Below are 140731 nucleotides of genomic sequence, written 5' to 3'. Positions count from 1 at the left end.
ACAAACAAAAACATATTTTTGACACAGAAAACAGTGCTTGTTTTGGGTTTTGTTTTTGTTAGCTTGTTGTTTGTTTTTGTTGGTCAAACTTACTATACATTTTTGCTTAATTTCTTGTGGATTACTGTATTTTAAAAGTTATTCAAATGAAACAATAAGTCCTCTTTTTTAGCGCTGCAAGGTTGATTAATCAATGAGGCGATTAATCAGCAACTATTGTGATAATCAAATAATAGTTTTTGACTTTTTTTTATCAAACATTGGGAAAATTGAAAGAATTCTTGTTTCGGGTGCTCAGATGTGACAGATATTTTTCACTATTTTCTCACATTTTATGGACAAAGTGATAAAACTGATGAATCAAGAAAATATTCGGTAACTTAACTAGTTAACAATGCAACATGTTTCGAGGGGTATACGGTAGACCTTGCTTTATTTTAAGGTGTCACAGGCCAAAGAGATTGGGAACTACTAATCTGTTCCATTATATGTATTATACACTCACTGGCCTCTTTATTAGGAACCTCTGTGCAATCTAATGCAATCCAATACAACAACTCTCCCATAAATTCTACATTTATGATACTTATACATTTTCAGCTTTTGTTGACATTGTCAAGAAGGTGTTAATTCTACTTTATGTTTATCATTGAAGTCATAGTGGTTGATGGTGGCGTATTAGGGTGCATTATATTGAATGGTGTTCCTAATATTTTGTCCACACCATTAACATACATGAGGGGTACAAAATATTAGGATAACCAGTCAATATAAAGCACCCCAGTACGCCACCGCCACTTAGTACGACCTCAGTAATAAATATGAAGTAAAATTATCACCTGTTTTGACCACGTTAACAAAAACAGAAAAGGTATAAACTTGGAAAAAAAAGGTAGAATTTCTGTTGCATTGGATTGAATTAAATTGCACAGAGTATTATACACACTCCATGGTCTGATCCGTGTGTCTGAGCCTCTTTCTCTGCTGCAGGGCTGCCTTCTCCTGCTTCACGACGTTTTACGACAGTGCCGTGCTTGGATACGCCGTCGTTACCGAAGTGAAGTGCGTCTCTTTGGAGCAGCAGATACCGGCTGAGAGAGAAACGCAGCAACAAGAGAAAGGAACATATTTCGAGCTCGTTTTTCCTACCTGGACTCTCACCGAGCACCACACACCCCCCCTCCGGCGCGTTAAATTTGAGCCGAAAACTCGATGTGGACGCTGGGCTGAAGGAAGAAAGGGCCACGCTTGGGGGGGAAAGCAACTAGCTGAATTACCAAACCGAGAGCTCGTTGGTATCGCTTTTATAGTTGCCTCCCAAGCGACGCTTCAGAAAATAAAGAGAAAAAAAAGGAAAGGAGCGGATACATTCAGCCTGAACACTGGTGAAAAAATGGACTATGATTTTAAAGTAAAGCTGACCGGCGAAAGAGAGCGAGTCGAGGACCTGTTTGAGTACGAAGGATGCAAAGTGGGAAGAGGCACCTACGGTCATGTATACAAGGCGAAGAGAAAAGATGGGTGAGTTGACGACCAGCAAGGCCTCTAGCTAACCCTCTCCTCTCCCAAATACGTTAAAATTACTTATTACATGTAGCTTTCTGTCTCCTTTTAAGGCTACAATCGTGTGCTTCTGGTAGAGGAGGCATGCTGCGAGAGGTTTAATGCAAAGGACATTGTAAAGGCAGTGTGTTGACATTCAGGGTTTTTTTTGTCAATCAACAGGCTGCTCAGTATGTCATGTATACAAGCACTGACATTTGGTTTACTGTTGGGATTGTGACTTGCCTTTCTTGTAGATGTTGTAAAAAATCAGTTTTATCTAGTAAAATTAATGGTAATGGGGGGAATTTAGGCTGAAGCAGGCACTTGTTTAGAAGTACTTGTTGATGTTGAGGGTCTCAAAGTGGCAAAGAGCTCCATACCAGCTTTTATCAAGGTCACTTTTAGTGTCTCCCCTGGGAGAAGGCTTTCTTGAACAAAAGGCAGTGCTGTAACAGTATCACAATAAGAGCACATTTAAAAACAAAACAAACAAAAAACACAATGATTAACAACACACTCAGACACTGACGTACAGTAAACAAATAAAAATAAGAAGTAAATTATAAAAAAAACGAGACTAAGGCAAAAACTACTCAAGCATATGCACTTGAGTAAATCAATTATCAGACACATCTTACTTTACATTATTATGAACATGCTTTTATCACTTTGTTACACCTTTGATGAATTATGATGAATGTAGTATGTAACAGAATCTATCATATGAGAGCAGAGTTTTATTTTTGATGTTGGGGACACAAAGCATGACTTTGTTTTTCTCCTAAAATAGCATTTAGCTGTGTATAAATTGTAAAAATGTTACTTGCACGCTGTAATTCAATGTGTGATCATGTTGCTTTCATGCTCTATTTTCCCCCTCCTCTTCTCCTTTTAACTACAGCCCACCTTGAAGTATTTTTTCTAGAGTCAGAGCTTGACAGTGGAGAGATACATTTTGAGAGAGACAGATGGGGGTAATGACATCCAGCCAGCCTTGAACCAGGGACGCTGCGACCTTAAGATCTCAAGGCCACCTGAGCGTCATCAACCTTAATTTCTAAACATTTTAATTCCCTTTTTTTCCACTATATAACAATTCCTTTTAAGGGTCTTTAAATGAGCCTGGACCAAAGCTAGGAAGATCTGATGACTTATTGAACTACCAGGCCCATACCAGGCGCATTATCACAGCCTGGACATGCTGGCAGCCTGAACCACACAAAAAGAGCCTTAAAGTGTTTAAAGATGTTTGTGTTCACTTTAGGAGGCTGCTGTTTATGAGACTCTGCAAGCTAATTTGTGCTGCAGCAGTTGGATGAGGCCTGAGGAGGCACAAAGCATGGGTTTATGAGATGATTTAGGCCAGGGGGAGGGAGGGGTTGCAACCGATTCATTCAAGTGAGAGCCAGTCCCAGTGCTCTGTTTGTCCCTCGCCAGCTGCCAGACAGGGCCTGTTTCCTCTCCCCTTCTATTGTTTTGAGCCTCAGAGGTGAGCTTGATTACACAAATCTGGAGGTAATGCAACTCGGCCTCTTCTCAGAGTCCCTGTGCCAGCTGCCAAGTAACCCCCTTTATGTTTGTCTGCAGACAGCTCTCAGGGGGCTGGCAGTCTGGTCTGGTGTTGATATCGCTCTGCCTCTCTCTGTGTTTGTAGGAAGGATGATAAGGACTACGCCCTCAAGCAGATTGAAGGCACTGGCATCTCCATGTCAGCCTGCAGAGAGATTGCAGTAAGGACTGCTTAGATTTCTGTGTCTGTTCGTTTGGTCTTTGTTGAACACCTTCGTGCCATTCCTAGGTGGTTTATGTAACATCCGAATCACGGTCTTTTACAAAGAAGCTCTTGATAAGTAAGCAGCAGACTTAAAGCACAAAGAAGCTCGAAAGAGTCACAAAAGAAGAAAAAGTAGGTTGTGGTTTTGAGAACAGACATGAATACAGAAGTTAACAAAATATCATAAACATAATCAACACCAAACTTACAGGACCGCAACCAAATCAAACAAACTTCTTTGAAGAATAAGTAGTTTCAGTATTCTATTCGATTGCATCAGATTGCACATTTGCTTGTGATATTCTTTACACCAGTAGTTCTCAAACTTTTTCATGTCAATGACTGCTAAACTGACACAAATTAGACCACAGACCCATATTTGACTAGATTTTGTCCCAGAGTCCCCCGTCTGATCAGATTTTCGCTGTTAGATTTTTATTACAGAAAGTTTATGAAGCCCATGACCAGTATAGTCATACATTTTGTCATTGTGTTACTTATGGATGCACTTATAGTGAAAATAAAAGATTAACCTTTATCATTAGCAACCCCCTGGGACCTCCACAAGGACTCCTGGGGGCCCCACTTTAAGAACCACTTCTTTACATACCCTGTATGTTTTATTTATTGGTATCCAGCACATTAATTTATTACATTTCACAGTTAAATTTTTCATTCATGATTTCTGCTGTTTGAGTGTATGGCCAGTCCTCTGAATGCATTTATATATTGCAGCTGCTGCGGGAGCTGAAGCACCCCAATGTCATCTCACTGCAGAAGGTTTTCCTATCACATGCAGACCGTAAAGTATGGCTGCTCTTTGACTACGCCGAACATGATCTTTGGGTAAAATGCACACACACACACACACACACACACACACACACACACACACACACACACACACACACACACACACTCACACACTGGAGCTGCATGACATGACTTATTAAACATATTCTAATCTAATGTACTGAACATGCAAATATGAGTGGGAATGCATGTGGATACATATCTGTGTAATTAGTTTTTGTTCAAGGTTTATAGTTTTTTACTGCACATTCCCACTCATATACAGTATGCGAGCACATAGGCGTACTTGTAAACACAACTCTTAGTTTACAAGTAGGTTACATATTTTTATGCCATCTGCTCTCATTTGCACATATGTGAATATTTCCTTCTGTTTTTTTTAAACAAGGGACAATTCACAAATGCACAATTACTCATGGCACTGATGCATATACACTCAGTCACCATCAGCCTGTTGTAAGGGAGGAGAAAATGGTGCTAATTATGCACTACTAAGTCTCATTTAAAGAGACACATACACCAGTATTCAGCATTTGTTAGTGAAACCTCTGCTGCTTTACAGTTGGCAGTTTCAACTGGCAGGATATCAGAACTGAGTTAAAATGCCATTTTCCGCCACAGAGCTGCAATAGTCACATTCCCCTCCCGAAGAAGTGGAAACACATGCCACAAACATCAGCGTTACTCATCTTGCCTGTAGCGTAACATTTGTGACCAACCAAATGTAGCAAAGGATATAAATGCATTTTAGTCAACATGTACTGTGCGTGCACGCCACCCTGACTATTATCTTGTCTCCCTGTAGCACATTATTAAGTTCCACAGAGCGTCCAAGGCCAACAAGAAGCCACTTCAGCTTCCTAGAGGAATGGTCAAGTCTCTGCTCTACCAGATCCTGGATGGCATCCATTACCTCCATGCCAACTGGGTCCTCCACAGAGACCTTGTAAGAGGATTGGGAAGGGCAGGGGAGGGGAGTAGAGAGAGAGAGAAAATATTTAGGTAGATGGGAAAACAGGGCAACAGTTGATGAAAGATTGGAAAATTGTTTTTGGGCAAAGAATTGGTGAAAGGCGTGTGAAGCTGTGTCAGTCTGCATGTGTTCAGTCATGGCTTGTGACCATCTGTTTTGGTTTGTTTTAAATGTTTTTGTGCATAGACGTACTGTGATTTGTAAACATGTTTGAGTTAATCAATATGAATAACAATTTGTTGATCATTGACACTTTTTTCCATATTACGTTGCAGTTGTTTGGTGCCAGGTTATTATAAAATATGTAGATATATTTTACATATAATTATAGTTATTTAACTATAAGGGGAACTTTACATGATTTGTTTGTTTTGCAGTATGTTCTGTGGGATGATAATTTGAAAATAGAAAGTAGTCTAATGTGTTTACAGATTGTACTGATAAGGCTGGGATGCCAAATTCTCTCCCATTCACATCCACTGACTGACAAAGTGAAATGGTAGACTTTCTCTCTTGTGGGATGCAGTGGGTGTATAATGTCCACTAGGGGGCAGCAGTATAGAGTTTTGTTTGAACACCATATACAGGACTTTAGCTCAACACCTGGACCAAACTGATCTGAAATATCTTAGTATATTAATGGATTTTTTCTGTTTAGTTTTTTTTTTTTTAAATATGTGGATTGTGAGAGCAATTTATAGTTGTGTGTATGTCTCGTTTTCCCCTCAGAAACCAGCTAACATTTTAGTGATGGGGGAAGGGCCAGAAAGGGGTAGAGTAAAGATTGGTATGTATGTCTCCTCTTAAAATATAATATCATTTTTAGTCTAAGGTTGTTATTGCTTTACTGAGCAACATATCTACTCTGCAGCGGACATGGGGTTTGCTCGTCTCTTCAATTCACCACTGAAGCCTTTAGCCGATCTCGACCCTGTGGTGGTCACCTTCTGGTACAGAGCACCTGAACTACTGCTTGGGGCTCGGCACTACACCAAAGCCATCGGTGAGAATAGCGCAACACCATCTGTCAACACAACGTGCCATTTGTTATCATGTGCTGCTGGTTTAGTGACAGCTTTGGCCTGTGCTCTGTCCTTTCAGACATCTGGGCGATTGGCTGCATCTTTGCAGAGCTGCTGACATCTGAGCCCATATTCCACTGTCGCCAGGAGGACATCAAGACCAGTAACCCATACCACCACGACCAACTGGACCGCATCTTTAACGTCATGGGCTTCCCTGCTGGTGAGACCCCACTGCTGCCAGACTTTGGGAGAACATTTTCAGGAACAATTAGTTTTAATCCTTTCAGTTAAAATTATTACATGCAAATGTAAAAAAAAACATTTACCTGAATAGCTTCAAAAGGGGATGTGCCGCTTGTGACGTAAGGGAAATAGATATTTCTGATATTCCAAACAATTTATGTTAATGCTGTTCAGTTGCTATTATACCAAAGTGTTACTGTTACTGTGTTGATTTTTCAGTGGAAAATGCTGTGGAAGGATAAGCATTTTCCTTTCCTAGAAGAGGCAGATTATTTCCCTGCTCCTTTTCTTAAGGCGGTAATGTGGTCTGTTGGCTCAGAGCATCAATCCACTGACACTATAGATGAAGCCAAGTCACAAACATAGAAACTTTTTACTTGCAGGGCTTACATTTGGGCCTATATTTTCCAGTTCACTTAAACCACTTCTGTTCTTTCCTCTCTTCCATCTCTGCTGCTTTTGTTGTATAACTCACCAGTTTGTTTGATGGATTTTGTTTTACCTCTGTAGGAGATCAAGGCTTGCAGATTTTACACCAGAGCTAATTCAAAAATCCCCTTGCAATTGTCTCAGTTAAAGTTGTGGTGCTTAATTAAAGCTGGTAGATAATTGGTGTGAATGTTTAAAAACTTAATTCACATGTGTGCAAATGCAAATGCAAAAAATCCCCCACATTTTAACGTCTAAACCAAAGCACAATGCAGTTGCTTTAACTGTAACAACGGGATGTTTGTACTTAAAAGACTGTAATCCAGACCGTACAACCTAAATAATCTGGTCTTGAAGGGAGGGAGGGTGTGACATGCTGTAATCCTGTTTTTCCCTCATTTGACAGATAAAGACTGGGAGGACATCAAAAAGATGCCAGAACACTCCACGCTGATGAAAGACTTTAGAAGGAACACGTGAGTCTGCAGAGCACCACTGTCCCAGTTTTCTTAAAAAGATCTGAAACAAACTCTGAGTGAGCAAAGCCTAAGTGTTGTGTCTGCTGGCAAAAAAAGACATGTTAATTGTTCACACAATTTTTATTATTACTATGAAATACCTCTGCATGTTTTTATAATGGTGTAATTGCACTGAAGTCAATACAATATGCTTCTCCTCCATCGCAGATACACAAACTGCAGCCTTATAAAGTACATGGAAAAACACAAAGTCAAACCAGACAGCAAAGCATTCCACTTGGTGAGTTGAAATGCATCAGTAATTGAGAAATGACATGACTTAACATAACTTCAGTCTATTATGATGGCAAATCCATCACAGCAGTGTAGCTATAGTTTTGTTCTCAGTGGCACATGACGCACGCATTGTCCTCACACCACTCCTTTTCATGTTTGACGCTAACATTGTGCACACTTTATTAAAGCTGCAGAAACTGTTGACCATGGACCCCATCCGTAGAATCACATCCGAGCAGGCCATGCAGGACCCCTACTTTTTGGAGGAGCCGCTGCCCACCTCTGAGTGAGTCACTGCTCCTTAGCTCGGATCACATGCCCCAGGGACGTCTCAACACGTCAAATGGGTCCCTTAGCTAATTAACCCCAAGTCATTGGAAAAAATGTTTGAAGTTGACAAGCCTCTTTGTCTTTTTCTCCAGTGTGTTTGCAGGCTGCCAGATTCCCTATCCCAAGAGGGAGTTTCTGACAGAGGAGGAGCCAGAGGACAAGGCAGACAAAGTAAGAAAGGAATGTGACATTTACTGTCTATATACAGTTGTTCAAGGTGCTTACTTCTACTTAAATACAGAAGGAGGTGAAGGGGAACATCATAATGAGGTAGTAAATACACAATGCAGTTGAACAGCGTGTTGGTTCAGCATTAACAATGTACATGTTTTTTGGGGGGGTTTTAGAAGAACCAGCAGCAGCAACAGGGAAACAACCACACAAATGGGGCGGGGCACACTGGCAACCAGGACAACAGCCACGTCCAGGGCCCGCCTCTAAAGAAAGTGCGAGTTGTCCCTCCCACCACTACCTCAGGTGGCCTCATAATGACCTCAGACTACCAGGTAGGTCTCTCTCACACACAAACACACACACACACACACATACTCACAAAGTAGAGCACTTATCAAACTGGATGGAAATGTTAAAATGCAATAAAACCTCTTAAATTTTTATACTACTTTTATATTCACTCGCAGTGGGTTTTGCTTATGTCGATAAATCATTTATGCAGTATTAAGGGTCATGGAAATGGGTTTTTCAAATGTTGTCATGAATAAAAAGTCTGCTTGGATGACTGATGAGTTGTTTCAGCAGTTTTATTCTCATGTTACTGTCTCGAGACAACATGCAAAACTTCCATCTCTACACAAAGCAAACCATCTCTGTCTGTATGTTTGTCCTTCGTGTGTCTCTTGAACTGTTCATCGATTTGAGTGCACACTTGGTTAGTGCATTCCTGGGGGAAAAGGGGAGTGTCGTTTAAAATTCGGAGCAATTTGAACACGAGATATGTGTAAAATTATTAAAGTCTGAATACACCAGCGATCACTGAGCCTCTCTGCCCAGAGCAGGTGCAGGGTGGAGCTTCAGGGCTCCGCTGACTGACTCCTGCATGTCAGGGAGAGACCAGAGACAAGGCGTGACACAAATTAGAAAGAAATGCTCAAAAGAGAGAAAAGTATACGCAATGACTGTAGTTAACCACATAAAATAGAGCAGATCAAAACCAGTTTGTCACAAATTTCACAGTTTGCACAAATCTTTGGAGCAAACTTGTGCACTCAAATCCAAACTGAAGGCACAGAAAAAGGAACGATTGACAGGCCCACTATGATTGATCCGCTCTATTTTAGCATGCACATTATTTAATTTTATTTTACTTGAAATGAGAAAAAGAATATGTGTTTAATATTAAGGCACTTATCCAATTTTTTATATCAATTGTGTACACAAAATGTTAGTTTCTATCATGTTGTTGGTGTTTATACTCATTCACACCTCATATCAACAGTATTCATTTTCCTATGCATTGCGTTAACATCACAACCTCTAAAACGAGGTCACGATCAGAAGTGAGGCAAAGTTTTGAAGCAGTACCAAATAGTATAGTAAATTCTCATCAAACCCCTCCAGGAAAAATGAATAAGATTAAATGGATTTATTGAATTTCTTCTCTGCCCTCCCTGCAGCGCTCCAATCCACACGCTGCCTACCAGAACCCTGGACCAAGCACATCACTGCCCCAAAACAGCATGGGATATTCCTCTACCTCCCAACAGCCACCCCAGTACTCCCACCAGACCCACCGCTACTGAGACCCTCCTCACACACACACACACACACACACACACACACACACACACACACACACACACAATCACACACACAATCACACACACAAACACATGCATACACAGCTCTCATCACGCCCACCTGAAAGAATGTACTGAGGGATGTGGGGATGTCCATTGCAACAAACCCCCCCACCCCACAGAGGGCACCGTCTCCACAGCAGTCTATGAGACCAGAATGACAACAACCTGCACTTCTTCAGGATAACACAACATTACCCCAGTATTAGAAACATAGCTATAGAGCAAAACCTGAGGGGTGGAACACGATGCGGGAGGATGAGAAGAATGGATATCATGGTCCAATACAATCTGTTTCATTTACTCAGACGTAATCAAGCCAGCCAAGAGAAGATGGCTCTGTTTGAGGGGGGACACATGTTAATCTCTTGTGTCGTCCCCTCCCCTCTTCTTCTCCACCCGTCTACACCTATGCCCTTCCCCAGCCAGTTACCCTCTTCCTGTCTAAGCTTGGATGAGACTGAAAGCTGCTATGTGACTGCCGGCGTTGACAGATTCCCTGTCCGTCTGTCCTCCTGTCTGTTTGTCTGTCTGTCTGTCTGTCTGTCTGTCTGTCTGTCTGTCTGTCTGTCTGTCTGTCTGTCTGTCTGTCTGTCCGTTTTCGTGTGTGTGTGTGTGTGTGGCCCTGTGAGGGCCTCAGCTGAGGACTGAACTGAGCTGCTGTGAAGCATGCTGGGAGGATGTGGAGCCCCCACATCTGTGGTGTTGAGGGTTTTTGGACAAAAAAAAGACGACAAAAAAAAAAGATTTTAGTAGTTTATAATTTAATCTGTTTTCATGGGTTTTGTTTTCATGGCAAGTGTTGCGAAGCAGCTTGCACTGGCTGAGCGCTCAGCTGCTGAATGCTGTGGCAAGCCGTACAACATGACAAAACCAACCAATCGCATGGAGGATGGCAGATGGAACATGCATTGTACTGTATTGTATTGAAATATTTTACATGAAGCAAGTATCCTGACAATAAAAGTGGAAACATTCATATTGTTGGTATTTTGGGTGTGTGTATGTGCAAGCTGTTGATGATTGATGCAACTGTTTTTGCTTCCTGTGACTGGTTCATTAAGCTATTTATTTCTCAAGAATTCACACAAATCACATTAGCTGGCAGGAAATATGTTTGAAATTGCTGGAAAAATCTGTTTAACAGGAACATTATGTGCATCCAATTTTGTGCATGTGCTTAAAAACAATATCTAATGTCACAGAAAGCTTGCGACAAAGACTAGTCTAGTTTTTAATAAGTGACACCTTATTCTCCTTAATTGAATCACCTATATATGACCCTTTCATAGACTAAGCTAAAAAGGTTACTTCAAGTCTTTAGGATAATGTGCTTTCAGCTTTCATACAATGTTTGACAAAAGAAAGCTGCAATTAACAGTTATTTTCATTATCGATTAATCTGCTGATTATGTTGTTCAGAACTAATCTACAGTCTTTTTCTGAATAAGCACATGATCTCAAAATAGGAACAAGTTATACGTTTATTAAAAATTAAAGTCCAAGTGTGCCAGCATACTCTCTACACTTAACTGCCCCACTTAATAAAATAGTCACCATCTTACATGTGTGCTTTGATATTCATGGCTAAATCAATTATAAATGTTCAACTGACAACTGTACAGCAAAGGCAGGCTGTAGCTTTCCCCCTTGTCCACGAATAGAACTGAATTTTCAATAATGAACCTCCCTTTCCCTTTCTAATGGAATAAATCCTGACTATGGTCCAGAGACGATTCTCCGCTCTCTTTCCACGCTTTGATGACAGTCATCTCCCCCAGGCAGACTGTTTCTGTCTTCAAACACACCTGGGAGAGTAAAGCACAAATCTAAGTATAGCAAGTCCTCTCACTCAGCCTCTTCCTGCAGGATGCTGGCCCAGCTATTTCAGTCTGTTATACAATACTACCTCAGCTTATTCTCAGCATCGGTGCTTGCAGAATGTTATTTAAACCCCTAAAACTCTCTCCAGCGCAGTTTTCTGCCATTGCTTGTCATTGAAATAGGTCTTTGTGTCGACAAAATCCCCACAGGCCCCAAAATGTCTGTAAAGCCCTTTTTTCTCTCAACTTTATTGGACAAAACTTAAAATAAACAAACAACAAAAAAAATCACACAAAACAAACAGTCAAACAAATCCACAAAGGACATACAATATAAAAAGCAGGGGGAATAAAATTATATATATATATATATATATATATATATATATATGTATGTATATATATATATATGTATATATATATATATGTATATATGTATATATATATATATGTATATATATATGTATATATGTATATATATGTATATATATATATATATATGTATATAAACAATAAACACACAACAACAAAAAATCCCTACGAGAAATAAGAGAACTGAAGGCAATAAATAAGTAAATGAATGAATAAATAAAAATGTAATGTTTACATGAGTAAGTTGTGAATGTGGAGACAGTAGTAAGGCTTTTTTGTAGTTCTTCACATGGCTTAAGGGCTGCAGATGACTGAATTTCTGCAAGGGAAGTGAGTAAACTAGGATTAGCTTTAGAAAATGTATGCTTGTGGATGTAAAATTTAGCCATCAGAATATACAAATTGACAGTGTATTGAATGAATTATATAAAAAAGTACAAAGCTCATTATGAAGTTGAAAATTTGGGTGGCAAGCTCTTGCCAAAAGGTCTGTATCACATCACCATCTGTATCTTTAAAGCCCTCATAATTTTGACAACTGGGACCCAGTTGCGTAAAAAAAAACCCAAACCTTTAAGCTCTTCAGCAACGCCCAATCGTAGCCCCGCCCCCTCCATTCGCAACAGCGCTGGGGAGTCTCCCTGTCAATCATTCCATTCTAGAGATTCCATTGGCTTCTGCGAACGCCCGTCATGTGTTAAATCCCCTGCTGCGAGATATGATTGGTGGATGTGGCCGATGGGCGTGACCGTGTCCTCAAAGGATTGTTTCCCCCCGGGCTGGGGTACACAGGATGGCAGAGCTAATGGGAGTATCTAACGGGACATGCGGACGGGCTGCTTTCTTCTAATATTTCAAGTACTGGTGAGGGCCTTATGCTACTTTTTTTTTTACAACGACTGATAACACTTTTTATCAAAATGGTGATATTTGTGTGGTTATTTCTGTTGAGTGTTGTCTTATTTATTTAAACTAACAAGTCGACCACTGGACATAAGCTAGCTAACCAAGTGGTCAGTTTGAGCGGACCCCCAGTAGAGGATAATAACCGATAACCATAACATTTAATTTATTCATTTATTCCCTTTGCTTGGGCAACTTTAAATCTCTTTTCTTTTCTTTTTTCCTTTTTTATTTAATTTTTTGACCGCATATTTGGTGTTGGTTGTACGCCGGCGTGTTAATCAGTTTGTTAAGCACCTAATATAGAAAATGGTATTGTACATTTTTATATTTAAAAATGGCACAAAAAAATTCATGGGAACCGAGGTGGATGAACAGATGTGGGTCACTCCATCAATAACGGGAAGCGACGGTGCGGAACAGTGATTGATCGCGGTTGCCATTAGTTCACGCCTGTGTGTGTGTGTCAACCTATGGGTAAGCTGAAAGAGTGAAAGGAGTGGATGAAGTGGGCATTTTTTAGGCACGAAACAAACATAATGGTACACAGATATGACTTAAGCATGACATCCATGTGATTACACTACAAACTGGCTAACCTGAAATCCAAATAGCGTTACTGGGATAGAAATAAAGACATGTTAGCTCTATTGATGATGGCAGCTAAAGATATTACCAACATCCTGTGGTGCAGCTAGTCACTTTGAGTGAATAAATCACCTTTTGAAAATGATTATTGAATAACACATTGGGCTCAAAGTGAAATTGTGCTCACTTAATCTCACTAACAGCCAAAAAAAACACCCCAAAATCTTCAAATAAGATCAGTTTGGGTCAGAAAGAGGATGTAAAGCTGACACCCAGTTTATTGAATCAATAAACAGATAAACTAGTTGATGAATCGACTGTTGTTTCAGCTGCATCTGTGTCACCACTAAGATTATGACAGCATGGGGCTGGAGGGTGCATCAAAATGTCAGGTATTTGAGTAAGAATAATCCTGCAGATTTACTCAGCAGATATTAGGCCTCTCTGACGTAGTTGACATGATCAAAATATGAATATTTCCCTGTGATGATATCATAATATAGCACATGTATGTGCAAAATAATTTCATCAAGCTAACATTCAACTGTTATACATTACTTGAAACTTAGTTCTTCATATGATGCTTACACTTCAGCAACAAGTTTGGTCAGCTCTTATTTACAGCTCGCTTTGAATCATTAAATTGGAAGTGATGATATTATTGAACTATCATCCACTCTTAACAGATATTCTGTCTTTTTAGCAGCTATTTAAAATTGTGAAGCTACCACTGAGGTCCCTGAAGAATTCACTATTCAGTCGCCACAGTACCATGAATGTTTGACCACAGGTGCCCCCGTTACTAATATTGAGATGAAGGTATGTTCCTGGACACGGCAGACTGTTTTTAACGCCATATTTAGGGCAGTGTGACCTGACGTAATCCACGCTGCATTATTCATAACATCAGAACAAGCAAAACAGCCAGCCTGCAACACAAGAAGCTGTACTCAACTCATAAATTGGTAATGACTGCCCCCCCCCCCCCCTTCAGAGCTTAATGGAGTTCTCACATCTGGCCTCCTCTTCCTCTGCGTGTCAGTGTAGTGATGTGGGCATCTTGTAGGAGTCGCAGGGGAAGTGTTTCGCCCTCAATGTCACCCCTCTGAGGTTCAAAGACATGTTTTACTGCTGAAGGGGCTGTTTAGATGTACTAATGGGACATTTGAGAGGCTACCTGGTGTGTTTGTGTGTGTTTTTGTGAGTTTGTTTGCCTGAATGCCTCAACGTTCATGTTCGGTTGTAATAATTTAAGCATCCAAACACGTTACAGAAAGGAAGAGCCAGAAACACGAAGCATGGGAGTGAAAGCATAAGCTAATGTATTCTTCTCCGGAGTTGTGGGTGAGCTGAGCTTATGTTCAGGCTTTGCTCTTCCTTTCTTGCCCCCATCTCTCTCCCTGAGCGAGTGGAGGATGAAGGAGGAGCACTCTTTGCTATGCTTTCATGGCAAGAGTACAGGGGGCCTTAAAGAAGGTCGAAGAGGAGGAGGAGGAGGGGTGGATGCATTGGAGAGCTAGCGCTGTTGCCGTGTGAACGGAGCCCTATTGTCCCGGGAACCTTTCAGTGGCTTCCCCGAGGTCCCTGTTACTACCCCTCCCCCCACCCCGATACAACCCCCCAACACACACACACACACAAACACACACTTTGTCCACCTCTTAATGTCACTCACAACATTTCTCTCTCTCTCTCTCTCTCTCTCTCTCTCTCTCTCTCTCTCTCTCTCTCTCTCTCTCTCTCTCTCTCTCTTCATCTCTCTCTCTCTCTTTCACACACTGTCTCATTCACTGTCTCTTTTCTGTAACACACTCTCTCACCCTACTTGGTCTGTCTCTCTCTCTCTCTCATGCAGCCTCTACTTTCTCCTCATTTCTCACAAGCAGACAAGGCCAGTCCCTCCTCCCTCCCTCTCTCCCTCCTGCTCGCCCCCAGTAGCTCATTATTTCGCCTCATTGATGTGATTGTCATGCCAGCCAGACAGCAAAACATGCAATTTTCTCATTTGCATCACTTCCTTTTACATCACAAACGCAAGTCTTTCTAAAATCTGCTAAATCCGAGCAGAGCTATCACTCCAAACGGAGACTGTATTCAGCGGGCTTTGTGGCACCACATGATGGTGTAATTTTACCATTTGTTTTCTCTTATTGGCGTGAGGCTGTTGGGGTCCACAGGGGGGGTCTTTTGCTGAGAAAAATGTGACCAGATGAGGACTCGGCTGGTGGGAATTGGCCTCATGAACAGAGGTGTCTCTTTTCTGTCTTGAACAGCTGTAATGACACGATCTGTAATTACAGTAGTTTCCTGTTCTGACACTGATAGCACAGCACTGCTACTTGCTTTGTTGGTGATTTATTGCATTTAAAACTTAATCTATCTTTTTATTCAGCCAGGATTCATAAAATATAAAGGATAAATATTGTGAGTCACCTCTATGGCTCATATTTTGTAGCTGTGATGGGAAAACAAGAGTTTAAATATATATTTCCATCAATTTCTAAATTTAAGTCAATATCTGCAAGGTTTGGGTAATGTGAGGTGTGTTAGTAATACCTGTCAGCTATTATTAGCCATCTGTCACAAAGCCAAGGCTCCCGTGTCTCCAATCTGCTTTTCTTTTCTCTGAAGTGATTTCTTTCTGGCGTGGCCTGTCAGTACAAACACCGGAACCACTATTTAGCAAGCATCGTTCAATTGGCGAGGCTAGAAATTGTGTGCGAGTGCATTTATTGGAAAAGTGTGCATACATATTTCCATCTGTCTCCGTGTTTGTCCTCGCCGCCGCTTCTTGAGCCGTCCCTGTATTGTTCTGACCGAGCGCCCGGAGAGGAAGGAGAGCTGTGACACAGGGACGACCAGGAAACAGGAGCCGGGCCGAGACGGCAAAAAACAGGAAGCAGGAAGAAGCGGCGATAAGATGGCTGCTCCGATGCACCCTGGGTTCTCCTGCTTTAAGTGATTGTCTTTTGAACTACAGCGGGTGTCTGATCAGAGCCAGAGGAGGTTTATTTTCGGCAAGTTCAAAGTTGTGCGTAGAATCCTGTATATTCTCAGGAGAGAGTATGTAGCTCCATGTCTCAGTCTGGATCTCTTTATTCTCAGCAACACTGCCTTCATATGTGAAAACTCCCATTTTGACTTTGGCATGACCCATGATTTTCTGCCTTTTTGGTGTTTGTCTCACAACATCCGTGAATCTGTGTTTGTGTCAGGATTCCAGCTGGGCCGGTGACAAGCCCGCCTGGGATTAGCTGGCACACTGGATCTTCCTCTCCCTAATGCTTTAATCTCTCTGGTGGTTGCTACAAGTCTTCTTGCTTTAGGACACTGTTTGTCAGCTTCCTGACCACTGCCTCAACCAAGCTATCATGTTTTTACAGTACAATATACTGTATATACAGCCAGGGGTTGGACAGAATAACAGGAATGCCATACAATAAAATATGATCCAATATAAAAACACCACCAGAAACTACGCCCTCAAAATGTATGGTGTTATAGATAAATTAATATTTTAGCTTGTTTTTATATAGTAGTAAATCGAATATCTCCAAGTTTTAGACAGTGGTTGGATAAGGAATTTGAATGTCATATTGGGCAAAATTATGGACATTTTTCAGTTTTCTGTATTCTATGAACCAAATACATCAAGAAAATAGTCAGCAGATTAACATTTAAAAAACAATTAAAAAACTAAATATATGTGATAGTTTTATATAACAATAACCAAAATTACACACAGTATCCAGCCTCTTATTAGTATTTCTGTTATAAATTGATGTATGTATCAGCTCGATGCTAGATGTGTATAACTGTGTGTTTTTACAGTTAGATTCAGTTTCTTGTTCATTTACACTGAACTGATGCTCCCTGACACCTGTCTAAAACAATGTGTGTGTGTGTGTGCTTGTTCCCTGTGTCTCCCAGCAGTTTGTTTCGGTGTGAGGCCTCGCCATGCCGCTGGTGAAGAGGAACATCGAGCCCCGTCACCTCTGCCGAGGGGAGCTCCCCGAGGGTATTGGCAGCGAGCTGGAGTGCGTGATGAACAACACGCTGTCTGCCATCATCCGCCAGCTCAGCAGCCTAAGTAAGACACAAATAGACACAAACACATTAGTGGTAGCCTTAGCAAGAAAAACAGCTGCAACTGTAAAAAATAAAAAAATAAAATAAAAAACACGAATAGAGGTTTTTGTTTAAAATAAAACTAAAATATATAGCTATATAACCCATGTGACGGCCATCTAGACTGCGTGCTGTGTGTAGCCTCTTTGTAGCAGGACAAGACCACATACTTTCATCATCAGTTCCAAAGCTGTGATTGATTTGGGCGTTGTCATGGTGACAGGGTCTGGGGGTCACTGGGCTAGCAGTGGGCTTACAGCGGCGTTGCGCTGGAGCATGGAGGGTTGAAATGTAATTCTTTTAGATAGCGCTGTAGAAATGAACTTATCTGGACAGCTGTGTGTGTGTGTGTGTGTGTGTGTGTGTGTATGACACTGTGCTAACTGTCTTTGTGTGCATAACTGTTTCATATCGATTATTATCCTCACTGTAAATGTAGCGGACTAAATGATTACAGCTGCAAGGACGACTGTGTTCCCATCCATCTTCCTTTCTCTGTCCTTTCTCATTACCTGTCAACAGTGTGCTCTGTGCTGTTGTTCGCTCGTGTATCCTCAGTTAAACCCATTTTCTCCGTCTCACACTAACCGCGTTGAGATTTCAGCTATCCTCTCTCACTGTTAACCCTCTCGTTTTTGGCCCTGTCACATCCATTTGCAGTCTGTGTCTTATTGTGTTGAGTTCCTGCGTTGGGAGTGGGCCATTCAACAGCAGCTGTGCGAGTTATATATAAATGCTCATACAGGCCTGGAGGAGCAACCCTGCAGACGACATGCGTGGTTTGCACATATGTGTGTGTGTGTGTGTGTATGTGGACCATAAGAATCCCCAGGAGAGGTCAGAGTTGACAGTGCTCTGCATGCCGGATCTGTGATGCTTCCTTCCTCTAAATATTTTTCCTGCAGCTCATCCTGTCAGCAGGAGGGACAGAAATAGCCCTTAGCGTGTGTTTGTGTGTGTGTTTTCCAGACCACCTTTATACACACAGTGTTTTACACTTTAATAATGTTATTAGGACAGTATTAAAACTACTTTAAACTGCGTTTTAACCAGTTGACATCAAGGGAAAATATTTTGAGACCTTGTAGTAAAAGGCCCTTTGTGCTCATTAACATTAACCTTGGGCTATCAGTCATTTCACACTGACAACTTTTAATGTGGTTTACTTCCCCTTCATAAAGCCTCATTTCAGAGCAGGGATGTTCTCGCTCTTCAGGTTTACTCTCCAAAACAGCAGGTTAAGAAAACAGCTGTGACCTGGGGTTAAAACCAAAACAACTAAATATTCATTATTCATTTAAATGTCAAAAAAGGGTTGTAGACCACTCTGAAGCTGTTAACATCTGGTTTTGCTTTTCAACTGTGAATCTTAAACCACACATAATAGATTTATTATAAGAGGGATAAACAATAGAGCGCGAGGAGCGTAAGATTCACCAATATTCAACATTATCCACTACAGTAATGGGAACATGAGTCTTGCTCAGTGGCGCATGAACAGCAGCTGCTTATGAAGGGGAGAAAGTGTTATTTACTTTCCCTGACACACATTTTTACAGATTTTTAGGGCTTTGAACCAGCAATCCTGAGGTTAAGAGTTTCAAGCAATGCCAGATTCCTCTTTAACAACTTCAACAAAATGATAATATCACTTTTAAAGACTAATTCAGTTGTTTCAGTCACAAGCTTCACATAAATATACATATAGTAGGATTAAGTTAACCTGCAGCCACCAGACATTTATTTATTAACAGTGGTTGTTGCTATATGTATGAGGCGCCATTTCCTGCAGAGAATCTGGTTTCAAATTGTGTCACATTACCATCGTATTGATCGAACTAGAGTCTCTGTGGGGATTTACTTGGCTCCAGATAATGATTACAAGTGTCCTTCTCACCAGCCCTTCTATTTCTCACAAAAGTCCTCCCTCTCTCTCTCTCTCTGTCTCTCTCTCTCTCTTTCTGCTGTCCTCCTCCACTCTTTCATCAGGTAAACATGCAGAGGACATATTTGGGGAGCTGTTTAACGAGGCCAATACTTTCTATATGCGTGCCAACTCTCTGCAGGACCGCATTGACCGGCTGGCCGTCAAGGTCACACAGCTGGACTCCACGGTGGAGGAAGGTGGGTCAGAGGTTAAAGTTCTGAGGGGAAAGACACAACAAGTCATCAGTCATTGTGGAAGTGCTGCCTTTGGAAATGGGGGAGGCAAACCAAAGAGTGCTCTTTTTTGGTTTTTTTGCGCCTATTCAGAGCCTTTTTCTTTATTTTAGTTCCTCCATTGTTTATTTTTTTATTTCTTCCCTCTCCTTCTTTCCAGGAGACCGGTCATTTAACAAGTCAATTGTCCTCTCTTCCTCTTTTTTGTGTTCTCAGTTTCCCTGCAAGACATTAACATGAGGAAAGCCTTCAAGAGCTCTACCACCCAGGACCAGCAGGTGGTGTCCAAGAGCAGCGTGCCCAATCCTGTCAAAGAGATGTACAACGTGAGCGACAAGCCTCCACCCCTCAGCATCCTCTCTTCCTACAGGTTGGTGTCATAGTTGCATCCAGTCTCACCAAGTACTCAGACCTCACATGTGATCTTAGCAGCAAAAGTAGTGCTACGTTTTTAAGACATTTCTCTAATCAAGAATTTCTTTTGCATTTCCCCCCAAAATTGATTTCCAATTAAATTATATTAAAATATTTGGCACTGGTACCGATTTAAAAGTTTAATTTAATTTAATGTAATTTATCATTCAAAAAAATGGATCTATAATAGAAATTTGGTTTAAGTTTCCCTGCCAACATTTTAAAGTTTTAAGCGTGTAACTTAAACGTGTAACAAATGATGACTACAGCTAAAATTGACCATATAATGTAGTTAAATATTCAAAATGTGTTTTAAATAGTGTATAATAACCTAAAAATAAGAGTTGTTGTGTTTTATACCTTACAATGAGCCCTTTATATCTACATAGGGAGTGGGTTCTCTTCCACAGAGCCCACCACGTTTCTACAGTAGCCCTGAATGGACAAACCAAACACTGACTCTAGGGAGGGTCTTTTGCAGTCATCGCTAGTTTTGTGGCCACTGTAGGTTTTACTACATTTGGTTGCAATCTGCACACACATCACTGGCTTTTTAAGACTTTGTCAGTAATATTTAAAACCTTTCAAAAGTTTTTCTTTTGATTTCGTTGTGTTGCTGACCTACAGTAGGTCAGCAGATTTGGAGCTGTTTCCTTTTATGCTGCTGCTTTTATCCAGTACAGTACCTTCAGTGCATTACATATTTAGCATAGCTGTCTCCAGTGGGAATCTACCTCCTAACCCTGACTACACAGCAACACACTTTCCTCTCTCTGTCTCCAGTCACTCCACTTCTCCATCCTGTCATTTCTAGTTAAGCTGTATCTTGTGATGAAAATACAGGATCCACCACTCATAATTTCACCCTTGTTCTTCCATCAGCCTTCTCCACTTCTGCAATATTCATAGCTTCACATGTTTTATCCCCAACTTCCCACTGATGTACACTTAGTCAAAAAAGTGCTTTCCTTACTCTAGCTTGTTATTCAGCCTGAAGAGGTTTATGTACAAAGACATTTGTTTACCTGTGTAACCTTTCTGGTGTCTGTCTCTGTAGGGATGACCACAAGGAAGCACTTAAGTTCTACACTGACCCATCCTACTTCTTTGACCTGTGGAAGGAAACGATGCTGCAGGACACAGAGGACAAGAGGAAAGAGAAGAGGAAGCAGAAGGTACAATTCAGTCATGCTGTGGTTTAATACAGCACATTTTGCTTTCCAGACAGTTACTGGTCTTATTCTTTCCCAGCTCAATGGCCTGAACGCTTTCTTTTGTGTCGCTCTCCTAGGAGCAGAGGCGTTGTGTGGACGGGACGTTACAGAGGGAGGTGAAGAAGGTCAGAAAGGCGAGGAACCGTCGGCAGGAGTGGAATATGATGGCTCTGGATAAAGAGCTCAGGCCGGACCACCGACACACCATACACAGAGACAGAGGTGCTTCTTCTGAGGGCTCAATGTCACCAGATAACAGGTAAGTGAACACATACTGACATACTGTATATTGGCATAATTTCAGTCTGGTAACTAAACTTATACTTGTTGAAGAAATGTGCAGTGTTATTCCTACATTTTCATTTTTTTGTACCTCGTGTTCCAACCCGTCCTCTTCCTCCTTCCTGCTGCCTTCATCAGGGGCCATGGTCCTGATATGCACCATTACCCCAACGCCATGAACCACCATGGCCACGCCCACACCTACTCCGGCCCTCCACCCAGCGTCTTGGCTGCCCAGATGGCTGCAGGGCACACCCCTCGTGGAGGAAGTGACCAGGATAATAGGGGCAGGGCCATGGCCTATCAGGGTGGGACGCTTGGTCGTGGTCACCACCACCAAGTCCCACTGCCTCCTCCACCCACTGAGGCTATGAACGGTGGCTCTATGTCCCTCCCACCAGTGGACTACAGGTAAACATACAAGCCAAAGCACTCGTGCACTGTACTATAAAACATAACATATATAACATCCATCCATACTGCAACTCCCCTTTTTCTGTATTTCCCAGTTCAGTAAGAAAGCCCATTTAAATGTTTAATAAGGTGGGGTTTTTTGCTTTAAAATCTGACATTGGACATTTAGTATTCAGGTGTAAAAAAGAATAGGAGAAAATAAGGATAAATCCAGGACTATATTCGAAACAGAAACAGGTTTGTTGCGAAGTGGGTTTGTACATATAAGGAATTTGCCTTATATGTGCAAAACGATCAAAAATGGAAGGTGAGAGAAAACACAAGCACCTTTACAAAGTAAGACAAAATACAATGATCACAAAAGACAGGTGCAAATATATAAATAAAATTTACAATTAAAGTAAAAAATGTTTTTTAAATATTGTACAAGATATTGACCAGAATGTTACTTTGTTAATCCAGGCAACAGCAGTTGAGCAGACTGTATTTAGATAGATGAAGTATATAGAGAGTTTATACTAGGTTGATAGAGTGTTTGCTATTGGATTGCATTTTATATCTACTTTACTATTATGATGTTTTAAGACAGCTCAGGTTCATTGACTCTATCTGAACTTTAAGGAAATGCTGCCACCTAATGGTTCAGCATCTTCATGCTCCACTCAGGAACACTGGTCTCTATACTTCTGATAACAGACCTGAGTGCTCACTATGATTTTTTATTAAAACTATACTAATTCTCTCTCGTTTTATCTTTCTTGCAGCATGGATGGCTATGCCAACACCGGTCCTCCTCCCCCTCCCCCAGCCCCTCTCATCCCTTCTGCCCAAACTGCCTTCGCCTCACCTCCTGGAGGTCCAGTGCCTCTTGGGCTCATGGTTAGTATTGGGGGGTATGCTCCACCTCCGCCACCTGTATCTGGAGCCCAGGCTGCCCCACCTCCTCCTGGTCCTCCGCCTCCTCCCATTCCAGCTGGTGCCTCCCACTTCACTTCCCACAAGATGTCCTCCTCTGCACCTGCTGAGACCACAGTGGTCAACGATGCCCGCAGTGATCTGCTAGCTGCCATACGTATGGGTAAGAGCTGTGTGTGTGTGTGTGTGTGTGTGTGTGTGTGTGTGTGTGTGTGTGTGTGTGTGTGTGTGTGTGTGCCCCTGAAGAGGTGCCTTTCCAGTCTAAATTTGTACAATCTTTAAAGCAATATACAACTGAAACAACATCTGATAGAAATGAAAATACACTTCCATATATTGTGTTAAAGTTAAAAAGAGTACAATATATAATAATCACTTTATATAAACACTTTATATATATATATAGCGATTTATTTGGAGGTTAAAAACTAAAGTGAAAATAACATTCAATCTCTTTCTTGTAAGCATAACTTTGGGAGGAAAGTTTGCCTAAGAAATAAATAAACATCTTGACATCCTAAATGGTGGTTCAGTTAATAGTTTTATACCTGTCTCATTAGAGTGATTAATATCAGATTATTTCTAGGTCATTTCCAATTGACTTCTCCCATGTTGCCTTTTATCTATAATTTTAGGGTATTACTAGGCTTGATATTTCAACAAAAATGCTAAAGTAGTGTAGGTTTTCTGGCATGATACGATACACAGCTTTGTCAAAAATGAAGAAATTAATCTTTAATTAAGGAAATACCACAAAAATTAAGCTACTTCTCAGTTCTTATATCCTATTATGTCAACACTATTATTATTCAGGCCAGTTTATGAGTTTAAAAGGCAGCTTTATATTCCACGTTCTCCTGCAGGCATCCAGCTGAAGAAGGTGCAGGAGCAGCAGGAGCAGCAGGCAAAGAGGGAGCCGGTCGGAAACGATGTGGCCACCATCCTGTCGCGCCGCATCGCTGTGGAATACTCAGACTCCGAGGACGACTCCGAGTTGGAGGACAACGATTGGTCCGATTAACACACACACACACATTCACATAACAAGCAAGATAACCACTAATGATAAACACACAGTCAATCTCGCACTCACTTGAAAGAATGCCCACTGTACCACATTCACGGGTCGTCGCACATGTTGAGAACACACACACACACACACACTAACACCTACACACAATCACATGCTGTAGGTTCATATAAGCTGAATGGTCCAAAAACTGGAAACCTAAAGGGGTGTATTCAAGATGCATAAACACTGTAAAGAGACGAGTAATATACTGTAATGCTGACCACTCTCTGAAAACTTCAGTTTGACGTTTATATCTCAAAGCACTGTGAATACACCCCAGTGGATGCTTCTCTACCTGTTATAACACTATAGACACCCTGTGAAGGTGCTTATTTCATGTATAGTTCAGGCTTAAGAGCGTTAGAACAAAAACTAGAAACTTTCCTCTTGAGCTAACCGATGTACTTGTCTGTTTTTTTTAAATGTTTTTACTGAAACACTTGCTTATGCCAGAGACGATGATGACGCAAGTTTTTAACATGTAGACAACAATAACTGGAAATAACGGAGGAGCTTAGCGGCATGTAACGGGTTCAAGCCACTGAAATGAAACGCTGTGGATGGATGTGTAAAAAGTCTTATTGATCATAAATATCATAACTGATTGAGCCATCTGCATTTGCAATCGCTCACTGCTGTGTGGGAATGGGAGGGGGAGGAGGGGAAAGTGAGGGTAAGAGGGAGGCGGGGGTGGGCGGGTTGTGTGTGTGTGGGGGGGTGGGTGATGTATATGCTAGTGTGAGCTCTGTAACCTTTGACCCAGAGAAAAATAAAATGATGAATGAAGGATGGTGGCCATGCTGCCATGTCTCTTTACTGTTCCACTGTTGTCATAGAGACTACACATACCTGGCTCTAAGATTTCAGTTTCCATGGTAACGGTACAGCTAAGAAGGGAGTTGCCAGGGAAACAGAGGAGTGCGAAAAAGGAAGGAGGATGAGAGGAAGGAGGGGTGAGGGTATGTACAGGGTTTAGGATGAACAAATTAGTCGAGGCAGGAGTTTTTATGCACAGCACGTTTGTTTTTAATACAAAATTAACAAGATCTCTCAATTGAGTGAACTAACCAAAGCAATTAAAAAGTTACAACTAACACCTTGGAAAAATAGACACCACGTTCACACGATGTTTTTACAATATCTCAGTTAAGTTAGTGCATGTTGATTATCGTTTATACGTTTCATTTTGCAGATACTTAATTTGTTGTGCCATTTTTCATCCAAAAAATAAAGTGCATTTCACATTGAAAACTACGCATACGTCTACACAAGATGCTGTTACTGTGCCCTCCCCACCCCTACTCCTCCTCCTCTATCTCCCACTTCCTCCCCCCCAAAAAACACACACACACACACATTCACAGGCCCTTGAGTGTTTTGATATTTAGCTCTAGATTAATAACCATCAGAAAGACGCTGTCCTTTTCCCCTCCTGAACAGCCCATCCTTGGCTACGCACTTTCTTAAAATCCTCGCACACAGCCACAACTTTGTGTACTGTTGCACAGTGAAACCATTCAGGTGTGTATTACATCCAACATCAGTCTTTTCACTATTCTTGGATACAAAGCCCTTGTTCACACCTGCTCCACCATGAACATCTCTGATCTTTACAGCTTCCAGGATGATAAATACTGTTAGTTGCATGAGTGGAAAACATTCACTGATCAGACATCCATTACTTTTTTTTCTTCTCTCTCAAACACCCCCCATCTTTGTAGCCAAATCTACTCAATCACACATTAACCAGCCTTTACAAACTGGTGCATATTTAAGCGAGGAAACTCAACAAAACAAATTCTACATTTACAGCCGACGTGGTGAAATTTCATTCAAAAAATGGTGCAACCCAACTCATCCCTTAGTTTGACTGGCTTTGGTAGCACCATGCATGGTGGTATTAAGTCCCCCCCTCTTACGCATGCCTTATTTACAGAAATGAATTAGTCAAGAGGAGGGGGATATCAGTTAAACAAGTTGATTATTACTACATTCAGAAATAGGCTTTACAGCGCCGTTATACTGTTTATCATACAACATCAGAATCTGAAAGAATTCAGGTCAGAATAAAGTGGAAAAAAATAGACCTTTTCAATGAATATAACAAAATAGACTTTTCTCCAAAGGTAAAGGAATAAGAGTTTGTGATGGTTTGTGATGTGCCAGCCTGACCTGTCGTTGCTCGATGAATAACTACAGGGTTCAGTCTGACACTGTGCACAAGTTCACATACACGGGCGACGTTCCAAAAGCTCAGAAATGATTTTTCTTCTGCTTTCATCAACACTCATAATCTGAGGCCAGAAGGATGGAGACTGAAGCCTCTGGGTCACTCAATGGAAACTGTTCAGATTGGACCTTTTCATTTTCATTTATTTATTCTTTTTTAACATAACCCAACATAGAATTTTATATTTCATAGCATGAAGAATACATTAGACCTGCTATAAAACATATTTTCCAAGCTCAGACACTAATGTTGTTTTAAATTTTATACTAAAGCCTGTGACAAGGTGGAAAGATTCAAAGTATAATGGCTGAAATTCTCTCTGCAGTGTTTTTTGAGTGACAGGGTGGATTTGCTTGACAGAGAAAGTGTTGAAAGGTAAATGTACCAAAAAATGCTCTAAAAGAAAATCAAACTCTTCAAAACTCTTAAATAATGTAATTTCCTCTTAATAATGTCACTTAAAGGAACAGTATAGTATTTTGGTGCAAAAATACATGTCCGTGGCAGGGTGGAACATGGCATTTACGGACACACGTCCGTTTTTTTTTTTAAAGTTTGAATTGAATTTCCCATAAGTTGGGAAGCATTTATGCTCCTAAAAAACAAAAAAGTATTATATGTATGCAGTATTTGTTGAGTGTCAAAAAGGACATGATAAAAATGATATATGATATATAATACTGAAATGAATTAGTGTCTTAAGCCATTGAAAAACAACACTGACAGTTTTATCCTGCCTTGTTTTTCCCATTTAAATGTTGTGGACCTAAACTTAACAGTTTCCACGGAATGACTCCTGTATCGAGAGCTTTCGGCTCACAGAGAGAGGAGGAAGTGAGGAAAGACAGAAGAAGCATCACTTTTGTGTTTGGAAGTGGCCGTTTTTAGCTCATAGAATCATTCAGAGGTCACTTAATGGACACCTGCCTTCACCAGACTAGATTGATTTTAAGTAGTAGTAGTAGAATATTAGCGATATAGAGCAGACAGAAAAACACACAGCGGGACTAGGATCCCAGTTCATTCAGAGTCTCTTTCACTTTGGCTTGAAGTGCTGGAGCGTCCGCATCCTAGTCCCGTCTCTCTTCAGAAAGCTCTCAGACAAACACACAACGAAGTCACTTCTCGCAGGATTTGACAGGAAGACTGGCAGCGTTATCCTCTAAGGTCAGGGGGTCAACAGGAGTTTATATTCCTCAGACCTGCTTTACCGCCCCCCCCACCCCTCTCCCTCGACAACACAAGGAGACAGATTATGTCTGCTGAGCTGCTAACGCACGCACGCACGCACACACACACACACACACACACACACACACACACACACACACACACACACACACACACACACACACACACACACACACACACACACACACACACACACACACACACACACACACACACACACACACACACACACACACACACACACACAGAGGCCATGCAACTCATATCATATGCACGAATCACGCACAGACACTTGAGGTTACGACACTCAGGACAGTTCATATGCTCACAAAAAGGCAGAGGCAACAACAACAACCCCCACCCCACCCCCAAGAAAAGTTCACAATTTCATCCAGGTGTGGCAAATGATCAAAAAACATCCCTTTTTGCAGAGGAATGAGGCAGTGGTGTCGCCAGTGACAAATGATCTCGTCCTCTTTTTGCAGCCCAGAAGTGATTATCTCACCACCCCCATGTCATTGAAGCATCACTGAGACTGTACATCACATCCCAAACCCGAGCGGCCGTTCTGGTGCCTCACTCTGCAGGAAGAAGTCATGGTGCGACATGGATGTTATTGCTGTCTGAGTATTGCTTCACCTCTAAAAAAAACAAAACATAACTACTATCATTGGCTAGTTATTGCTGACATGATCTGTATGAACGAGGAATTAGCGTGCACATTGTTGGCTCTGCCACTAGTGCTGAGACCAAAAAACAGCCAAATGGAGAACTAACTCAGAGCAGCTGGTGGGTGTCGTGAATTGGGTTTCTGTTGATTTACATTTTGTTATCCCTTACACACTGTTCAGGTCAAATCTGAGCAATTTTTTACATTTCAGAGCTGTAAAAACACCCTCAGCATCTTTCTTTTAGCTTGAATTTATGTGACTTTTCCTAAAGTGAGCCAAAATATACAAAAATTTAAAAGTAATGCATACATAGAGGGTGTTTCAGGTTAAGTCTGAAAAAAAATCATAAATCACTATTTGAAAATGTTTTCATATTGAATTAAATTAATTGAAATTATGATGGCTGGTATGTTCTTGTGATGTAGGTAAAATAGGGGCAATCACACTGTGAGTGTAAATGTTTTTTTCTCCATAAAAACTAAAGAATACACTCTCTGCGTTCTGAAAGGGCCCTTTTAATAATGACGTGAGATATGTATGTTTAATTTGGCAGAGACTAATTCTGAGGAAATCTCAGAATGTTAACAATGTGTAAGGGTTCAACTGAAATCATAATCAAAGCACGGCTGTAAGATTGCCTCTAAACTCCAAACTCATCAGCACTATACAGAAAAACATTTCAGAAAATCCACATTTTGCAAAAATCGGTGCAAATCCTGTGAGCATCCAGTGATGATTGTGGCTCCTTCATAGCAATACATGGGAGGATAACAGAATTATTGGGGTCAAGGTGACACATCGCCTGCAGTGGCCTGTGTGACCTAACTTGCTGAACTCAGGAGGGAAAAGAGGAATTTGTGCTTGTTGCATGCAAATTACACTGAAGTCTAGCAGGCAGATCAGAGATCACGTGGTTATGGGGCTCTTTAGGACAGTGGTTCTCAAAGTGGGGTCTTTGAACCCACGGGAGTCCTTGAGGGGGTTCAAGGGAGTCTCCAGCTAAAATTATTTTATTTTCACTATAATTGCATCCATGTAACACAATGACAGAATGTACGACTATTTTGGTCACTAGTTTCATACAATTACTGTAATAAAACATCTAAAAAGCAAAAATCTTATCAGATGGGGGTCTATTTTGTGTCAGTTTAGGGGTCCTTGATGAGATAAAGTTTGAGAACCATTGCTTAAGAAGCTGAGGAGCCACTAGAGATCAAACAGATGGAAATACATTCAGATTCATTTATATTTAGTAGATTCCAAGACAAAAAAGCACCCATACAATTCTGCTTTTTCTGTGGATTTGATCATCATTTTTTAGAGGTAAAACTTAAGTGTTGAAATAAAATCCAATTCTCAAAGAAACATTAATAAAATTATGTATCATTAAAAAAAAAAATCTAAAGCAATTTTTTTGAGAAAGTGAAAAGAGGAGGGATATAAAGTGGTTACATAATACGATGGATTTATATTGGTTTGGTGTTTATAAGAAAAAATGGAGGAGGAGGTTAATGGCGGGGGTCTCCTGGGGCTTTGTCTTGGGCTGAACTAAACTGCATTCACACACAATCCACAGAGAACAGAAAGACAGGGGAAATGGGAGAGGCGAGTAGAAGAAGCGGCTTGATTTCTCTCTCTTGGCGTCTGTGGAGGACGCAGGGCGCGGATCAGAGAGCGCCGGGTCTATTTTTAGCTCTCCGCGGCTGTTTAGCTTTCGACTCACGTTCAGAGTGCAGCAGCAGAGCGACGGGATGCTGCTCCAGACGGGCTTTCACTGTGGAAAATAAATGCCTGCGTGTTCAAGCCGCGGACGCTTTCTCCCTCTCCTCCCCTCACCGCACCGCACACACTGCTTTGTTAAATCTGCCGCGCGCATTTACGCACGCTCGAGCGGGGGCGCACACTAATAATCCCTCCCTATGTGAAGAAAAACAAGCACGTGTCAACCAAAGCTCCCCGTGCTGTTAACTATATGCACAGTCTATATACAGCTGCTGCCTGTAACATGTGATGCGTTCAGGGCGCTCTGCAGAACAGAGAAAGGGCGTGGCACGGATTGAACGGAGGGGGGCCTTTTAGTGGGGAAGACAGTGAGACATCTTGCCCTTTGGGGAGTGTAACAAAGAAAAAAGAAAGCCATCCATCCATGTGGGCTGTGGATAAGCAACCAAACTGCCTCTGCCAGCAACACCTTCAGTGAGAACTGAAGCCACAGCGCCTTCTGCCACTTGCCCTGATCTCCCTACTGCTCTCTGTGACACCGGACACATCCAGTGAGGAGCAGAGCTGACCCAGGGCGCCTCTTTCTTCCCACCTGGGTCTGCTTGGTCAGACATCACTAGGGGTCCGCGCCCGCTGGGCCACGCTGGCAGGCACGCAGCCGCAGCACACCAGCCACAGGGCCTTCTGGATCTCCTGGTTCCTGAAGGCGTATATGACCGGGTTGATGACGGAGTTGTAGGTGGCAGGCACCAGCGTGGCGTAGGTGTAGAGTGGAGGGTAGGTGTAGTCAGCGATGAGAGAGTAGACAGTGAATGGCATCCAGCAGGCAGCAAAGGTGCCTAGGATGATGGCCAACGTTGACACGCCCTTCCGTGTTGTGACGTAGTGGGGTGTGGCAGCCAGGAAGTGGTGCTGGAGGGCGATCTGGTGAGCGTGGCGCATCACGATCTTGCAGATCTGGACGTAGAGTTGCAGCATGAGGCCGAAGAGCAGCAGGAAGGAGACGGACAGCACGGCGATGTTGTTCTTGGTCAGTGGTCGCACCACACTGCATGTGGCCTCCTCCGCCAGGCAGTTGACCCCTGTGACCGGCAGCAGGCCCAGACACAAAGACAGGCCCCATAGCAGCACGAGCATGGTGTAGGTGAAGGCCGCTGTCCGCTCAGAGTTGTAGGTGAGGGCATAGTACAGCGACAGGTAGCGGTCAATAGTGATGGCCAGCAGGCTGAAGACGGAGGCGGAAAAGGAGGCTACCACCAGGCCCACAGTCAGCAACTGGGCCGAGTCAGAGTGAAGCAAGTAGGCACAGGTGAAGTGAAGCACCAGGCCCAGGCCGGCCAGCAGGTCAGCCAGCGCCAGGCTTCCAATCAGCAGAAACATGGGGGCTCTGAGCGCCGGGTTCTGCCAGATCACCAGCACCACCAGGGCGTTCTCGCAAGCTATCAGAGTCCCAGATGAACAAAGCACAATGTCCCAGGGGTTGACCAGCAGCGGCAGCTGGCTGGGCGGGAGGGTGTCCTCCGATGGAAACATCCCAAGGCCGGTGCTGTTGTCCATTGGGCCCCCGCCTCCACTGGCCCATGCTGTGGGGTCAGGGGTCAGCCAGCTGGGGGTGACCGCTGGCTCTTCACTCATTGTGCCCCCCGTCTGAAACGCAAATGAAAACACACTCAAACACTATAAAAAAAGTTGAACTCACCCTTTTATTAAAGCCCTCATCCTAACCCAACAGTGACAAGGAGGACTAGATTCAAATCTGAAAAACACCGTTTCTCTATTTTGTCTGTTTAGCGCTACAGTCTGAAAACAAGGGGGGCCGTTTCCCTCCAGCCACCACTCCACCTCTTTACACGCCACTGGATTTGTGTCACTTTAAAGACACCTGTGTTACACATTAAACAACATAAACATGAACACAGTCAAGGTTATATTCTCAGTATGAATGCACATTATTCAGGAGCACACACTTATGGTACCATTGTACAGATAGGAACAGAAAGCCTCCGCTGCATTAGATAACTACAGTCTGACAGTCTCTGAATCTGAAAATTTAAAAAAGTGACAGTTCACAGGTTATGTACATTCTCCTGAGCATTAAACCCAGCAGTTATTGTTAAAGCTTTTAAAGCCTGCGGGTTAAACCACACACGTGAAGAGCTCTATTTACTAATGCATGGTCAGAGGAAACACGAGAGGATCGTATAAAAAAAATAAATAAAAAAAAGCCACAGCAGGCTTTGCAGCAAATTTAAGGCCACATTTCTTATCGATAACCCTCCACCGGTGCCGGCAATAATTCACCCTGCTGACTGAGACCGAGTGCCGCTCCCGTCATGGAAGTACAGCCTCTATACCACCATACATCCATCTCTCATTAGTGGACATAAGGTGCTGCTTTACCCCTCTGCACCTCGCATTAGAGAGGAACACACTGGCTGCTCCACGTCAGCAAAAGGATGCAGGCTGCATTTTTTTCTCTATGCATGTAAAGGATGCTCAATAATACCGCTGCAGCCTACCTTGACTCTGTGAGGTGAGGCTTCCCGTCTAGATGGAAGAAGTGCAGCCTCGTATGTCCATGTTAGTGATAAGGATGGTGGTGCAGCAGCGGCGGCGGACAGACACGCAGCCCGCGGATGGGGATGCTCCTCTGTCTCTGCCTGGAAGCTGGAAACGATGGAAGAAAAGAAAAGAGCGCGGAGCGGCTCTGCCCTTAACGGCGCATCGCCGTGGACTGCGGCTGTGCAGGAGGCAGCGAGCGGAGCAACGGCGGAAGAGAGGAAGAGGAGGAGGAGGAGGAGGTGTGTGTGTTTGTGTGTGGAAAGGAGGAGGAGGGGGACGATGATGAAGAAGGAGTCCCAAATGGAGCAGACTCCTGGAGCTCCGGTAAAGAGCTCAATGTCTGGTCGGCGCTGTCTCAAGGGCGCAGACAGGTGGCTCTACTTTCACGCAGAAATGAATATATGTTTTAACGTGAATAACACATCAATACGCTCACATACAGTACAAGACACTTTAGTGTTAGTTTCAATGCCTCTGGGACCCCGATTGGAGTCTCAGATGTGAGGATGCTGGATGGAGAGACTCGCTCTCCTCCTGCGACGCCTTGCTATTCTGGTCCTGTCTGTGCTATTAACAGCAACCCTGATGTGTGTCACCAACCTCCTCCCCTCTCCCTCCCTCCCTCCCTCCCTCCCTCCCTCCCCCCTGTCCTCCATCTTCTCTGCTTCATCACTCCATCCTTGCAAGCACAGCCTCCAGGACACCTCCCGCATAGGTGAGGAGCTGATCTCTGGGTTAATGTGCCTCTATCTGACCACGCAGTGAGCTATAGGCGAGCATCATGTCGGCAGTTTGTTTTCCTCCACAGCACCCGCCTTTTGGGTCTGAATGAATTACAAATAACTCCTGTTGCAGTGGAAAAGAGTTACCAGGTAGCACCGCTAAGGGGCGATGTTGAGCTCTTAAGAGTCATCAGTGCGCACCTGTGGGACACAGAAAAGAGAGCACACCCTTCTTCAATCTTACTGGCTTTATTTCTTTTTCTTTAAAACAGAAAATGATCGCTTCACAACAGGCCTTTTCAAGCAAACCCTCACATTAAACTTGCCAACACCTACAAAACGGTATCAAAAGTGCACCATAGTGTTAATACATCTTCTCAAGGTCTAACATGTTCCAATGATAATATTATCTTCTTGTAATATTTATACAAATACCATTCTGTACACTGTAGAAATACACAACCCGGTGCGCCCCCTAAGTGGGACGCTCACCCCCCACCCATCGGCGTATACAGCCGCGATCAAAAACATGATCCACTCTACAAAAATCCCAGTGCAGAATTAACAGTGTGGGGGGTGAGGACACCAGGCCAATATCACATCATATGAATTATTAAATACCCATCCACCCCACACCCAAGGCAAAACCTAAACACCACTCGTACGCCGGCCGATATCTGTACAACCCTCATTCAACGTCTTTAAAAACAATCTTGACACACAGTTTTCATTCATTATCGTCTCATTGTCCCTGCAGCAGCAGCATCCAACCAGAGTGAAGGGGATGAAAGAGGAGGAAGGGGGGGGGGGGGGGGGGGGGCAGGTGGGACATGGAGCCCAGCTGGTACATGGTATGTGGGGTGGGGTGAGGGGCTTCCACGGCTGAGCTGCAGCGCTGAGTGCGTAAAAAGCACAGGTATGAATAACAACTGTGCAGACAGGTGTAACACCAAGCGGGCTGCTGTGGTGTCTGGTCCATTGCTCCCCACACAGAGAGGGAACTGGTCTCTGTGCTGAAACGCTCGCTCTACATTTAGTCTCTGGACTGGTAAAAGAGGATGTAGCCCGACTCAGAGTTCTTGGAGATTTCAGAAGTGAGACCATAGAATTCTTCTATGGCCTGTGCGTCTATTTTCTACAAGAACAGAAAAAAAACAATGAAACGACAGGGTTAGAAAAAACGGGAACTCTGTAAAAAGATACGTAAATCCGATAAAGATGCAGAATAAACTCACTCACCTCTACAATATCATCATCGAACAGCAACCAGAAGTCGTGACTTTTCACAATGGCAATGTAGTGACCCCTGTTCGGACCACTGAAATAAAACATGTTATTAGCTCTACAGAGTAAACTTTAGTGTATGTAATCTAATAACACTCAGCTCTAACCATCACATGTGTTTTCACTTATTTCGCCTGATTAGACTTGTTGCCAGGATCGTGTATTTCGAACATGACGTTTACTTGGAACACGAGAAAGCCAGTTATTCACATCAGTATCCAGGTTTCTGAACATCTCAGCCTCTTATTTCATTATTTACAGTTTCCTTAACAGCTGAGATTGAACTCTGGCTCTCTACACGCCAGATTTAGTCACATCTAATCACTACCAATGGAAACAAGACTTTCCCTGTATTTCAGTATGATCAGTAACTTTACTATGTTTTCTGTTTAACTAACTAAAGTTGGTGACACACCTGCAAGCATGGCAGACAATGATCATTGGATCAGATGTTTACATGTTACAATATCCAATCAGAGGACTCCAGCTAGCATATCCCAGTTTCTGAAACTAGGATCTGGTGTTTAAAAGCAAAATACATAAATTCATAACCAGGATACTCATGGGTATTTAAACACAGTCATATTGTATTCTGACATCTCCTAATCCTCCTGTTAGTTTCGCTGCACCTTTATTATTTTGTGTTTGTGAGGTTTGGAGACTTCATGTAATTTCAGCACAGCTCCACTCAACATCTAATCATCAAACAAGTGCAAACACCTGTGTGGGTGTACAAGGACTGATTTCTAAACAGCGTTTTTGCTGTTTCAACGTGTCAGAACAAACATAAAACAAATAAGATAAAAAAAGGCATCACTTACCTCCACTGCAAGGTTCTCGCACTTCAATAAACACCTACAGATCATCAACTAACTCTTTCACATGTGTGAAACCAATCAGCCAACACAAAAAGTGTCTTTAACTTCAGATTAAACACCATCATACTAAGCAACCTGTTGTGACTATCTTAACTATTCCTTAAAAAAACTAAACTTGGCCAGTCACTTCTTCCTGAAAAATCTGGGTTTTAAATGAGCTAATAACGCAGTGGTTCTATTTTTAAAATGAACAAACACATTTTTAAAAAGTTGACTGACAAGTCCTAATTTTGCATGAATATTGTAAAAGTATAATATTCCAAATCCTGCTTCTGGACACATATGGTAATGTAGTCTGAGTTTACCGTCTAATGCCAAAATGATTAATCATTTATTTAATTTTAGCAAGTTTAAGCCCATAAATATGACATATTGTATGATTTAAGTAATATCATGACATTATGAGAACAGATCCCACATCATTTATAGCCTTGTAACATGACATACATTTTAAAAAAACATCTCCCTGCTCTGAAAATACCCCTGGAAATGTGGAGTTTAGGTGGGAGTTGAGCTTAAAAGGAAGGAGAGGAGACTCAGACCGATCAGCTCCAGATACATTTGACCTTTAGATTTATTTTCTTTACTAGATTATTTGTATCCCCAGTCATGGAGAGCTAAAATCTGTTCCAGCATGCGTTACGTTAAAGGCAGGGAAACACCCTGAACAAACACCGACAGACTAACTCCCACTCAGAAAAAGTACGGCCCAGCTGAATGATAGACGAGGTCTCTGCATTATGTCCTGCGAGATGTGATTTACATTCTAATGCACCTTTATTTTCGTGCCTATATGCTCGAATCCATTTTATTATTAGCACCACGATCTGTCTGCGTGTCTCCGGTTGCTGTGGAGACGGTTAAAAAGGTGTTGTGTTCTTGCTGTGCGTTCACCTACACACCTCCCACAATGCACCACCACGGCGACCAGGTCATAGAGCCTCTCGGGATTGGTGGCGTCCCCAGAGGTGTTGAAGAGGCGGAGCTCCAGAGGGAAGACGACGCGATAGGACAACTTGGTGTAGCGCTGCAGCTGCTCCATGTACTTAAAGCGCTTCAGGTGCAGAGCCAGGATCATTGGCAGCTTCTTTACACGCATCCTACATCACAAATATCAGTGTCAGACAAGTTCAATTTCCAACCACACAAAGCACAGAAATGCATTTTTAGAAAAAAGCTAAAAATCATACAATAAGATAAGAAACTGTATACTGACCTCTTGTGTGCCTCCTGCTTGCTTCTACATTCTTCACAGTAGTATTTGTACTCACTGCACAGTGTCTCTGTGTTACTGAAACCTCTGAGGTGAGCCAAAAAGAGAAAATTAGTCAATACACAATCTGAAGCTCACATCTTTGATTTCAAGCTGCATTCTCCTTGTGCTGGTGAAGGACACAGCACAATGGGTTTGGATCTAAATAAGTTTTACATTATGGTTGATTGCAATGTCTTAAAAATGTTACTACTTTGTGTGATAGATGCTCAAAATAAGTAAAACCCTCAGTTATATTAAACAGCGACTAGTACTGCAATGCTAGTTAATATTTTGTATTATGTTAAAAAGCAGGCTTTAACATTTTGGGAGTAAATTCTTAACTGAGGCTGCAATAATTTAAGATTATTTTCTGAATGAATCATTTGGCATTTAAAACATCTGAGAATAGTTTTTTTTTTTTTTTTTTTAAATGGGTATTTAAGATATTCAGTTCATAATGATGCAAGACAGAAAATGCTCACATTTGAGGAGCTGAAACCATCAAATGTTTATTATTTTTGCTTTAAAAGTAATGACTGAAGATTTAACCACCTATCAAAATATTTGCCAATTAATTATCTGTCAATCAACTTCTACTCCTGCTTCCTCGTTGCCTGATGCAGCGCTGTTGCTTCACCTGAGGCAGTGTGTGATGGAGGTATTCTGTTCTACATCCACAGAAAGGTCAAGAAAGTCCTCATCTTTGCTGCTTATCTGCAAAATAAAAATAAACACACATCAAAATGAGCTAAAAACAATCCCAAATACTAGACAGGTTTGATGTCTCAATACTCCACCATGAGAGTTGTTGACATTTGGTGATAAAAATCCTACTGTATGCGATTTTATTCTGTTTACTGAAAACACTGTTTGCTCACACACTGACAGAACTTGCCACAAACAGCTTTAGCTGCTCTAACTGTGCATTAAGACACTTCATCTTTGTAAATGCAGTAATCCCTGAAATCAGCAGCAGGACCATCTGGCTTGAGTGAAAATTAGTTTAAACAGGAAGCGCTTGCCGTAAGCCACTTAAACGCCTCCGTGTACGCAGACAGCAGCAGGCCATCTTACCGTTTCACAGGTGAGGCAGCGTGTCTCATTGGTCAGAGTGCCTTGGAAGATCTCGTGGACCCAGGTGGGAGCGGGCGTGGCATTGCTGTTGTTGTTCTGGGAGTCCAACGTGCCGTTGGCAAGGCGGCCGTTGGTCTTGTCCTGCTTCCTCTCCTCCTGAAGCAGGTCTGCAATGGTGTTCAGCAGGTAGTTCAGGAACTCATGGGCATCCTGCTGCATGTAGTTATCAAACAGTTCTGAGGAGAAAAAGCAAAGAAAGAGAGAGTTTATTGTCACAATTGACCTATTCTTCAGGTTTCACAGGTATTTCAGTGTCTTCTGGGTGCTCTGCTGTTTACACTCTGCAGGAGTCATTGGACAAAGAGAACTAGAGGATGAAAACATTTTTAGCAACTGTAAAAGTGATAACTTGACACTTTACAAAAAATACTAATCTCCCTAAAAACATCACTTTGCCTTTCTCGTCTCACCATTCTCCTTGCGTAGCCGCGTGATGAACTTCTTGGGCGGTATGACGCCCACTTTCCTCTTCTGGTTGGCAATACTGTGGAACAGGTCAGCCAGGCAGGTGAGCAGGTTCTCCTTCCGTCGAGGCTGACTGCGGTACGCCAAGATCTTCTCCCGGAACGGCCGGCAGAAGTAGAGAGCCTGCAGCACCGAGTTGCAGTAACAGGTGTTCCCAAACTAAGAATGAGCACCAAATATGAGCTTACAATAGAATCCAAGAGCACGTAGGAGTCAGATGGATTGTAAAGCAAACACAGAATAATATTTTGCTTACATTGACCAGGCCGAAGTAGTGCTCATTGACTGGAAACTGCTCAGATCCAATCTCTTTCTCCAGAGCAGAGGCATTGGCGCCCTGTGAATGCCAAAACATTTTAGTATTATCATGACACAACAGATAGATTCAGGCATTGATAAAGAAAGAGTCATGACTAAACAAACCTGATAACACCTATTCCTAAATCAGGCAGTAGTTTGGTATTTTCAAGGTCATTTGTTGCTGGGATAAAACAGAAAACTAATTTTAAACCCCTACCACCCTCTCCCAACCATTTTAAGCCCGTAGTGCTAAAAGCATGCATCATTTTAAAAATGACAGTGAAGTTGCGTAGTCCGTGGCTGGCACTCACACTTCTCCAAAGACGCTTTCACATGTAGAACAACTCGGCTGAGATGTCAAAAATATGTCAGAACAGAAAGTATTCAAGCGCAGAGGTTTTTTTTTATTGTTAAGTTAACACTCTGGGTTTGTTCGAGGCGTGCACATCCTGTTAAGCGTGATTTAGTGAGACGGGTTAATGTGAAACTGCTCGATTATGCAGACAGCAACAAACTGTATAGACACGGCGCCGGAGTGAAGCTAATGTTAAACCATGTCGTCATCGCCTGCGTTCAATAATATCTGATAGCTTGTCAAAGGCCAACACGACATTTGTTTAATGCGCACGGTTTCTCCACAAATACCGCAGATGAGTCTTCTATCGGTGTAAAGTCATCCATTATCCAGCTGTGTGCCAGTTGTTATGAAAGATCTGACACTGGTTTAGCTTCAGTTACCTTGACGTTAGCCAGCTAGCCGTGAATCCCGAGTTGCAGCAGGTGCGCCGACACTGCGCTCAAATAAGCCGTATTAGATATATTATATAACACATTAGCCGAATAAGTCGTCAAGGTGCGAGTTTAAACAAGCAGTGGGCCCACAGGAGTGTATGTTTGGAGAGCTGAGCCGAGAAGACGTTTGGGTGGCTGATCGGAAAACTGCTTGGCTAGCAGAGACGGGATTGATAGTGCCTTTTACTTATGATTCAGCGGGTTTAAGAGCCGATAACAGCGCGGCCGCGGTTCCCCTCTCAGCCCGCAGCCCGTATAACGCCAGTATGAGCCGCCGTGCCACTCACCATGGTACAAAAAGAGGCTAATTTGGAGACTGTCATTAGGATTTCCATCCGGATCGCGCCATCTTCCACCAGGCAGCCGCGCGCTGACAGGACTGCTGCTTTCCCCGCGTGAGCACTCTGCTGAGCTCGCGACGGAAGGTCCAACTGCCGAAGAACACGAGAGCGCGAGAGCGTTCACTGCACGTTACTTCCGGTTTCGCTTCAACACGACTAATGATCGATAAAGTGCATCGATTCGTTTCTGATTAAGAGAGGCAAATGTTCACATAATCACATAATCAAATAATGAGAACCTATCTCTAAATAATGACTTAGTATCTCATAATATTGAGAAACTAACTCAAAATAATGACTTAATATCTCCAAATAATGAGAAACTAACTCAAAATAATGAGAAACTATCTCAAAATAATGACTTAGTATCTCAAAATAATGAGAAACTTTCTCTAAATAATGAAACACTATCTCAAAATAATGCCTTAGTATCTCAAATTATGAGAAACTTTCTCAAAATAATGACTAAGTATCTAAAAAATAATGAGGAAGTATCTCAAAAATAATGAGAAACTTTCTCAAAATAATGAGAAACTATCTCAAAATAATGACTAAGTATCTCAAAATAATGAGAAACCTTCTCAAAATAATGAGGAAGTATCTCAAAAATAATGAGAAACTTTCTCAAAATAATGAGAAACTATCTCAAAATAATGAGAAACTTTCTCAAAATAATGACTTAGTATCTCAAAATAATGAGAAACGTTCTCAAAATATGAGAAACGTTCTCAAAGTATTGACAAAGTATCTCAAAATAATGAGAAACCTTCTTAAAATGATGAGAAACCTTCTCAAAATAATGACTTAGTATCTCAAAATAATGATAAACATTCTCAAAATAATGAGAAACTATCCCAAAATAATGACTTAGTATCTCAAAATAATGAGAAACTATCTCAAAATAATGGAAATTATTTCAAAATAATGATTTAGTATCTCAAGATAATGACTATGTAACTCAAAATAATGAGATATTAGTAAGTCATAGTATAAGTCATTATTTTGAGATACTGAATCAATATTTTGAGTGTTTTTCATTATTATGAGCTAGTATCTCACTATAATGACTTACAGTTTTTTCATCACATTGACGGAAATGGGTTTCCATACTTTTCTTATTGCTCTGAGATATGCCCATTGGTGGAAGTCACACCAATACAGGGTTTGGTTGATAAGCTGGTTGTCATCAAAGAAATCAAAGGTTTGCTCAAATTTCGCGCATGCGTATCATCACGTTGGCTGTGAGTTACGTATTGCACCAAAGTACAAATAAGGAAAAAAAACTCTTCCTGGTATTAAAACTGTGAAAAAACGTTACAAGAATTTATACCTGATATTAAATGAGCCGCTGCTTTAATATATTTGTTCACTTCTTTGTCCCGTAGTCTCATAAACAGTCCACATACAGTATATGCAAAAATCACAGAAACGTTATCGGTCAGATCTGATCTAAAATCAGTTAGTGTACAGGGCGTTCAGTTCGGTTTAACGACAACGAGGTAAAAGAGCTGACTCTGGATCTGCCCTTATCGTCACCGTGTTCTTTTCTATTCAGGCAGTATCGCAGCCAGCCTCTGTTGTATTTCACTAGGCGGAGTTTGGGAGCCATCGCTCTCTCTTTCCGCCGTACCCGCCATCTTGTAGAGACCGGGGGTAAGATGTTCTCCGTCAAAATCATATTTTTCTACTTTATTCTGCTTTCATTCGTATATAATTTTACCCACATATACACCGAAGCTCATCCCTTACAACTATCAGTGGGTTATTATCGCATGAAGTCACGTATCTCAGTGATATTGTCGGTGTAATGTGAGCAGGAGCAGCAGCGTGGCTCTCCATGCGGGCCTGACTGGCAACAACCTGACTTTCCTCTTAAACACGTTGTAATACAAGTTAACGCTGTATGTATTTACTAATAGTTAGGTTTCTCAACAAGTCTGCGTTAAATAACTTGACTCTTAGTCGGTTTTGGTTGGTATTTTTTTGTTAACGTGCTATGTTTCCGTACAGGTTTAATGAGTCGTGTTACATTAAATCCCCAATGCATGACTTACACCGCGGAGAGAAAAGTCATGACAGTTTGTCTCCATGCACTTAATCAATTGTTAAAAACACAGTGAGCTACTCTTTATCCGCATGTAAGGAGAGTTGTTTGCAATCATCGCGTTTTTGTTCAAAGAATATCGATTAAAGTATCAGTAAAATGTCCAAATCTAGAGCTACATCATTCGTGCTGACCTGTAAATGAGATCCACAAGTATCACCGTCCGGTAGCGACTTTCTATGCTTTAAACATTTAACCATTTACACTAAAATAAACTTAATAGGCACTCCATTTTTGTGCACAACCCTGAAAATATACTCAAAGTATGGCAACTAAATAACAATAACTTTGCTCATTTAAAACACAAATCTTTAAATTTTATAACCAAACCAGAAATACTATAAGTGATCTTTGAAAATGATGCCACTAACAGGGATAAGCTGTGTCATCACTAACTTTGCATGTTTTCTCTCAGTAATCAGGCATCATGACGAACACCAGAGGCAAGAGGAGGGGGACGAGGTACATGTTCAGCAGGCCCTTCCGCAAGCATGGTGAGTGCAATTTTTAAAATGTATCTTTTTAAGTATCAGTCCACAGTTTAAGCTTTTTTATGTTGTGAGGTAAATTTGAGTGTAAACTGCCCACACTAAGTGTCAAATCTGCATTGAGCTAATTGGCTGCATTTACTTCACAGGCCCAATTCCCCTGTCCACATACATGCGTATCTACAAGAAGGGAGATATTGTTGACATCAAGGTAAGACATTTACATTTTATCATTTGGCAAATGTTTTTATCCTGATTTACAAGCAAGACAATCAAGTGTTAGTGGAAGGTGCAAATCATCTGTGGTACAAACCGTTTCGTAGCCTATGAAGTACATCTTAATCAGAAAGTGCCAGGTAGGTTTTTAATTAAAGATATAAAGTAAGAAAAAACTGGAAGTAGACAAGCGTGCAAGAAAGACCATAAGGAAAAAGTGCAACAATCAAAGTACTAAAGGTTAAGGGTCTCTAGCGTTGGAAGTGTGCAAGGAGAGCTGAGTTTTGAGGTGAAAAAGATGCATCAGATATATTGACAAATGTTTGTTTAGGTGATCAAGTTAAATTTTAGTTGGAATTTGGGCGAATTAAAATGTTTCTGTGCTGTGGTGACAAGGGTATAATGATTGTTTATTTTATTGTTGCTGTGTATTATCGTTCTTACATTACTGTATGTGATGTCTTTCAGGGCACAGGTACCGTTCAGAAAGGTATGCCTCATAAGTGCTACCATGGCAAGACAGGACGTGTCTACAATGTAACCCAACATGCTGTCGGCATCATTGTCAACAAGCAGGTCAAGTAAGTAGGAAGTGATATTTATTTTGTGTACACTTAATCCAAGATGACGGATGGTAACCCCATCATCACTTTGCCACAAGGATCATTTATGTCCTCTGTGGTCATTCAAGTGGGGAAAAGTATTTCATCCTTAAGCATCCCAGCCAAGCTACTGTTTGACCTGGGGTTGTATTGAGGAGACAGCAAAGAGCTGCAGATATTTCAGCAGTATTGAATTAAAGTATTCCTCAAATGATTTGATTCATGCGTTGGATGTAAATGCATTCATGATTTCTCTCACAGGGGTAAGATCCTGGCCAAGAGGATCAACGTGCGCATTGAGCATGTTAAGCACTCAAAGAGCAGGGACAGCTTCCTGCAGCGCGTCAAAGAGAACGAGGCCAGGAAGATGGAGGCCAAGCAGAAGGGCAGCTGGGTGGAACTGAAGCGTCAGGTATGAACACAACAAACATTGCACTTTTTTTTTATCGTTGCCAACTTTTAGTGATTTTGCTGAGGACAAAATAAAAGGAACACCTTCAAGATATCCGTGTGAAGAAATACAATTTACCATAAATAAAACATTCACTTACACTGAAAACTTGGTGATATTACTTAGCTACCATTTTATTATAAATCAAAACAAAACCAATCAAAATCTTCATTAAAAAAATGTGAATGTCTGCAATTTTTACGACATGGAAATCCTGATAACATTGTTAGGAGAACATTGTGAATGAATTGGTCTCCATAGTGTGTACATTTTAAGCCAACAAAAAACTATTATAACTATGTGTTCGGTTTACTTTATTTGTAAACATAGTTAGATTTTTTTCACTTGTAAATTGACCTAAAATTACGTCTTTCTCCACAGCCCGCTCCACCTAGAGATGCTCACTTTGTCAGCACCAAGAAAAACCAGCCACAGCTGCTGGAGCCCATCCCCTATGAGTTCATGGCATAAAGTGCTCAACAAAATAAAAATATTTGTACACACGCTCGTTGTCATGTTGTCTGTTGAAATGTCGTAATGGTAAAGTGCTGTGATGTACCGTGTTGTCGCTCAATGATGATTGACCTCCTTTGAATGATCAATGAAATAAAACGCACTTATTTCACCGGCGATCTGAGAGCGACTGGTACATGTCACAAGCATTCCACATCTGCACCAACACCTGTCATGTTAGAGGCTCGTCCCATTTTCAACATCAGTAATCTAACAAATAGGAGGCTCAGTGACTGAAAATAATTACAAACTCACTTGTGTACATTTAATGTTCTTAATTAGACCTTGTGGATGCAAACAAGCTAATCTCCTGTTGCATATGCTAAATTGGACATCTTAAATATTTGTGATTGTACATTTTGTTGCCAGGCAAGTTGAACCTCTCAAGTTAATAAATTGCTGTCTAGCAGCAATTGATGGCCCTTTATACTTTTCTGGTTTGACTTCACTGTGTGGCCATGTCAAAAATTTCATGATCATAATCATGATTATTTTTTATTCCCAGTGGTGCTTTGAGATTGTTCACCTAATTTCCAAAAAGCTCTGCCTAAGTTTTGGGTGATCAGATGTCATTCTGAATGCATGGGTTTGTAATAAACATGAAATTTCCCTCTTCTACTAATTCAGACAGCAGAGATAGTATTAGTAGTTTATGAGGTCAACTCTGGTGTAACAGTCATTACCAACTCATGATGTGCTGCAAAGATTGACTCAAACTCAGGAGTTGAAGGCACCATCTATGCCATGCAGAAGTTTGGAGAATTATGTGTAAAATGAGACTAGATGTCTAAAATATGTTAGTTTATTAAATAGTGCAGCCATAAAACACAAGGACTCATTGTTAATCTAGCATCAATGAACAAGCAGATATAGAAAATGTTAGTTGTGCCATCAGACAGGTCAGAGTAAGATCGTTTTCTAATTTAAAAATGGGGCGAAAGAGGAAATTGGATGTTTGGGGTTGAACATTTGGATGGATTAGTGGATGTCTGTGCTCCACAAACCCACTCAGGCATGTTAGTGAAGGGAGACATAAATGGGACATTTTCACTCCCATTCTGCAGTAGGTCTGGTGGATGCCACAGATAGTTTCAACCAGTGCAGTAGGTGGCAGTGTGCACCAGGACATTGTGCTGAGCTCAAAATCAGTGTTGGGTCTCAGTTGTAGAACATAAAGTTTACAATGACCATTAATAAATGACCATTGATCTGTATTATAATTCTAATTTAATACTGTACTTCAACTGGGCACCACTATAACCACAGATATGGTTCACCTTTTGTCAAAAATGTGGTTGATATATACTCATTGGCCTCTTACACCTGCAGTCTAATGCAATCCAATACAATAGCTCTGCCATAAATTCTACTTTTACGACGCTTATATATTTTCAGTTTTTGTTGACGTTGTCAGAGGTGATAATTCTGCTTTATGTCTATTATTGAGGTCGTGAGTGGTGGTGTACTAGAGAGCATTATTTTTGAACAGTGTTCCTAATATTTGGTCACTGCATTAACAGTCATTATAGTCTATGTAAAAAATAAAAAAATACATTGTCAAGCGGGACTGAATCTCACTGAGATTTCAATATAAAATGTATCAGTGATGGAGTAGCTATACTGAAGTATGGGGTTCTTAAGTACATAATTATTTTATTTGTGCAACACTTTTTAAACAAGGAGCATTAAGTGCTTTCCAGTGCAGACTAAAATTAAATGAAGAAACATGATATTTGATACTGTAAGAACGAGTATAAAAAGCATAAATCAAATTTAAAACAAGCAATAAGGTGATCAGTCAACACATTTCTCAATATCCACAATTGACATTTCATTAGTCAAAGTGAAAATTGTATTTTTCAGTAATTATCTTTTCTGAAATAGTCAAAGTGCACATAAAAATACATATTCCACCTTTTGCCAGTTAAAATACAACTGACATGACATATATATTTATAACAATATATATATGTATATATGACCGGTATCAACATTATATGATATGATGTATAAACATTTAAAGCTGCCAATAAACTTCCCATCACAACAGTTTCTCATTTTTGTTCATCATTCAGCAGGAATTCATTTATTTTTGAAGTAAATATTCATTTTTTATTTTGCTCTAGATAAAATAAGAAAATGCATTTGTCATACCTCTGTTTGTGTGTGCGCGTGTATGTGAGTTGCTTGTCTTGCACTGTGTGTGTGTAATGCTTGTCCTGCACTGTGTGTGTGTGTGTGTACCACTTGATGTGTGCTGTTTAATCAGTGGAGGCTGAATGGCTGGCCGGTTATGTGACAAATAGGTTATCTCATCCCACCTCAGTACTTTATCCAATATTTACACGAATTAGGACCAGTTTACAGAGATAGGGCCAGCAGCTGACAGGATGAAGTGTGTGTGTGTGGGAGAGAGAGAGACCAGGCCAACAGTGAACACTTGAATTTCCTTGAATGACAAGAGATCTCAAAAGAAGACTCATAAATACAGAAGATTAATTTTTCCATAGTGAATTAAGTCCCTTTTTATAATTTAAAGAGGCATAAAATGACTGTTGTAATCTTAGAGTGGACAATGGTGCGCACCTTTCAGAGATAAACCCGCTCAGGTTGTCTTCACCCTCATAACCTTTCAGGCCTGAGGTCAGGGAATTCAGACACAGGTCTTATCAGGACAGAGTAATAAGTATCCAACAACCCGAAGAGATAAAACCAGGAAAAACAGATGGAAAAATAAAATGCAATCAATCAATGAGCGAGTTGACAGCCAAAGCCCTTGGTATTGATCGGCAATGTCTGGATTCAGCTTGTACTGTTTAGATAAGGGAAAAGTTGCCTAGATATAATTATATATTCCCACAGCTTTGAGAAACACATTAAACATAACTGAATAGAGCTGACCTACATTTCTGCTATTTTTTTAATTAACCAAAGATGAAATACCGAATACACAATATCTCATCCGCAACACCACACACAACAGTATTGGAGGCGTGTGCCAAATAGCATAATATGATATTCACCCTGCCTATATATCTACAGTAGGTCCTTTGTATGTGTGTGTGTGTTCTCACAAATACACCTGAGCGTCATGTGTGACACTGACTCATGGAAGTTACTGATTGAAGGAACAAAAAGTAAACAGAAGAGGAGAGAGAAAGCAAGTGAGAGGGAGGAGGGCAGAAAAAAAAGGGGGTGGAGGGGCAGTTGTGAGGTTTGAGGATAAAAGCTGTGGAGCACTATGAACTCCTTAATCACACACGTTTGACACACACAGATTGAGTCTGTCAGCTCAGCCAGCAGCTCAGAGCAGCTGTATCGACCTGGGGAGTTACATATTAACCACACACACACATACAGACACATGGTAGGTCTCTTTAGGGGACATTACATAGAATTACATTCATTTCCTGGAGACTCACCCCAACCACTGACCCCAAAATCAGCTTTTTCCCCAATTAGGGACACAGCCTTTGTCCCCAATTGGACAAGCTGTCCCCAATTAACTGGTCTTTAGTCTGAAATTCCAGAAAGTAGGCTATGACACGGACACACACACAAACAGTAGATAATTGGATATGGACACAGATAGGCTTCCACCACTGATGCAAGTTGTGTGTGTGTGGTAAATCTGCATAGCATGGTACACAGATACGGAATTTCACAATAACCTTCCTTCATATCTTACCTGATCACATTTCATTTATTTGCAGGCGATTTCATTCAAATAACAGAAGAACAGCATGTTTCTCATTTACAACACCTCCGATACAGTGAGATGTTTGGTTTCACTTGTCGAGGTTGTGAGAAATCCGTCTCTGAGATCTATGACTCCATCTGAGCACTGTGGACACGAATAGGATTAAAACTGTTTTCAACTAGAAACAAAAATCTTCCAATGGCTCTCGATAATTCACAGACTGTTAACTATCTTTGGAGCTACTGAAGAAATGGTCCCTGTGAAAAATGTTAAGAGGATTTTGAATTCTTTAATGATGTGACAGTTGTTTTTTGTTGAAGTATTCCTTAATAAAAGTATATATACCACAGTATAAAAATACAACATTACAAGTAAAAGTTTACATTTAAAATCACACTTAGGTAAAAGTGCCAAAGTATTATCACCAAAATGCAGTTAAATGGCAGCCTGTTGCAGCAGCTCCTGGATTCTTATCTTTCTTTGCTTTTATAGCAGTTATTTATCTGTTTTCATCTTTTTTGTATTTTTCTTTCTTGATGGTTTACCTGGGTTACCACTAACTATGTTTTCCATGCACTTTTATTATGTTTTCATGGCCTTTTTGTGTGTGTCTTGATGGCAGACCTGCAATTCTGCCTTTTAATTTATTGCCATTTGTTGTTTTTTTTTTTTTATCATTTGTTGTCATTTTACTTTAATTTTCTATCTATTTTAAACTATTAAAAATAAAAGTACACATTATGAAAGACAGACCTTGTATTTGCCATATTATTGGTTGATTGCTATTGATGCATTCATGTGTCAGCAGTATTTTAAATTAATATAATTTTGGGTAGGCATACTTTAATCTGTAGCAGTCATCACCTATATTTGGTAGGTTGATTATATGATTTCTATGTGAATCCTAAACTAACTATATTGTCAGATAAATATAGTGAAATAAAAGCACAACATTCAAAATGTAGTTTGAAGTAGAATAAAATAAAAATTACAAATACTTAATACGTAAAGAGGTAAATGTACTGAATGGAATATAATCCCATTCATTTGCGTTGTACTGTCTGGGGTGGAAAAATACAGAAATAAAACCAAAATTACCCTCAAATAGCTAAAAACCATTAAAGTTAAGTGAGAAAATATTCTTTTTTGTAATGTGGGTGAACTTGTGATTTGAGTTTTGTCCTTTTTCCCTCCGAGGCCTCACGATCCCTCACACACCTTTGCTTCTTGACTATGAGGCAAGTGAGGGTGTGACAGCGTATGTCCACATGACCTGTGTGTGTGAGTGTGTGTGTGTGTATGTGTGTTTGGGATCGGTCTTAAGGTTTGACAAAAGCACAAGGAAATCCCACTACAGGCCAAACAGAGTGCAGGCTGTATCTCTGTGTGTGATAGGTGGGGTGACAGAGTCTGTGTCGCTCGGCCGGTGGTTATCAGACGGAGGAGGGGGGATGGAGGGGAGGGCATGGTCATATATGTGAATATTGGGCCAGTATTGATCCTGACCCTGACAGCAGTAGTGGGTGAGGGAGGGGGGGACCGGATGAGACTGATAACCGTGTCAACTGACCCAGGCATGCTCACCTGAAGCGTGGGAGGGCACTGAGGTAACGCCCAACAGGCTCTCAATAGGCCTCATTCACAGGAGTCAGTCAAAGGTTTCACATGAGAGCATGGCATGGGCCTAGAGGGTGATCTCTAATGTTTAGACAAGCAGATAGTGTTATTGAATTGTCTTTGACTTTGTGTTTAAAACCTTAAAATACATCTTTGTTTGGTAATACCTTTAATATTTGAATTGCTGAATGAATGGTCATTTTAGCACTTGAATTGACTTTAAGTGACAATATGTAACTTTTAAAAGATGTCACCAGCAATAAAACGCACCTTTGCTCAATTCAATATAGGACTCAGGACTTTTGCCGCTACAGCCCTATTTGGTCTGGTTTGACCAATAGCTTATGGTGGCTAATGAGAGCAAACTTTTAATAGATATTGCTGTGTTATTGAGTCAGTTTGCTTTTTTTTATGACTCTTCTCTGTTTGAGCTACTTTAAACACTTACTATTATCTTACAATTGTCACTTCTTACCTCTCAGCTAAAGCTACAAACAGATTCAGTTTCAGGTTTGTGGGTTACAAAGGAACTCACTGAAGACTAATTTCTGACAACAATAAATCAAAGCTATCAGAAAATATTATTGGAGGGTTGATAAGATTAGGATTAGAGCAGTAAACTCTGTGTGTGTGTGTGTGATTAATGGAGACAGACAGTCGCCTCTCTCCCACTTGCGCTCAACACACACAAGCACATGGACACACACACAAAAACACACACAGCAGATCAGCCGATATGGACGCGTACTGTAAGGAGCCTGGCTGACATTTTTAAAGCCTGAATCAATCAACGTGGAGGAAGGAGTCACGGACGTTTATAATGTTTGAGTATCAATGAGATCACTATCAAATGTAGGGGCCTATATCATTTTTCTGGCGTCTTACATGCTGAATCGCTTTTGCTACAATCCTGTACAGCTGAATGTAGGTTGTGTACCCCCCTTTCTTCCTCCAGTTGGTACGATCCAATAAGATAAATCAAGCACAGGTGAGCAGCTGGTTGTAGGCCAGTAAGTGTCCTGCCCCCTTTTAGAACTAGTTTAGTCTGTGACCACAACACCACATCTGACATCTCATTAAAGATGGGGGAGAGGTTGCAAAGCCAAAAAAGCTACGTTTGCTCTTTTTTTGATTGTAAAGCTAAGTTTAGTAAGTCATGGAAGCTAGAGGCTCATCTTTGCAAACACACAGGATTGGTAAGTGGCTCTGAAGTGGTAGTGGCCAAAGCTGAATGGTTGACATGACAAACATCGAGTGACTATTAACTATTTAATGTCTGATAAATGTTCAGGGTGTATGTATCAAACATTTCTTCCCCCACCAGAAACCATTCTCTTGCGAAAAGTGTGACAAGAGCTTTGCCACTCGCTATCAGCTCACCAGACATGAGCTCAGTCACAGTGGGGAAAAACCTCACAAGTAAGCCATTGTGTCCCTTTTTTCTTTTCTAAACCAGGAAATTTAAAATCTATTTGTTACTAAAGCTACATTTGATCTCCAGGTGTACGACTGAAGGATGCTCCGAAGCCTTTGTCACCAAAGCCAGCATGAAGAACCACATGGCTCGAGTTCACCAGCACCAGGAGAAGCAATATCGAGTACAGCAATCCTTAAATGTTCTTTTAATCTTCCTTCTTGTTATGAGTTGCATTGCTTGATTCAGCTGTTGCTGCTTTATTTTGCAGTGTGATCATAAGGGTTGCAAAAAGGACTTTAATAAGCGGTACCAGCTGAACGCCCATAAGGGTGAGCACCAACAGATTCTGCCATTTCAGTAAGTGACTACTCGATTGGTGCAAGAATAACTGGAATTTTTGTATCCTTGGCCATCTCAAATCTGAACTCTTATCTATTTTAATCTAGTTGTACTTTCAAAGGCTGTACAAGAGAATTTCCCTCTCGTGGAAAACTGAAGCACCATGAGAAAGTGCATGCAGGTTTGTTGATAAATTAAACCGTTTTTTTTTTTTCACTTAACCCCAAAATGTGAACTTGTCTTTAACGAGAAGCCCCTCTGTCTCTCTGCTGCAGGTTACCCTTGTGACGATGAAGCATGCCCTTTCCTGGGCAAGACGTGGACAGAATATCAGAAGCACAGAAAGGAGCATAAAGGTAAAAATGGATGTCTCATTGTTACTGCTGAAACCTGTATTTTAGCACGCCACTGAATGAAAACACGACTTCTGTTTTCTCAGTCAAGCTGCTGTGTGGAGAGTGCAAAAAGCAGTTTAACAACGCATGGTTCTTACGCCAGCATTCGCTGAACGTCCACTCTGGGGAGAGGAAGATGTTGCTGTGCCCCAGACAAGGGTGTGGCAAAAAGTTTACTCGTCGCTTCAACTTGGAGAGTCACGTACTGGGAGACCATGAGGGCAAGAAACCCTTCAGCTGTGTATATGCTGGCTGTGGGAAGAGCTTTGCCATGAAGGTAAACCTGCAATCTGAGCTTCAGTTAATACAAATTGAAACATTTCCTCAAACATGTTTGTGGTTTGAAAGATCCACTTTGACACTTGTGCTGCTACACCACTACAATGGAGGCTAACTGACATTTGTATACATTGTAACAAATAAAACATTACATTCAGTGTCCCTTTCCACAAATGTCTTGGTTACTAAGAATAATGCATCTTTTGTCTCTTACAGTTAAAAGTTACGATAACTGTCTACAGTGGGATCTGTATTATCCTGATTGACAAAATCTAGTTTACATATGTACTTTCAGTGTCTTGAGCAGCACAAACAATTGAATTAGGACACTGTACTTGTCTGGAAAGTCACAAGTATTGCACAAAGCATGTTGAACTGAAACTGAAGATTTGGCGAAATTTTTGCTAAAACAATCTCGTTGGTTGGTTCATTGTATGATAGGAAAGTCTGTGGCGGCATGGAGTGGTGCATGACCCAGGAAAGAAAAAGCTGAAGGTAATGTGTTTTTTTTGTTTTTTTTGTTAAGGAAATGAAGCTTTTACCCCCTCCATCATGTCCTTGTTATGTGCTTTTGTTTCCTTTTCCAGAAGCTGCATCCTAAAAAGAATCTGCCCTGGCGTATTGCACTGCAGGTCAAACTGGCAGCTGCAGCCAATGAAGCAGAGACCCACAAGCTTGCTGCAAAGCTGCGCAACACGCGTTTAGAGGATACCAAATCTTGAGGCTGCATTATAATATCTTTGCTGGAATGTGTATGTTAATGGTGAAAACAATCACTTTATGTTTCTGTTTTATTTACTTTATGAAATAAAGCCTCATTATTACAGCACTATGCTAGCAATCAAGGCCTGTTTTCTAAGTGACTGTGTAGTTGCTAATAAACTGCTTCCAACTGTAAATCCCCCATGTGCAAAGTGGAAAAGCATGCTGTGGAGCCATGAATCCTTAGAAGGAAATGTTTATTAAACAAACAGTACACACATTCACACACATGTATAAAACTCCAGCTGATGGGACAGCTGGTTGTCATGGTGATGAGGCCTAAGGGCAGTTGAGCCCCCAGGGGTGCGGCAGGTTTCTAATAAGGCCTCAGGCTTATTCAGCTGGATACAGCGCTGGTGTTGCAGAAAATCTTGATTAAAGTGATTACAGGTCATTATCCTAGATGACAGAGGATCACAGGCTACGTTTTTATTTTATTTTTATATTCTATCTCTACCTGCAACGATGCATCCACCTGAATACAGCCCTGGATTCTACAACTGCCTAGTGAGGTGAATACAGCACAGATCGCCTGTTAAAAGGTTGCAGTATCATTCTCCCAGTGGGAGTGAAGACAACATGACCATATGAACACAGCAGTGTGTTTGTGAGTGCAGTCTGTCGAGTGACATGGCACGATCTGGATCAGTTCCCACCTGGTCAGGACAGGCTTGGTCCTGCTGGGTCTACTACAGCTCTGAATGCTTTTGGTCCTGGATTAAGCCCGGTATGGAGCGATGTACAGTAGCGTGTACCAGTTCACTTTGGCCAAGGTTGTTCCCAATATAGAACATTCTGGGTGGACTCGGTGTGGCGCGCAACCTGCTTATGATCTGGCCCGGCTATACCAGGCTGCCAGGCCAGGAGACTACAGTAAGCGCCACCCGGCTGCGCTGCTCCTTCAGCATGGGCACCAGAGCTGAGTGGCTCATTCCTGCTGTTGACAGGCCGTTGACTGCCACGATCATGTCACCACACCTAGGATGACACAAAGACTCAAGTCAGTACGGATTATAAACAGGACCTGACAGCGTGGTGTGATGTGCCTTCAAATAGCACTACAAAATGGAGACAATTATTAGATTTGACATTTGAATGGGAGTGGCTTACATAGCGAGAGACAAGATACAGTTAAAGAATAGGGCTGGAGATATTATACATTTTTATATTTGTCAATAAAATAAGCTTTTGGCCATCTGTCAGTATTCTCCCTGTCTGTGGCACTCAAACCCAAGCTTATTCATTCCTATTTAAGATGTGAATTTTTAAAAATGGGTCATGAAAAAATATACTTTAATTAGTTTTTTTTTAAACGGATAAAATATTTCCAACAGCTGAAAATATTTCCACAATATTTACCAAAACAGCTAAGTTAACAGCCGGAGGTCACAGTTAATCTACAACTCTATCTATAACTCAACGCTGTGGTGCTGCTAACATAAGTCACAGATAGTCACGTGAAGAGCAACTCACTTGAGGCGTCCATCGTAGTACGCAGGCGTGCCGAGGACGATGGTCTTGATGAAGAACGCCTGGTTGCCATGGGTTTCTTCGTAGCCGCCAACGATGCTGAAGCCCCAACTGCCAGGGTGGCTCCTCCGCAGTACAATCTCATGACTACTGTGCAGGTAGCTGCAAGTAAAGACCAGAGTGCAGAGTGAGGGAAGGCTGGACACACAGATAGATTAAATAATAATAATAATACTCACTAATCACAAAAACATTAATATTTAATATAGTACACACGTTTGTGCCTCTGCCACCTTTCCTCTCCTTTGTTTGCTCACCTGGGCAGACCCAGCCACATGACCCACGAGGGGGACCAGTTGGCGTCAAAGTCACTGTCATGAGTGTGAGACAGCAGCTGGTCGTGGTCGTGTTCGTGCTCCTCCACCATGCTGACCTCCAGCACCCGCAGCTGCACTGAGGGTGAGGCGGCGCTGGCCTTCAGGGTGCCCACGGCCTCACCGTGGCTCAGGTACGTCAAGTCCTGCCCGTTGATACTCAACAGGACGTCACCTGAGAGAGGGAGGGAGGGAGTGAGCAAGAACATGATGTCATGTTTTTGATCTGGCTGAATCCATCCATGTTATCATCGTTTCTGAGGAAGCGCTCACCTCTTTTGATTCGTCCGTCCCTCGACAAGCAGCCGTGGGGTTGGACGCTGGTCACAAAGATCGGCAGCTCCCCGCTCTTGCTGCCCCGCCCTCCTGCCACAGTCATGCCGAGTGACTCCAGAGGTTCCTTCTTCACCGTAATGTGTTTCTCCTTACAGGTCACACACTGGGACAGATCCTGAACAATCACACAAAGGAAACACAGGTTTAGTCTCAACAACAGGTCGATGTTCTTGAGTGTGCTCACTCTTTGCACATCATTTTCAGTTTTTCCCCGATATTCACCAGAAATATACACAGATTATTTGACTGTCTGAAAGAGAACCAGATAAAGGTCCTGGTGAGAGATCATTTTGTGACTCAAAAATTAAAATTTACCTAGAAAGAGTTTTATCAGGGTCAAAATTAATGCTGGGGGAAAAAAATCATAATTGCTGGACTTTCATTTTTCATATTGTCAAGAGATTACTGATTACATAATGAAAGTAATTGGAATAGAAGTTGATTGCTCTTTTGTTACATTATAGCTGGGAAAAATCCCAGATAAACTTGTGGCAAAGGATGAATATCTCTTTAAAACACTTTTTACTGGGGATCACCATGGTAACCAGTGCTGCTAGGCTAACCTGCTGTGGAGAAGGTTAACTTTGGAGGATCAGAGCATTAGATAGTTTTATAGTTGAAGGATTTTACCGTTTCATTTCTATTTCCACTCTGATTTTAAAGCAGAATTTCTAACCAATGGGTGAATATTATATTTTACCAAACTCATACTGATGATTATAGCTGTTATTTTAAATGAGTTTCTTTCATTTCTGTCAGGATATTCTTGCACTCTCATCCCATCACTGCAGCTAAGAATAACATAAGTCGACTTTGTGATGATAATTGGAAATAAAAACTAAACCCACTAGAAAAAATAATCCACACTGTTAATTAGCTGCCATGATAAATGATAATCCTCATCAGGCATTAACTACTTTTTTTCTCTTGCTTTAGCAGAAAAAAAAACTGCTATTCTTTAAGATGTACTGTAATAATACTTCCCACATTTATTTATAGCCTCAGACTTACTTTTGATATTTGGAAACTGTCTCTACAGCACCTTATTCTATTCTAATGATTATACTGTATCACACACACACACACACACACACACACACACACACACACACACACACACACACACACACACACACACACACACACACACACACACACACACACATATACATATATATGCATATATAAGAAGTCTCCTCACTCTATGGGTGCTGGTGCGGGAGAGGTGTATGGGCACAGGACTTGGGGTAGAGCTGTGGTTAGGCAGGAAGTGATCAAGGCAGTAAAGGTCTCTGGTGGAGCTTGATTTTGGCGGCGGCGGCGGAGTTGGCTTAGTGGGCCGTCCAATCAGCAGGTGGACTCGCTCTCCGCTGGCCTACAAAAGACAGAGTCATTGCTTTTAGGGACAACTACAATTATTTGCTTATTCCTCACACAAATTTTGATATTTACAAAATAAAACATGAATGGCTCATGTGCGCCTGAATGCATCCTCACCTGTATAATCTGTGCAGCTTGCTCCGGGGTGCCGTGGCGAAGATCCTGGTCGTTGACGGCCAGAACGCGGTCATTACTGCGTAGCCTGCCATCCTTCGCTGCCAGGCCTCCCTCCAATAGGTCCAACACAAACACTCCTGACTCATCTGTTCGCCGCACCAGCTTGATGCCGAGCTGCTCCGTTGAGTCCCGCTTACTCAGGGTGATTCTCAGTGTGGCAGGGCTGGACGGGGTGCCCTCAGGGGTCGAGCAGGGTGCATGTGGCACGGCCGGGGTGGAAGAGGAGGACGAGGGAGGCGCCCGGGAGGCACAGCGACGCTCCCTCAGCACAGTCAGCTGCAGAGTGGTGCAGGGTCGTGCAAGGGTAGAGCGGGCAAAACTGTGGGGCACATTACTGATGTCCACATTGTTCACCTATGGGAGAGAGAGAGGTCAAAGGAAATTAAGAGAAATTCATTTTTAAACCTGCATTCATACATTTTTGGGCTACTTGGGGGCATCACAACAAGATATAAACACAACACTAACATATTATCACCTTATTAAATTGCCTCTTTGCACATCCAGAAACATTTGCATTCATTTGGTTTCTCACTGAAAAAAACTGCCTGCTGGAAATGAGGTTGATAAGAGTGCTGAAAATTAAAACTAGGAGCTAAAAGTTGCTTAAGTGCTCCATAGAGCTGATAATTCCCCTGTGGATTTGTCATTATGAAGAACACTTTCTACATTACAAGTAGTATTGTAATCCATTGTTAATATAAAAATATTGATTAAAGCAGCTTTAAATAGATAAGAAGAATAATTTAAAAATAATTTAAAAATAATATCAAGAAAGGCTTCAGATGAGGTAAGATGACTACACTCAAAACCTGAACAAAACATCTGTAACATCTATGCCAACATTAATCTTGAGCAGAACAATCTCTGATTGTGACAAATGTGGCAAAAATGATTGTTTGAAAGCTCCTTTTTTTGTATGAAAATGGGGCAGAATATGAGATAAACTCAAACACTTGTTCAACAAAATTATAATAGGTCTCTGAAATCTCTCACCTGTAGTATCTGATCCCCAGCCAGCAGCCTCCCGTCTCGTGCAATGACACCATCTCGGTACACTTCCTGAATCACAATGTTAATGAGAGGCGTCTCGTTTCCACCGACGATGCTGATGCCCAGCTCCACATATGGGTTGGCCCGGTGGACTTCTATGGCGGTAATCTCTCCTTCAGGAAGGGAGGGCAACTTCACACAGCCTAATGGACACACAAATAACATTACAAAGCAGCATTTCACAATTCAATGTCCAGATCTTCTTCATTTTTAGCATAATGTTGCCTGAATGTGATTATCCAGCCGTCTTAGATTACAGCTCTTACAATCCCAAGGAAGACAAGATCACATATTTTATATCTCATATCTCTTATATTCAGGGAAGACTGGATGGAAGAGGAGATGTTGTACCTTCTTCAGCAGAGAGAGGTGGGGACTCAGGGCAGTCCCAGCCAGAGGAGGTGGAGCTGACAGACCGGAGGAGGTGGATGCAGGGATTACTGAGGGGCCGCTTCACCCTGGGGACAACACACTCCAAACCGACCACACCTAAGGCAAAGGAAAAAGAAGGAGACAAATAGAGTCTGAGAGGACGAGAAGATTAACACCCTTAATACTGTGAGTCAATCTAAACTTTATTGACTTCACTGGCAATCTAAATCTGCAGTGGATCGACTCACTGTCTTCTTCAGTGCTTTCCTCAAAGGCGGGGTTGTCAAGGCCAGCATCTTCTGTCCACGTGGACCCGTTGCTGCAGGCGTTGTTAGGTCCAGAAGGCGGCGACGGGGTGGCATCCCTCAGGTCTGTCTGCGGGGAGCTGGGTGATCTGGGAGGACTGGTCACCATCGCTCGCTCATCCCCACTCTCACATCCTGGGCCGTCCACACTCGTCTGCTGAGACTGCGTCCCGGGACACCTTTCACCAAGCAACAGGCGTCAGTTTGTTAGTCCATCTGACATGTAAAGAAAATCAAGTTCTGCATCAGTTAACTTCACATCAGGGACTTTCTCGTTATGCTCGCCCCCTCCACAGGGGAGGTCAGAGTGTAGGTTTCACACGTAGCTGGGAGGGATTCAGTGGATACAGAGTTATTTTTGTAGGAAAGATCCCAGCTGAATTAAGATACAGCCACATCAAGCTGTCACTGACCACAGAGAAAAGACCTCACATGTCTCGAGCTTTAATGCCAGTGTTGTTTTGTCCTCTTGTCATCTTTATGGTAAAACTTTTCTTTAAAGATTCTTGTCCAGATCTTTCTATCATTTAACATAATGCTGCTTGTATGTGATTACCCAGTCGTTTAAGATTACAGCTCTTACAGTCACAGAGGTTCACATTTTGTATATCTCATTTAGACTGACAAGGGCTCATTTTCTATCTATCTATTGGTTATTTTTTTATATCATAAAATAAAGAAAAATGTCCACCCCATTTCGCAGAGCCCAAAGTGACAGTTTTGTCTGACCAACAGCAAAAAAAACCTTTACGATTATATTTAATTTACGATGATATACAACAGAAAAGCAGAAAAATCAGATCGGAGGAGCTGGAACCAGCTGTAGGGACAGTGATGCTGGCCTGTCAGTCAGTTTCAGTCCAGACTAAAACATCTCGACAACTATTGGATGGATTACCATGAAATTTTCTCCAGATATTTATGGTCTCCAGAGGATGCATCCTAATAACTTTCATGATCCCCTGCTGTCTTTCCTAACCCACCATGAGATTCCCATTTGTGAACTGGAACTGTTTGATGGATTGCCATGATACACACATTCATGCCACATTCATTCAGTGTAATCACCACTTTCCATTTAGAACCAATATCAGATTAATACTTTGATTTATGACCAAATAAATGCAAAACTAATAGCATTTGCATCTGCCTCAACTGCACTTTGTGTTGGATGCTAGCAAATGTAAGTATGCTAACCATGTCAAACTAAGATGGTAAACGTGATAGATATGTCTGCTCAAAAACCCTGCACATGCCCACAGGTATGTTCAGTTATTATGGCAGATTAAACCTCTGCCAGAACCAGTGGATCTCCTGTGTGTGTTAGTCATATGTTAGCAGGAACTCTAACATCAGCATGTTGGCACTCTCACTGTGAGCACGTTAGATAAGAACAGCCTCACTGAGCTGCTAGTATGGCTGTAGACTCTTAATCTTGTTGACTGATAAATGCTGATTAATCGATTATCGAACGTCTTTATTACACAACTCAACTAATCCTGTTTTTATGCAAGAAACAACACCTTGATTCTATTTCCATCGAAACCAGAAAAGGCTGCATAAGTCCTGCCCCGCAAATTGATACTCTTTGGAAAATAATTAAAAATAGATGGACAGACTCAAGGGATCAATGTGGTCTCACTATTAATGGACTGAAGTATTTACTATAAGTGGCAGCTATAAGCTGGTTGAATAATTTAAGTGCTTCTGTTCTTCCTTTCCTACTCCCTAAGAAAACTAGGACCATCTCTGACAGCGGGAAAGCAAATATTGCTCTCCAACAATTTTCTTGCTTATGCAATATTTAAAATATGAAACACTCAATAACTGGTAGCGTTATGTAATGGATTTAGAAGGGAAATATGTTCACTATTTGGATCCAGTAAATGGATCCAGTAAATGTCTTGATCAGACAAGAACAGTGAATACATTAGTCTCACTATCATTTATTTTTTCTGCTCACACAGAGGAGACACACCAGCAACAACATCCTGCTAACACATACACACCATCAGTAATAAGATCAGCCGCCGCACCTTTACCCCCAAAGAACACTGTGGCCTGACACTCTCATCTTTTAATCTAATGTCCAGGGTCTGATCCTTGACCTTCGACATAAACAATGTTGACTGACTGTCACACAGCAACAGCAGACTCTTGGCACCTGTTACTATCTTAGACCTAAGTCTGCCGGACAGAGGAGTGGCAAGCCCACGTGGGCCAGAGGTTTAATCTTTAGTAAAGAATGTCACGTTAGTCCTCACAGTGAACTTGTTTGATATGTCTTAAACCATCTTTCCTTGTCTACTCGTCACAACATGAAGTGTGCAGCCTTTACTGAACTGTTCTTGTCTGCTGATGTGACTGATTTAGGAGACAATAAGGTTCAAATATACTTTAAAATACTGAGTTTTAGTTCTGGATAACCAAATAATTCAATTATTGTCTATCTTTGCTTGTTTTTCTGCTATTTTCAATCTTGGACACACCTAAAACCAGAGTGTCCAGATTTGTCCTCTCACAAATGAAAGGTTGATTTTATAAGCATTAAAACACACCTTTATGATTTAGCTGCTACATCCTTATTTGTACTGTTATGACCAGTATCTTATCTAGATACCGCTGTGTACCCGACATTGTTGAGTCAGCTTGCTAACTTTATAACACTTCTCTACTCGTGCTTCTATTATGTAACATTTTACCATCCTGTAATTCTCACTCGTGGGCACTGCTGTACAGTAATTCAGCGGCAAGATTTACACAGTCTCGCTTTGAAGATATGAAGTTGAGACACTGTGGCGGTGGTTACCTGTAAAAACAGCTGACTCAGAAAAGCTTTTAACAGCTCATTAGTGATAACTTGTTAGTGTGAGCTTGTTAAGGAAAATCTCCTCAACTTAACAAAGGTGTTTGGTGGTCAGCGGATAACCAGTCAATGGATGGTTTCTTAGCAACAGACAGTCTTAAGAAATGTACTCCTTGATCAATAAAGCAGCTTATTATCTTGTTCCCATCAGCTGTATCTTAGTTTTTACACATTTACAACCAAAACACTTGAGCCAAGCAAAGTAAAATCTCTACATTATGCAGTGTAAATGTTCCAAATGGTGCTACATGTATTGTGGTATACTGTCACATGCAGATTTAACACTACTTCAGTCCATAACAACCACAGCAACCTTTACCAATTCCTCCAATTGTAACCTCCAATGCATAGACTCACATACTATCCTGTGTTTGTGTGCCAGACAGCCAGAAGGGATAGACAAAAGGAAATGAAAGAAACAGCCACATAGAAAGTGAATGCAGAAGCAGCTAGAGGAATAGAAACAATGAATGAGTGAGATAAAGATGCTATTTTGCCATCCCGAGTTGCGCTGTCCACACGTCATGCTGTGTTCGACTCACCACAGGCCAGGGTTACCCTTGGCTGTCTCGCAGAAGAAATGGTTGAAAAGGTCTCTGGTGTTGAAGTTGCCCAGCATGATTGTAGAATGAGAACATGGAGCTTCTCAGCCAACCCATGACTGTGGTAGGGAACCACTAATCCCCCGTCACATGACCTACAGCCCAGTAATCCCCTCAGGGTCTCACAGCACCTGGTCCAAATGGGCCAAAAGCCAAAGTGTGTGGATGGACAGAGACCTTTAAGGTTGAAGGTTATGGGTAAGGCTAACCATTGTGGACTATGACCTAAATCGCCAAATGATCCTACCAGAAACCTTCTAGTCGTGACGAATGACAAGTTTTGAATGCATGTCACTTAAATGTATAGTTTTCAAAACCATGTTTGAGAAAAATACTATACAAAGGTACTTCAAACTAAAAAACGGACATCTTTGCTTATGATCTGATTGACTCCAATACAACTGCAATTAGGATGCATTACCTGTGTGAGGCGTATCAGTCAGAAAAGTGTGTGAATTAATCAAACCAAAAAACCCACCTGTTATGCATGCATAGTCTTTAATATGTCATTATGTTTGTTCACAGCTTGCACACTTTTATAGTATGTCTGTATGCAAGTGTGGTTACCTGTGTTTGAGGTGTGCCTCCAGGTCACATCGTGGCATGTTCAGGGAGCAGACTGGGGTCAAAGGGCAGGACACGGACAACTTGTCCAGCAGCTTGTGAACCAGTATGCTGGATCTGCGGCATGCCTGCAACTGCAGCCGCGTCCTATCCAGCGGGCAGAAGTCCCTCTCCTGGAGGAAGCTACGCAGGCAGCGGGCACAGAAGGTGTGGCCGCAAGGTGTGTCGAGCGGCTGCACCAGCGGCTGCAGGCAGATGTGGCACACGAGGTCATCGTCTACTTCCAGGCGGTAGTTGTAGAGGTGGTTCTCCCAGCTGCGGTGGATCTGGCCACACTCAGAACATAGAGCCTCCAGGGTTGGCTCCACTGGCCCGGCAAGACCCACTTCACAGCCTGGGCTGCCCATCTCTGCTCCTTTAACACAACTCGGCTTTGGCACAATTGACTCCAGTTGGACTGCAGTGTTGGGAAGGGGCACGCACACTCCTATCCCATAAGCTTCACAGGATGAACTGGTTGCAGAGAGGACAGATGCCCCCCAGCGGCTGATGGCACATCACCCTGTGGGTCAGAGGGCAAAGCAAGAGGGTTAAACAGCTGTTTCAGAAAAACAACAAGTGTCTGATTATGTGCTTGTGCATTTATTCATGTGGCAAATACTTTGTGCACGTGGGCCCACGTGTCTACATGGGTGTGTGAGTCTGCATTGGATCGGGAAAGGCACAGTGTGTATGTGTGTGTGTATATGTGTGTGTGTGTGTGTGTGTGTGTGTGTGTGTGTGTGTGTGTCAGTGAGTGTGCTGAGATTATGTATTGCTGCTCCTGTCCACTAATCTGGCAGTATAATCTCTCTTTTGCTCTCGCCTGCTGCAATCTTCCAATTCCACAGAGAGGGAATTATCTGGGATTGAGGCAGAGAGAGGACACAGATCAGAGGAAGTGGGATTGGGAAAGCAACGGAAAGGGAAAATAGTCCCTGCGAGAGATAGAAAGGGGCATAGAGAGAGAGAAAAAGTGCAGAGAAGAGGATAGAAAGAGGAGCAAGGGGCATGAAAGAGATTAATGGGATGTAAAGATCTGAAAGAGATTGTAAAAGAATATAAGAAATAGACAAAGAAGAGAGAAGGGATAGGTGGAAGCAGAGATATGAGAAGCTCTGAAAGGGCACCAGAGATAAGAACATAAAAGACAAAAATAGCAGGAATTCTTTAAACATCCCCCAAAGCAGAATTGATATTTTCTCTTTTGGCTCAGGCAGATGCACTCAGTCTCCTCTGCAACAGAAAGAGAACATGCCTGAGGCAAAGTCTTGAAATATAGCACTCCACTGAGCAAAGTGTGTCCCCAGAGCTGATGCACTGTACACGCTGATCACTTCCACAGTGGTTCACATCCACAGCCACTCAGACCTGCAGCCGGTCTATTAGCCGAGCCCCTCTGGGCCATGATGCTATCAGCGGACAGCAGAGGGCGTGCCTCAGCACACAGCAGGCTAGCCAAGCCACAGTGACTACCTGCCTCTGTTCCAATGAGGGTCTGCTCCTGTCTCCATGACGACCTGGAGCCTGTTCTGTTCAGTGGGGCTTGACATTCAGAGTGTAGCCGGAGAAGGATGCAGAGGAGTCACACAACAGATGCACTTCTCTCAGCAGGATGCTCTGCTCCTCCCTGGTACAGCCTGAAAGCTTGTCAGACGGTGCAGATGATGATGAGAGCCCCCTTGGTTCATTTTTTGCTGCTTTTTTCATCTTGTCTCCATGGCTACCCATTTCTGTGACAACCTGTCTCTCCTGTCTCCTTGGCTACCGGTCCGGTAGTTACTTATTTCAGCCTCCTTTAAGTACGTGCTCCTGTCTGTGTGTGACTGGCTGCTTCTGTCTCTATCCCGCAGCTGGACATGAATTAATCATGAGGACACAAGGCTTCTCTGTTCTTATAACAAAGCTGTGACATCACCACATCACACACACGCACACACATGCATTCACACACACGCATTCACACACACGCACAAAGTAGTAGACATACAAGTATAAGTCCACACAAGCAGAAGAAAACGCACACACAGGACGCACAGCATGCACAAGAGCTTTTTGGGTGCCAGATCCTGCAAATAGTCTATCAATAAGTAAAGTCTTCAGCTTTTCACTGTGGCAGCAGTTTAGAGCCCTCGCCATGAAAAGCACTTAAATCTATTTTAAAACATTGCTGGACTCTGTAGCAACAGATTCCTATACACAAGTCATATGAAGACTGGCAAATGCTTGTGAAATATCTCTCTTTTAATCCCAGTGTGTGTGTGTGTGTGTGTGTGTGTGTGTGTGTGTGTGTGTGTGTGTGTGTGTGTGTGTGTGTGTGTGTGTGTGTGTGTGTGTGTGTCTGTGTGAGAGTCCAAGGCCATGCTGTTATTGTCACTGCACTGCTTTCTATATTAATAAATAACAGTCTTGGCCCTGCACCTGTCTCATGCTCATTTTTCATTATTTTCAAAGATGACAATCTAATCTTACAATCCAGGACAAACCGTGAGCTGCACCTCGCATGCAAGAATGACATTTGCAAATAAGATGAGATGATGTTTTGGCCACAGATTTAAAATCTGATGTCTTGTAGGCTTAACCTACATATTTATAAACCCCTCTTGTCATTTTTTCATATTGTATGACAGTATGGACCATCTACAATGAGACACCTAAAATCCTTATACAATCAGACACTGAAAGTAATGGACGTAAAGCCTGTCTGGTGGCGTCACTGTGACACACTGAAATGATACAGTCTGCTTAGCTTTGTGAGCATTAATCATTTTTGTTAAATTAGTTTTTAAATGTATCTAGAGTCTGGCCCCAGAGCCTCTTTCTTTCCAGATATATCCAAAGACAAGACAGTGACAGAGTAACTAGGAGCATGGTGAATGACAACTGTAAAATACCACATCGTAAATCTAAATTTGGACCATCAGCCTTTCTCCATAAAGAGTTGAGAACTTTGTTACACATTACCGACTGAAACCAAATTCCTGATATATAATCAATTACAACAAAGGTTAAGTGCTGGCTAAAAGCAAACCAGAGCTGAAACCATTTTCATCTAATTGTACTGTACTGCAGTCTTTTTCTTTTAAATGTGTATGTGTTATTATACTTCCATATCTGTGGTGTATTGTGGTTTTATGATAATGAAAGCTGTGTGTGTGAAGCACAAAGTACGGACAAGAGTTAAACATTTGCAATAGCTATACAACTCTGTGCAGCACATCAGTGTTTCATGCTCTCATTCTAAATTATCAATACAATTTAAATAAAATAATCTCTTATCTTAAAAAAAAAGAAATCCAGAGAGGCTGTTGGCCACTTGCAAGAACAGGCCTGCTGCTGCTATTTTGCAATGTCTGTAGCAAAAAGGGCTGCTTTTATCACAACAATCAGACAGACAATGATAACAACAAAACACTGATTTAATTGGAAATTCATTTTTTCCTAACTGTCATAGTCCTAACTAACCATGGCAACGCAACAACTGCAGTGTCATGATCTGCTACCCGTTGAACACATCTGATCAGACAAGGGCTTTTTAAAAAAAAAAAAAAATTGCCCCCATCTGTCTGACTCCATCCCACCGTCTACAAGCGGAGGAAAAAAAAAAAAAAAAAAGCTAGGACAGATGAAGCGACAATGGCAATATCAATGCAAACCAGCCACACAGTGACACCGTGGACGTGCAGGCAGGATAGATATGCAGATGTCTTGTTACCTGATCCGGCTGCTCCTCCGCGCCGCGCACTCCGGCCCCGAAAAGGGGACGATTATTAGCTGCCGGACCTCAATCACGCATTCACCGCAACGGACCGTTCCGCAAACCCGCACGAAAACGCCCCCGTGCCTCTGGCGGCGCTGGCCCCGCCCGCCGCTGTCCGTCACCGGGGTGGGCGGGGTCAGTGGCTGTCAATCCAGAGCAGAGCCGCCTGCACAAAAAAACACCGAAAAAATTTAACATGAGTTTATAGTTTTGTCATTTAATTTTCATCCTCCAAATATTTTCTTAAAAATGCAACCCATTCAAATTACGGCATCCTCTCCTTTATTTCAAGAAACTTCCCCTCACTTCTTGTCACCTTTTTTGTGGCATCTTTTATAGAAGTCTTTCAAGTGGTAATAACTGTATTAATGTCTTTACATTAATTGTAAGTGATTCATAAAGAGCAACAGTTTGGGAAAAATCTATTATTTTGGTGATATAAATGTTACCTTTATTCATAAGTTATTCATAATAATATTAATGATAATAAATTGCTATCCTACATGTCAATAACAACAAGTGCCTGATAATGTGCTTTGTTACTGTTACTAGTTACTCTGCAGATGAAGATTTAACTACCCAAATAGTACAACGTAGTTAAATTTAACACCAATTCCAACAACTGCCAAATTAAAATACTGCTTACACATTCATGTATCATAATAATGATGGGTAGTGCATTACAAGTACTTTGAATATGGATGCTTTGAGTACATTTTACTGAAAATAATCACGGATGAAACAAAAGTATCATTGGGTAAAATGCAATCATGATACAATAAAAGCAGACTTTTGATAAACATAATTGTGTAATAATGTCTGAAACTCTGTTATTATGAAAATAAATGAATTAGTTATTTCGTCAATCATGTATTTTTATTTATTCAGAGTTAAACACATAGCCTATACTCAGGGTTGGGGAGGTCACTTTTGGAAATGTAATAGATTACAGATTACTAGTTACCCCATTTAAAATGTAATAAGTAATGTAACTATTTCAATTACTTCAAGTCACTTATTACATTTCCTTACTTTTCTAATTAATGTTTTAACTGTTAGGGTAAGTGTACCCATTGAACCCACCAAAATCTAAGTTCAGGTGTTTTTCATGGATACTGACATGAGGTATAAGGGAAATCATTTATTATAAAGTAAGATTTATCTCTCATTTGAAAATGTATTCATTAGTTCATGTAGATTTTGGAATATAAAATAAAGATTTTTTATATTTTATTTACAAAATATATAAAAAAGATTTATTTCAAATAATTTAAAACAGCAATAGGCCTATATGTATTCAATAACTTGTAATTTTTTTTTTTTAAATGAGCAAAATCTTATTTCAAGAATTTATCTTATTTGAGATCTATAAAAAAGATAAAATATAATATATATATATATGCAAGGAAGTTGTAACAGGTTTTTGTGTCTGAAAAAAATGAAAGAAAGAGACTTTTGTGATCAGGCATCATCGCGGACAAAAACCTCAGGGTCCTCACAGTTGAAGGACCTCACTGAGTAGTAAACAAAAAAGACGCTACTTAAAAAATAACCTTAATTACAATAACAGCCATCGATTTTAGTTTGAACAGCTTTATTATAATCTGTCATTGATCACAACGCGATGGCAGACGACAGTGAACTGGAGAGGTGAGTTTCTGCTTTTCTGCTTATCGTCCATTAAAGGCTGCCTGTGCACACACTTGTAGCTGCTTTCCCTCTTTAATCTTAACACCTCTCTCCATGTGAGGGAGGATATTTGTGGTGTACAGCTGTTGTGGTCGTTGTGTTGTGACAGTTTAGTAGCTGTGCTGTGCTGTGCGGTTAAAGGTCTCCTCCACTGTGCTGAATCAGCAGCTCGGGTTCAAACCGGGACACTAAAACTAATAATGCTAATGATTCACTTTCTCCTCCAAAGCATGCATCACTCTGTCCGTTTTTCTCTCACTTAATTAAATTCTAACACTTTTTTTTTGGTCCTTGAGTTATTTCCTAAATATTACTCCCTTCAAACTTTGCATTACCAATTTCCAATGGCAAGGAAGTACATTTTCATTCAATTAAAGTCAGAAAAAACAGCATATGAACATGTATTTTATTTCAAAGTTATATACAAGTGCCTGCAAAAGATTTAAAAATCAGTAGTTTTTTAGATTTACGCAAACCAGTGGTCACCAACCCTGCTCCTGGAGATCTACTGCCCTGCATGTTTTAAGTATCTCCCCACTCTAACACGCCTGATTCTAATTATTAGCTTGTTATCAAACATCTGAAGCTTGTTACGGGCTAGATAACGAGTTAATTATAAGGATCAGGTGTGTTAGAGTGGGAAGATACCTAAAATATGCAGGGCTGTAGCTCTCCAGTAGCAGGGTTGGTGACCACGGATGTTAACCATTTTCACAAATCAGCCCCCAAATATAGTCTCCCATCATCACTTGATCATCTGGTGACTCATATGTTGTTTATTCTGACTGTATGCAAATGAAAATGTGCAAATTTGCCCGTTTCCAATTGGAAATGGGTAAATGTCAATATATCACTGTCCTGGTCACAAAAGCAAAGTTTGAAGTGTATTCCCAGGAATAAAAAACAACTAAAAAATGTGTAGCGTTATTCTCCCCTCGGCTTGGCTCCCCCATGAGGTTTTGTATCATCTTTGTCCTCAACCCATTTCCTCCCCTTCACTTGATTTATTTTTTTAGGCCAAATTATTCATTTTCTTTATTTATCTTTCCAGGCGTGCAGTGGAGGAGCTCCTCAAGGAAACGGACAGGGCTCGGGTGAGAGCGGAGACCATGGGCCCTGCAGGATGGTGAGCACTCTTATGTGAATTATCTGTCATTGTCATCAGTTTTTAAGCTTCTAGATGAGTTAAAAGACCAGAAACAACTAATTGATCGATCATCTGCAGTTCTGTGCAAATGTGTTAGGCACTAAACGTAAAGCGAGGATGCCATGAATAGTTTTAATTTGTCAACTTATGTCATGCAGTTGACAGAATAAACACTTTTCCTTTTAAAATGGCAGCAGTTCTCCTTGTACACTTGCATAGTTTTTCCATCGTCATTAACACTTTATGGTATGAAATATATATTTAAGTAAGACTCAACTATGAGTCATGAGGATTTAATGCACGTCATGAATTCCTGTTGCTCACCACAAATAGTAAAGGAAGGCAGAACAGTACTCATGGGATATAGACATTATGTAGAAGTCCAATTATTTGATCTCTATATATTTTCTTTAGTTGAGTGTACTGAAATACACATCTGCTTGATTAAGTTTCAGTTTCTTCATCATCTGTTGGTGTGTTGATTTGAATCCAATGTATTTAATGTTCTTATTGCTCTTCTGTCAGGTTGAAATGCCCACTGCGGAGCACCAACAAGCGCTTCCTCCTCAACACCCTGCGCTCTACCGGCATGCAACGGCGCTCCAGTGAACCAGCAGGAAAAAGAGGGCGGCCGAGGAGCGAGTCCCCGAACAGAAGCCGCAGCCGCAGCAGAACGCCTCCCAGAGATCACATGAATAATGGAGGCCACGCAGACCATAAACATCACAGGAGCAGCCGCGGTCACAAAGATAAGAAGCAGGATAGAAACATAGAAAGGAGCCACAGGCACAAAGACAACAGAGACCGGAGACACGGAAAGGATGGTCCGAGCACAGACAAAGACAGACGCTGACTTCGTGAATGAAAGGACGTCTGTGCAGGTCAGGAACACTGCTTTTCCAGAAGCCACTCCCTGTCCAGGAAACAGAGGTGGACTCTCCTCTGACCGGCCAGCATGCTCCACAGACCTGCCAGTGGGCTGATAGGACATGGCTGGCATGTTGCAAATGGAGGGAAGAGACAAAAAAGACAATAATTTTACTCCCTGCAGATGGACTATTTTTTAATTTTTTTAAAATTACTGTTTCACTTTTGAGGGTGTTTAAGTTTTTTAATTTTTTTTAAAATTACTGTTTCACTTTTGAGGGTGTTTAAGTTTATTCCAAATTTCTCATACAGCCTGAAGCCGAGTTAAAGTCTTTTTTATGTAATATTTCCACAGAAAAAAATATGAAGTGGCCGTTATAGTCCAGATAACTTTCAACAAAGCAGTTTGACATTTTAATTTGGAGGTTTTTGTTTGTTGTTTATTGAATTTCTCTCCTCCCCTGTCACATGGACTCGTGGTTTGGTGTCATTCTATTTCACCTCCAGTCCAGCGGGTTTGATTTCAATTATAATATCATTACCATTCTTCTGTCATTATTCACTGCTCATAATGTTTACATAAGCCATGCTGCTGTCGCCAAACTTTTTTAACATACACATAACAGCTATCAGAAACGGTTTTGTTTGTCAAAGGAGAAAAAAATCTTGTTTTCCTGACACTCCTACAGGTGCCCAAGCCCTCTTGAATAAGTGCTCTCAAGCACTTGGAATTGTATTAACTATACTATCAACTGTAATAATAATAATAATAATAATATCATAAAGTATTTAAATACAGTATTTCCATTTGTTTTAGTAGGTTCAGAGGAGTTTCAGGACAACAGATGGACATTTACTGAAGCGTTGAATGGTTGTAATGCTGTTTATATCCGTCTTGTCCATTTGGCCTGTCTCCATGTGTTTAAGCTTAGTCTTTTTTTTATTGTTCTAGAGCTTTATAAAACGCGGCAGTCTCTTTGGTTTGTAACTCTACGTGATTACCCATATAGCAAAGTGGAGCTACATTACTCCTCGCTTAAGCCATTATGTAAAATGACGTGTCCGGAAAACTCGGCGAAATTGCGTTTTTACGCTCCTCACGCTTCATAAATCACGTTGTCCGTCTCCACTGTAGTGGAGAATAGCGTCGCTTAACTGTTTCCTTCCTGTTTGAAACAATGATCAAATATAAACACCATTAAGCCATAGTGAGGTTGGTGATTTGTATAGAATTGGTTTACTTGAACTTTATTGCATCGCTGAGTGCCCCATTAAGATACCGTGGAAAGTGCCATAATCGCTTTTGAAGAACTCAGTGCAAATAGCCTGTAGATACACACACTGTTATGGTGAAAGCACACTGTTCCTCTAAGGTTTACCTGGAAAAATAGAAAATCACTCCCGACTGTGGCTCAAAAATTTTGGGCACATATGTGGAACAAACCGCACAGGCTCGCTCGCGGCTTGTGTGGGGGACACGCCGCACGCACACGCCTGTTAATTGAGTTCTGTTGCTCACTCCAACCTAATTGGTTTACCACGAGAGCGGTTGTTTAATGGGGCGAACACGCACATACACTCAGCCGCTGAAGGCTAATGGCCAGCAAACACGGCGAGAGTGGAGCGACGAGCAGCGGCTCCGTGTTTGTTATCGCCGAGGCCCCCGTCGTGCAGGGACTGTAAGCCCGGGCCCGCTAAATGGTGTTAAATGATGCATTTACAGACGTGTAATGGGAACATTTTAAAAGTCACCAAGTCAGACAGGTGCAAGACGGATGAAAAAAGGTCTGAGGAAATAGGCTATGGTGTTGGAGCTTTTCATTCAAAGTTTCCAAGACAACTGTGCTTCTATCAAAGGCTCTTATCTTATGGCTCAACCAATGTCTGAGCGCATACCTATCGATTGATCAGTCCAGAAATATATCCATATAAATTGTCAATGGCTTTAGGCTGAATCAGATTAATACAGATCTGTGTGGAGGCAGGGTCCCACGGATTCACCTGGACAAACACAGGTGGATGCAGGTAAACGCTGCGGTATTTACTGAGTGGCATTGATTTACACGCTGACAGACGCTCTGTTCAATTTGCTGAGGGCTATAGCAAGGCCTGACGTTTTGAGCAAACAGTGAAACCAATGGTGTGGTCGCTGCAGAGTCACATGGTGACCGAGTGACACACCTGTGTGGAGCAGTGAGGGCCTCGCAGTTGTGCCAGGAGCAGGTGGAGCAAAAGGTGCACGCCGAGGCTGCAGGGCACAGGTACGGTACATGTGCGCGCAAACACAGCCTCGGGTCCTCGGCAGCCATGAATCGGGAAGATCATTACTACCCTTCGCAGGTTTTTAAAGACTCCTGCGCCTACCAGAGATCACAGGGTGAGGACTACAGCCACAGCCCGCCGCCCTGCCTCTACATGAGCAGGCAGGTCCACTCCGTCTACACAACGCCGTCCATGGGAGCCTTGGAGCCGGCCAGCCTTCCTGACATTGCCCCTGCGTACAGTCTACCTATGCGGGAGGATCCAGGTGTTCCTCAGCTCCACCACCCGCAGGGGCTCCAGCAGCAGCCTCTCCCGCCTACAGCAGGTTATGGAGACACGGTGGAACAGAGCAGATATCACCTCCCTTTCCCCTGGATGAAAACCACAAAATCCCACTCACACACCTGGAAGGGACAGTGGGCAGGTAATTCTCCACACCCCTGTAAATCAATACATGTAATTTGCTTGTAAGACAATCACTGAGTGGACCTCACCAAACTTCAAATTGAAATACATGGAAGGTTGTGTTTACAACATTTCTCTGTAGTCATGGCACTAACAACTGAGATGACTATTTCTGAGGCCCAAATGACATCATGCTCAAAACAATATTATCCTGGGTGTTTCAGTTTACCCTGTCAGTCAAATTTGTAAAAGGCCCGGAAGCTCTGTGCTTGCTTTTATCAGGTCTTATCGTCACAAAAATGTGGGTTTCGTATATTAACGTAACGTAAACCATATTAGGTAATTAAAGCACCCAAAGCTATTATACTGGGTTTTGTCACATAATAGAGATTTTGTATCAACAATGATTGTTAGTCTTAACACTTTGCGTCTAACCAAACCCTTCACCTTAAGTTAAATTATTAAATCAATTAATTAATTATTTTTCTGTCAGTGAGGGACATTTTGATTAAATGAAGCTTCAGTTCTAGGCCTACAAATGGAAGTATAGTTTTCTAATGAGCGGGTTCGCTCAAGGACGCACCAGACCAAACACTTCCCTCACCTAAAATAGGCCAGTCTAACGAAGTTTTCTGACTTCACTTTTTCAAGTCAGAGTAAATTTAAGACACCTTTCCTTCCTCCTTCACTTATTTGATGTAGAACATATTGTATCGATTATTGACCTAAAGTCGATAGGCTTCAGATTGCTCTTCTGTGACATCTTAGCCTGTATATTTGCTCACCCCTTTTTTGTAATGTAAATTATTTTTGGAAAGGATAATTACAGCACATTATGGATATTTTAATTAATTTATTGGTGTATTTTGTACAACCATAAATTCCAGTAGTCTTAGAAATGAGATGTTCTGAAATATTCACTACATCATTAAAATTTATTTTTTCTCATTTCAAAGAGACAGTCAGGGGAAAGTTTCTGGGGAAAAAAGAGAGGACGCCAAGAGCCAAATCTGTCATTGTCATTACGTTATTATTTTGTCAGTACTTACAGATTGTCTCATTTTGTTCACCAAATAGCGCAAATGTGTCCGATTTTGGCTTAAAACGTGTTTCAATTTGTATCCTCACAAAAACAGCATGTCAGCACGTATTAAGTCCCTATGGTGTCCTAACTGAATTTGATTGAATAAAATAGGCCTAGATGAGATTTTATTTGTTTAGTTTTAAATTTGTGCAGGTTACAAATGTAGACTCAATTTACATTGATATGTGCTAGCCTATCACTAGCTATAAAAAAGTCAAGAAATGTCAATAATATTAATACATTTATTCTTGATGCGTTTTAAATTTTTTGAGTGTTTATTGTTATTTTTGGAGTTTTAGGAAAGAGAAACGGTCCCACTCGGGTTAAAGATTCACTGGACTCTGAATAGACGATCAAAATTAAAAATAATTTGGTGTTAATAGTAAATAAAAGTCAATTGTTCCGCTTCTAAATACACAGCAATACAGCATTTCAGAGGTTAAAAAAACATTTGCGTGCAAATCTGACACAACCACATCACAGGCACTCTGTTTGTGCTCTCAGATATCATAAACCGCAATATTTTATCAATTATAAACTGCGCTTTTGTGGCTATTTCGCTTTTGATTGTAATAATTGGTAAGTGGGATTCATTTTAGATGTGGATGCACAGGTGGTGCGACAATGGCATATTATTTTTTATTTACCTTTTTATAATCTTCACTTCAGAGATCTGTATACAAAAACAGAATTTGTGGTCGAGCCTATACATCATATTTCCGTGTGGTAATGCTGCAGCTGGCTGTGTCACCGGTTTCCAAATTTCATCTGGGAGAAAGCCTCTTTGCGCTGAAACGTTTTCTTACACCTGTAAGCTTATACTGTTGGTTAATCCTCAAGTACTTGACTACATTGTTAATACCGCAACATAAGGGGATTATATTTATCCTGGCTGTCATGAAACACGCTGTGGTTTTTGACACAGGCTCCTAATGGTTATAATGAACCGGGTTGTTAATTTTAACTAAAATAAAGAGTAACTTTATGACAATGAATAAAATAAATTGACTAATTTAATATCTTTTTAAAATATAAGCTTTATCTCATATTTCTTGAAGTTTCTGACCCCTCTGGTTGTCTCTATAGGACCTTATGTGATGGCGGAGACTGAGGAAAACAAACGCACGAGGACGGCCTACACGCGCGCCCAGCTGCTGGAGCTCGAGAAGGAGTTCCTGTTCAACCGCTACATCTCGAGGCCGCGCCGCGTGGAGCTGGCGCTGACCCTGAGCCTCACCGAGCGCCACATCAAGATCTGGTTTCAGAACCGGCGCATGAAATGGAAGAAGGAAGAGGACCGGAGGAGGGTGAGGGGCGCCGACCCGGACCAGGACTCCTCCATCACATCTGGAGACCAAGCGGAGGCTGCGGGCACAGTCCCTCACATCACTACGCCCCCTGTTTCCCCGCTACAGGGCCACACTCTGTCCGCCACTGGGCCCAGAGAGCCCGCGTAGACCCACAGCAGGCGCTTATTCTAAAGACTGGCAAATCATATTGCACGATGGAAAACCAACAGAAATAGACCAGCACAAGACCTACATTTGATAGACCCCCATCTGAGTGGATATTTTAGGAAGCTTTAGGGTGGAAAAAGTGAAACCACTTTATCCCAGAATTAGGATATGAGATGGCATTTAACTAAAATTCTAATTTTTCCAGGAACCCCCTTTACACTCCCTTAAGGACCATCGCAACCACCATTATTGGATACCATTAACTGTCATTTACTGGACCGAGGGGACACTTCTTCATCTCCCTTACATGCTTTGAGACTCTTTGGACACCAGATGGCATGCTGAGACAACCTTTTAGAGGCGGCAGAAAGATGGACTCGCACGAACTGTGGTTGCAAGAGTTTTTAAGTGCCTTCTTTTTCATCTGAGACATGTCAGTAGTGTACAATGAGGTTTATGAATGTACATATGCGTACATTACCGCTAACATTGTTATATTAGGTTATTGATGTTCACTTGTGTATATAAGCCTATAGGTTATATCATGTCTTATTGTTAAATTAGAATAACTGATCCACATGTTTGAAGAATTCATTGTACAGTATGATGGATGAATAATGCATAATACATTTGGAATAAACCAAATATCACAGCCTATACAGACATGTCAGCAGCATCAGTCTTTACATCGAGGTGGTAAATCTGGCTCAACGTCCAATATCATAATTTATTCGGGGCGTCAATGAGCACGAGACCTTGGAGACGCAGGCGGCATATCTTCTTCACCTCCTCTATGCCAAGCGCCCTCTCCAGCGCGCGCTCGTTCCTGAGCCGCTCGGACAGCTGCTGTAAGATGGTCGCCTTGTTGTTCATCCTGGCGCAGATGACAAACGGGAATCCAAAGCGCACCTTGTACTCGTCGTTGAGCCGAGCCATGTGCGAAGCCTCCGTGGAGTCCAGCCCATCCATTCCGGCTCGTGCCTGCTCCTCTTGCGACTCCCGTGTCAAGGTGCCACTATGGAGGTCCCTTCCCGCGAGGTCCGGGTGACACCTGAGGATCCCCTCTTTGCCTACACACATATGAGGACTGATTAGCGCCATTACGCGCAGAATGAACCTATAGGCCAATTCTAAAACGCAAAATATGACAGTGTAGCTTACCTGATTCTGGCAGAGCATCGATGAACTCACTGATAGCAGCCTCTAAAGCACCCATGTTCACAAAGGGACGCCTCGACCACACAGCGGCTGTTATAATGGGGCATTTCTCCACCACATTGCCGAAAATATTCACAAAGTCCTCATAAGGAAGAGAGTTTACTGTGGCGATTTCCATGTTCATGCGCGGACACTGTTTAGTATCTAGATGCACAGGCAGTGTGCGGCGACCTTCGGACATTACAGTGTAAACCCCTCGCTACAAGGTTAACGCACTGTTGGACACAGAACAAGCCCCCCACGCCTGGCTGGGGTTAATATTTTATTTGTCAGATCAACGGCCAAAAATCTGACGTTGGGAAAAAAAAAAAAAGAGAGTTATTTGTTAAAGAGTTTAAATGACCCATATTTTAGGCCCCATCTGCATCTGGTATTAAGTTGTCATCTGTAGACTTGGATAGGCAACATTATCTGGATAATGCCATCCAATCAATTGGTCTTTGCATTTACACCTGATATTAAAAAGTGTCATAGTTTTCTCAGCTGTGCTTATATTGAGATCAGATCTCAACATCAACAAATTGCGTATGTGGAGGTGGAAGAATTATCAACAAATATGAAGTGTGTTGAGAACATTTACACCTGCATTAAGGTATTTTTATCTAGACCCACTTCCCATGTTAATGTCAGGTGTAAATGGAGTAGTACATTCAGATTGGCTCCTCCATCATGGGCTCTCTGTCTCTAAGTGCATTGATAAAGTAACTGGCAGTTCCCAGCTGAACCCTGAGGGAGAGCCAAAACACATCTTTTGATTCAACATTTCTTCAATCTTGCTTTTTTTGTAAAACAGTGAATTGTTACTCCTCTAAATCAATAGCCTATTTGAAACTAAAATCCAATAACAACAACATTTGAAGAGTGATGCATAGTGGACATGGCAGAGGTACACCATTGGAAACCATAGTGATAACCAGTTTTTCGTTTAATATAGTACATTTTATTGCAGGTATAAAACTTAAACATGATAAAGCACTGTAAAAAGATCCATGAAAATATTTCAAAATCTGCACAAAGGCTGTTTAAAACTGCAAATAATAGCTGCCGCCATATGAAACCACAACACAATGTCATTAAATCTCACAGCCTAAAATGTTAAAAGCAAAAAGTTTCCATATGTGAATTAACAATGTGATATAAAATAATACATTTTCATTTAAAAAAAAGTTAATCAGTTGCTACAGTGTAAAGTCCTGAATATTTATAATTTCATGAAACCTGAAAATTTTAATTTTTTGCTGCACAAAATAACCCCCTAAAAATACAAATATATGGTATTTACAACACATTTTCCTAGTGAGAATATAATTGAATATATCCGATGAAAATAAGTAAAAATGTATGGTCTGTAGTTTGTTTAAAAAAAATTGTAAAATATATGCTACATAGGTTTTATTCATTCAGATAATGCTTATAATATCTTAATAGCTTACAAAGCAAGTGCATTATATTGTAACTGTATTTAAATGAGAAATATGTACCCTGCTTTAAAATATTCATACAATTGTTTGAATGTCAACAGGCAAAGAGTGATAAGTGATCACTCCGTACCAGATGTCTTCAGAAGTTTTTCTTCAGCTTCCACAGTGTCTGAGTCGCACATTTCTGCTTTGCTTTCTTCAGTCGTGTGAGCCTTACAGTAGTCATTGACTGACTGCGTCTTGTTCTCGTTCTGTTTTGTCAAGGCGGAAATGTCCAAAATGACCGGTGCGTTCTGGTAGTCGCAGGAGTAGTCGTTGAGCATGTTATGGTAGAGCTGAAAGACAAAGGAGCTTTTTATTAGGCAAGGAGATGAGAATGAAGCTGCTAATGTTCAGTCTGAGTCAGATTTAAAGTGTCTCCAGTAATGGCTGTGTGCTCTACAGGCCTACCTTTTCCTCTCTGTCTGTCAACAGGCTAGACATAAACGACACCATTTTGGAGAAGGAAGGGCGTTGGCAGGCATCCAGGGCCCAACACTTACACATAATCTCATACCTGGAGAGGAAAGACATACCCAAACATGATGAAGCTTTCACAGATATATGCAAAATTCGTGTATCTAGAAAGACTTCTTTAAGCATTCTCAGTTAGCAAGTATATATTGAGGTTGAGGAAAGTAGTTGGTGACACTGTCCACCATGATTTAAATCATTCATACAGTCTCATACTGTTTTTTGCTGTTGTTATCCGCTGTCATTATTGTACAAGTGATTAAAATATCAACTTTGTCAAGACTGAATCTGGTCAGTGTCATAAATTAATTTACAAGAGACCCATGTGGGTTGCATAAAGACTGAAGAAACCTACACAGACTGGTTGGCATAATATGGACACTCCATCTTAAATCCTTTCTCGATCATTGAGTAGAACACGTGATCCACCTTCATGTCTGGGTAAGGAGTGACACCTTAAAAACAGTTTACAGAGACAGAGTTTGTGTTAATCGTGGCGTAGGTTGATTGTGTGCTTCTATTTCAAATGTACTGCTCATTAAAATAGGGATACCTAGTGAGAAGATTTCCCAGAGCAGGATGCCATAAGCCCACACGTCACTCTTCATGGTGTACATCCCCTGAAAGATGCTCTCCGGTGCCATCCATTTCACTGGCAAACGCACCTGCACAGCAAAGCCACATTAGTCACATTGAAAACAAAAAACACAAACAGGGCAACAAAAGAATGATGTAAAACAAGTGTGGTGGGATCATTTCACGTACATTTCCTCTCACAACATAGTTGGAGTCGTTGTCAATGTCCCGGGCCAGTCCAAAGTCACCAATTTTCACCATCCTGCCCTTTGTCACTAACACGTTTCGAGCTGCAAGGTCCCGATGGATACACTGCGGACAGACAGGACCAGTGAAGTAGGTATTTACTTGAATCACATCACACATAATCCTCAAACACCAAGCCAAGATTCCATCGTGAAACATCAATTCTGCTAAACCAAACCAGCACTTTTTAAATGTTTTCAAATCCAAGTCCAAATTATATACATTAAATAAAGTCTGTCTCTTTACCGGAAAAAGAAACAGGCAGATCCTTTTACCTAAAGTGAGATGTTGTATCAGAACATGGAAAACAAAAAGGACCAACAACTTCTTTGTGTGTGTGTGTGTGTGTGTGTGTGTGTGTGTGTGTTTGTGTGTGTGTGTGTGTGTGTGTGTGTGTGTGTGTGTGTGGAGTTGACATATGTAATGGGGAGTTTCCACAGTGTGGCTCTTTGTCCCGTACATTTTTCCCGCAGAGGAAATCCATGCCTTTTGCCACTTGGTAGGCAAAGCTCAGCAAGTCATCAAAGGTCAGGGCCTCCAGATCTTCTGTCTGATCGTCTAGGTTTTCAAACATCTCCGGGTCTGCAGATAAACTGGGATCAGTTAGGATCAACACAACTCTGCTCAAACAGATTCCATCTGAACTTTAATTAGCTCTACGTGTTTATAATCTAGTTTGTCTGATTAGAAATGTTCATGTTCTCTGACCTTCAAAGCTGTCCATGTCACAGGAGTTGATGGTGAGGAGGGTGATGTCCTCCTGCCCCCTAGTGGTAGAACCATACATGGGCACGTAGTTGTCCACAGTTGTTTGTTTCTCACTGAGAAAATACACATGTGATTATAAATGTAATGTAATTGCTAAACAATATTGTTCCTCCTTCCCTGATATTTGGTTCTATTCCTACCTGGAGGTTTTTCTTGGGTGCAGGTTGTGGTAAAGGCTCCTGAAACGGTCCTTGTTGAAAGCGTCAGTCACAGACTTGTGGTAGCGCTTACTGTTGTTCTTCAGGTAGTTCAGCAGATCACCATGACGGCAGTACTGGAAAATCAGATATATGGGTCCTGTATGGGGAACACAGTAATAATAATAGTAATACTAAGGATAAAATAAAATAAAGTTAGTAACTTTGATTTAAGACTGTACATCGTAATTTAATTGTTAGCTCTGAATGTCTCATATGTGGTGTTTGTTGTACAAAGGTGCGATAACTGACAGGCAGTGTTAAATGTACCTGTGTCTGTGCATGCCCCAAGCAGGTTAACAATGTTGGCATGGTGACCAATGTGAGTCAGCATCTTGAGCTCTGACATCAGAGCCTCTTTCTCCACAGTCTGGTGTTTATCTGCAAGGTAAAATACCAGATCAGATATCAAAATGACTTGCATAACATTTTACATTTCCATCACAGATCACATATGTGAAATACTGACCTTTAAGCATCTTGACGGCCACCTGCTGTGAGACTCCTGGCTTGTTAATGCCATAAGCTGTAGCCTGGAGCACCATTCCAAAAGCCCCAGAGCCCAGTTCTTTACCTGAGGAGGACACCAGTACTGACTCATACTTTATCTACTCCTTTTACTTAAGTATGAGATGTGTGTGAGAGTGATGACCGAGGATGGAGCTGTTTTAAATTTTGTTGTATTGACCTCAATGCAATGACAATAAAGACAATTCAATTCAATTCAATTCAATTCAATGTAGACCTTGCAGGCACTATGTGTAACTCCATTTGCAAACTGTTAGGAACAATTACAAAAAAAAAAAAAAAAGTCACGTGTATGCCAGGTATTAATAGCATTCATACCTAATTCCAGGTTCTCCCTGGGAAACTCCCATTTTGAGTCATACTCAAAGTCTTTGAAGTTGATGTAAATGTAATCATTGTCATTGGGCCCAACCATCTGGAGCATCTGAAGCTGGGGCTGATACTGGGGTTTCTGTTAGCAGCAAAAAAGGGTTTGCGTCATGTCTTTATGTGTGTCTGTGTTTGTACGTGTGAACATATGCACTATATATACACATTAATACATTTCCACCTATGTACTATAAATGCATATGTACGTGTGGAGATATGTACTACTTATACATATATACGTGTGGACATATGTACTACTTATACATATGTATGTGCGCAGATATGTACTATATATACACCTTCTTTTTGACAAAGTACGTGAGCACCACGCTGACAACAATCAAAGCCAGCAGCAGGAACGAACTGCCTATTCTCAGCAACGTCGAGTTGCCGTTCTCAGGATCAGAACGACCTAAAAAACAGCAATGTGTCAACAACAATCTGTAAAGACATAAAAAAAACAAAATAACTAGACCATTTAATTTAATAATTTTGATAGATGCAATAAATCTCATTACCAACGGACTGCTGAGGTTCAGGCCAACCATATGGTGGGTATGCTTTGCACTCAGAGCCAACTGAGGTAGTAACGCAAAACTTGAACTGCTTTCCATCCACCTTATATCTGCTGACTGAGCTCTTGATTGTCTTGTTACAGGAGACTTCTGAGTCTGTTTGAGTGGTGCCGGGGATCTCCTCCCAGGCAAAATCGGTTTCACAGCTGCAATAAAAAACAAAGAGCAGGGACTTGAATCTGAGTGTGTGTCCATCGCGGATACAGTGTCCTCTAACCAGCTCTGACAGTTATCATACCTGACATTGGTGGAACAAGACATCCAAGAATAATTTGCTGGCACATGGCTCCAGGTCTCAACGGTAAAGCCATTATGAACCTTGTTGAAATTGAACTTTGGTTTGTCTGAAACAAAGTCAGTGGGAAAACAAGCTTTGTACCAAATAAAATATACTGAAAAAGATGCTGTAATAATGATAAAATTGTGCAATGAGTCTTTCTTACCTATAACACACACAGATACAGTCTTTGTTTCTTTTTGTCCTCCAGCCTCTAAGTGCAGCTTATATTCTCCGGATTTGAGACGATTACATAGCTTCACAGTCCTAAGAAGACAGGGTCATACATCATAATTTTTATATGATATCTAGCCTTTTTTGCAACATTTTTAAAGCAGAGTTCCTGCTACTGTTGAGCTCAGAGGTTTGATTGATTACATGCAGCTACCTGTGCATTGTTACCCATTCATTCCTGATGCATTTAGTCTTAATTTTATCAGGATCCTCCCAGGTACAGCGCTGCAGCATCGGGTGGTACGATACATTGGCTTTCAAGCAGGGGGTGGATTCCTCCTGCTTGACGATTCTTCTGTCATCCAGCTTAACAGAGAGGAAATCTTCAGCTGAGGCAACAAAAGAAAGAAATTAGAACAAAATATTAGAAAGAACAAGGATCATCCAGAGTCATCGATCATTGACAGTTGAAATTAAAGAAAGAATAATGTCAAGAGGTGAATTCTACCAACCTTGGACATGAATATTAACAGACTTTGTTTTGTTGACTTGATTCCTGCAGGTATATATGCCAGTTTGGTTCACACTGACTGATTCGATTAACAGGTAGGCCATCTGACTGCCTGAATGTGTATCTTTTTTAATGCAGATCTGAGAAAAAAAGACATGCTTGTTAACATTTCAATGGGAATTTGTGATTTGTGTCTTAGGCTAAGTTAAAACAAGCATCAAGAGAAATACTTCACTTTTGTTTACAAGAAAACATTTTTAGTAGGGATAGTGAATCTGTAAAAATTGCAATACCTCCTCTTTGTTTTTAGAAGGGCATCCTAATGTCTTGGGAACTATGTTTGTGTTGCCTTTCTCCCACATTAACAGACGGTGCTTAAATGGTTCACGAGGTTGTCGGCAGAGAAGCAGTAAAGACTGACCAGGGCTCAGGGTCACGCTAGAAACCTCTTTTTCCATGGTGTTACTCTCTGGGTCTGAAACATACAGCAAGGCCTCAGGTCACAAAAACAAGCTTTATGATCAGGTAATTTATAATAGTTTGCGACATGTGTTGTGCATTTGTGTAGATGCAACTTTACGCAATTATTTACTGGATTTGGACAAATCTTTTGCAGGATTGATGTAATTAACTTATTATTTAATTACCATATGTATACAGTTGGGAGCATTCTTGTCCTTCAGGGTTAGTAGCACAACACATCACTCCACTATTAATATAGTTAAGAGTCTTTATTGTGCTCTCTGCAGTTTCAATGTTTCCACCAAGATTTGTCCCATGAACTTTTCTGCTCAAAAGTAAGAGACCCATAATTATTCACACAATTATACTATGACAAGATGTTTTTTTAATAAAGCTGGAGTCAGTGGACTACATTATTATGAATTACACATACTCTTCAGTGTACATCCAGATGTAATATATAAAATCTTACCCAGACCATTGGAGGGTGGGCTTTGGGGAGCCTGTAGATTTGCACTTAAATGAAGGGGATTGTTTAGGGTTCTCTGTATTGGTTAGTATCAGCTGTGGTTTTGTGGGACGTGCTAGAAAAAATATAAAGTAAATTGTTATCATCATTGCATAACCATTGGGTAACAAGGCTAGTTTTGCATAACCAAAACATTGATCAACATCATCCATGTGCTTGTTGGCTGTGTTGGGTGGTGTCTGGATATGATGTGCTATTGTAGTAGAGGTGTCAAAGAGAGCTGCTACTCACTCATTGCTACATGCAGAGCAACAGACAGTGAGGATCTGGTCCCATTGCCAACCTCACAGCTCAGCGTGTATTCCCCAGAATCTGTCCCAGACAGAGATGGTAGGATGATGGAGTCACTGAAATTCCTGTTGAGGTTTGAAGAAAAGTCTCACTTTAAACATTTACATATTAAAAAAAGTGAACAGACCTAAACATATAAACAGACATTCACTCACATTGCTGTTACTGCGTCTTTTCCTCGGATCCATTGGCAGTCAGAGTATTCATAGAGGCCCTCCAGAGAGATATTGAGTTTCTTACCAACACGCACCTCTACCCTGACAGGACCAGTTGCATCCATATAGTTAACTGGTAGAAAACATGCCACCTGAAAGATGAAACTCAGTATTTAAGGACTTTGCATGTAATGTAGCAGAGTGCAGATTAAGCCATAAAACATTGATGAGACTTTATGATGTCTGTGGTTTAATCAAAAATGGGTAAATCCTGTTTCCACTGGACCACGATTGTTTAAGTTCATTTTCCCATGTTAATGATTCAACAAATGCTGTCATGTTTGTCAAATTTGCATTTTGACTTGTCGTCATATGAAGGGCACAGTTGTTACTGCTAACAGTAACGACAGCTCTGTTCTAGTCAGATAGCCAGCATGAATAATTCGCGGAGCCTGAAGCGGCTAAATAGAATTCAGCCATCATTCATTTTTTAACCTTCCAATCAGCAGGTTGTTTGTGTTAATTTCACTAAAATATTAACAACTAACTCATGTCTGTCAAAATAAACAATGTGTGTTCTGTGACTTTTTTTATTTTTTATGTTTTTACAAAGTTAAATTATGACTGTGTGACAGTGAATTTAAAACTGAATAACATTTTGTTTCAAGCCTGTGTGCTTTTTAAATAGCTGGATGTTAAAACTAAAATGAACTATAAAGGGTTTCTCATGTTTTCACACGCAATTTTTTTTATCTTTCTAAATGAGTCCATATTATGTACTCTAAAAGGCTACAAAACAACAGTGACCTAAAATCACTTAAGTACATGGATTTTTTTTCACATTTTTGTCTGTGCTTCCCCACAATTACTTATACAACTAATTAATTAATGGGACTGGAACAACCAAGTGGCTGAGAACTGATAAGCTTAACACTTAAGCTTACACTTAAACAACTACACAATAATTAATCAATTTAAGTTTTTGCTTAAAATCTACACTATTTTTTGTGGAGTTTCAGTCCTCTCTGTCAGACTCATGAGTCGCTAAGCCTCCCAGTTACTTTAACTACATAACTGACAGTGTTTTCTATAGGTCTGACAGGGAGTACTGAAACTCAGCTATAAAAAAGGATTGAACAGCTTCCTGCCTGCAAAATCCACCGTCACACCAATCTCACTTGTACTTCATTGTTGTTTAACACATACAAAAAATATTTATTTAAAAAAAGTAATATCTTTGTAAATTAAATTTAAGACTTTTATACCTTTTAAGGCTTTTTTTTTTTTTTTTTTAAAGGAAATGTAATTAAGAACTTAAAAAAACCTTAAAACCTGTAAATGTATGTCCATCCCTGTCTCCTCTATATGGCTTAGCTTGTGTTTGTCCAAGTTTGTTCATAAATTCATGAACGTTTTATGTTTGATTCACACATCTCTACTGAGCTATAGCCTACCTGATGTATTTAAACTTGCTAGTCACAGTTAAGAAGACATAATAAAATGTTTCAGTTCTTACCTCATCAGTCGGTACACAGTCCTGACTCTGCGCTGCTCTGCTATCAGAACAATACACCCCGACTGCACACAGCAGGAGCGCAGCTTTAAAGACAGAAAATTGTAACTTTATTATAAATTCTAACTTTCTTTGCAAGCTTTTGTATGTATTTACTTTAAGCCATTAAAAAATGAAATGAAATTTTAAAGAATTTTAAACCTGTTTGATGCAAAACAAGTAATATATAATAACAATATTTATGTAAATATAAATTCATAGCTTACTTTACGTCTTCATGTTGTTTTAAATAATTTAAATTGTTTGATTTTATTGTATGTATGTATGTCCTTAGAAGTCGGTTCTCCTTTTTTCAAAATATTTTTTAAGGTCTGAAAAATTCTAACTCCCACTCTTTTGGTTATGAAGGGACATACACACATATAGTTATGATTTTTAAACAGTTCTTCTTTCCAGTAGGGGCATCATTGTTAATACACAGATAAGTGTAAGCCTCTCAAGTTTCCCCCTGAATGTAAGCTTCCTCATACCTACTGTCAAACAGCAGCTGAATGTTGACATGCAGGGGTGATTGAATAATTGATTTAAACATCAATTACCCTAGTCATAATAATCTCCAAATACAGGCTACAAAATCTGGTATTATCCCACTATCATTTAAAACATGTTAGGCTACATACCAACACCAAAAGTCTAAAGCACTAAATTCACTCTGAGTCTGACAGTACCAATAACCCATACAACAGAGCAGGGACTGGTGAGGGTCTGACTCACCCGCAATCATATTCCTCTGCCTCCGCATTGATGCTTTCTGTCTTTCTGTCAGTGTCACATAATCATTACTATCACAGGCAGTGAAACTTTGATGCAGATGAGTGCCTCCTACCTTTTTAAACAGGGGGAAGTAGCTATTGCTGGTGTTGATGACGTTTCCAGCTGCTGGCTTACATATTCATAGGCTATATTTCAATATTTTCAATTCCCGAAAATGTGTGCATATTTTAAAACATTATGAGAGACGAAGTATTCAATATTTTACATTAAAGATGCTATAAAGTCACATTTCATGACTCCAGAGCAGAATAATATGGCAATATTTATAATATGAACAGTAATTTTAACAAATGTGTCTTCAAATATAGACTTATAGTCGTGACTTTGCATATCCTATTCTATTTCATTTGGCCTCCCAATTATTTTAATTGAGAATTGGGTTCATATATAATTGTTATATCTGCTTACGCCCATGTTTATGTTTTGCCACATTTGTGTTCATGTATATAAATAATGTACATTGCTATAAACATATATTAATTTGACAATAAAATAAATGTGTTTTCAACACAGCAGATTGCTGATGGCACAGACTGAGGAGTATTGATCCTGCACACTTGGCTCAACAGACCTCTAACCCTCCAGTTTCGTTACTCATCTGCACGATCTGTGCTGCAATGTACAATGTGCAGCCCGTGCATTTGCAGCAGGTAACACTGTACCCACAATGCACGGCTATGCTAGCTGGTCCCTAGCCCAGCACTGCGAGAAAAAACAACAACAGGCTACTTGGAGAAGAAGGCAGCTGCATGGAGAGCGACAACAACGACGACCAGGATCCGTCACATGCAAATTGATATTTTCTCAAACCAAAATGCATCTTAGCCTTATAATGTGAGTACTGTAGCGTTTTAAGTGTTCTTCACCAGCAGAAGTTGCATTAATCCGCTCCTTGAAGGGGGAAACTGTTTGCAGGCTAGCTGGCTAGCAGGCTAGCTATCTGCGTCTCTCTATGTGTGAGTGTCTTCCGGCAGTAGCGGCGGCGGCAGCAGCGGTGCCATGAACAGTGGACTCCCAGCTTCAGCTGCTCCGCTCGGGGGTGCCGGGATACCCAATGTCAAGGTGAAGTTTTGCCGATACTACGCGAAAGACAAAACCTGCTTTTATGGAGACGAGTGTCAGTTCCTGCACGAGGATCCGTCCATGGCGAGCATGCCGCTGCACGGCGGTGGCAGCCCTGTCCCGCTGGCCGGAGGTGGCGGGACTCCTGCGGGCTACTCACTCAGCGGCCCCGCGGCGGCCTGCCCGGGCGGGGTGGGCACCGGGGTGAACAAGAAGAGCGAAACCTTGGGGCCTGCAGGGACATCGCTGGAGGGGCAGCTTTTAACCAGTGAGTTACACTTAAAGTCAGACGAGGCCTCACACGGGGCGAACCACTCTGACTTTACTTTTTGGGGCCTTGCTGGGCTTTGTTAAACTTTAGCCCGAGGATCCAGTGAGGCCTCCTCTCCCCCGGAAACAACGTGGGTCACATCTATCTGCCATACGTGATTCAAGCACGTTTACTTGATGCTGTAGCACGTGTTATTCTCCATAACTGTCCTGTGTAAAGCTTTTTCTTCAGGTTAGCGTGAGTTGAGCTTAAAACCAACACATGAGTGCAGCCATGCTGTTGGGGAGGCCTGCTGCTGACAGCTGAGAGTGGAGCTAAGCTAGCTCAACTAGCTAACTAACTTTATGCATCTGGCTTTGCCTCCAGAAAGTTGATTTCAGAAAGTGTCTGTCATGTTACCTTTAGCGTCTCTGTAGTTAGATGTAGTTTATGTGAAGTGTAGCGCTGTTGTTACACGATAGTACAATGTGCTAGCTGAGCTAACAGCTACACGGGGCTTTGTTTTTGCTTCATGTTGTCTTGTTTTCACAACGTAAACAAACAGAAACAGTGGCTTAACATGCACATACAGCACACGTGGTAATTGCTACCTACTTAAACGGCAAATTGTAAATCTGACACACTAGTGATTGTCGCTAAATAAGAGTAGTTAATTATTAAATGATGCTGGTAGTGGAGATTGCCCTGCAGCATGTCACTCTGCAGTTGTGGATGTGTTTACATCCTGTCTAATTGGCTCTGTGGTCGCCCAAGAAAACACTGTAGTGCAAACAATTACACGCCTGCTTTACTTTTCTGCTTTAGGACAACGTTATCTTTTTAATAAATATTTCTGTAGTTAGTAATTTTTCAACTTTGTTTTCTGTCATCCACAGTTCCAGGGATGGAGGCCGCAACCCTGAGCGATGCCAATCTCACCAACTCTTACTTCAGCAGCAGCTTTATTGGGGTCAACGGGTTTGGAAGCCCAGCAGAGACAAAGTACTCCATGATGCAGGTACAAGAGGGCACATCATGTCCAAACATGTGGCCACTGCTCTGTTAGTTGAGGATTTTCTCACATGTTTTCTGTTTGTAGTTGTTGGTCCCCATTGAAACTGAAGTTCTACATTAACAATGTTGGGAAGTAATTAGTTACATGTAACAGCATTACGTAATTTAATTACAAAATAAATGTAACTGTAATCTTTCAGAGTTGCTGAAAAAAAAGCGTAATTAAATTATAGTTACTTAAAATATTGATGATTACAAAGGAGGTTACATCTGAAGTCACACTTTTAAGATTTTGTTCAGGAGGAGGGTTTTTTCCTCATTTAAAAAAAATATTTAACATGTTACTGAATCCATATATTGCTGTTTTTAATTCTTTGAAATCAATATTGTTTTATTTTTGTAAATTAAAAATGACGTGGACCTTATTTGGAGCACACATGGACTTAAATGGTGTCACAGTGCCAATTAAGCCCATGTCAGACTTTTGACTTTTTTCATAAAATATCTTTATTTTATATTCCAAAATCTACGTGAACTAATGCATACATTACAAATGAGAGATAAATCTATACTTTATGAGAAATGATCTCCCTTGTAAATCATGTCAGTATTCATGAAAAACACCTGAACATAGATTTTGGTGGGCTTAATGGATACACTAACCCTAACAGTTGAAAACATTCATTAGAAAAGTAATCAAATGTAATAAGTTACATTAATTTGATTAAGTGATTGAAATAGTTACATTAATGATTACATTTTAAATAGGGTAACTAGTAATCTGTAACCTATTACATTTCTACAGTAACGTTCCCAACCCTGTGCATTAAGTACTTACATGTTTAGTTATATTATTAGGGATATATCCGCAGATAATTTTATATATACAAACACCTTTTTTTTGCAATGATGCCTCTAATGTCCCAAACACTTGTGACAAATATATGTAAGGGAGGCATATCTTACAGTTTAATGATCAACTTTATTGTGCAGTCAAGAGAAACAGTCCAAACTTCACTGGGAATTTAATTATGGATTACTATGAAAAACCCCAATTACGTTTTATATATATATATATATATATATATATATATATATATATATATATATATATATATATATAAAACTTGAAGACAACGGATCAAATATACGTAAAATGCTGCCTATATAACTTTAAAAAGTTTGAAAAATATTGGCACATATCGAACAACCAACTGATTTTGTGCTTGGCCTATACCAGTTTGGCTTTAGTTAGTTTAAAACCCATAATTCGCTTTTTTATGTTATGTTAATTTGTGTATTGATGATTATATGTAATATTAGATAAAAATGTATTGACGCATGTAAAAGCATATTAAGAGCCTCCTGCAATACATCTGTTCTTGATGCTCCTCTCCTTAGCGAATGACTACCAGCAGCAGCTCACCCAGTCTCCTCAACGATGGTGCCAAGAACTTCAGCCACAGCACTCATGGTAAGACCCCTACACTGCTCCATGGAGAAGTGGTCAGCACTCATCCAATGGATAAAAAACACAGCGCTGCTCAGCTCCTCACACTTTATGGTCCTTCACAGATCCAGTGAACTCCCCGACATCTTCACTGTTCAGTGATTTTGGTGCTCTCAGCATTTCCCAAAGGAGAAAGGTGAGCACACCAAGTGTCATGTTAAAGACATTTGACGTATGTTAAAAGTGCTTTTAAAGTTTAGTTCTGTGCTTTTATACGAGCCCGTCCTTGTAGCCTAACTAGTATTAAATTAATCTTCATCTTCATCTCTATTGCCTCTTACAGGAGTGGTCGATTTCATGTTACTCTTGCATGTTTCTCTTTGTGTTACCAGGCTCCTAATCCGGCAGCAAGTGAATTCATCCCTAAAGGAGCTCCACGAATGGCCACCATGGCTCAGTCCACTGTCCAGGCCTTCCCCTCACCAATCTTTCCACATCCGGCCCTCAGCAGCTCCACAGCTGCAGCGCTGGCTCCAGGTGAGTGTTTTCAGAGCACTACTTAAGGAGAAATCACCTGGTTATATTTTCTTTGCTCTACTTTCTACACAACTCAGTTTTGTTTTCCACCTTAAGCTCCTGAAATTATATTGTTCAGCAAGTTTGGGAATTCCCTTTTGTTTATAGCACCACATGTGCAACCGTTGAAACAAAACCAAGAACTCTTTTGCTGCTGTGCTCCTTTCGAGCGTCTTATGTTTTTGCAACTAGTGATTGCGTCATGCCCTTTTTGAAGCAATGTGTCTTCTTGTCACCAATTTCAGGCATGTCTTTGTCTGCTGGATCTTCTCCTCTCCACTCCCCAAAAATTACACCCCACACCTCACCTGCTCCTCGTCGACGCAGCCACACCCCAAACCCTGCCAATTACATGGTGCCCACCACCACACCTGACCCGGGCGCTCACATTATCCAGAAAGAAACTGTAGGAGGGACCACCTACTTCTACACAGACAACACCCCGGCACCAATGGCTGGGATGGTACGTTCAGGAAATATCTGTAGATTTAATTTGGAGACACACTTTAAGACTTAAGGACTGCAACTAACAATTATTTTCATCATTGAATATTTTATTGATTTAGTTAGTTAGTTTTTTGATCTATAAAATATTGATCAGTGTTTCCCAGAGCCCATGGTGACATCCTCAAATGTCTAGTTCTGTCCAGACCAACAGTCCACAACCCAAAAGAAATTCAATTCACTGTCATATAGGGATAAAGTAACCAGAACATTTCACATTTGAGAAGCTGGATACAGAATTGAGAAATTTTCCTCTTAAACATTTTTAAACTGCTTATTAAAAAGGCAATTAATTTGATAGATGGCAGGAAATGGTTGTGCATAAGAACACAGCATTTAATTTAGTCTTTTTGTAGCTCATACTATGTGATGACATGCAGATATAAAAACTTGATGTGATTTAATTTTTACTCAAGAGGCAAGAGGGTTGAGTGCATAATCCCTGCACACTACACTGTTACACTGTTTGTTACTGTTACAGTCTGCAAGCTTCTCTAATTTGAGCAGAGCAGTCCTGAACTATTTGCCAATTTTAACCATTTCATTTAATTTTTGAAGAGTTTTGTTTCATTGCATAAATGATACCAAGTTGAAAAAATAATACATGTACTTCATCACGCTAGTTTTCATTTCTTGATAAATAGGAAGCTGTGTTTTTCTGGTTTCATCGCAGGTGTTTCCTACCTACCATATCTATCCCCCAACTGCCCCACATGTGGCTTACATGCAGCCGAAAGCCAACGCCCCGTCCTTCTTCATGGCTGATGAACTCCGACAGGTATTTTTTTCACTCTGTGTTCCCTTCATCAGAGTCTTGTTCTCTGGTGGTCATGTCTGATGTGATGCCTTCTTGTTTCTTCCCCAGGAGTTGATAAACAGACATCTGATAACCATGGCCCAGATTGACCACTCAGAGAACCCAGGTAGAGGGTCTCCACTGTTGTAATCGAAGCCAAGTCGTAACAAACAGTTGATATTGGTGTGTGTGTGTGTGTGTGTGTGTGTGTGTGTGTGTGTGTGTGTGTGTGTGTGTGTGTGTGTGTGTGTGTGTGTGTGTGTGTGTGTGTGTGTGTGTGTGTGTGTGTGTGTGTGTGTGTAACAGAATGAGAAAATCTGCTTTGTGTCGAACAGAAAATTTGCAATGGTCTATTGTTTTGTGTTGTATAGTAAACAAACCTACACTGCTTGCTTAAACAAAAGGAGTTTATTTCCTCATGTTAGTGTGGAAGGCTGTTGAAATGTATTGTTTGTGGTGTCTGTGGGTCTTGCTTCCAGTTATCATGTGGGTTTTTTTTGTCTGTCAGTCATGCAACAATGGACTGAAATTGTGAACAGACAATGTATATTAGTGTGCATGTTCAAAAACGGATCCGATATGAAAACTTGGATTTAGACTTAAGTGCTTTTGTGTCAAAATGAATTGTTCATAACAAACTTAAAGTTGTTAGATTTTGTTTGTTTGTGCAGTAGCGTGACTCATTTGATTGATTTATTTTTTGCCTCTGAAACCGCTTCTCTCTTTGGCAGATGTACCATCTGAGGTGGACAGCTACCACAGCCTGTTCCCCCTCGAGCCCCTCCCCCCACCAAACCGCATGCAGAAGACCAGCAACTTCAGTTACATCACCTCCTGCTACAAGGCGGTCAACAGCAAGGATGATCTGCCTTACTGCCTGAGGAGGATACACGGTAAGAAATGTGGGGATGAGAAGAACTCGTGTTCCACAGAAGAATGTTTCACAGAAGAATATGTCACACGACTAAAATATCCACTGTTACAAATAATCAAGCCATGTATTGACATCATCGACTTAGTGTTAAAGAACCAGTTGGATGAGATGATTACTTGCATCTAAAGCAACACAAATGGTTTCTAAAATGTCTTTTTAGTGATCCTAGTGGAGTGAGTTTAGTTGAATTGCCAACATATTGATGCATGTATCCAAAATTCATAGTTGGAGCAAGTGAAACTGCATTGGTAATAAATACATTTATGTGAACCTTTTGGCATAATAGTACATTTAACATTAGGGGTGTGACGAGATCTAAAACCTGACAATATTTCTCGTCGAAGTGAATGTTGTCTCGCGAAGCTATAATTAAGGGGAGCACCACAAAAAAAAAAGACGATGGGTTTTTATATCGCTCATTTGCACGTCATGTCTTCTTTTTATAATGTCACGTGTGGATCATTAACCTTGTTACAGTGGGTGTCCTCGTTCTAGTTGGTGAACTCACAGCTACTACCTGCTGAGAAGATCAGCAACCTACCGCTGCACCTGCTGATCTTCTCAGCAGGTGCAGCGGTAAGTTGACCTCAGGTTTCTACACTGAAAGCCTGAGGTAGGAGGAGCAGGGAATCTAGCGCAGCTATGGACCCCTAGTGATGCAAAAAGTAAAATGAGTCACACTACCAAATTAAAAGACAATTTATAAGTATGTTGTTCTACTTGTGTGTTTATGTGATACAGGATTTGTGCAATTTACTTTTCCATTTCCATAAATACCAAAATTATCCATCTATAAAATGTTTATCTATATGGGGAAACCTTTTACATTACTGCATATAATAATTATGTATTTAGAAAGTAGAACTGAAGTGATTCATTACAAGATGATTAGTTAAAACTAAATAGACTAAATACACCTGCATTATTTCCATTTTGTGAATTTCGAAAAAAAAGAAAAATCATATTTCCTAATTGAAGTTTTCTTAAAAATATAGTTAAAATCTTGCCTCGTCTCGATCTCGTGAGCTGAGTGTATCGTCACACCTCTATTTAACATAAATCCCGACTGTCAGGAAATCAACATTGGACTTCTTTTAAAAGGAAAAATAATGTGTTCCTCTTGTGCAGCAACCATAAACAAACCATATTTACAAGGCCTTTTTTGCCCTCATGAAATATGTTTCGGGAATATTTTGGATAATTTCCAACGCAATCTTTTTTCAAATAATTGGAAATACCATTGATTTGCGTAGCATGACAGACCAATATTCAATGACTCTAATTAAAAAAAAAACTAAAGGGAGCAGCTGAGCTTATGATGCAAGAATATATATATGTGAAAATACTCACAGTTCTCAGTTTCAGTTACATTATTTTTACACATTTAATGCATATTCTATTTACAAAAAAATAAACAATGAACACGTTTCATTACAACACTACAATTCAACATATCAACAATATTGCTGATTGTCCTTATTGTTCAGTGATATACTTTTTCAGTGTTTTTGTGCTGCTGATGAAGCTCTAAACTGTAAACAACCCACAATCATGGGATCTCTGACAGCTTTGGTAGGTGTGTTCGCATGCAGATCCCACAATACCAGGACCCATATTTGCGCATGTCAAAAACTGTAAACTACCATAGAATTTTTTCAGACATCCAGAGTCGTGTGTGTGTTAATTTCCTGAATTTGCTCCAGGCCCACACAATTTCCGACTGACATGCACACTGTGGTTATGAACTAATGTGGTGAGCAGGATGTCATTATCGATAGTGTAAGATGTCTTCATTCATTTCTTATCTTATCTTTATTCATCCTATATTTGTGTTGTGTTTCTTCAAAATGTGTCCAGGTTTCCGCCTTGTTAACACCAAGTGCATGATGCTGGTGGACATGTGGAAGAAGATTCAGCATTCAAACTCTGTAACGCTGAGGGAGGTCTTCACCACAAAGGCCTTTGGAGACCACTGTGAGTGTGTACAAGCAGTTGTTGTGTCCACAAACTGTGTGTGAAATCCTTGTTTGTGCCCTTTGGTTATGGTCCTTGTGTCTGTTTAGTAGTGGTTATTGAAGCAAGAAGCTTTTTGGTTACTTGTAGCATTCAAGCTCCATTTAAAGTTCTCCATTAAAGTTTATTTTGTATTTACTCTCAAAATGTCTTATCTGCCTAATAGAAATGTATATAACTAGGCTGTTATTGGTTGTGTAGTTTTCTGTCTTTGACTCTTGTCCTCTCCTCTTTTTTCTCCAGCATTGGTGTTCTCCTATGACTTCCATGCGGGTGCAGAAACCATGTTCAGCAGGCACTTTAATGACCCAGCAGCAGATTCATACTTTACCAAGAGGAAGTGGGGTGAGTTGGTTTTACCTCCCTTCCTTCTGCACACAGAAATAGACCCAGCATCACCTCAGCTACCCGTATGCACCACTCTTGTTCACACATATCAAATTTGTTTGTGTGTTTGCTAGTGAGGTCATGTGCCTATATCTATTTGGGCGTGCATTTTCACGTTTGCATTGTGTGTGGTTGTGCTCAAGCACGCTTTGGTTGCATATATACAAACCACTTGGTTAACATAAAGTTCCCCAAAGTTTAAAAGTCTGAAACTGCCCTTGTGGATGCCATGAGGGTTCAAGGAGGAGTCATGGGTTTGGAGTGTATAATGTATCCTAGTTTGACAGTTGCTGTGCGTGTTTGTATGCAAGAGACAAAGAGACCTAGAGGAAACTGTGGCTGAAAGTGATCCTGAGGCAGGTGCAGTAGGGCATACATACAGGAATGCAGACAGAGGAAGCAAAACCATTCAGACGCTGTGCTTTGTCTACTCTGTTTAAATCAAGCACTGATGTCTAAACAATTCTATGAGTTCTAAAACAAATAAATAAACAATATTTCCGTGATGCCATTGAACAGGGGAACATACTTTAAAATAGGGCTGGGTGATTATGGCAAAAATCTAAATCACGATTAATTGAACTTTTAACATTGATTACGATTAATGAACGATTATCTCCACCCTTGATGAACAATTATGTATTTTCAGTTTCGTTTGTTTTGTATTTTACACTGCCCTCACACCATATTTTGTGTTTTAAGGTGTGACGCTGTGGTTAATGTCTAGTTTACTTGATTAGAACTATGAAAAGATCATGGTTTGGGTTAAAATGATCCCTGGAGACAAGTTTTGAAATTCCCTAAAGATATGCAAACTTTACTGTCATGGCAACAGTGAACACCACAATTAATTGACATGAGCAAGATTAAGTCGATTAGAGTTTCTAAATGTCGGTTTCGATTATTTTTTAGATTAATTGCCCAGCCCTACTTTAAAACACTCCTAAATCATTCGATGATAAAGTAAAACAGTATTTCTTCTAGCATTCTAGGTGTGAAACTGTGGCTTATGCTTGACATACCCTAAAGCTACGGTTAGTAGTAAGAGTTTCAGATAATTATGAGTAAGAAAAAGTTGTCTCCTCATGCTGAGTAAAGTTAAAATTATTTGTCTCACTTACAAGATAAGATTCGCAAGGAAGTGGATGACAGTTTAAGGTTCAGTTCCTAAGTAATATCTAGCCCTTCAGGCTGTGTTTGTGTGATAAAGTATGTGCGTGTCTGTGTGCAGGACAACATGAACCTCCCCCACCACGGCAACATGCAGGTCTGCTCCCAGAGTCTCTGATCTGGGCCTACATTGTCCAGCTCAGCTCTGCCCTGCGCACCATCCACACGGCCGGCCTGGCCTGCCGTGTCTTGGACCCCAGCAAGATTCTCATTACTTGCAAGACCAGGTATAAACACACCAACAAATTCCTTATTCTGCATTGGATAAACTGATTTTTGTTTTGTTTTGCGAGCCTTTCACACACAATGTAGTGTAAGGAACAGTATACATTTCAATTTACAGTTCTGAAAGTGTACATATGACTGTTAACTTAGTGTAGATATGACTGTTAAATATATTAAAAGCGGAAGAGTATTTCCAGTCAAGGCTTCCTTTTTTCATAACCACGTGGCTGTGCACACTCCACACTGACATCAGTACAAACTAATGACGACAATGGTCTCTTATCTCTGCAGGTTACGGGTGAACTGTGTTGGCGTGTTCGATGTCTTAACATTTGACAACAGTCAGACCAATCATCTTGCCCTAATGCCACAGTACCAGGTACTTTATATGATGTAGCCTAGCGTGAATAGAAATCACAGATTAGTTAAACAGAATGTGCTAAGGAAGAGCGTCATATCTTCTCTACTTATAAAATTTGAAAGAGTGACTTTATGTTTAATATGAATGTTTGTTTTGTCATGTAGCAAGCAGATCTAGTGTCGCTGGGCAAGGTGGTGCTAGCGTTGGCATGTAACTCCCTGGCTGGCATTCAAAGGGAGAACCTGCAGAAGGCCATGGAACTGGTGTCTATCAACTACTCTTCAGACCTCAAGAACCTCATTCTGTAAGAAAGGGAGGGGGCGCAGCATCAAAGAGCATGTGTTGCATGTGTTGCACCACCTTTGGGACCTTTTGTATTTAATCACAATTTTGCATATTGAGACTATTGATTAAAATGCACCTAAGACCTGGCTGGGGTCATTTTGGGTTATGGACAATGACATCATAACTATAGCATATAGAAGTTTTCTGTTTAGCTCCCCATGTTATCTCGCTGTTCGTCAACTCCATCCAGCTATTTTCTCACAGCGTTATCGACTTTTAGCCTGTTGGCAACCAGAAACTTCCTTTATTCTAACCTTTGACGATTAGACTTATAGTCTCGCACGGTCATGCTGTGGCAAGGACTGTCTGTCACTTGGCCACAAATGATCCTGTGTCTCTCAGGTGTCAGCTCAAGTTGACATCAATGTGAAATGAAGGAACTTCAATCCAAGATTTGATCAACATTTAGATATGAAAGAGTCCAAATCCCTAGTTTCACATCAGATTTTTACCATAAATCAAACGCGGCAGTCCTCACTGAAGGACTCTATATAAAAATGTATAGCATGGTTTGGATTATTTTTAGGGCACACATGATATTTAGTATATTTTCAGTTTTTTAGTCAGATGAAGTGAGAAAAAGGCCAAAGCATATGAGCTCAGAGAAAGTACAGACCAAAAAATGAACAAGATCAAATGAATAAAAAACTTTACAAAAGAGAAAAGTTTTGAAGAGATTTAAAACAAACAAGTGACTTAGTGTTTCTGAGCTCAGTAAAAAGCCTGATCACCCTCAGTCAAAAACCTTGACCTGGGAGTAACCAGCAGGGCTTCATCCATGGATCTTAATGGCCTAGAGGGCTTATACCACATCAATTAATGAGATGTATTTAGAAACAAGGCTGTTTAAGGTCTTAAAAGTGAACAATATCATTTTAAAATCAATGTGAAATCTAACAGGGAGCCAGTGTAGGGAGGCAAGCACTGTGGTAATGTTGTTATGCCTCATTGTCCCTTATTTGAACAAGGAGGGAGCCCTGGCTGATACCTGAGTAAAGTGCATTGCAACTATCAAGTGGAGAACAGATAAAAGCATGTACAACTTATTTGGAAATCAGCAATTGATTTAAAAAATGACCTAATATGATCATACACTCCACTTATGCTTATCATGATGGTAGTTGTGTCAGCAATTGATTTACATAGTGATGTTATATCAGTTGCTAATAATTTTTTTTTTTTGTGGAAGGAAATGATCTGTATGATCTTATTCTGTTTGATAGAAGATGCAAATATGATAAGATTCTCAGTTATAAGTTATCTTAAGAGCTATGTCAGAGGAAGCTTATCGTACTATATAACGTACTTTGACTTGGCACATTTAATTTAATTTTTAAGTTAATGCGAATGCTCTTACACTTTAACACATACAGCGTGCTCGTACCACCTCCACTTGTGGTTTGATCAAGCCACTATTTTGAGTACATGTTGAGCGTGTTGGGCTTAGTTTCCTGTGTGCTTCAATATGATCATCATCTTATTAAAATAGGCATACATGCTACGTTAAGAGCACTCCACTGATTTAGAATTGTACTTCTGTATGATTGTTGGACTCACAGCAGATAGTTTCAACAAAATGATCATAGTCAATGCAGCAGAATCAGAGATATTGTCTTTTTTTTCCATATTTCGCACACTTTTCTTAAATTAACCACAATGCAATTTGACCACTGACAGCTTGGTCGGAGATATAGGTGTTTTTAAGCAAGTAGAGGCTAATGTAGCCTCAAGCAGAAATGAGGAGTGGGCTACAGAGGTTTCGTAACCTCACTTCTCTGTAATGCTGCACCCCAGTATTTCATTCACTCTCAAACAAGTTGTCAGCCCCAACCAGCACTGACTCAATTAATCAGACTTCATGTAGTCCCTCTAGAGCCACAACAGGCTTTATATATTTTTTTGTAGTAGTAATTCCCCAACACCTGTAAATAGTAGTTTATGGCTTTATACTTAAACACTGAAAACCTTTGTTTGACAGGTTTTTAGCTGTCAACCAAATTCTATAATTGAAATGCAAAATAAGTCTGAAACATCTCAAACTGTCAAATTTTAGCAGTTTTTAAATGATTGCGTTTTATACATTTGTATGTGAAGAGAAAAGATTTTGAATATCTATGAAAGGGGTCCTTTTAAGATGTGTGTGTTTCAGCATCAAAGTAAATGTCACATTGACCAAGGGAGTGGAAGAGTGCTTCAATGACATTGCACGGCAGTATCCAACTTTTTGACTCACTTGAAGGCAAACTTGATTTTTTTGTGTACTTTCAGGTATCTGCTGACTGATCAGTCTCGCCTGCGCAGCGTCAATGACATTATGCCAATGATCGGAGCCCGATTTTACACACAACTGGATGCATCGCAGATGAGGAATGATGTCATTGAGGAGGATCTGGCCAAGGTATAAACATTTTTGTTCAGGCATTTACAAAAACACACTGAGGCAGTTCACGTTTCTCAGAAGGCACACGCGAGAACGCATGATTCATTTGTGGTCTTTCAGACTGATGTTGGGTGGTGGGTAGATGTAGGCCAATGGTTTAGGTTGCTAAAAGGGAAGTTGTGTACACACAGGATGTTGTATGGTATACTGTAGGCTTTGCAGTCGTCTAAAATTTAGTTTCCCCACCTTTTGAGTGTGAATGTGTGAAACAACCGACCCTAACCTCATCTTTCTTCTCGTTCGTGCCTCAACTTCCCCTTTACTCCCTACTCTGCACATGCACATACCAAAGCAGTTAGCGTAAATGTTGTCATCTTTCGAATGCAAAAGGTGATTTCACTTTTTGCTTGATGGTGACTTTTGTCTTTATAAATGCAGCTTAAATGAGAGGACGTTTGCAAAGTTGAGAGGAGAGCTGAATATTACAGCAATGAAATACCAGTCTGAAGTAAAAATAGACGGCTTCGCTGTTATCTCTGCTGGTTAAGGCAGTGGTAACGTTTCCTGTTTATCAGTCCATCTCTGCGTTATGTGTTACATGAATGTGTATGTGCATACAAGGAGTAATGGCAGTGCTGTGCATTTACCTGGCAGGCCTTTTGTTTTGACCATGTCAACACAAATAGTTTTTGAAGGAGAAAACCTTTTGTGCAACCCAGAGGAACCAAAACCAAAGTTGAACCTGAGCCTTGTAGCATGGGTAGGATTTCATGTGCCATGGCGTCTGTGTAATGCAACACCAGTGTTGTGTCAAGCTGCTGGTTGGTGCTGCTTTGTTGTTTGCTGGTGCTTCACAATCGCCACAGTCTCAGAGCATATGAGACAAACTGCCCATGGAAGTATTTGCTCCGTTTTACGTATGTAACTACAGTCTACACACTAGCCACAAAGGGCCATGTGGCTGCAGATTTTCATTCCAACCAAGCAGGAGCACACCAGACTTGACCCATTTAATTAGCTGATCTCAGTCTTCAGACAGTTGATTGGTCGAATCACGTGCTCTTGATTGGTTGGAACAAAAACATGCCGCCACATGGCCCTTTTGTGGAATAGTTTGGACATGCCTGCACACACAGAGTCCAATACACAAGTAGTGTACCTGAATGTCTCCTCCGTAGTAAAGCAAAGCAAGATGTTTTTTGCTGAATAAAAATGGCTCATGTGCATTTAGTCTCTTCAGTCTAAAAATATTTTACCATACAGCAAACTTCAAGTGTTGGACGAGCCAGTGCAGAGGTGACTTCAGATTCACATTTAAGGACTCCAAAAAGACACTATCCGTATTGAAAAGTAATCATAAATTATCTTTAGATGTGCAATGTTGGTAAACCTTTTCTCCACAAGAGAAGTTAGTCTAGAGCAGATCATTTTACTTTTAATCTGTACATTTGTGGCACTTTAAAAAACTATTTTATGAAGATGATATCAAAGCTGAAGGAGCTTTCACCTTCTCCATCCATGAGGGGAAACTCAACAGACTGAACAACAGGTGTGGTTTATATATTATGTTAAAACATGATTTGTTTTATAATCTGTCTGGAATTTAACATGCTTTGTCTAGCGATGGAGACATGTCTCTATATACCAGCAAACAGGTTTTTGAGGAAGATTTTATCGTAACTGAGAGAAAGAATCTTCAGGACTTTCTGTAAAGGCTTATATCTACAGTTTGGTGTTTGTTTTTTTCTGAGAACAAATGGGGACCACTGTGGCAGGAAAGTTTGAAGGGTCTGTTGCTGGAGGAAGCCAACATGATCAGTTGATTGATGTTTAATAATTTTCACTTTGTCCAACAGTGCAGAAAATGATTGACAGGGTGAGACAGGCAGACAGGAGGAAGAGAAAGGAGAGGCAGGAGTAAATTTACAGAGAAGAAAGGTGAGCTATAATAAGTTGACAGAAAATCTGACGTGGAGTCAAAAATATCACGTCACCATAGGCATATTTGCCTCACAGATTAGTTCAGTTTTAGCAGTGTCGGAGTTGTTTACTGTCGTCTTGGGTTACTGTTTATTAATAATCAGAGATAGGACTGTATAAAAATGGAACGGTGGTCAAAGTTGTTCCGAAAAAAAAATCGTGTTCTTCCGTCTGACTTATAGCAAGGAGGAAGTGTCCTCCACCTGCGAGAAAACCTGATCCAGTACCATGTTTGGACAGAAAGTCAAGTGACGCAGGTTTCACTTTCTGACAGTGTTCCTCACAGGCTTGCGTAATCATGTTATATTTTTAATGCGGAATTAATTCATTGTACGTACATGAGAAATGTTTGTTCATTATTTATTCACTTTTTTTTCTTTTTCTTCATGTTGAGCACTAAACCTGCTGTATCAAGCTCTCTCTGTACAACTAAGATAGTGTTATTACCTGCTGTGAATGTGTTTTACATTTTTTAATTTGTACAAGTTGAAGTTTACTGCAGCCATCACCCACCAGAGGAAGATTTATGTTGTCATATCTTATGATATCGAGTGTGTTGCATTATAAATGTGTTTAGAAAATGATTTGTTTCTCTGTTAAGTCCTACCATTCAACCTCAGCTGGTCTTAATTCCATCTCCATCCCTCCCTTTGAAAAATAGAAATTCTACTTTAGGGATACTTGCACCCTATTTTCCCCCAAAACTGAAAATGTGTGGCTCTGAAGTCTAAAGCCACTTTTTATTTGCAGGAGGTGCAAAATGGCCGTCTCTTCCGCCTGTTGGCCAAACTGGGCACCATCAATGAGAGGCCAGAGTAAGTAGCACTTGTATGAAGACTGTGTGTGTGTGTGTGTGTGTGTGTGTGTGTGTGTGTGTGTGTGTGTGTGTGTGTGTGTGTGTGTGTGTGTGTGTGTGTGTGTGTGTGTGTGTGTGTGTGTGTGTGTGTGTGTGTGTGTAACACCTGTTTTGTGCGAATCAGGTTTCAGAAGGACCCCACGTGGTCGGAAACAGGCGACCGCTACCTGTTGAAGCTTTTCCGGGATCACCTGTTTCACCAGGTGACAGAAGCTGGGACGCCCTGGATCGACCTCAGCCACATCGTCTCCTGCCTCAACAAAGTCAGTACTAATGATATTTCCTTCCACGTTCATTCTTAAATTATGTTCAGAAAATTGATAAATGATCAAATTGAAGACATTTTAATGCCAGTGAGTTAGTCCAGCATGTCGTCTGTTTTCACAACATCTATTAAAGCATCATACTGTTTGCGCTGACTAAAACAATCGTGTGTGAGAGAGTAAAAATGAGACAGATTCCATTAGAGATATTTGGATTTTGCTTATAGTCAGGATCAGTGAGGATGAGAATTTCTCAGCACTTCTGAACTAGTTTGTTTCTCACAGAAAGCAAAACTGAAAAATGATGAGAAAAAAACTTTTTTGTAAATGTGTTTTTTTCGCACCTCTGTTGTTCCTCTTTTCACTCAACGTTGATCTTTCTGCACAAGCTTTTGGGTGATATGTTTTATTAATATATATATGTTTATCTCCGATTCATTAGGTTATCTGGGTGCACACAGTAGTTTAGAGATATGAAACTTTACTTTCCACCTACTTACTTGCTCAAAGTTAGAGCTGCAACAAAAGATATTTTTTTATCATCCAATAATCTGCTAGGTATGTTTCTAGATAAATTGGAAATTCACAATTCCCTAAAGCCCAACATAACACTGTCCAAAACTCACAAGATACATAAGACAAATTATTATTTAAGAAATGACTCAAATTATTAATAATCAACATAGCTGCAGATTACGGAACAGTCAGCGATAAGAAAAAAAAATCAGATCGGCTAACAGCACAGTGTGACTTCACTCTATGCTCTGGTTGACATTATTTTACTATATCTTTACATATCAAGTAATTGTTAACTGACATCTAGTGAGGCTGAATATCATTTATAGCAACTTTAAAAATATTAAACCTAAATGTTCATGGACTGTACATTTGCTGTGTTTTTTACTGTCTCCACACATGCACACACAGCTGGATGCGGGCGTTCCTGAGAAGATAAGCCTGGTGTCTCGGGATGAGAAGAGCGTCCTGGTTGTGACCTACTCGGACCTGAAGCGCTGCTTCGACAGTACCTTCCAAGAGCTGCAGGCTGCTGCCTCCGGCTCTCTGTAGCGCCCTCTCCGGGTCCGGGATGGGACTGCCCGGACCCGGAGCACACTATTGCACTACAGCGGAGAACCAGGCTCATGGAGATGACATCAGCATGGCGAAGGCAGTGGGGCAGGGCTTCGTGAACCTCAGTCACATACACTGACCCTGTCCACCAGGAAGGATTTTTCTAAAGTGTATTTTTTTTAGTTTTCCTAAACCCCACAGCTGAAAATCGAAAAAATAAAAGGAAAAAAACGGACGGATATGGAAGCTGTGACGAACGAGTATGATGACATTTTTTTAGATTTGGGGAACAAAACGAGAAACAAACCATGAGTTTTTTGAACTTTTTTCCTGCTTTTACTGTTTATTTCTACAGTTGGGGTTTATTTTTCTGAGGAGGATGCACTAAGATTTTAATTTTTTTGTTAATTTTTGTTATTTTTATGAATATGTGTGGGTGGCCTACAGGGTGTACAGAGAGAGCTAAAGTCACACACACAAGGACATAAATAGCAGAGAAGACTCAGAATTAAAACAAAGCAACAACAACAACTGACTGCATCTCTCTCCGGCTGGAGAATGCACCCCTTCATTCTGACGCACTAGGAGACGGGACACACCACTCGAGGCTTTTTATTTGGGGCGGGATGGCACCTGTTTTATAAAATGGGCCAGCTCACCTTTTTGCCTTGGCTGTTGGTTCCCCCTCAGGAAGGACAAACCACTTGGGCGGGTGGGACGGGTTCTTTACAACTGGAAAATACAAAATCAGTGGATTTCTGACATTTCAGTTCAGGAGATCGTGGAACATCAGGCTCATGTGTGGGAGGGTGGGATAGCATGGACTGGGAGCTGGGATTCAGGGGGTGAAACGTGGTTTCTGTTGGCACTGAGGAAGGGGTGTCTTCTCCTGATGCTGTCTACCAAGTGTTTGTTACATATGCAGCAACCACCTTTTTGGTTAATGGACACTTTTGTGACATGAACTGCTCAAGGATGGGTCATTTTGGTTTTGCTGTCCAGCACTGGGTGTAGCCCACGGGTGGGGCTTCTGTTGAGGTGGAGCCACAGCTGCCTCTTTGTGGAATGTCCTTATTTTGTCCCCCGCCCGTCCCCAATGTCCCCTTCCTCTGTCTCTCTCTTGCTCTCCCTCCTCCTTTTACCCCAAACCTCACGTCTCCCTCAGGGGGTCTGGGCCCCTCTACATTTGAGTAAAAGTGATGCTTTTTGTGATTTTTCTAGCTGGTTTTCCTCTTTGCTCAGTTGTTGTGCAGGAATGCATGATGGGATACGGGAGTGCAATTAATTTTTGCCTCAATTTAACTCTTTATTCTGTGGACCAATTCCAGCAGGGGTAAGGGGTTTAGGGAAAGGGGGAAGGGATGGAGGGCATAGGAGAATAGGAACCAGGGCACCAACAGTTTTTTTTTGTTTTATTTCACTTTTTAAGATCATGAAAAACAAACGTGCTGGAGACAAAGCAGCGGGGCTTGCTGTTGCACTCACTCGGATGGCTTGGATTTCTCTCAGGATGACGAACAGCTGGAGGGGCCCAATGATTGAATGTGTTTGGCTGTCATTGGCCGCCCCCTGTCCAGTCAGATAGATGAGCTACAGTGGAGTGGGCGGGACGTCTTCAGATGGAGGTTTTAGGAAGTTAACGGCATTGTCGAGATCACGTTGTGAGGAATTTCATGTTGCCCTTAAGCACAGATTCATATTCAGATAATCGTTTGAATCTCATGACAGAATTTATCTTCCAGTTGTTTGTAAATCAAATGAATTTGGTGCAAATCTGCTTCACCCAAAAATGAAAAAAAACAAACAATCCAAACTGTGCCAAACCACCATTTTTGATTCCATCACCTTGTTCTCAAAAAAGGTGTGAACAAACATGCGATTGTAGAAAGACAAGACCACATGTATTTGACCACACTGTTAAATAAGAGACGAGTAGAGGTGAAAGTAATCAGTGGCCGTGTCCAGGCTGTAGTCGTGGACGTCAGTGGTCTGTATTTGAGGGCAACAAACCTACAGGGAGCCGGTTGTGTTAGATCATGTACTACTTTCTCTGTTTTAGTAAAACAAACAGACAAAAACATATTTGGTGAATGTGGTGCTTTAGAAAACCCTCGAGACACACACACACACACACACACACACACACACACACACACACACACACACACACACACACACACACACACACACACACACACACACACACACACACACACACACACACACACACACACACGTGCCCCAAACTCGGCCTACACACAATGTCAGTGCTCATATCACTATCTTCCACATCATAACACACACTCCAGTAATATTAGTGATGAACCTCCTCTCCTCCCCACCACATCAACACACCTACAATCACCATCTTAGTATGTTTTATGCCCCTCTTGTGTTCATTGTCTCAAATTTTGCAATATTTGTGTGTACAGCAGTATTTTAATAAAGAATACCAAAACTGATACATGAGGTTCTTCTTCTTTTGCAGTTGTGGTTGTTACAGCTTTGAAATAATTAAAACATGTTTATATGAGCATGAGAATAACAACAAATGTGTTGGTTTTTATGAGATAATTACATTCATCAGTGATTCATCTTTAAAACAGGAAACAGAAAATAGCACTCTACCAAGGATGCACAATCACTGAAGTTTGCTCTAATAATATAAAGTGTGGACATTTTTATTGGCATTGTTCTTGTTCACTCCTTATAGACAATAATGGCAGTGTCCTTAGTCTTAAATGTCTGTTTTTGTCTACTAATGACTGACATTTGGACCCCATATAAGCAGATTGTTCGATGGACAACTAGAAATTGGGAAAACAAAAAACGCACAGGCACATAATCAAATGTTTTTACCCAGATAACAGATTGCATCTGTATACCAGGTTTAAAGTGAGTCTGCCTTAGGCTGCAGATGTTTAAAGATTGGATGAGTGCTATTATTTTTATCTCATGTATTTATGTTAAAATCCTTTTTGGTTTGATCTTTTGAGCAATAATTTGGTCTATAAAATGTTAGAAAAAAGTTAAATGCACAGATACTGTTACTGCTACCTACTCAGATAAGTGGATCGGGATTGGTGACAATGGGCCGATCTGGTATCAGATAACGGCCAATACCCAAATTTAGGTATCAGTATCAGAACTGAAAAAGTTGGATTACTGCAGCACTAGAAAAAAAGTTTTGAAATATGCGGGGACCAAGTTGATATCTTCAAGTGGTTTGTTTTGTCTAACAGTCCAAAGTCAAAAAATACTACATTTCTTTCACATGAAAGGCAGCAGACTGGAAAGTTTTCTTGTTGAATGAAAAAAAAACAACTTTAAAACAATTAACAGCATCAAAACTGTCAATTGACTAATATTTTTTGGGGGAGGGAACACACTTAAGGACAAAAACTTTACACTTAATTGCACTGACCTTCATGCATTCAATAGTATTTGCTAATGAAAAACATAAAGTTGAGTTTAAATGACATGTCTCTGTGTCGGAGGATGCATGACATAAAATCAAATCAAATATGCTATATATATATATAGATCAGATCCAGACATCAGATTCAAGAAATGATTAATAAGTGAATTATTCGTGAAATGATTACAGCATTGAAATAAATATCGACAGGTAAATCCTGTCTAACACATGATATAAGTCAATGAATAATAACTTCTTCCAGCATATAACGGCTGTGTCATAGGAACAATAATTTCATACAGCAGTGTTCCTCTTCACAAAGCTCAGCGCATGAGGTACCAATACAATAAGCTCTATTAATAGTTGTAGGTCAGTAAATACATTCCACATAACTGCACAGGATAAGTACTGTCAGGTAATACCTAGCTGCTCTTGGAAAGGGTTGTGTGTGGGAAGATAATACTTGATAATACTGAGGCTTTGTTGTCCAACAGTATATGGTTTCTGGAAACAGGATACAGGCAAAAAGGACGTTTTCTGTCTATGCAAGAGAAATGATAAGTTTGGTTAAAGGAGGAAAATGGGAAAAGGATTTGGGAGGTTTAGACTGAAGTGAAGGAAGAGTAGGAGGAAATAGGCATACTATAATGAGGTAGAGGATGCAAACAGCAAAGTGGAAAAGCTGAATAAGGTACGAGCAAATTAAAATACAAAACGGGATAATACAAATCTTAAGTCTTGAATAAAGTTGTCGGAGAATCAGAGAGCAGATGCTAGAGGGATGGGTAGAGAAAGGCAGAGTTGTAGTCAGGAGGAGGGGAACTCCCCTCATCAGACTCCCAATCACGCGGCACGATGGACGGCTCTTCGTCATGGAGACCTGTGCTGTCATTGCGCAGGAAGGGCCCCTGGTTGCCCCGACTCTTACTGAAGGAGAAGATCCTGAACACAAAAAACATACCAAAAGTCTTTATCTTGTTTATAATGCATTATGCACATTGATTTATCTTTTCATGAATCAGTGTAATTTCACCTGTCAATCAACCTGCCAAGTTTTCTGCTCACCCGTTATTCCATGAAAGACGCTTGAGCTCCTCCGACGGTAGGACCATGCCGCTGTCACTCTGCTCATCCTGAAGCAAAGAAGGTATAAACAGGCACTTTATCAGGGTGTTATTGGGCTTATTCTTCTTCTCTGTAATTAACCAATTCTGCTGCGTGTATTGTTCCTGCGCATCTTTGCACGCAAGCAGAAGTGAAGGTGTTTTCTTACGTCAGGGCTGTCTGGCTCCTTGCATGGCAGTTCCTCAAAAGTCTGAAGTGTGGCCATACCCCTCATGTAGCTAGAGAGATTAGATTAAGATTCATAACATAAGTTGTAGGTTTCTCAACTTTCCCAACCTGTTTCCTGTTGTGTCTAAAGCCCGTTTCAGTTACTTCACACTGGTCTCTCCTATCACTTTCACATCTACACCTGCCACTGTTTTACTTTCTTTTTTGTGTTTTTTTTCCCTTCTATCCCACTGCAGCATTTCTATACCACACACAAAAAGCTGTAACATCTTGAAGCTTTGGCTAAAATCTACATGCTATTTTCATTTCTTCTTTTCAGTAATAGGGAAACTTTCTCACCTTAGGTTTGTGACAGCAAGTGGGTTTTCTTTAAATGTTTTGTTGTGATTTGTGTCTCCGGTCATGAAAGATCCCAGAGGAATATAGTCCTTCCCGTCCTGTTGAAGAGAAGTTAAAGTGTACTAAAGTGAGGGATTTGCAAGACCTCGTTTTTTGGGATGTTTGTGTCTTTAATGTACATCATCTGAGCATAAATATAAGCAAAACCTGACCTGCTGCACCCTCGCCTGTAGCAGGTCTCCCAGTGTCTCCACCAGGTTAGTGAAGGTGGGTCGGTCTGTGGGACTGGCCTCCCAGCAGGCAAGCATTGTGCTGTAACTGCACACACACAAACACACACATACAGTTTGTTAATTTACAACCAAAACACAGCAACATGATCTGTGTCTTGCTCTGGGAGATAACAGACATTATTCTGTGTTCTGTGATATGGCTGCAAAGCAAATTTCTTGCAGATAATAATCAAATCAATGGGTTCATTATCATCAATACACCCCTTCCTCCCCATAGGTTACAGTGTTTTAAAAACTTAAAACCCACATCTCAGGTGTGCTGTACTCTGGCGCTCGCATCCTCGTTCCCCCTTTCAGCCTGTGGCAGAACTCCTCATCTATTTGAAGACCAGGATATGGGGAAGCTCCTGTTGGACAAACACACATACGGTAATACATGATCATGTAAAGAGATACCCAGAGTTGAATCCACTCTCACCTCTGACACCATCTTAAACATTTAGGATTAGGAGGAAAGGTTGCAGGATTTTAGGATTGGGTGTTGTTTTCTGTTATTTTGTCCACCTTCCGTGTTCTTACCCAAAGAGAAGATCTCCCACAGCAGAATGCCAAAGGACCACACGTCACTCTGGGTGGTGAACACCTTGTCAAAGATGGACTCTGGAGACATCCACTTCAGAGGGAGGCGAGCCTGCACAGCCAATCAGAGCACAGGGCCAGGGTTACAAAACACCACTTACTTGTGTTAGGCAAAATAAAGTTTGGCTGGCTGAAAAGTCGTTAGGCCACAGATCCTTTTTGAAGAAAAATGTTACATAAAGTTCATTGCTCAATATTTCCAAAACTTAGACAAGAAGTTAGTGTGATAGAAACAATTATAAGATGCATAATAGCTTTTATGAAAGTTGGAATTGTATTGGGATTTACTGAAGCAGCTATGATGCTTTTTATGTTGTTGTGTTATTTGCATGATATGTATAGATTTTCTGTTTTAACCACATAAATATTTTGTAAGTAAGTGCTTAGTTAGGTTTTAAATGTTCTTGTGTTTTACAATTAGAACTATAATCTTTGTCAATGTTAGAACATGATGCAAAAAAGGCATCTCTCGAAATTTTGTTAGTTGCATTCATTGGTGTAACACTTTTCATTGTGGAACCATATTGCTGATGCATACTCACATCTCCCTTGCGGACATAGTCGGGGTCTTTGTAAATGTCTCTGGCCAGGCCGAAGTCACAGATCTTCACCACTTTATTATCTGACAGCAAAACATTTCTGGCTGCCAGGTCTCTGTGAATACACTGATTTGGAGACACAAAGTACACATATAATAAAATACAAGAAAAAAACATGCTTACATGCATTGCATACATATAGAACAGAAAAATGTGAGACCTTGCGAGAGGCCAGAAACTCCATTCCTCGTGCCACCTGGAAGCTGAAGGAGATGAGATCCTTCAGATATAAAGGAGAGTTGGAGGCAGATTTGTGCTCTACAGACAGAAAGAGAGGGAACACGGGGATGTTACTGAGTAGTTTGCATGTGCACAAAGGAAGGAGAATTTTTAGCTAATCTCCTGTCCTTACCTAGATCACTGTCTTTGCTGTCTCTCTCATCAAACTCTGATCTAACGCTGCCAAAACACCCTGGCTCTTCATCCTTTTCTTCAGCCACCTGAGATGGAATAAGATCAATGAACTGTGATTAAATACTGTACAGCAGAGAGACAAAAATGATGACAGGATAGCATACAGTCACATGTAAGGACAGACTGAGAGGCTGATGTATTTCTACGATTATTTGTTAGGTGAAAATGAAGTCTGGGGCGCCAGTTTTTGTCACTTCTGAGAAGAAATTTAGGAAGTTAACCTGCTCCTCCTCGACACCAGATAATATCTTCAAACCTTAAACAGATTGCAGAAGTGAGTTTTTTAGTGTATGATTTTGTAATTGTGTACAGCACCAAAGGGAGCTTTTGTTTTTCTCTCAGCTGCAAAGAGAAGCTGAAGTGTGGGCCACATGTGAAGTTTGCACGAAGGTCCTGTTTTATGTGAAGTGCAGCTATCATGACACCATCTAATGTGCCTGGGGACAACAGCACTGTTGAAGCTGCTGAGCTCACCATGTTGTGCACAAACACCTCCCTCTTGCTCTTCAAGAAGGTAGAAAGATTCCCATAGCAACAGTACTCAACAATGACCATGAGCGGTCCTGCACACACACACAGAAAAAAACACATATTACAATCATGAGGTCACAAATACAGCTTTGACGCTCACATGACACCAAAATATGCATTTAAATTAATATGTGGACATATTTAGGGATTCACACACACACCTCCTGGCTTGGTGCAGGCTCCTAGGAGGTTGACTACATTCAGATGGTGGCCTATGTGGTTGAGAATCTTCAGCTCAGTCATCAGAGCTTTGTGTTCGCTGACTGTTGCGCCCTCTGGTGGACAAAGGCAAAAAATAAGTGTCACAAATATCCTCCCACAGAACTGCAATTGTATGTCCTATGATAACACCAGAGAGCTGATCTTGTACCTTTGAGCATCTTAACTGCAACAGTCCTGCAGCTTGTGGAGTTTTCTAAACCAAATGCTGACGCCTGCATCACCTTACCAAAAGCTCCACGGCCCAGAGGTTTCCCTGAGAGAGACAAACAAAGTGTGTGAGTGAAAAAAGTAAGGTGTGCCTTTGTGTGTAATTGAGCAACTTTATTAATTACTATTATCATCTTTCCCGGACTATAGTCGCTGATAAGAGAGGACTTCATACCCCATTAACAATCCATCTAACTGAATCCCACCCTAATAATAATGAGAGCTGATTAGTTCCAGTAAACACAGTTACACATCCCCTGTTGGAGTTAATTAGCTTGCCACAGACAACACAGACACAAAGTCTGATTAATGGAATGAGAGTCACTCCCAATAATAATCTGATAAGACCTATGAGAAAGTTCTTGTATCTGTTATGTGATCTTAAATACATCCCCTCACTCCCATTGTTAGCATTACATTCCCAAAATTCACCTTGTCTCCTACCACAGCTAAGAACAGCAGGCAAAAAACATTCATTTCTGATTTTTTTTCTAAAGAAGTGTACCTAATTTGAGCCGCTCTCTGGGGAACTCCCATTGGTTGGGGTCATATTGCAGTCTCTCACACTGCTCCTCTATTGGCCCCTCTCCTGTGTCCAGTATGATTGACAGGTACTCTGGTTTGGTGTTTGAGCTGTTGGGCTTTGGAAAGGGAAGAAAGCATTTTGTAAAGCAAATTAATAAGCAAACATTTAAAATGGTTCCTGGATGTTTTGTTTTGGATTTTTGAAAACTGCATTCAAGTGCTTTTGGGAAACTCATCATCTGAGATTTGAAACTGTGGTGCCAAAAAACATTGTATTTCATGACTCATGTTAATTTAAAAAATAAATTCAACTTTAACTGAATTTTGCAACTTCTTCCACAAAAAAATAGTAGGATGCAGATGTATGGAAAAGAGAAGTGATTTAATATCAAAACCAAGTTGCAAAACACTGTTGTGTATGTTTAGGTGCCACTTAAAATCTCAATTCAACTGAAAGAAATAAAAAGCATTCAAATACTGAATATGTGTTAAGTCACGTCGTTTCTTCTCACCTGTCTCAGTTTACGTATGAAGAGTGTGAGCAAAAGCCAGAGAAGAGTGGCCACCACACAGGTACAGGTGAGAGTGGGGATTTCTAAAAATGAGGCTTCTGAGGCACCTGCATAAACACACACCAGAATTACACATTAGTGATTAATAAGCTGATTTGATTGCACACAAGTAGGCCTGGACTGAACTACATGGGTCTTCTAGGTACGTCAAGAAAGACTTGTTTTATTCAATCTGTGTATTAGTTACTAACATTGATTTAAAATAGGTTACTTCATTTATTTCCTTATGTTTTTGTTGATATTAAGTTTTTTTTCTTTTCTTGGTTTTGATGAGTTGCTTTTAAAAAAAAAATCATGAAGGTTCATTCCTCGACGCACCTCAGAAATTAAAATACAGTTTTTAAATGTACTAAACTCATAAATCATCAAAGAAAGAGAAACCAAAGATATTTTTCTCCTCCTTGCCAAATGGGGGCACTGCCTTTTCACTTCATCCTCTTCATTAGATCCCAAGTTTCTTTTTAAAACATTTTTTTGGAAGATGTAGAAATGCCCTGCTCACTGCAGCAGCAGAGCCTCTCTGTGATGCAGGCCGGGCCCTTCCGGAGGAAATAAAAACGGGAGACAATTTCCTTCCTGACTGATCAGAACACAACAACACATCACACCCACAGCCACTCCTCTCAGACCCGGGCTGGGAAGTGTGTCCGCCACTGCTGCCAGGGGACCGGTGCTCAAACTGGGGGGTACCAGAGCCACATGGGTCCTGCCTCCACTGTCTGCCACCGGACGTCTAAGTTACAATGTGTGGGTGTGTGAGTAAGGAAAACTGAACAAAAGGCTAAGTATGTCCCACATTCGGATTATGTTAAAACATACTTTGATCAATGTTTACTCAAAAACTAGACATTAAGAATTCTGTTTATATCTTTATCATTTTCCTTTTATACAATTAACAGACCATGTGATGTGCTGCATGTCTGTACATACAGACTATACATCTATTTAGAGAACTGGGAACAATGGACTTTAGACATAACCATATATGGAAGAGCCTCATCTTTGAAAAGCCAATCAAAGGCAGAGATGTTTGAAAAATACCACCATTCGACAGACACTTACTGTTGACCCATATATAGGCAGAGCTTTCTGCAGATCCCCTCTCATTGGTGGCCTGGCATGTGTATAGACCCTGGTCCTCCACTGTGATCCGGTCAATATGGAGAGTCCCATCTTCTGGTGATATGACGATGCCTGAAGATGGTTATACAAACTTTTAGACACCAAATAAAAGCTTCTGTTTGCATATGTATGGTAATTAGTTTTTACCTGATCCCTGCAACAGAGCACGTTCATTCTTATACCATTTGATGGTCGGGGGTGGGGTGCCCACAGAGGGACAGCTGAGGGTCACGGAGCTGCTCACATTGACAGTACAATCTGTCAAATTGTCAAGCAGCACTGGAGGCTCCAGAGCTGAAAGGAGAAGCACACACCAAAGTATGAGTGTCAAAGTGGGAGAGTGTGCTTGAGTTATCAGTGCAAGTACATTTACTCAAACACTATACTTCCATTTTATGCAACTTTTACTTCATATCCACAACATTTCAGAAAGGAAAAATGTACTTTTACTCCACTACATTTACATGACCTGCTTAAAAAATACAGTGCATGTCTATTGGTTAACAACTCAACAGTACATAAAGTAGTAAAAAGTATGTCCTCTCTGTAAAAAAAAAAAAAATTTGGGACAGGTTGTTTTGCATAATTACTATTTTTACTTTTGATACATTGAATCTTCTAAAGCTGCTAAATTCTCCACTGTGTTCACCAGCTAGTTGCTAACTTTGTTTGTCTTCTGTTTGTTGCTGGGCAGCTAGTGTTCGGTGGATTAATATAGCTTTTTCCTGTTGTGACTAAAAACTGTGCTGTGCTAGTGGTGAAGCTGCAAAATAAACAATAAAGCTGAAGGTCAGAAAACTGAAAGAATGAGCTGAAAGACTCTAAAAAGCTCAAATGACAGATGTGGGTGCTAATTCTCTCTGGGTTTGTCATAACCAGTGACACCTTTCACATTACACAGTTATTCAATCCATTGTTATAATAAAGATATCAATCACAGGCACTTTAAGGACATTGTTCTTCTAATATGTTAGTAGATAAAACTTTCAATAGATGACTATATTTTAAATTGTGGTATATCCATTTACTTCTTCCACCACAAAAACATCCTAAAAAATGATGTGTGTTGACATTTTCTCAGTACATTTGTAGTTATTTTTAGACCGAAACAAATTTGTGATGAAACGAAACCAGTGCTATTTTTTCTGGATCAGTGCCACTCTCGGACAATAATCGGCACTTGCAGTGACACATTTCTGCAAAAGAGTGGCCTTGGCTTCAACCTGTGAGTCAGCTGATGTTTGGGGTCTCCTGGGCCCCTTACTCGCCCTGAAATACCCCGCATACAAACCCATTTCTAAAAAGCAACAACAATGTAGAATTTCATCATCCAGACACTTATTGGCCTGTTAGTACACACAATGAGTTGAATACAGTTTTTCAGTTTCCTTCTCATGCACTATATTTACACGAGAATACACATGCACTAAAATTAGACAATTGACTCATTGCTCCTGGGATCTTTTCAACCCCATGTTTTATCCCCCCCCCCTCTATTGTCCCCCTTTTTCTCCCTTTCTAGCTCCCTCTCTTTCATTCTGGTCACCCTGTCTCTCTAGTAATTCCCTTTTGGGGGTCCCAGGGGAGGAAGTTGACGTGTTGAGCCCTGATTGTATGAAGAACAGCAGTAAAAGACATGAAGAAAAGTCACTTAACCAAGGCGACTGATTGTTGTTTCCCCTATCTACCTCCTGGACAACAATTGATGATTGTCCACGGGGGCCGAGGCCTGACAGTGTCTGATTGGCTGATTGTTCCTCCGGCCCTGTGTAGGGGCCTGTAAATGTGGCATTGTGGGAAGTGCCATTGTGTGCTCTTCCTCTAGACAAGAGCTCATTCCCACGTGAAAGAGGTGCTGAGCTGGAGCGCAAGAGCAAAGGCAGGGTGGGGCCCCAGGAAGCCAAGGGGACCCAATTCCCAAGCAGCAGATCTCTGTTTGTTTGTTTGCATATATATGCAACATATAGACATGCATGCACAGAAAACATGGGGAGTATGGGAGTTTAATTTGAGAATTTTTCAGAGCTCAACTTAAAATTGTCTTTGAAATTTCGTTATTAAGTATCGTTATTCAGAAAGCAGTTTTGGCTCACGACAACTGCTCACTCAAGAACCTGAAACAATAAATCTATCTAATTTCTGGCATGTTCGAGGGCCCCATTCAGCCCCTTAATCTTTCAACCGACGAGAACTGTTTTAGTTCCTCTGCACTATGATTGGAAGCAATAAAAATGGGTCCAAAAGACTTATAAGCAACAAATGATGTAATTGTGAAAATACATCACTACTGAATGCTAAATACTATTAAAAACCTTTGACCTCCCTGAGGTCATATATAGCATTTAAATGTTGTACTTTAAAAACCATACTTCTGTATTTATGTGGTTTATGTGAACTCTTACAAATTAGAATTTCAAACTTGGTTTTAGGTATGTATATATATATATATATGTGTGTGTGTGAGAAATAAAATTCACAAATATATACTGAAATGATTATGGCCTTTCTTTGTTTCCATGGATTTATTGTTTTTTTTGGGTTACATTATCTAAAAAAAAAAGCTAATTACTTACATACTAAAACATGATCTTATAATACTCGATATAGATGGACCTCATTTGCTTGATCTGTTGCTGCTGTACATTATAGATTTTAAGATTATAGATGCTGAGGAGGAGGACAGAGAGAAGACACTACTCACTTGTGACCACCACCTGTGTGTCCAGGTGCATCACCTGTCCTGTGACGAAGTGGTGGGCGGAGCATCTGTAGATCCCAGAGTCTCTGGCTGTGAGGTTGTTAAGCAACAGGAGCAGAGAGTGGGAGAACTCCCCTGATGTGACCTCCCTACTCAGGGCAGGGCTCAGGGATTGGGCATCCTCTGTGTCGTTCACTCGTTGCCATGACAATGCTGTAAACAGGTACTTATTGGCTATACAGGTGAGATGGAGGTCTCCGCCCTCTCTAGGTTCCTCCCTTTTGCCTACACTGAAGCCTCCTGGGACATCTAAGGGAAGCACAGGGAGACAAAAAGATAGATTGATGAGAAAGGAGAGGTGAGGAGGGAGATGAACAAACTATAAACCATTGATCTGTTTGATAAATGAGGCCTCTCAGTTTCTTGACTTGTTCATCTGGATCCTGAAATGTATGCTTTTGAGAGCTGATTCTACCTATCCTTCATTTTTTGTGGGCTAACCTTTGATGACAATGCTGAATGCTATTGTGGGTAAAAGCAGCTAGTGGAATACAGTGAAAAGGCTTTTTATTTACTTTAGCCATTTGAAACTTCCCGTGGAAACGGCTCGAGAGTTTCCTGATGGCAGATAGTGTTTATCTTTCCCGAACACCCCAAGGCCTCCCGAAATAAAGCGGACCTGCCAGTCCAAGGAAGTGCGCTGCACGGGGAAGTGGAACGATAAGAGCCCCAGGTTCCTGTTTCGCTCTTGCTCACACACTAAGAGCTCAGCACAGTCTTGTGCACAGACTCATACACACATTAAAAAACACACGGCACAAAAATCTTACCATGTATCCGAGTAAAAAATCAAACCTCTTGTCACACACAAAATTACAGTATGAGCACAATGCACGTACGCTACTTTGTTTCGCCAAGTATTTCGACCTACATTAATGTGTTTTACTTTGTCTGAGACACATACACACAGTGACAAACAGTTTGACCTCTTGCATCTGATACAGTACATTATTACCTATGTCTTTCAACAAACAAATATTCAGGATGACAGATGTTTAATGGGAAATGCTTAATTTCTTTGATGTAAAACTAACTGAGCACCAATGCATTGTGACACATTGGGGGATGCTGTTGCAGACGGTTGTGTAGTTTGAGCTCTGCATCACATCCTGTCTCAGCGGTGCTCTGACCCCGCTGCATGATCTCTCTGCATGCCTCTGACACTGTGCCTCCTGTCTCTCTGACTGTGAAATGATCGTAACACAAAAGTAAAATCTTCATGTATTCTTCTGCAAACCAAACAAAACTAATTTCCCAACATCTCTGCTCTCTCTCAACTCCAACCCCTGCTCTCCACCTGCTTGACAGCATTTCTTCTTTCTTTCTTTAACTTTTGTTTACTCCACATCTTACTTATCTGTACCTTTCACTAAAAGTCAGTCAGTGTTCTTTTCAAAGAGAATGAAAATATTTTTTAAAATAGCCTTTCATCAATTTTAGCACACTATTTTATCTGCAAAATGTCTTATCTATTTTACTATTATTATTATTTTTTATCTTATATTATTGTTGGACATTTGATTCCACTTGATGTTGTAAAATCAGATTTTATTTGCCTCCTGGAATGGTTTAATTCTAGTTTGACTTTGTAAAGCATGCTGCATATATAAAGTTTATTTGACCTACTATTATATTTTCTTTTGGCAACATTAAGTACAAGGTAGGAAAAAACACGATATGTTCAATCTATTAGATACTGTCCATGTGTTCAAGCAAATGAAGAGATGAATGATGAATGGCGCAATAAGTGACGTCATATCAGACCTCCAATTTGAAGTAATGAATTTTGGGGTGTGGTAAGTGTTTGAGACCCTTTCTTCACAGAAAACATGAATGTGTAAAGTATTTGACATTCATTCTTGACCCTGGACCTATAATATAGATGGAAAAATAATTTTGCAAGCCAACAATGACAAATCAAGTGCTGATATACAGCACTGGATGTGAAGTACGCCTACTCTCCATTTAGGAGGAGGAAGTCAAGTGAGCAAAGTAACTGGATGACAAAAAGAAGACAGAAGCTGGTTATTGAAGGCCTTTGAGTGACATTGAAATAGATTTTTTTCCTGTAATTGGTTGTGTAAGCCTTGAAAAGAAAAATCCCCTGATGTGCACAAGAAAAACAACGCCCATGTACAAGAAGAAATGATTCATTGTGTCTGGCACCACCTGTGATATAGAAGTGGATGTCTAGTTGGTCTGCGCCTGCAGAGTTGGAGGCAATGCAACGATACACTCCAGACACAAAGGCCTCTGCCACAGTCAGGACCCCCACCGTCTGTGGAAAGCACAAACATCCGCATGAACAAACCGGCACTTAACACACTATGAAACACACACACACACACACACACACACACACACACACACACACACACACACACACACACACACACACACACACACACACACACACACACACACACACATTCATTAGGTTCAGGCTCGTTACCTCTACCATTGATGGCAGGGATAATATTTTCCATGGGCTCACTAAGCAGACAATAGGGGTCTCTGAGCCAGACCTCCTGCCCACTTCCAACCCAGTGGGCAGCTCAACATGCAAGCTGTCGATAAGTGTCGGTAGTTAATGTGGTGTCGTTGATTTTTTGTTAATGTGTGTGAGTAAGAGCATGAGAAATGCATTTCATGATGCTGTGATCCAACTGGATGTTTTCTTTGTGTTTTTTTCAGCTGCAGTCTTACCAATGCAAGCCAAAATTCTGTTACCAACCAATCATCTGTTCTGTCAATGTGAATTTCAGTGCTTCACCTACCTTTTTCTTCCCCTGAAGCACTTCCTGTCTGTGCGTAACACTCAGGATGTGGTTGTATGTGGACGTGGCGGGGATTCTCTCTGTTATAGGGCTCCATAGCGAGGAGGACGTTGGACACACACACCTTGTAGAAGGAGGAGGAGGAGGAGGAGAAGGATTCAGCTGTGTTGACACAAGTCATATTATTGCTGCTTCCAGGTGTGTGTGTGTGTTTTTCTCAGCTGCGCTCTGCATGGAAATGCCTTGGTCATCACTGCATGATGTTAACATACACATAATCATCATCATCACCAATCCATTTTTATCAATAGCCTCACGTCCTCTCACCCTGTCCTGCAGGCTGACAATAGTGAATCTTTGGAGTGCTATGTAATGCCGGATTGTTCATCCATGGAGGATGCAGAGGTGGTTTTGTCATCCTGTGGATCTGCTTCCTTCCATTCTTAACAAATCATCCCACATTTCCAGGACAAGAGTTCCTGTCCCTCTCAATGACTCTCACAAGTTTAAATCCATAGATTACACACTGGTGGAGCTGTGGGAACTGGAGCTTATGCAAGCAGCTTTGTGGTTATTTTTCTCATAAACTTATGATAAAGAAAACTGAAATCGTACAGGAGCTAGTGGCGGGCCTTACACCACCCTGATGATAACATAGTTTTTGGAATTGAGGAAAAATGTGGAGGATATGAAGTGATGAAATATGTGATGAACTGTAATATTAATCATCTACTTCTCCATGTGTCATAACAGCTGCAATGGTGAAAATTTGAACTTAAACAAAAAACCTTGAATTAAAAAAAAAAAAAAAGAATTGTGCATATTTGGTCTAATTTGGGTTTAAATAAAACTCTCTTTATTCCACTACTCTGACAAATAATTATTTAATGTATCAATGATAAAATATAATAGTAAATATCAAGTGGTGTAATGTAGATATGCCAATACTCTCTGCAACAAGCAATAAATAAATATAATCTATCTATCTATCTATCTATCTATCTATCTATCTATCTATCTATCTATCTATCTATCTATCTATCTATCTATCTATCTATCTATCTATCTATCTATCTATCTATCTATCTATCTATCTATCTATCTATCTATCTATCTATCTATCTATCTATCTATCTATCTATCTGAAATGTAGAGAAATAATGGAAAAATAATTGCAAAATTGATTACAAGTTGTTTTTGCAACATGCAAGAGGTAAATGTATTTAGAGGTATATAAAACTGTTAAAAAAAATATGTGTAGTTAATATGTTCTCCACTACACTTACTGGATTATAAAGATTTTAAGAATTACTGTAGACAAAAGACAAAGATTTCTTTTAAAGGGTCAGTGTTTTTCCTTTTTGCACGATGCAGTCATTACTTCTATCTATCCATCTATTTATCTATCTGGAGAGATCTCATACACCAAAGAATGCAGCTTCATTATTTAGACATTAACCACCACCCTCACTGTAAACTATCATTTCCACAGTGTTCATTGATCCTGTGCTTGTTTATAGATATATCACTGCCCCTCTTTGCTCCCTGTCTCTGTCTGTATCCTTGTCGTCATCCTCCTCTGTCTGTCTTGAGCTCCTCCCTGACGTTGGTTCCTCTCTTTGCCCTGATTGCTCTTCCTCTTGGCATCTAGATAGGACCCACCCTGTGCATGACATTGCGAGCCTCACACACACACACACACACACACACACACACACACACACACACACACACACACACACACACACACACACACACACACACACACACACACACACACACACACACACACACACACACACACACACACACACACGCAGACAGAGGCACATACCCACACCTGATGCATGCCCTCACACACGCACCCTCACATAGACACAGATTACACCAGCTAACGCTCCCACGCCTCCCAGGAAAGGCTCTTTCACTCAAAGTCGCACTCACACACAAATATGATTAGTTAGATGGACGTGCAGATGTAAACGTGGTTAGAAACACAAAAAGTGAACATGCACAATCACACCACAGCCACATTCACGCACACGTTTGTGCCTGCCAACAGGGTTGAGCAGCTGTCTGAAAATGTGAATGAAGTGTTCCAAGTTGTGTATCAGTGGGGGTCATCTCCTGTCTATTCTTCCTGTCCTGTCTCACTGCCTAAAATACACCTTGACCACTGTCCCTGTCCTGCATGTTCCCGAAATAACCACAGAGCTGTACCATACACCATACACAAGTATAAGCAAAGTTTAATGCAAAAAACACAAACAACTGATATAACACTTCAAAAACAATACACCTTAACAGCTTCATACAAAGTTGGCAAATATTGTCATTTCATCATATGTAAGTTAGTTGTATAAAATTATTAAATATTAGATTCATATATTACTCATAGAACATCTGTATACAATGAATGGATCACATTGGGAGACACCCGTAGAATGGGACACACACACACACACGCACGCACACACACACACGCACGCACGCACACACACACACACACACACACACACACACACACACACACACACAAGCACACACACACACACACACACACACACACACACACACACACACACACACACACACACACACACACACACACACACACACACACACACACACACACACACACACACACACACACACACACACACACACACAGAGTTGGACTGTATTATAACACTTATGGCACTCACTCTCTTAAAATGGCTTGTAGTATCACACATACACTTGGCTGATGTTTTAAAATTTCAATACAGAGACAACAGGGCTGTTATACTGACATCATTTGACAAACAAACATTAGACATTTTGACATGGGATGATACTGGACGACACAGGATGACACAATATGACAGAGGGCAGTCATAGTCTCTTGGTCTGTGGAGACTTCCTACATGGTAGGCGTCTGCTGCTGACCGTTAGTCTTTTAATAGAGAACTGTTGGCATCCCATAGTGAACAACACAAAGCTTGTCCTCTCTCCTGTTTCACCCATCCATTGCCAGGTGAGCACATTTGACCTTCTACCGGTGGCTAAAAATCGGAACAGAAACTCACAGCTTTTGTGGATGTCAGAATCAGATCAGGGCTTGGGACAGGCACGGTTCATGCACCCATTATAGTACCACTCTAGGACACAATAAAAAAGCAAAGCAGCTCCAGAAATGTGGCTGGTGGATGGATGGAATTGCACTTCTTCTGGCTCAAAATGTCTGTGAAATGTAAAAAGCATAAAACAACTACAGGATGGCAGGGTGCGAGGGGAGGACTGTAACTTGGGCAATGGAGAAAATAAATAAATAATCAGTAAAGCAGATGTCCTTAAATCCTTAGTGATGTGGCTTATTTTCCTTTGTGTTTCCTGTGTCTCCTGGTCTTCACTGCTCAGCAGTGTTCCAAGTCACTTTACTCACTTTCCACACCAGTTTAGCAAGCACAGGATCATCACATGGGGTCACTGGTAATGTCACTGAGGGTTCTGGCTATGATGGAGAAGCGTTGATGAGTGTGTGGAGGTGGTGGAGGTTGAAGGGAGGGGGGGCTTCAGGGTGGAGAGTTGTTCTTCTGTTGAGGTGGAGGATGCTGGGTTGGGGTGGAGGGCAGAGCTGGTGAGGGAAGGGGTTGCAGAGGTATGTGTGGGGGGCAGTGGAGATGGGGTGGTGGAGGAGGGAGGGAGGGAGGGGGGCTCTCAAGAATAGATCAAGCTCTTGAGGAAGCGAACTGTGCCACGTTTGAAGACGAAGGGACAATCACGCTGCTGGGAAGCGTCTCGCGTCGGAGAGGAAGCCAAACAACAAGAGGAAAAGCGCTCTGATTTTCGCACAGGAAGCCCATTGCGCCTCCTGCCCAGGCCAGATAAGAGCGCTGCGGTTCCCAGGGCCAGACCCAGGAGTGGACCCAGGACCCAGGCGCAAGGCCCCGTCAGCCTGGCCCAGCCTGGTCCACTGTCCCTGGGCCTCCTCCAGCGCGGCGTCAGGCTCGTGGTGCAGCCGGGCTGCAAAGAACAAGGGGCCTAGTGAGGATCCAGCCAAAAACTAGTCTAAAGAAACACACTCAACACAGTCACTGAAGCAGAACCAGAACAGAGCTCTACACAGGGCCGTTAATCAGACAGTAAAGAGGCCAAATGTAATCTGCTGGGACGTTACTGTGCATTTGTACCGTCTCAGTCTGTATATCTTTGTATTATGTGGTTTTGTTTCTAATTTGGGTGTCTTCTTTTTTATTTCTTTTTCTTTTATGGGAGATTCTTGGTGTAATTACTTATAGATTGAAATTAATTAGTTTTTTGCATATTAACCCAATCAGAATTTATTTAAATCTAAATATCAAGCAAAAATTATCTTACCACTTTTACCCTTATGACAGATAAAATACACTCTCAAATTGACTGTTTGTCTGCAAAATAATACAATTCTGAAGTACAATTGTAGCAAAATTTCAAAAATAATTAATACCTTGAGATCTAAATGTAAGAATGCACCAGATCTTCTAGATAAAGAATGACATTTCAGGATGAAAGATTCACATCGCGCTACCCAGATTCAGTCTACGTGAATATCAGATATTCTAGCATCTGATCTAAAATATCTTCAGCATTATGTAGATTACATTTGGCATTTGGCAGAGATGGACGGATGAAACCACACTGCCGGCACTTCGGTATGGCGCCATGTGAGAGTGTCAGGTTAAGGGTCAAGTATGCTGATGATGTCAGTGTGTCTCAGAGGGGGAATAGAGTATGGGCGGCTGCTGCGGTGCTCTCAGGTAATACTTAACCTCTCTGACTTGGTCATGAGCAACACAATAAGTGTCTAACCTCCAAAAACAACTCAATCAATGTTTTTGGCAAGTGCCTGCTTGAGTACACGTGTATGTGTGTTCGTACTGTCAGTATGCAAGTTGACTAAATGACTGTCCCACTGCATCACTGGGTTGGGCCATTTCTCATGAGAACTTTATATATAGTGTCTGTGTCAGATATAAGAAAAAGCATCACAGGATGCAGTGTGCAATCACAATAATAAACAGGCCTCTCACCCTGCGTCCTGGACAGGAAATTCATTAAATCATAGCGTTTGATTTGGAAACCAACAAATCGTGACTGAGAGCACGGAACTGGCTCCGATTGAAGTGTGTTTTTTTTCTCTATCCTTTCAAGTCTGAGATACACTGTGTACTGTGTCTGTGAATGTACCAGGCACACACACACACACACAGACACACAAACACACACACGCACACACACATTTGTATGCACTTAAACAAACATATGGAAAAAGACAAATGGACAGTAAGGGAACAAACATATCGGGAAAGACTTGCTCAAGCAAACAAACATATAAACACAGACATGATGAAACACACACACACACACACACACACACACACACACACACACACACACACACACACACACACACACACACACACACACACACACACACACACACACACACACACACACACACACACATGTGAGTACAGTACACACACACACACACACACACATTTTCACACATTCCCGCACATGAAAGGCCCCAAAAGGCATCTGTTCTGGTTACAAGGAGGAAACTCTGTCTGAACACATGCTGAAATAGACAAAACATGTCTCGTTTTCAAAATCACACACACACACACACACACACACACACACACACACACACACACACACACACACACACACACACACACACACACACACACACACACACACACACACACATACACTACACACCATCGATTTAACACACAACAAATAAAACATCTTTTAAAAAAATTCTACGTAGTTGAAACATTACGGAAATAATATTAGAGTGTGTCAAGATTAATTTAATATGAACTAATATGAAATGATTATTAAAACTAATACAGAAAAATAGTATATATTATTTGTTTTTTTTGCATTGCGCTGTTTGTTAAAAAGTTACTGAATTGACTACAAAGAAAGCAACAAAAGATACAAAGAAGTCACCATTGCTGCAAATTCATATATTCTGTCTTATATTTTGCTTTCTTTATTGTGTGTATTTTGGGAAATAAGAGCCTTTTATTATTCTGTTTGTAAAAAATAAATCTGCAACTTTGTAAAGAAATCTGAGGATTCTTATAGTTGTCAAAAACTAATGTTCATGCAGATTGAAACTATTAAGTGGGCTAGAAAAGCTACTTACAGGCCTTTGGATGGGCAGGCATGAAAGAGCCACTGGATGTGCGGAGGAGGGACGCCATGGGATGTGCAGTACAGAGCTTGTCTGCTCCCCCGTGGCACAGAGCCGGGATCCTGCAATGACACCGCTTTCTCCCCTATCTGAGGACTCACTGTGAATCAAGAAGCCCACACACACAGATACAAGAGCAAAGTTTAACCACTGAGAGGAGCAACAGACAGAGCTTCAAGTGATTGGTGGGTGAGGGATTCAATCAGCATTACTCACCGTTGACCACGAGTGTGAGTGTGAGATTCTGGTAGAGTCCGTGTTCCTGGATTCGTACCAGGACGGTGTATTTCCCAGCATCCTCCTCTGCCACATCCCGGATCACCAGAGAATTCATGTCCATGTGGTATCTGGAGCATTGCTCTGCTGCCACCTTGCCATCTTTCAACCTGTCAGAAAAATAAAAAATAAAGAACTCTTTTCAAATATAGCATTACATAGAAAACTGTGATGACTCAATAGGATGAGTAATTACTGGTTTCTTAATCAATATTAGCCAAAATAGAGGAAGGAAACTCTTTTCAAATATAGCATTACATAGAAAACTTTGATGACTAAATAGGATGAGTAATTACTGGTTTCTTAAGCAGCGGCATTTTGATGTCTTTCCATTGGAATAAATATGGCAGAAATTATATATATAAACAAAAAAGGGAGTAAAACACTAAGAAGGAAACACTATCTGGATTCAAACATGACAGTAAGGTGAGATTTCTGATCTGAAAGGAAAAGGGTCAAAGTGGTCTCTTACCAGATGACTTCAGGGGCAGGGAACGCTTTTAGTTTGGGAGAGATTCGGTAAGATTTCTGTCCCGCTTGAACTTCCATCACAGCCCCTTTTCTGGGCTTCAAACGGATAAATGGACGGTCTAAAATTTAGGAAACATAAGATTAGGAAAGTGAATGAAGATGACTGTTGTGAAATATATTCTCCACCCTCACCAGTGATTCAGAGTCTGAAAAAAGACATCAGAGTGAAACTCATTAAACTGCAGCAATACTGCATGATTAATATTTGCATGATTAAATGATCAGGTGATTTCCAAAGAAAAAACTCACCATAGACAGTAACAGGGACTTCTTGTTGTTTTGTTTTTTCACCGCTGGTAACACGGCATGTGTACAGGCCTCGGTCTGAACGCTGAAGCTTCGGGATGGTCAGAATACTGTAGAACAACATGTGCGTTCTGTGTTTCATGATCCTTTTGGAGATGACAGCCGTGTTGTTATTCTGGAGGTGGAGAGAGAGCCAGAAAATGAACACAAATATGTCACGCTGTGAATCCAACAGCTGGAGAATTCCTTAAACATCAAAACACTTCTTGCATGAAAGTTAAAATAACTGGAGTGATGTATTTATATTTACTTTATCTGCACGGTAGAGTGAGTGAATATAACTTATGATACATACTGCAATTACATTACAAAAAAATGAATAATGGTTGTAAGCATTTGATTCTCTGTAGCACTTCTCATGATAAATCCTCCAGTCTCGAGAGATTTCTTACAACGTGGCAACACAAAAGTTGCTGTTACAAATGGCCTCTTACTAATCTATAAGACATGAATAAATCTATTAACTATATTTATATCTACTATATCTAACTGATAATAAAGCAATTACAATGTATACACCCCAAGTGGAATAAGCTTTATAGAAAGTGTACGGCTACATTACTGCAGCTGAGATCAATTATATTCACATTTGTTATAAGTAAAGATATCTGTTCTGTTATTTGAAATTGTAAAACTTCAAGAAACTTCAAAAAGAAAAAAACCTAGCAACTTATATTTTGAATACAATAAATACATAATAGCCTATGATTTTTGCTCAAATTCACATTTTAAAGAAGCACTTTTATCTATACTCAGGTTGTATTTTCAACCTCACTCAGTAAAGTGACGAGTATGTGTACTAGCTGAAACTGCAGATTCGTTTTTTTTTTACTTTAATCTGCAAGCTTGTCGTCATATTTGAGATCACACTCAGTGAACTGATTTATTGTTCCCATGAAAAATATTTGAGGGCAACAGTCTATTAAACCTGTGCTTAGTCTCTGTCGAAGGTCATTCATCATCTGAACTTGTTCTTCTCTGGTTTGTACAAAGTACATTCATGCAGACATGAAAGCACGTCTGACCTTTCCAGGGTAATCCCAGGTGATGTTAACTCTGGTGTTCAGCTCCCCGGTGGCAGTGCAGTTCAAGGTTAGTCTCTCTCCCTTCAGGGCCTGCACTGGACCACTGCTGTTCAGATACACCTCCATGATATTACTCACTGGCACAAGAGAGAGAAAAATATAGGAAATGATATAGACAGAAGCCAGAGTGGACTTGGGGAGACACATAGGTCTATATTTTTGCATGTGATTTTTTTGCTGACCTGGTCTGTGGACAAAGTATATACGTGAGTTGTGTGTGACGCCGTCAATGGTGGTCTGGCAGAAGAAGAGGCCGATGTAAAAGAAGGTGGGAGTTCGAATGGTGAAGCCTTGCTTGCTGCTCCAAACAATGTTCCTCTGGTCTGGACTTAGGCTGTGGCTGGGGAACTGTGGGAGGAGGGAGGATTAGGCAAAACACATCAAATGTTTGACTGCCATGAGAACACACATCGAGCACAGCTGAAACCTCACGTACAAGTGGAGAAATACAGGCCTCAGAAGACCATTACAATGAGGAATGTTGATATTATAACCATAAAAATGCAAATAAGGTTGGAAGTGATCACTGGTGAGCAAAAAACAAGAGGAAACAAAAATACACAAGAGGAAACATTCGCCATTTGTCATTTGTATCAATGCCAGAGGACAAAAATAAATTCTACGATCTTAACAAAAACATTACTCAGCTTCTCAGTGTCAGTACAAACATGTATTGAGGTATTGAGTGATTTTTAAGTCTTTGGTACCAAGTCTATGGGGACTCTTCAGTCCTTAGGGACAATTCCAAGTCAAGAGAAAACTATTTATTACCAAGACTAAGAGTATACAACCATGATAGAGGCTCTATGAAGCTGGAATACTCATTGCAAAAAGGGGGAAAAGTTGTTGGATAGATACACAAAGTATTGGACAAATAGACCAAATTTGGACCTGATGATGGTGGTAGAATGAAAGTCACCAAAACATTATAGAGACCAATGATAACTGTACCTAATTTCATGCCAATCCATCAAACCTTTGTTGAGATATTTCACTAAAATCCATAAATATAAACCTCATGATGGCGCTAGAAAAATCTGCGCATCTTGACCTTCATGACGGTCCTGGCAGTCTATCCATCGATATACCAAAGTGAGTGACTGATGGACAGGCTGGCAGGCCGCCATTGCTCTTTCACTTCCAACTCTTTCGGGTTTCTGAATCTTAAGTAGGCCTAATATAATGGTAATAAATGGTATTAGGTTAAGTCCTTCTAACGTAGGCTACAGGTCTACAGTAGTTATATTCATAGACCTGCATGCTACGTCTGTCACTGCCTTGTTTAATTTTTTGTTAGAGACTTAACCAGATTGAAACTGGAGACTTCGAAGTTTTTGCTTTTAAATCTGAAGTCTTAAAGCCATATCGTGGTGGCTGAAGTCTGACTCACGCACTGGACTACAGCTCTGTTTTAGAATTTCCTATTCACTGCTGCTGTAATGCAGAAGGGAATTTGGGAACATTCTTCCAATGATGAATGATGAACCGAAAGTTTTTCAAGCTGAGTATTGGAGCCAAATATTGAGAAGGCATCTGATGCACGATCTACAAGTGACTGCCAAATTGGAGGCAGGGTATCAGCAAAGGTCTTTGGTGTTTGACACTTTTTTTCAATACCTGAACAAAACTGTGCCCACGTAACTGTGTCATTTGTAGAATTGGATTTGAAATAAAATAAAGCTTCTTTTGGCGTCATTTTTGTTTGCTTTTAACAAAGGGGTCCATCTTGGGTTCAAATAAGACAGTCACAAGCCCTTTGTGAGATCAGTGCATTTTTTTGGTCACACAAAAAACCTCCAGCTGGTGCCAACAATAGAAAGCAAGATGAGTAAAAATCAAAATCCTCCCATGAATCTCATAGGATTGATTGTGTAATCTGGTTTCTTGGCTACCTTGACATGGACTCTTGTGTAACTGCGTAACCTTGTTGTTTTCTTCGAGGCAGACTCAAGGAAATGTTTACTAGAGTTTCTGTGACACAGTGGAAGCCTCCCACCCTCTCTCAAGGGAACAGGTGGACCCCCCCCCCCCCATCATCACCACCACCACCACCACCACCACACACACGCAAACACACATCCCCCTTATCCTAAACCCCCAGTGTGAACTGGCTGATATCCCCCCTCCCAGAGTGAGGTGACCCTTCCAGACGCCAATAAGTTCCTCCTCTGTCCCTCTTGGTCCTGTAAAGTAGCTCCTCACTCTTCCCACCTTCAAAACTCACTGAAGCCACATCTGAGTGCCCTCAGTGCCCTTTCTGCTTACCCACATCTACCAACCAAAGATGAGGAGGTGAGGCGAGAGTAGGGGGCGGTGGTGGAGGCAGGAGGAGAAATGAAAGGACCCAGAGGAGTCAGGATATGAGAAACGTGACTCCAGTCCATCTCCTTGCATCCTGTTACTACAGGATATAGACATTTGTACTAGAACCCCAGGTCAACACCGTCGTCCCAGACCTCCGGGACCTCCGGGTCACTTTCACAGCTAGAAGCGAGAGAGCTGGGCCACCTGGGTATTGTTCCCGCAGAAAAGAGTCACATTAAAGTTCCAGGCAAAGTGCAAAAATCCTTCCAGGAAAAAAACACTCCAGAGGCCTGTGACCGCAAAAAGATTCCTGAATCAAACTAGCCAACGGAGGGCAAGAGGGGTGAGAGGAGTGAGCAGGAGATGAAGGAAGACGACAAGAGCTATTTTTAGACTAATTACCTTAGTGGTTCCAGGCATTTGTGAGGAGATGGAAGCAGGACAAAAGCATGTGTGTGCTTGTGTGTGTGGTCCATTCATGTCTGTTTTAGGATCTGATTCAAAGTTTGGAGAAATACGATGACATACAAGGCGTGGTTTGTCCAAGTACTCTTTTTGCTCTTCCTGGATCCTCAACATTTTTTGTTACACCTTCCCTCTTAAATTGTGAGGTCAATTATTAGTGATGGTAAACGATGTTATCTCATAAACTCTGGAACAGCTTTTAAGTTAAAGTTGAAGAAAATTACTCATGTTGGTTAACTAGAGTTATGTAAGCTTTTCATTTGTAAGATTTTCATCTATATAATGGATTCATGCATTATTCACCAGAGCCTACTATATGCTTGACAAATGCTCTACTGTAGTTAGATCACAAAAAGCATCCTACAATGACGCACAAACCACCATATTAATGATCAGCACTCCTGATTAAAGAGATCGGACTGTACTTTGATCTGTTGAGGCCAACAGTTGCTGCTTCTGCTTCCTCCTCCAGGCAAGCCAGCTGTTTAAAGCATCAGGGGGAAGTTGGCAGCCAAGATTGCTACTACAAGAGGTGGAGGGTGAGATGTGGGAAGTGGTGCTGGCTGGAAGCCAACAGGGCACTCCAGGCCCCATGTCCTGTCTCCAGGGGTAAAAAACAAACAAAGAAGAATCCAACAGGACGGAGTGGGCGCCGCTTGATCGGAAAAAACCCGTAAAAAGAGAGGCATCATTGACTGGTCTTCTTGAAGGCGTGAGCAGATGGGCACAGTTTTGCTTCATTTGCGGACCAGCGCACTGATACATCAACATGAACACACGCAGACAGCAAGCACTCCAAATGCTCGTCTTTGCACTTAGTAAGGCTGTCCGCTCTCCCCCTCACTCAACACTCAAGCACCGACACTCACAAACACATCCGCACACACTTTCACACATATCCGCAGACGGACACAAACAAACGGACACACTCGCCACAGAGTAATGGCTGCCAAGATAAGAACAATGTGGCGAATGATCCAGAGAAGGAGAAACAACGGGACGGTGCATTGTGTGCATATGTGAGCATATGTGAGCCACTGATGGAAAAAACTGAGTGGGACAAGTGATGAGGTGCAGAGAATGTGAGTGGTGCGATTGGGTGGAGAATGTCAGTGTGATGTACAGTAAGTGTGTAGATACATTCACTACATGCAGAAAAGACATCCAAACTGTCAGCATGCTTGACTGATCATTTCTCCTTTCTGCACTGACCTTAACCAGCGTGGTGGTGACATTAGGGTGGGTGACCCTGCAGGGGATGACCAGCGGCTGCTTCTCCTTCATGTACACCACATCTGCGCTCATAGTCGGATGTTCCACAAATGGCTGCTGGCTGTCTGAAACCCAAACACTGCGGTCAGGGAAACATATGGTACAGATAATAGCATGTCTTTCTTTCACATTAATATCACATGAAGAGAAATGGGAATATACAACCATGTGTCAAGTTTAAGGGCTTGGTTCAATCAGATGACAAAAAACATAGTTTCTCACACCCAGTTTTATCTAGCCAAACACATAGTTTCAGTTTTACTTTAAAATATTTGTCTCTAAGGCTACTACTAAAAGTGAAACTATTTTATCAACATAGTGACATCTTTAAATATCCTCTTTTGTCCAACTAACTAACCTTAAAAATGCAAATATAAATATAAAATAAATGAAAATCTAAAAAAAAAAGACAAACAGCAAATTATCACCTTCAGGAAGCTTGAAACAGCACGATGGCTTGAAAAATGACTTAAAATATTAAAATATTAAAAATCTATCTATCAACTTAGATTTCTGTCTCCACCAGTACTGCGGAGATGAGTGAAATTATGTTTGTGGTGTCCAAAACATTGAAAATTGACATTTAAACGAATTCGTTGGTAGAGAGTAAGCATTACATTTTTCACAGGGACAATTTTGGAAAAGAGGTGCAGCTGTTAAGTAGTTGAAGTTTTGGCAACACCTGTAAGTTGCTTGATGTCTTCCCAGATCTATATTCAATATGTTTGTAATCTGGAGCCATAATGTTGTCTCCGTAGTGGATTTTGGTTGGTCTGTGCAGAAAATATGACATCTACTGCATCCTCCACTGTTGCTCTTCTTGAGGTTTCTTCTTTTTTTGCATTTCGAAGGGATTTTTGGGAGATATTTGAACTGGCCTAACAACAGAGGGCGCATGACTTGTAAAGCCCTTTAAGGCAAATTTGTGATGTGTGAATTGACTTGAGTCCATGTAGTGAATCTACAAATCTATGGTCAAATAAGACCCAAAACTATTTGCATGGCTAGATACTACAAGAATTAAAGGACAGGTTCACAATTATTCAAGTAACAACAGTCAAATGCCGATATGAACATTGGAACAGGTTTTGCTCGCTGTAATCATTCCGTCCTGTTCATACTGACCATTAGAAGATCCCCTCCAAAAATGTAAGTAATGAGGGACAAAGAAATGTATTTAAAAGTTTTTCCAATGATAATATGAGGCTTCAGCCATCTGTGTAAGTCAAATAAAGTGGAAGTCAATCCAGCGTGTTCCCGTTCAGCTGCAGTGGAAGTATAGTAACAAAAAGAGGGAATTTGCACTAAGAAAATTCCCTTTGAAATATATTGACTTGATTTTACAAATTTAGACAGCTGAAGATTTGTATTAACTTAAAAACTAAAAGAAACTTTTGAATGCATTTTTGCACTCAGGGAAGGCTGTGGATTTTGTCCCCGATCACTTACACTGAAAGTGCATTATGAAGGGATCTTCTGATGGCGAGTGTGAACAGGAGCAATGATTACACCAAGAAAAAAATATGTCAGTGTTAATTTGGGCACCTGACTATTGTTTTTACTTGAAAAAGTGTAAATCAACCCTTTAAATAAGAAAATAATCCTTTTTCTTTGTAATTTTGAGCGGACTGAACCTTTAAATTCATGCACACATAGGAAACCAAGAAAACAATCAACTGCTGCTCTGCAAACACACAAACAAACACACTTGCAAGTATCAATCTCAGCAACAAACAAAAACAAACATACACACACTCCTAAACATACACACACCCATTCATTGAATAGCCATTGAGCAAATGACTGTAAGTCAACAATAAACATACAGATTGTTTAGAGGCAATCAAACGGCCTCTCTGAGCTTTCTCCTCCCTGCTTGACTACTGTAATATTTCTGTGCCATTGAAAGGTGTGGGTGTTGCTCAGTGTATTGTTTGTTACTGTAGGGTGTTATTCAAGGAAAGCAAATCTCTGAACATTCGAACAAAAGTACCCCAAGGACTAGCGGACTGAGGGCTTCCTTCTCTTGCTTTGATTTCATATTGAGGGCTCAGGGAGGAGGCAACGTCTGAGCAGAGCTGCAGGCCAAGTCTGACGCTTAATGGACATGGCGACCTGAGCGATTGATGGCCCCCGAGGGTCCTGTTGGCCAAACAGTAGCATGCCCTGTGACCCTGGCCTCCAGCCCAGCTCCGTTCTTGGACAGCGACACCCCCCCCTCTGCACACACTGCCCCCCTCCAGGACAGGGAGGAGCTGCCTGGGCAGACATTGTGCCTCCTCTGCCCCTGGATACTACTGAGCTACTGGCCTTCATCTTATCCTTCACAGCTACACCTACACACACACAGACACACACACATACCTCCCCACCGCTACCTTGTAGAGACACAGCAACATCCCCTCCCAGCACACCCCCTTCAAGCCCTTCCCCTCCTCCCCCAAGCACAGGATGCTTCAAGCAAGGCTGAGCAAAGCAGATAAGGCTGATGCCCTGGGAAACTCTGCCCAGGCCTGAGCCTTTCAGCAGCTGGGCTATTCCTGGCCTCGAGGTAGCACGTAAACGAAAGTTTAAAAAAAAAAAGGATTTAAATATAGACGACAGGGAGGTAGACCCGGGCTGAGAAAAGAGAGGCAGGGGAGGTGGGGGGTGAATCTGTGCCAGAGTCATCAAGAAGGATGTGTTGCTGGGACAAACTGTGTTTAGATATAATTGGCTCTCTGGCATTGGTCTGTATTTAGCACCCACTACATCCTGTTTAAGCTGGGGATATAAACAATAAGCATGCAGGGGTTGAGGGAGTGAGAGGGTTCCTCCAGGAGTGGGAGAGAGTGTGCAGAACAGCTAGAGAGAGAGAGAAACAAAGCAGGAATAAAGAAATGATCTGAGTGATGCTCTTCGACCAGTGTCTTACCTGTGAAATATACATAAACAGAGGTCTGTTTTCGGGTACGGTGTCGGTACCGGCAGCGGAACTGGCCGGTGTGCAGGGCCTGTGCGCGGTTGATCGTCACACGGCTGCAGTAGTTCTGTCTTGTCCTCCCACAGCGTGACTCCTCCACTTGCACCTGATCTCTGGCAAAGCCTGCTGGGAACCCCCAAGTCAGCTCCCATCGACCCCTGGTCATCAGGTACAGGAGTGTTGAAAGATTACACTTGAACATCAAAACACTTTTTAGCTAATGATTGTTTTAACATATGAAGGTGAAACACCTAAAACCTCATCAAATATGTTTCCAGATATTTAAATGTCTTTAGTTGGCCTAACAAAAGGACATTATAAAGATCTTTTAAACTCACATTCTTTATGTTTTGGTTTCTCCTTTTGATTTTGTGATGTTTTTGTGTTGTAAACGGAAAATGAGAAAGAAAACTCAAATTCTCAGACACCGCTGACCTGGTTTTGATGAACCTTTGCTGCATTGTTCTGTCATTAAAAAAGAACAATACAATAATTGGCCTTTTGAAGACATCTTAGGTCCAGTTTCCCAGACAGAGATTAAGACTACTCCAATACTAAAGACAAGATTCTGTGAAAATATCAGTTGAAAAACTAGGACTAGACTTAATCCCTGTCCATATAATTGATGCTTAATGTCGCTACTGATGTGGAAGTGCTTTAAGATGAAGTTATTCTCCCCATAAACCTTCAGCTGTACTGAGTTCAACCTGAAAACAGACACATTCTCTGCTGAAAAAATGTCTGCTACTTGTTTCTATAAGAACTTGGTGTCCCAGTGGATGATTTAATTTCATCCAGCATGTGATGTAACGGTGTGAACCATGGTCCCACCTCAGTTCCAAATTAGGGTTTTCTGTCTCAGATCTATCTACCTGAAACTCACCTGCAGTTGAGCAACAGTGTCTGGTTGGCATCCATAACCAGCTGCTGGGTTTTCACATCCAGTATTGGAACACTGTACTTCCCCTTTTGCTCTTTATCTGCAAAGGTAGGAGAAAAGATGAGAATACAGGTGTGAAGGCAACATCTCATCACTTGATTAACAACTTTACCATGTTGTAGGATAAGTTGTCTAATAGCTTATTTTTTTATCCACATATGGACTCTTTTATTAAATAGTGCTCTCTCTAGTGAGGTCAGAGGTCAAGGTCAGCTTGTCATAAGTCTTGTGGAGGGTGTACACTTGCTGTAATGGGACCATTTTTAAAAGGAAATCCTGGAAGACAAAACACTTTACAACCAATAAATAGTTTGGACAGTTCCTGTAAGCTGTGCCACCCCAGACTAAACTCTTAACTGCCTGCAGAACTGGTCTTGGTCCCGGTTTCCAGTTGCAGAGCACGTCCCCCATCCAGGACAAAGTATCTGTGACCCTTCTCGCATCTCCTCGTTCAGGCCACTTGACAACTTGTGTGGAAATGCGTAAGCAGTGTCCCTCTTGTTTATCAAATAAAGACATTTCTCCACTCCATCGCTGAGGTTTATTAATGAGAGATAAAGACTGCCGTCTGTCCACCCTTCCTTCCTCCAAACAACAGCGGAAACATCATTCAGGGAAGTCCGTCCTTCAATGTGATTGCTCCTTATAGAGTGAACAACACACATTTCCAAATACTCTTCAGAACACAGTGAGGTTACTGCTGTGTCACTAGTTAAATCACTTGTTTGGTAGCAAGCGAGTTTATCACTAAAGTCCATTATTACCATTCATTGCCAGCATCATTGTTCCCAGTGGATGCCCCATTGAACAGATCTAGCATTACTCACACTGCTAGCACTTCCTATACTATTTCCTTGGAATTCACAGTGTGTGTGAGTAGGTAACACACACACACACACACATGGCAGAGTGAAAGAAGAAAGAGAGGAAGTTAGTAATCTCCTCAAAGGTATTTTTGGACTATTTAACAAGCTGCAGAGTGTCTAAAAACCTCAATTTCCAAATAATTAAGTGCAGCTCTCATCCACAACAATGTCAAAGATAATTTTTTTTGGTTCTACACATGGGAATGCGAAACATCCATCTTTTGTGGCAGGTTTACACACACACACACACACACACACACACACACACACACACACACACACACACACACACACACACACACACACACACACACACACACACACACACACACACACACACACACACACACACACACACACACACACACACACACACAGACATCATTCACTGGGAAAATCCCCCTCACTGACTTAACAGGAATTTAGGAAGAAACACTTAAAGCACATATGGGATAAACATGCTCCTCAAGATCTTTTGGTACTGATTTGTACTGCATCCTGTAGATGATTGCGACAATATCCAGAGAATCCACAATTCTCAACTGTCTGCAGCCTGTTGTTATCAGGCAACACAACAACCACAAAATGTAGTGATTAACATGCCACTGAATTATGTCATATATGTTTTAGGTCATATTTAGGAGATTTTCAATTACATTTGTTTTTTGATAAAAAATCCAACATTTTCTTTTATTATCATCTTAATCAAACCTGAAGCAAAGTCCACTCTAATTATAATAATTGAAAATGAATGTGTTTCTAAAATGTATATGAATGAAGGATGACATATAGAAAATGTACATAGAAATGTAAAATGCCTTCAGATCTAGCCTAATAAGTGTAGTTTCCAGTCATGTCTTAGTTGTCAATTTAGCAAAGCAGGATCTAGTTAATGATCATTTGTATAGTTTAAAACATAAATAACATAATATATATTTTTTAAACTATTAATTTAACATTTTATACAAGTATTAAATACCAAATGCTTCAAGTCTCATTGAAAAAAAATCAAAACGGGTACCAAGTGCACATTAGACATATTAGAATGATTAGAAACTGAGATGAGTAAAAGCTGATTAAAGGATAGACTGTATGAATTAATATAATGATAGAATTTTTAAGAGCTCATCTGTATTAAGACACTGTACATTCAATATGTGAAGATCTTCACTTCTGCAAAAATGGAGGGAGATCTGCGGGGCGCATGAAAGCCACCTGCTGACTGTTTTAGCAATAAGCACAAATTAACCTCGGTTCCTGCTCACTGGATATTTTCCCTCAGCTGGTCATGACCTTTCGTTCATTTATATCAGAACTTCCATTTGACAAACTCATCAGTCTCAGGAAACAACGCCCTGCGTGTGTCCATTCAACCGGGGCCAAGCGCACAAGGAGCCGGGCCACCGAGGTCCGCATATCCAAACAAGTGTCCAGCAGGATAGCGCTTATCTCCCTCAGTGCACTCAGTGTTAATAGAGGTTTACAAGCTGAACAGCCTCACAAACACGATCACACCACTGACTTAATTGGCCGTTAAAAGAGCAGCGGCACCACAGTGAAAGACAGATTTGTGCATCTTTTGTTTTCTTGCAAAGAAAAGACTCAAAGTCCTGCTTTAGTGATGGAGATCGCTCTCTTTTAGAAGAGCATTAGGGCGCCTTATGACCCTAAGGACCATTTAATGTGTGGGAAATAATAGTTATAATAAAACTTGTGCGTAAAACTGAGTTTTCTAGGTTGCAACTTATACAGTCTCGTTTCTTCATTCGTTTACATTGAAAATGTTGCGCTCTGTACTCGCATAAATAACTCAATAAGAACTTTAAATAACTAACTAAGATATTAAATATATGACCTTGAGTCCAACTCTTTACATCAGGTGTTCTCTGCACCCTGCAGCGGTGCGACATCAACAAAAGTGAACCTGTTACTCACCTTTCGCAAGAACGCCATACAATCCACAAAGCAGACAGATGAGAATAGTATTCATGGTGTTGCAGACTCCGGTGCAATGAGCGCGTTTCAAAGATAAAATATGAGACAAGTTTTATTCCTGCTGTTGTTTTCTCCCCTCCAGGGTTAGACTACACACACACACAAGCACACACAGCACAGCGCACTTGGCTGCTGTGGCGCTCAGCGCTGACGGCCAGTGAACAGAGATGGTTGGTTTCCTGAGGATAGCTGCGGGAGATCACGCAACAGAACACCACGCTTGAACTCCAGTGCAAATTTTTCCCATCGTTTTGCATAGTGGTGCGGATTTATACTGTTCCCACAGTGCAGCCACCGGATAGAGGGCTTCCGTGACGTCCATTGACACACCCAGGGCGCGTAACAGCAATCCCCTGTAGTTCTCCCAAGTGGTCAAGCCATCGACCAGTGAGGTGTTCATTGAATATCGTCGAGATCTTTTCTTGACTAACTTTTAATAACATATTTATGAATTAAATGGACTTTAACCGACCAATAACAATCAACTGAAGCTATCACATTTTTAGAAATGGCTAGAATTACGCATCACTGTGTTTCTGAGACTTTGGGCGCAGGGCCACTCTGCACTTAAATCTTATGTTCTCTGGGTTGGTATACGGGATGAACAGCACGTAGGCACCGGGGTAAACGGCCGGGTGGTGTCCTCAACAATTTGACTGTCATGTTCTTACGTTTCATTGTTGCTGTTGTTTCTCCATGCAACAAAAACAAGTTGGATTCCTTGTAAGAATGTACCAGACAGGACAAAATAACCAGCCAGCAATGGGAAAATATGTGTGAATCAGCCTTTTCTACTTCTTGTTCTATGTATTGGCGTGAATTCTGTTGGAAAAACCTTGTCCGTTTCTTCATTACTCCTAAAATGAAAACATAGCTAATAACAATCGTTCACACATGTAAGGAAGGTGTTTGGGGATTGCCAGTAAACTATTTAAAAGGGTGTTTAAATGTGTAATTTGTCTTCTGCATGATATATGAGCTACAAATTAAGTAGTACTGTGTAGAAACCCCTGTCCAAAATTCATACATATTGTGAAGATGTAGAGCATGTCAAGTGCCTGGCCATGATGTTTTGTTTTTATTTATTTTGTGTACTGTGATGTTTGTTGTTTGCGATTTTCTGTCAAAAATCTAATAAAAATGTAAGTATATTAAAAAAAAAAGAATGTACCAGACAGTCCATACCTAGAAAAATAATGCTCTCACTATAATATGAAGATGTCTGCGTTTATATGTGATTGATTTCATAGGAAACCCTGCTTTATAACCAGAAATTGTTAAAAGATTACATTACTGCAAATTACTGAATTACTGCACTGTACGGATGTCTTCAACTCCTTTAGACAAAAGCATAAAAAAACTTTTGTAACCTCTAAGCCCAAACTTTGGTTAATAAAAAAAAAAAAAAAAAAAAGGGAAAAAAGACAAATGTCACATTTGGACATAATAGTAAGAGATAACATAAATATCATAAATTGAGTACAACAATTGTGTTGAGTGTGAAACAAAGCCAGGATTTGCTGCGTTGGTAATTGTGTCTTTAATATAAAGGCAAATAACTTTATATCATTTAACAATGAGGCAACAGTAGTGTTAAGTTCTTTGGGTGTAAGGTGCATCATTCCCTCTAGAAATAAATGAGGCAATGATGCAGATTTGCAGATGGGCCACTGGGTGGTGGTGTGAGCTGAATAAGAGAAGGAGGGGAAGCAAGAGATAAAAGTATTATCTCTGAGCTTAGAAGTAGCTCTGTGTTTTATGCTTCATCACCACCACCTCCAACAGTAATATTAGGACAGATAAGATGATGATCGTATTTGTTCCAGCGTCAACCTGTGTCATAGTTTTAAAGAGGAATGTGATAACTCTTCATGAATCAGCACATATAAAGAGCAAAGGATGCACCATAAAGATAAATTAAACTATTACAGTAAATCTGAAATGCAAAATATATTACCCATCTCTTACTGAGTGATTCTTCACCCCGCTACATTTAAAATAATATATTTAACACAGGACTATGACTCATGATATACAAACTCACAAACATACAGTACAATAACAACTGTTACAACACATTAATTGAGTCATGGACACACATGTACAGTACATGGACCAATGTAGACGAGAGCAAAGACAAATCCTTGTGGGGAGAGAACTGTTTCCATATTCACTAAATGTTTATTTAACTGATCTTTGCTTGACTTCACATCTGATATGTGTGGTGATCAATGTAGCTGGGGTAAAGGGGAAAAAAGGAGTTTAGATTGATATCAGCTTATTTAATATATATTGATGTTGTTGTACATGTCGGCTGATAAGTCACAAGAAATTTCAGTATAGAGATGCCAAAGAAATGATTGATGTAATTTGGAAACAGTGTCTCCAAGTTTACTTTTTAACCATCGATGTCCTGCTCAGTTTAT

At 40.9% G+C, this 140731-nt stretch overlaps 13 protein-coding genes across 15 annotated transcripts; 7 read left to right on the top strand and 6 right to left on the bottom strand.

The window, feature by feature from the left end:
- The first annotated feature begins 1086 nt into the window (after positions 1 to 1086).
- cdk8 (cyclin dependent kinase 8) lies at positions 1087 to 10649 on the top strand. The gene is made up of 13 exons (XM_062441216.1): positions 1087 to 1521; positions 3200 to 3275; positions 4055 to 4165; positions 4938 to 5078; positions 5835 to 5892; positions 5977 to 6108; positions 6207 to 6350; positions 7209 to 7278; positions 7489 to 7561; positions 7746 to 7843; positions 7980 to 8058; positions 8235 to 8393; positions 9522 to 10649. Exons 1-13 carry the CDS (start codon positions 1394 to 1396, stop codon positions 9645 to 9647), a joined length of 1395 nt encoding a protein of 464 aa, XP_062297200.1. The 5' UTR covers positions 1087 to 1393; the 3' UTR covers positions 9648 to 10649.
- A 2041-nt stretch (positions 10650 to 12690) lies between these two features.
- wasf3b (WASP family member 3b) lies at positions 12691 to 28023 on the top strand. 2 transcript variants are annotated; one of them, XM_062441212.1, is made up of 10 exons: positions 12691 to 12763; positions 17321 to 17480; positions 19508 to 19642; positions 19895 to 20048; positions 21150 to 21267; positions 21384 to 21565; positions 21727 to 21999; positions 22767 to 23080; positions 23781 to 23928; positions 27896 to 28023. In XM_062441212.1, exons 2-10 carry the CDS (start codon positions 17348 to 17350, stop codon positions 27930 to 27932), a joined length of 1494 nt encoding a protein of 497 aa, XP_062297196.1. In that variant the 5' UTR covers positions 12691 to 12763; positions 17321 to 17347; the 3' UTR covers positions 27933 to 28023. The 2 variants fall into 2 exon arrangements, with proteins under 2 accessions (XP_062297196.1, XP_062297197.1); XM_062441213.1 differs by lacking the exon at positions 27896 to 28023 and having other exon boundaries at positions 21390 to 21565; positions 23781 to 24631.
- Positions 28024 to 30409: 2386 nt separating this feature from the next.
- On the bottom strand, positions 30410 to 31441 carry gpr12 (G protein-coupled receptor 12). The gene has a single exon (XM_062441211.1). The coding sequence runs from the start codon at positions 31436 to 31438 to the stop codon at positions 30410 to 30412; it is 1029 nt and encodes a 342-aa protein (XP_062297195.1). The 5' UTR covers positions 31439 to 31441.
- Positions 31442 to 33326: 1885 nt separating this feature from the next.
- On the bottom strand, positions 33327 to 39602 carry usp12a (ubiquitin specific peptidase 12a). The gene is made up of 9 exons (XM_062441210.1): positions 39483 to 39602; positions 38360 to 38440; positions 38049 to 38262; positions 37579 to 37814; positions 37142 to 37218; positions 36466 to 36549; positions 36152 to 36349; positions 34327 to 34405; positions 33327 to 34222 (listed from the first exon to the last, which is right to left on the bottom strand). The coding sequence occupies exons 1-9, from the start codon at positions 39528 to 39530 to the stop codon at positions 34121 to 34123; spliced, it is 1119 nt and encodes a 372-aa protein (XP_062297194.1). The 5' UTR covers positions 39531 to 39602; the 3' UTR covers positions 33327 to 34120.
- A 1533-nt stretch (positions 39603 to 41135) lies between these two features.
- rpl21 (ribosomal protein L21) lies at positions 41136 to 43901 on the top strand. Its single transcript, XM_062441209.1, has 6 exons — positions 41136 to 41189; positions 42056 to 42134; positions 42278 to 42339; positions 42813 to 42925; positions 43208 to 43358; positions 43779 to 43901. The coding sequence occupies exons 2-6, from the start codon at positions 42068 to 42070 to the stop codon at positions 43866 to 43868; spliced, it is 483 nt and encodes a 160-aa protein (XP_062297193.1). The 5' UTR covers positions 41136 to 41189; positions 42056 to 42067; the 3' UTR covers positions 43869 to 43901.
- Positions 43902 to 50309: 6408 nt separating this feature from the next.
- Positions 50310 to 52379, top strand: gtf3ab (general transcription factor IIIA, b). The gene is made up of 9 exons (XM_062441208.1): positions 50310 to 50423; positions 50552 to 50646; positions 50729 to 50825; positions 50913 to 51001; positions 51091 to 51164; positions 51259 to 51339; positions 51423 to 51655; positions 52099 to 52152; positions 52245 to 52379. Exons 1-9 carry the CDS (start codon positions 50310 to 50312, stop codon positions 52377 to 52379), a joined length of 972 nt encoding a protein of 323 aa, XP_062297192.1.
- Positions 52380 to 52621: 242 nt separating this feature from the next.
- lnx2a (ligand of numb-protein X 2a) lies at positions 52622 to 65812 on the bottom strand. Of its 2 annotated transcripts, XM_062441206.1 has the most exons (11): positions 65673 to 65812; positions 61922 to 62480; positions 57830 to 58065; positions 57561 to 57698; positions 57153 to 57352; positions 56097 to 56510; positions 55801 to 55974; positions 54537 to 54714; positions 54207 to 54438; positions 53893 to 54051; positions 52622 to 53397 (listed from the first exon to the last, which is right to left on the bottom strand). In XM_062441206.1, exons 2-11 carry the CDS (start codon positions 62323 to 62325, stop codon positions 53262 to 53264), a joined length of 2271 nt encoding a protein of 756 aa, XP_062297190.1. In that variant the 5' UTR covers positions 62326 to 62480; positions 65673 to 65812; the 3' UTR covers positions 52622 to 53261. The 2 variants fall into 2 exon arrangements, with proteins under 2 accessions (XP_062297190.1, XP_062297191.1); XM_062441207.1 differs by lacking the exon at positions 65673 to 65812 and having other exon boundaries at positions 52624 to 53397; positions 57830 to 58102; positions 61922 to 62058.
- A 1421-nt stretch (positions 65813 to 67233) lies between these two features.
- si:ch211-140b10.6 (protein POLR1D-like) lies at positions 67234 to 70753 on the top strand. The gene is made up of 3 exons (XM_062441664.1): positions 67234 to 67367; positions 68458 to 68532; positions 69079 to 70753. Exons 1-3 carry the CDS (start codon positions 67342 to 67344, stop codon positions 69404 to 69406), a joined length of 429 nt encoding a protein of 142 aa, XP_062297648.1. The 5' UTR covers positions 67234 to 67341; the 3' UTR covers positions 69407 to 70753.
- An 88-nt stretch (positions 70754 to 70841) lies between these two features.
- pdx1 (pancreatic and duodenal homeobox 1) lies at positions 70842 to 74886 on the top strand. The gene is made up of 2 exons (XM_062441760.1): positions 70842 to 72106; positions 74258 to 74886. Exons 1-2 carry the CDS (start codon positions 71728 to 71730, stop codon positions 74626 to 74628), a joined length of 750 nt encoding a protein of 249 aa, XP_062297744.1. The 5' UTR covers positions 70842 to 71727; the 3' UTR covers positions 74629 to 74886.
- A 129-nt stretch (positions 74887 to 75015) lies between these two features.
- Positions 75016 to 76014, bottom strand: urad (ureidoimidazoline (2-oxo-4-hydroxy-4-carboxy-5-) decarboxylase). The gene is made up of 2 exons (XM_062441761.1): positions 75790 to 76014; positions 75016 to 75698 (listed from the first exon to the last, which is right to left on the bottom strand). The coding sequence occupies exons 1-2, from the start codon at positions 75968 to 75970 to the stop codon at positions 75349 to 75351; spliced, it is 531 nt and encodes a 176-aa protein (XP_062297745.1). The 5' UTR covers positions 75971 to 76014; the 3' UTR covers positions 75016 to 75348.
- A 786-nt stretch (positions 76015 to 76800) lies between these two features.
- Positions 76801 to 85777, bottom strand: flt3 (fms related receptor tyrosine kinase 3). The gene is made up of 24 exons (XM_062441530.1): positions 85726 to 85777; positions 84955 to 85037; positions 83439 to 83590; positions 83224 to 83348; positions 82936 to 83047; positions 82649 to 82788; positions 82295 to 82476; positions 82003 to 82141; positions 81705 to 81879; positions 81483 to 81583; positions 81278 to 81383; positions 80983 to 81185; positions 80764 to 80876; positions 80414 to 80546; positions 80037 to 80141; positions 79838 to 79948; positions 79511 to 79667; positions 79311 to 79423; positions 79063 to 79184; positions 78546 to 78668; positions 78334 to 78445; positions 78136 to 78235; positions 77718 to 77823; positions 76801 to 77602 (listed from the first exon to the last, which is right to left on the bottom strand). The coding sequence occupies exons 1-24, from the start codon at positions 85751 to 85753 to the stop codon at positions 77387 to 77389; spliced, it is 3057 nt and encodes a 1018-aa protein (XP_062297514.1). The 5' UTR covers positions 85754 to 85777; the 3' UTR covers positions 76801 to 77386.
- Positions 85778 to 86453: 676 nt separating this feature from the next.
- Positions 86454 to 105884, top strand: pan3 (poly(A) specific ribonuclease subunit PAN3). The gene is made up of 18 exons (XM_062441962.1): positions 86454 to 87115; positions 87994 to 88115; positions 89513 to 89585; positions 89687 to 89757; positions 89954 to 90098; positions 90383 to 90600; positions 91315 to 91419; positions 91507 to 91564; positions 92169 to 92330; positions 94229 to 94345; positions 94628 to 94729; positions 96003 to 96168; positions 96458 to 96545; positions 96692 to 96831; positions 99141 to 99270; positions 101983 to 102047; positions 102213 to 102351; positions 103279 to 105884. Exons 1-18 carry the CDS (start codon positions 86785 to 86787, stop codon positions 103417 to 103419), a joined length of 2373 nt encoding a protein of 790 aa, XP_062297946.1. The 5' UTR covers positions 86454 to 86784; the 3' UTR covers positions 103420 to 105884.
- A 136-nt stretch (positions 105885 to 106020) lies between these two features.
- On the bottom strand, positions 106021 to 138523 carry flt1 (fms related receptor tyrosine kinase 1). The gene is made up of 30 exons (XM_062441961.1): positions 138246 to 138523; positions 135388 to 135484; positions 134457 to 134662; positions 131483 to 131607; positions 127684 to 127849; positions 127442 to 127578; positions 126360 to 126531; positions 126052 to 126169; positions 125520 to 125689; positions 125256 to 125403; positions 119072 to 119195; positions 118464 to 118572; positions 116238 to 116543; positions 113684 to 113830; positions 113477 to 113608; positions 112355 to 112461; positions 111823 to 111958; positions 111259 to 111363; positions 111050 to 111163; positions 110832 to 110920; positions 110296 to 110383; positions 110104 to 110201; positions 109887 to 110009; positions 109285 to 109396; positions 109013 to 109112; positions 108685 to 108790; positions 108473 to 108570; positions 108114 to 108183; positions 107906 to 107973; positions 106021 to 107782 (listed from the first exon to the last, which is right to left on the bottom strand). Exons 1-30 carry the CDS (start codon positions 138298 to 138300, stop codon positions 107614 to 107616), a joined length of 3795 nt encoding a protein of 1264 aa, XP_062297945.1. The 5' UTR covers positions 138301 to 138523; the 3' UTR covers positions 106021 to 107613.
- Positions 138524 to 140731: the final 2208 nt, after the last annotated feature.

This window comes from Scomber scombrus, chromosome 20 (assembly GCF_963691925.1).
Source record: "Scomber scombrus chromosome 20, fScoSco1.1, whole genome shotgun sequence".
Taxonomy (NCBI): Eukaryota; Metazoa; Chordata; class Actinopteri; order Scombriformes; family Scombridae; genus Scomber; species Scomber scombrus.
The sequence above is the reverse complement of the archived record's forward strand: the minus strand, read 5'-3'. Positions and strand labels throughout refer to the sequence as shown.

Bases quoted from the DNA above. Each gene is read 5' to 3' on its own strand.
- si:ch211-140b10.6 (XM_062441664.1), top strand. From the start codon at position 67,342: ATGGCAGACGACAGTGAACTGGAGAG. The intron at 67,368-68,457 runs GTGAGTTTCTGC...TTATCTTTCCAG, and splicing joins GACGACAGTGAACTGGAGAG to GCGTGCAGTGGAGGAGCTCC. The intron at 68,533-69,078 runs GTGAGCACTCTT...CTCTTCTGTCAG, and splicing joins ACCATGGGCCCTGCAGGATG to GTTGAAATGCCCACTGCGGA.
- pan3 (XM_062441962.1), top strand. From the start codon at position 86,785: ATGAACAGTGGACTCCCAGCTTCAGCTGCTCCGCTCGGGGGTGCCGGG. The intron at 89,586-89,686 runs GTAAGACCCCTA...GGTCCTTCACAG, and splicing joins CTTCAGCCACAGCACTCATG to ATCCAGTGAACTCCCCGACA. The intron at 90,601-91,314 runs GTACGTTCAGGA...GTTTCATCGCAG, and splicing joins CGGCACCAATGGCTGGGATG to GTGTTTCCTACCTACCATAT.
- urad (XM_062441761.1), bottom strand. From the start codon at position 75,970: ATGAACATGGAAATCGCCACAGTAAACTCTCTTCCTTATGAGGACTTT. The intron at 75,699-75,789 runs GTAAGCTACACT...ATATGTGTGTAG, and splicing joins CGATGCTCTGCCAGAATCAG to GCAAAGAGGGGATCCTCAGG.
- flt1 (XM_062441961.1), bottom strand. From the start codon at position 138,300: ATGAATACTATTCTCATCTGTCTGCTTTGTGGATTGTATGGCGTTCTT. The intron at 134,663-135,387 runs GTGAGTTTCAGG...CCTGATGACCAG, and splicing joins ACACTGTTGCTCAACTGCAG to GGGTCGATGGGAGCTGACTT. The intron at 109,113-109,284 runs GTAAGAACACGG...TTTGTCCAACAG, and splicing joins GTGGGAGATCTTCTCTTTGG to GAGCTTCCCCATATCCTGGT.
- flt3 (XM_062441530.1), bottom strand. From the start codon at position 85,753: ATGCGGAGGCAGAGGAATATGATTGCGG. The intron at 83,048-83,223 runs GTGAGTAGCAGC...TATTTTTTCTAG, and splicing joins TGCTCTGCATGTAGCAATGA to CACGTCCCACAAAACCACAG. The intron at 81,186-81,277 runs GTATGATAACTG...TTTTTATTGCAG, and splicing joins TCTTGTTCCACCAATGTCAG to CTGTGAAACCGATTTTGCCT.
- lnx2a (XM_062441206.1), bottom strand. From the start codon at position 62,325: ATGGGCAGCCCAGGCTGTGAAGTGGGTCTTGCCGGGCCAGTGGAGCCA. The intron at 57,699-57,829 runs GTGAGTCGATCC...CCTTTGCCTTAG, and splicing joins GGAAAGCACTGAAGAAGACA to GTGTGGTCGGTTTGGAGTGT. The intron at 54,715-55,800 runs GTGAGGAGACTT...GTGATTGTTCAG, and splicing joins CCCGCACCAGCACCCATAGA to GATCTGTCCCAGTGTGTGAC.
- cdk8 (XM_062441216.1), top strand. From the start codon at position 1,394: ATGGACTATGATTTTAAAGTAAAGCTGACCGGCGAAAGAGAGCGAGTC. The intron at 7,279-7,488 runs GTGAGTCTGCAG...CCTCCATCGCAG, and splicing joins AAAGACTTTAGAAGGAACAC to ATACACAAACTGCAGCCTTA. The intron at 7,844-7,979 runs GTGAGTCACTGC...CTTTTTCTCCAG, and splicing joins GAGCCGCTGCCCACCTCTGA to TGTGTTTGCAGGCTGCCAGA.
- usp12a (XM_062441210.1), bottom strand. From the start codon at position 39,530: ATGGAAATCCTAATGACAGTCTCCAAATTAGCCTCTTTTTGTACCATG. The intron at 38,441-39,482 runs GTGAGTGGCACG...TGGCATTCACAG, and splicing joins TAGCCTCTTTTTGTACCATG to GGCGCCAATGCCTCTGCTCT. The intron at 34,223-34,326 runs GTGAGTGAGTTT...CTGTTCTTGTAG, and splicing joins TCGATGATGATATTGTAGAG to AAAATAGACGCACAGGCCAT.
- wasf3b (XM_062441212.1), top strand. From the start codon at position 17,348: ATGCCGCTGGTGAAGAGGAACATCGAGCCCCGTCACCTCTGCCGAGGG. The intron at 17,481-19,507 runs GTAAGACACAAA...CTCTTTCATCAG, and splicing joins CCGCCAGCTCAGCAGCCTAA to GTAAACATGCAGAGGACATA. The intron at 23,081-23,780 runs GTAAGAGCTGTG...GTTCTCCTGCAG, and splicing joins GCTAGCTGCCATACGTATGG to GCATCCAGCTGAAGAAGGTG.
- gtf3ab (XM_062441208.1), top strand. From the start codon at position 50,310: ATGGGGGAGAGGTTGCAAAGCCAAAAAAGCTACGTTTGCTCTTTTTTT. The intron at 51,340-51,422 runs GTAAAAATGGAT...CTGTTTTCTCAG, and splicing joins GCACAGAAAGGAGCATAAAG to TCAAGCTGCTGTGTGGAGAG. The intron at 52,153-52,244 runs GTAATGTGTTTT...TTCCTTTTCCAG, and splicing joins CAGGAAAGAAAAAGCTGAAG to AAGCTGCATCCTAAAAAGAA.
- gpr12 (XM_062441211.1), bottom strand. From the start codon at position 31,438: ATGAGTGAAGAGCCAGCGGTCACCCCCAGCTGGCTGACCCCTGACCCC.
- rpl21 (XM_062441209.1), top strand. From the start codon at position 42,068: ATGACGAACACCAGAGGCAAGAGGAGGGGGACGAGGTACATGTTCAGC. The intron at 42,135-42,277 runs GTGAGTGCAATT...TTTACTTCACAG, and splicing joins CAGGCCCTTCCGCAAGCATG to GCCCAATTCCCCTGTCCACA. The intron at 43,359-43,778 runs GTATGAACACAA...CTTTCTCCACAG, and splicing joins GGGTGGAACTGAAGCGTCAG to CCCGCTCCACCTAGAGATGC.
- pdx1 (XM_062441760.1), top strand. From the start codon at position 71,728: ATGAATCGGGAAGATCATTACTACCCTTCGCAGGTTTTTAAAGACTCC. The intron at 72,107-74,257 runs GTAATTCTCCAC...TTGTCTCTATAG, and splicing joins CTGGAAGGGACAGTGGGCAG to GACCTTATGTGATGGCGGAG.